Genomic DNA, 123,547 nt, shown 5'->3' with positions numbered 1-123,547 from the left:
CTTTTGGACTCTGTGGGAGAGGGAGAGGGTGGGATGATTTGGGAGAATGGCATTGAAACATGTATAATATCATATATGAAATGAATCGCCAGTCCAGGTTCCATGCATGATACTGGATGCTTGGGGCTGGTGCACTGGGACGACCTAGAGGGATGGTATGGGGAGGGTGGTGGGAGGGGGGTTCAGGATGGGGAACATGTGTATACCCGTGGCGGATTCATGTTGATGTATGGCAAAACCAATACAATATTGTAAAGTAATTAACCTCCAATTAAAAAAATTTATATTAAAAATAAAGATGACTGCCACCATAAGGCAGGATGACAGAAAATTCTGGCAACATTCCTTTCCTTCTGATCTGCTAATCAGGATTCTGGAGCCATTTCCATTTTATTCCTTTTTTCTCTCCAAGAGCAGAGGTAAGTTGGGAAGAAAATAAACAGCTTGATGAAACTAATTAAAGACTGCATTCAAGCCTCACCTCACCCCCTAATAGCTCCTGCTCATACAGGTGAGGCAAAGCCATGATGGAATAGTGATATTTAGTGCGAGGGCCCTCATTTTGGCGTTTCTCTTCCAAAAATTATGTAGGCCATTCAGTTTATTTTTTCTAAAAGTCACTAAGAAACAATGTAAACTCATTTGAAGTTTCAAGCAGTACAGAAAGGTAAAGGCACATATTAGTATAGCCTTGGGCAAGACAGTTGCCACTCTGATCTTCAGTGTTTCCATTTACTAAACAGGATGTTGTTGTTCATCACTAAGTTATGTCCGACTTTTTGCAACCTCATGGACTGCAGCACGCCAGGCTCCTCTGTCCTCCACTATTTCCTGGAGTTTGCTCAAACTTGAGTTTATCGAGTCAGTGATACCATCCAACTATCTAATCCTCGGTCACCCTCTTCTCTCCTTGCCCTTAATCCTTCCCAGCATCAGTCTTTTCCAAAAGAAAAGGAAAATGAGAGCTAATTTGTAGGACTGCTCTAAGAATATACGATAACGTGTATAGAATGCCTATTATTTTTTATGGAACTAGTTTCATATCTTTGACCAAAGAATAATTTTCCACTAGTGAGAAATTTGTTCTTTTCCAGCATGTTGGGAAAATTGGGAGGAACACAAAAGAGTGGTGAGTGTGGAAAGGGACTGTCCAGTCAGCCAGATCAGCTGAATCTAGTATGAGGGTAAAGGAAGTGATGTCATAGATCGCATTTACATTATATGATGAGATGTTCCAGAGGTACTCCAAATACAGAGACTACAGCTGACCAAGCCATGGCTTACCACCGATTCTGTATATGTCTTAAGCAGCCAAAATCTCAGTTTGGCAATTTGAATCACACCGCACATACCTCACTTCTCCATACCAATCAACCATGTCTGCTGATTCTAGCCCTACATACTGAATCTCCCACTCTTTTTCTACACCTTTCCACTCTCACTAGCCTGGTATTTTCTCACTGGCTTTCGCAAACACCACTGGCCTCCTCTCCACCAATCTACTCCTCTAAAATCCATCTTCCATACTGATAGCATAGTGATCCTTTGAAACAGACTGGCAGCAAGTCTCTTCCCTGATTAATTTCTTTCACTATTTCATAATCACTTGCAGTGTAAATTTCAGTTTCCTTATGTAACATCCAAGGTTAATGTTGTTCAGTCACTAAGTCGTGTCTGACTCTGTGACCCCATGAACTGCACACGCCAGGCTTCACTATGAGTTTGCTCAAACTCACGTCCATTGAGTTAGTGATGGCCATTCAGCCATCTCATCCTCTGTTGCCCCCTTCTCCACTTGCCCTCGATTTTTCCCAGCATCACAGTCTTTCCAATGAGTCGACTCTTTCATCAGGTGGCCAAGGTATTGGAGCTTCAACTTCAGCATCAGTCCTTCCAGTGACTCCATGGTTGATTTCCTTTAGGATTGACTGTTTTGATTTCCTTGCTGTCCAAAGGACTCTCAAGAGTCTTCATCAGTACCACAGTTCAAAAGCATCAATTCATCGTGCTCAGCCTTCTTTAAGGTTAATGTAACAGGAGTTAATGTGTATAAGGTGCTTGAACAGTGCCTCCACACTATGTACTATAGAAGTGTTTGCTGTTTTTTTTTTTTTTAATGACCTGATCTCCACTGTCCTTTTCAATCTAAAACACTGTCACTCTATGACAATTATTGCTCACAATTTTCCGAGCACACTGCACTGTTAACTCTAGGTGTATGCGCGCGCACACACACACGACTCCACTTTTTAGATGACCTGGTTGCCCCCACCTATGCGTGGAACTCGTAATCTTCTTTAAATCTCACCTCTCATAGTGTTTCATAGCCCCCTTCCATATACCACATTGTTAATTTCTTCCAATTTGATGTAATTTCTGCGTGTTGTAGTGTTTCTTCATCACCTTGGGTTATAATCTGCTTTTATGTTCCTCTGCTCTAACAGGGAGTGAGCTCCTAGAATGCAGGGATTCTAACTTGCTTATTCAAATCCTCATCAAAATACTGGAACGCACGCGGTAAGCACCTCGTAGGCATTTAGAAAAATATTGAGCAAAATGAAAACTGTAGACTATAATTAGACAAAATGTAATTAAGGACATTTTATGATACAGAAAGAAAATTCAACTTGGGAAGAAAAAGGGAGTTTAATCAAAATCTGTAGAACTGTAGTTTAATTTCGAGCTAGCCAATGATGGCCGCGGTGCCCCCAAAGCCCATATGGTTAAGAGATCCTGGCTTTTGGATTCGTTGTTGCGGCCTCGCGTGTTGTAGGAGTGTAATCAATATGTTAATATCACCTGCTCTTCTTTGCGGTCAGGAGGAGGGAATTTTATTCCACTTTCTGCAAAATTTCTGTGTCTCAGTAGGGGTTGGAGGACCTGGTCTGCCAGTCCCCTGAAAGGCTTTCCTTTTTCGTTTACCCTCGGAGGCCACCAGTGGCACGGCGCCCCAGCACCCCGCCGCGTGCGCTCCCTCGGAGCAGCCCAGCCCCGGGTTGACCGCGGAGACGCGGTCCCTGGCGCCGGGTTCGTCCCGCCTCCAGCATCACGTGCGCCAAGGATGCTAACTTCCCCCTCCTCCTCCCGCGGCGTCCCCTCCGCCTCTGCGGCCTCCTTCTGCTGAGCGTGTGCGAGTCAGACTGCGCGAGGGGGCGCGAGCGGGCGGGCGCAGCCGGAGCCCGCAGCCCTGGCGCCCGTCGCCGCCCGCAGCTCCGCAATATGCCGCCGCGGCCCTCTGGCTCTCGGCCATGGCGAGGCTCAGCCGGCGCGTCCCTTGCACCCTGCTCCTTGGCCTGGCCGCGGTGCTGCTGAAGGCGAGGCTGGTCCCCGCGGCCGCCAGAGCCGAGCTCAGCCGCTCAGACCTCAGCCTCATCCAGCAGCAGCAGCAGCAGCAAAGGCAGCGGGAGGAAGCTGAGGAAGAGAGGCCGGAGGTGCCCGGGGCATCCTCTACAGCCGCTGCTCCAGGTAGGTCCCGGGAGCCCGGCCCTGCCTTTCCATCTCCGCCGGCGACTCTTCTGATTTCACTGGCGGCCTCGCGCAATCCCTAGCCAGATGGTTTTCCATCGCCTGACTCTACCCACCCCCCACCTCCCCAGCCTTCCTGCCCAGTACTGGGGCTTAGCTTTGGTTTCTGGAATCTGCCCTTTGGGTGATGAGCTTTCTGGTAAGCGAAGAGTACTGCAGTGGGGTGGGGAGGGGTCGGGAGGGATGGGATTGAGAGACTGCCTCGATTGATCCTTTTCTTCTCCTCCCTTCCTGAATTTTCCCTCTGCCCTGGGGATGATTGTGTACACACACACACACACACACACACACACACACACGGTTCTCAAATCCTTTTAGCCTGGGGATGATTTACACACACACACACACACACACACACACACACACGGTTCTCACATCCCTTTAGCCTTCTGTTCTGTAACGTTTTCTCTCCTGGAGACTGAAAAATTTTGCGATAGACACCCACACACCCCTTTTCATCATCTGGCTCAGCCTGTATATTTAAATTTGGCTCTAGAGAAAAATCTCGATTTATTTTATTATTTATTTCTATCTCTTCTTATGCTGGGAATGGTTTTAAGGCAGTTTGCAAGAACGCCTTCTGTTTAATAAAAATGAAACAAACCAAAAATGAAATAGGAGTTTGTGATTGAAAGAAAGGGAAAAGGAGAGAGGGGGTGGTTGAGATCAAGTCTGTAGTGGATGTTGGTATAGCAAAGCCTGCCCCCAGAGAGGGGAATCTCCTTACTTGTTAGTAGGAGTAATGAGGCAGATTCTCCGCACTATTCAGTGAGGGTGAGGAAGTCCCTTTCAGTACTGTAACAGTCCCTCCATTCCTGCCTGGTTCCCCTCCATTAAGGCTCCACCGGTAAGCAAAAAGCGGGATTGTCCATTTTAATAGCCTCTCTCCACCCCCCACCCCAGTTGCCTTCCCTACTGTAGAAGCTGCCTGCTATTTGGAAAGAAAAAAAGCCATCAGTTTTTTTTTTTTTTGGCGAATGGACTTAGGTTTCTGCAAAACCAAAGTGAATTGTAGCATTTAATTTTGCTTTAACATCCTGCCTAGTAACATCATACCAGATGCCGAAAATGAGATTTTTGAAGAGTAGGATTCAGTATCTTATTTTTTACTGCTTGTTCATCCTCAAAGAGCAGTATTCTGACAACACCAGCTGTGATTCCTGACAGAGCCAGGATGATTTAATTTATCAGAGTGCTCTGAGCAAAGGATGAAATCACCAAAGTGTGGAGGAAAGGATGTGTTTCTGGCACCCTTTTAAACCAATTAATAAGACTTGAGCATGGCTGAAAGTCCTGAAAGGTGTGTGGAGGGTGGTGGTTTTCCTTCCTGGCTTTTTATAACTGACATTGCTAACCACAGAGCTTCGATGAGGCAGCTGTTAGACACAATGTTTGCTGAATTTAAGGAAATCAGAGATAGAGTGATTGAGAGCCTGTCTTCATGATTTCATAAATTACGGAACAGAAGTCTGAGAGTAGAGATGAATTATGGTTTGCAGTATATTTTTATTTGGATTTATCTTTCAGAAATATTCGTAACATGGGTTTTGACTACTGCCGTTGTGAAATAATATGAGAAACTTCTGTATCCTGCATGCATGTGAAAATATTTGCTTTCTGATATTTGGGATAGAATATTTTTGAAAAGGATTATTTGGGGGGAAGTACAGTTTTGGAGCATATTTACCTATTAGATTAATGGAGATAAAGGAACCACTAGTGAACAGAGCAGACTCGAGCCTGAAACGTAATATGACTCTTGCATTTCCCTCAAAAACTCTACCTCTCCAAGGCAGTGCCAACCAGGAGAGCAATTCAGATGATTGCTGTTTTAGTTAGAGATATTGGGTTGCATCTCTGGAGAAGGGAACGGCAATCCACTCTAGTATTCTTGCCTGGAGAATCTCAGGGACAGAGAAGCCTGGCAGGCTACAGTCCATGGGGTCGCAGGGAGTCGGACACGACTGAGCGACTAACACACACATTCGGCTGCCCATTGAAACACAACCCGTACACAAAGAAGTTAAAATATTCCTCTCAGCACATTGTGGTCTACATTGAACTGGTCTTCCTGCTTCAACCTTTGTTCCTCTACTCTCTGTTCTCCTCACACAGTTAGTAATCTTTTAAAAAATATTAAAAAGGACCATTTCAGCTCACAGTCCCACAGTGGCTTCCCGTGGCTCTCACACTAGATGCCCAGACCCTGAAAATGGACTTCAAAGGCCTGGATCCTCTATGCCCACCTCCTTCCTGTGTCCCTTGGCTCTCACTCTGAGTGCTGGGGCCACACTCTCCCTCTGCTTCTTCAGTTGGCAAGTGGGCTCTGGTGTCGGACCTTTGTGCTTTTCATTTTCTCTGCCTGGAATTCTGGACCTTCACATTCATCAGATTTGCTCAGATATCACTAGAACAGAGAAGCTTTTCTGACCGCTATATTAAATAGCAATCTGCATGCTCTTTTCCTACCAATTCTCCTCCATGGCATTTAATATCCTCAGCCCTTCTTGTAAACCTGTCTCCTCTTACTAGAATGTAAGCTCTCTGAGGGCATGAACTTTGCTTTGTTCATTATTACATAGAATTATTACATATCTTTCTAGCACCTAGAAGAGCATATGTGACTCATAGGCACACATTAAGTTTTTTGAATGAATAAACTAAAATGCTGGCATTGGGCATCTCTTTTACTTTGAGTTTATGTTATTTAACATCTTGTGAAATTCTTCGTTGAAATTTAGCAGGGGCATATAAAAATAAATAGGTAGAAATATTTATAGGAGGAGGTTATAAAGTGCATTTATCTTGGACTTTTAATTTTAGCTAATTTCACTGTTTATCTTGATTGCAGACAACTTCTAGAACAATACTTAAGTCCACTTTTTAGGTTCTGTCAAGAAGATTCTTTACCCAGGCGCACTTATAATTCTCTTATGACCTAGGAGGGTATTATATACCTTTAAATAGCTCTGACTGAGCCTGGCAGTTCTTTCTTTGCCTCTGTATGGTGCTTCTGATTTTTCAGACATTTGCCCTTCTCAGGCAAAATGTAGAAAACTAATAAGATGTGTTTAGTGACTCGTATATGATTGAGCTTCATAAGTCCATATAGAAAAACTGACGACTTTTATTTCAGATTTTATTATTTTCAAAATTTTTGTCTCTTTATATAGCTGAGAAATAAGAAAGTGATGTTAAAAGAAGTTGAATATGCGATTTATAAAATCAAAGTATAAAAACAAATCTTTGTTACCTCATTAATTTCCAAAACATCATCCTCAGAGTAGCGAGAAAAAAGACGAAAGTTGAGATCTATTTTCTCTAGTGTCTACAGCAGCTCTGATTTCTCCATCTGCACCAGTAACTGTTAGAAATAAATATTTGAGGGATGAGGGAAGAATTAATTTGAGGGTTGGTAATAACTGAAACAATAATATCATATCCAGTCTGATGGCCTATTAGATGGGAGACATACTGGGGGTTGGGGTGAGCAGAGCTGGAGAAAATGACGAGCTTCATTGCAGATTCTCCACGTGAAGTACAGACACAGGGAACCTCCACGGATTTTTATAAAAGTCTTCTGCATACAATGAAAGCTTGTTGAGGGGTATGTTTTCACAGAATAAATGTGTGTTTATACTGATATACTGTTTATATCAGTGATTGTGTGTTTCACTGATTCAGTTCAGTTGCTCAGTCATGTCCGACTCTTTGTGACCCCATGGACTGCAGCACACTAGGCTTCCCTGTCCATCACCATCTCCCCTTGCTTTCTCAAACTTACGTCCATTGAGTCAGTGATGCCATCCAACCATCTCATTCTCTGTCGTCTCCTTCTCCTCTCGCCTTCAGTCTTTCCCAGCATCAGAGTCTTTTCTAATGAGTCGACTCTGCATCAGGTGGCCAAAGTATTGGAGCTGCGCATCAGTCCTTCCAATGAATATTCAGGACTGATTTCCTTTAGGATTGACTGGTTTGATTTCCTTGCAGTCCAAGGGACTCTCAAGAGTCTTCTCCAATGTCATGGTTCAAAAGTATCAATTTGTCGGTGCTCAGCTTTCTTTATGGTCCTACTCTCATATCTGTACATGATTACTAGAAAAACCATGCTTTGACTATATGGTCCTTTGTTGGCAAAGGACCAATAACCTTTAGAGACAACATATAGACAACCATATGTTGTCTCTGCTTTTTAATATGCTGTCTAGGTTTGTCATAGCTTTTCTTCCAAGGAGCAATTTTAATTTCATGGTTGCAGTTACCGTCTGCAGTGGTTTTGGAGCCCAAGAAAATAAAGTCTGACACTGTTTCCATTGTTTCTCCATCTATTTGCCATGAAGTGATGAGATTGGATGCCATGATATTCGTTTTTTCAATGTTGAGTTTTAAGCCAAGTTTTTCACTTTTCTCTTTCACTTTCATCTGCCATAAGGGTGGTGTCATCTGCATATCTGAGGTTATTAATATTTCTCCTGGCAATCTTGGTTACAGCTTGTGCTTCATCCAGCCCAGCGTTTCTCATGATGTACTCTGTATGTAAGTTAAATAAGCAGGTGACAATATATAGTCTTGATGTACTCCTTTCCTGATTTGGAACCGGTCTAGTTCCACATCCAGTTCTAACTATTGCTTCTTGACCTGCATACAGATTTCTCAAGAGGCAGGTCAGGTGGTCTGGTATTAATCTACACAGTCAAAAAGGCTTTAGCATAATCAGTGAAGCAGAAGTAGATGTTTTTCTGGAACTCTTGCTTTTTCTATCATCCACCGGATGTTGGCAATTTGCTCTTTGGTTCCTCTGCCTTTTCTAAATCCAGCTTGAACATCTAAAGTTCTCAATTCACGCACTGTTGAAGCCTGGCTTGGAGAATTTTGAGCATTACTTTGCTAGTGTGTGAGATGAGTGCAGTTGTGCAGTAGTTTGAACATTCTTTGGCATTACCTTTCTTTGGGATTGGAATGAAAACTGACCTTTTCCAGTCCTATGGCCACTGCTGAGATTTCTAAATTTGCTGGCCTTTTGAGTATAGCACTTTAACAGCATCATCTTTTAGGACTTGAAATAGCTCAGCTGGAATTCCATCACCCTCATTAGCTTTGTTCATAGTGATGCTTCCTAAGGCCCGCTTCACTTCGCAGTCCAGGATATCTGGCTATAGGTCAGTGATCACACCATCATGGTTATCTGTGTCATTAAGATCTTTTTTGTATAGTTCGTCTGTGTATTCTTGCCATCTCTTCTTAGTATCTTCTGCTTCTGTTAAGTGCATACCATTTCACTGATAAGTAGTTTTAAACCTTTTAGCTTGGAAAATGTCAAATATATAGAAAGTAAAGGATAGTATTCATAAAGCCATACCCATCACCCAGCTTTAACAGTGATCAAATTCTGCTGTCCCTGTTTTCCTTCACAGTTCCATTCATTTCTACTATGTGGGATTTGGGGGAAGTGGAGAGGTAAAATGTACTTATATTAAAATGGACATACCTAAACTGTACACTTTTTAAACAATAAGCTAGTTTATTAGGTGGGGAAAGTGGTGCTTGATTTAGAGTTGCCACATTTTATGTATATATATATATATTTAAACTGACATTAAAACTTTTATTACTCTATTTTTGTCTTGCAAAAAATTCAAAAGTCATTTTCAAGTTAGCTTATGATTATATACACTTTGTAAATATTAGTTTAAAAATATCAAAAGTCATAAAATGAAAAAAAAAAGAACTATAGGAGCTATTTAATGGACATCCATACTTCAGATTCTGGTAGTAACATAAACTGTAGTCTCTTGACAAACAGATACACCCCTGTAAGCATTACCCCTATTAAGACAGAAGACATTTATATCACCTTAGAAAGTTCCCTCATGTCCCCTTCTCAGGCAGTCTTTGACCCTGACCCATTGACCACTGATTTGATTATTTTTGTCATTAATTTTGTGTTTTCTAGACTTCATAAAATAGAAGCATATATCATGTACTTCTTTGTCTAGCTTCTTTAGCTAAGTCTAATTTCCAACGGTTTTGTTGTTGCTTGTTGAGTAGTTTATTCCTTTATACTGCTGAGTAGTATTCCATTGTATGAATTATTGCAGTTTGATTTATCACTTCTATTGAAGGATATTTGGGTTATTTCAGTTTTAGCCATTGTAAATGAAGCTGCTACATTCTTGTACTTTTAAAGTTAAAACCTTTTTTATATTCTGTATAGCTGGGACCTATTTAACTTAATGAAATTTAAAAATAGTGAAATTCAGTGTAGAATATTACTCAATATATTACTCTATAATTTTTATTATGTTCAAAAAACTTGATTAAACTTCTTGATTTAAGCAGACCTGTTTGAAATCTCCCATCCATGAAGGCATTTGTTTAGATTTTTTTTTCTGTTCAAGGAATTTGAAAATCAGTAGAAGTAGGACTAGACATTGACTGTTTTATTTAAAGTACTCATGCTTTGAAGGCCATCATCCCAGATGGAGTAATTATGATTTCTTTCCAGGATTTTAATCACTAAAGGGAGCCATTTCTTGGTGTTGATTACAGGTTGAAAAACTCATGCCATTGTGTTGAATTTCAGTTTGTTTCAGTGGTGGTTTTTCATTGTTCTTAATGTGCCTGAACAGAAACCATGAAATATTTTTCGGAAACAAAACTCTTCCACCTAAGTATATAAACATTGAACTTGAGTCTCTTTCAACAGTCTGTTTGACTAGGTTAGTGGCAGTATTGTCATTCATTGACCTGGTTTAGTGTAATGTGTCCTAATTTCTTTTTCATAGCCAAGTTGCCTTCCCTAGGAAATCGATACAAGATTTTCCATCTGCTGTTGGTAAAAAAAAGTATGCTTTGGAGTAGTTACCTGGAAAATTCTAAAACTATGAAAGCTGTGTGCATTGTAGTGAAATATATAATAATCTTAAGAAAATAGCTTCTGTTTGCTTTGAAGATTCTGTTTGGAGATGTCTCTGTAATTGCCCTTTTGTGTAAGCACAATATGTCCAAGACATACCAGATTCTCTGCCTCTTACTTTTTTGTGACTGGGTTATAAGGACTAGGCAGCATTCTTGACTACTTGTTGATGATGTCTGTGAGTGTAAAGGCCAGTTCATTTGGACCTGAAATGAGAAGTGATTTTTGGGTGCCGTTTCATGTAGGGTAGAGGGTGTCAGTGAAGTGAAGCGAAAGTGGGTCAGTCGTGTCCCGATTCTTTGTGATCACATAGATGGTAGCCTGCCAGGCTCCTCTGTCCATGGAATTCTCTAGTCAAGAATACTGGAGTGGGTAGCCGTTCCCTTCTCCAGGGAATCTTCCCAAGCCAGGGATTGAACCCAGGTCTCCCTCACTGCAGCTGATTCTTTACCAGCTGAGCCACCAAGGAAGCTCAGCGGGTGTCAAGGAAAATAGCAATGCTTGTTTCAGATCTGCCTCAGTGACCTAGTGAACCACGATTGCAGAGTGTCTCAGCAGTGTCTTGGGCTTCTCTGAAGCCTTGAGTTGATAATACCCGTAAATCTCTCCATGTTAAGCTTCTCTGTCTTGCATGGAAACTAAGATTTTAAATTAATTTTATTTATATGTGACCGAGGTTTCAGTTGCTATTTACTGTGCTTTTTTTTTTTCTCAACTAGGTTTCTATATCATAACGTTTGAGGGGCTAATTTAAAATTAAACATTTACTGGTTATCATCAGTTATTGTACCTAGTTTACTTTGGTTTCTGTTCAGTAGAGAAATAGCATTTATAAACTATATACTCTTAACTCACTCATTAGCTGTGCTGAAATTTAGAACACTCATATAGCTAAGCCAATGACACTTCTTATCTGTGGACCTAAATATTAATTGGGCTTTCATTGACCACTTGACTAGTTGGAAGCTGGTTGAAATATCCAGCCTCAACTCAAGGCTTGTACTGTGAGGCCTTTGGGTTACCTCGGTGGTAAGTGCTCCAGGGATGTTGTAGAATTTCATATCCATTGTCTTAATACCAGTGTCCCTGGTTTTATTCATACCTACCTATTCCGATTCTTTTTTGTAACAGAAATATGATACAATAGAAACAGAATGGGAGATGGATGCTTTGTTTTTTCTAATGGGTTGACTATAACCAGGAGTTGAAGCTACAAAGGTCCTGGATTTTGTGACCCATTCCACCCTTGCCTGTCTCCCCATCCTGCCCCCCACCAGCAGTATTTTTAGAAATGATAGAAATTAATCTGCCTGCAGTGTGGGAGACCTACATTTATCCATGGATCAGGAAGAGCCCCTGGAGAAGGGAATGACTACCCACTCCAGTATTCTTTCCTAGAGAATTCCATGGACAGAGGAGCCTGGCCGGCTACAATCCATGGGGTCGCAGAGAGTCAGACATGACTGAGTGACTAACCCTAGGTTAAAGCTGTCAAAATATGGCTGTATATAGTTAAAACTTAAGTCTTGGAATAGTTGGCTCTTGGAACTGGGATGAGGTAGAAATGGCCTCCTAAGTGCTTTGCTTTGGCTCTGTTTGAAAAGTATATGACATAAGCTGGAACACTTTAAGAAAAAAATCTGGTAATTTGTAAATCTTTTTTTTTTTTTTTTAAGACAGTTATTTTTTAATTGAAATATCATTGATTTACAATGTTATATGTTTCAGGTGTACAACTATAATGATTCATAATTCTTAAAGGTTATATACTCCATTTATAGTTATTATATTCTCTGTGCTATACAATACATCCTTCTAGCTTATTTATCTAATATGCAGTAGTTTTTGCCTCTTAAATCCCTACCCCTGTCTTCCCTCTGCCCCCATAACCATTAGTTTGTTCTCTGTATCTGAAGTAGTTTGTTTTTATTTATTCTTATTTTTAAATTTTTATTGATGTATAGCTGCTTTATAATATTGTGTTAGTTTTTGGTGTACAGCAAAGTGATTCAGTTATTTATATATATATATATATATACATACATATATCTGTACACATACACGTGGCTCAGACAGTAAAGAATCTGCAATGTGGGGGACCCAGGTTCGATTCCTAGGTCAGGAAGATCCCCTGGAAAAGGGCGTGGCTACTCACGCCAGTATTCTTGCCTGGAGAATTCCATGGACGGAGAGGAGTCTGGCCGACTACAGTCCATGGGGTTGCAAATAGTCGGACACGACTGAGCACCTACCTCTTTCACATACATACAAATATCCATATCCATATATATATATTTATGTGTGTGTGTGCTAAGTCACTTCAGTCGTGTCTGACTCTTTGCGACCCTGTGGACTGTAGCCTGCCAGTTTCCTCTGTCCATGGGATTCTCCAGGCAAGAATAGTAGAGTAGGTTACCATTTCCTCCTCCAGGGGATCTTCCTGACCCAGGGATCAAACCGCATGTCCTGCGGCTTCTTCATTGCAGGTGGATTCTATACCATCTGAGCCACCAGGGAAGGCCGTATATATACACACGTATATTATATGTTCTTTTTCAGGTTTTTTTCCATTATACATCATTAACAAGATATTGAATATAGTTCCTGTGCTATGCAGTAGGTCCTTCTTGTTTATCTGTTTTATATATAATAGTGTGTATATGTTACTCCCAAATTCCTATTTTATCCCTTCTCACTGTCTTTCCCTTTTTTAACTATAAGGTTTTTTTTTTAATGTCCGTTTCTGTTTTATAAATAGGTTCATTTGTATCATTCTTTTCAGATTCCACATATAAGTGATCCCATGATATTTCTCTTTCTCTGATTTACTTCACTTCATATGATAATCTCCAGGTCCCACATCCACATCTTAAAAGAAATTGTGGTACCACCTGGCAGATACAAAGCCTGATAACACTGTTACTTAAGGATAATTTGATTTTCTTCACAGCAAATATGACTAAGATAAGTGAGCTCTTTCCTTACCAACGAATTCAATTTTGTGAATCAGAAGAGTCAAAAAAATGTATTTTTAAACTGCTTCTATGCCATGGTATTTCAGATAGGAAAGAAGTCGTGCGAATCAGTAAAGCTTGGTGAATCTTCTTCTCCCCTGGTATGTGTAAGGGACTCACTGTCCCTTATACTTATATGGCAGAGGTTCTAGGGAACCAGTGCAGGGTGTAGTGAGCTCCCTGCAATTAATTACACAGTCAGCAGTTACCTAGTGTTGAGATCAGCTGTAAGATTTTCAAAGCAATCCTTGACCCCCAAAAGGTTAAGAAAACCTGCCATGGTTAATTAGGCCTTTGTAAGTGGACTCAAGGAGAACAAGGGTAACATTCAGACTCAGATAACATTTTTCTGTTCTTTTTTAATATGTAAAGTTCCTGTTATTGTGTGTCTGTGATGGGTAAAACTAGCGTTTCAGTGACATAACCAATCCTGCCAGAAGGCCTTAACCCTTAAAGGAACTGACTGCTTGAGATGCATGTACCTTGGCTGATTCTTTCAACCTTTGGCTTTTCCTTTATGTTTATAGAATGGCTACCAAAATGCAGCAGTTATCTTTTTTCAAAATTTTAATTAATGTATTTTTGGTTACACTGAGTCTTCACTGCTGTGCTCAGGCTTTGTCTCATTGCAGCGAGTGGTAGCTCCTCGCAGTTGTGACACACAGGCTTATCAAACAGCGGCTTCCTTTGAAGCGCAGCCCAGGTTGTAGGCAGCGGGGCTTCGGTAGTTGTGGTGCATGGGCTCAGTTGCTCTGCAGCGTGTGCAGTCTTCCCGGACCAGGGATCGAACCCATGTCCCCTACACCAGCAGGCAGATGTACCGATACAGTGGCGGTATCCACTGTACTGCTAGGGAAGTCCCAGGTTTATCTTTTGATAAACTACGTGACTTTGAATTGTTTTGCATCCAGGTTTCATTATATAATAACCTGGTGGGATATCTTATACCTGAAAAAAGCCCTCTGTTCAGAATTTTTTGGCAGTCAACCCAGAAACTCTCTGGATTTTGGCTCTTGGCTCTTGCACTGAAGGATAGAGTCACAAAGATTAAGTTAATATCTTAACAAGGGCTCTGATGACTTTGTGATTCATCCAATCCCTCAGGCCTGATGATAAACTTCAATCAGTTTTAGCAGATGAGGGCCTGCCCTGGTTGTTATTAGTTTACAGAGAAGGCATTTATAAAAATGTAAGCTCTTTCCCACCTGCTGAAATAAGTATTAATCTTTGGTTTTAAAACAGTTTCTGGGTCAAAATAGTAACTTCAGCCTACTGTGACTCAAGTTTGTGGTTTGAACTTGCTCTCTTTATCACCAGTGCTGTTCTAGGCTTTCAGAATTTTAGAATATCATCTCTAAACTTACTGAGACTCGTTTTCCTTACGGTTTTTGATTTACACCTCTCCTACTTTCACTAATAACTGACTGCGTTGGAAAAGCTAGATGCTACGAAGAGTGAATAACAGAGTGATTCCTTGTTTTGAGAAGTGGCTTAATATTGCACATTTTTTCTTTCATTTGAAAGTCCAAATGGAAAAATTTATGTTTCAACACATTTTGATGTTCCAAAGATAAATAATAGCATGTGTTGAGACTTGGAAAACTAAAGCTTCAGAAAACAGTGTAAGTGCACAGGCAGGGAGGTAAAAACAATGTAAGCTCCCTGACAAATCTGGGTTTTTCTGTGGCCATTGTGTATCCTGTCTGTAAGGACTGGCTCACAGACTAGAGCTCTATGCAGGGTCTACGTGTGGGACCCTTTATGGATCCAGCAGCTTAGAGATCTGACAAAGAAAGAGGAAAATACAGTGACTCACATTTACTCCCCTTTCTTTGTATCAGTATTCTTTGTAGTGAAGTCTGAAGTTTGTAACTTTTGAATAATTTGCTATGCAGTAATTACATGATATTTTAGAGTTATACTTAAGTATCATTACAACCATAAAATATTCGATACTGTAACATGTAGATAATTAAAATGTCTTTATGTTCTAAAATGTAAAAGTAGAAAAAGATTTTTTTCATTCCACATTCTCTCTTCTCACTCTCCCTTCTCACAAGGTGATCTCATCTACTCCAGTTGCTTTAAATACTATCTATAGGCTAAGACTCCCCAGAGTGTACTTCTGAATATATCCACCAATTATTTTGACATCTTTATCTGGATAGATTTCAAGATTTTCTGTTAAACCATGCCTAAGTCTGGATTCTTCATTTCTTACCACACCTTCCAGGATAAAAAAATCCTCTCCTGGCTTTTTTTTTTAACTGCAGTCCCTATGCTATACACTACCTTCCAGAACTTACGTTAACTAGCAGTTTTTACCTTTCACCTACCTTCAGTCATCCTTGTTGTTAACTAAAAACTCCACTGTTACTAAAGTGCCCCTGTGACCAATAAGGAGAATTGAGGATGCTGTCCTTGCCATTTCCTTCTTCTCCTGGCCTGTCACCAAACCCATCAAGTCTGTTTCCTAAGTATTTCTCATCTGTTAACTTCTCTTCATCTTCACTGCCCCTCCGTCAGCCCAGGTTACTCTTAATGCTCTAGTTGGGTTCTCATATTGACTGGCCTCCCTGTGTCCATTCTTGGTGCTGTGAAATCCATGCCCTAGAGCAACGATGGAGACCATCCACCCACACCCACAGTAGCGGTTATTTTATTTTTAAGTACAAACCTGATCAGGCTTCCCAAGACATTGAGAACCAATGACCTGTGTGTAAAAGTCTGTGTGCTCTCCTGCCCAGTCTCAGTGCCAGCTTCTCTCCTGCTTCATCACTACACTCCTGCTCTCTGTGCCTTGAGTGTGACAGGTTTTGCTCCTCAGCACCTTTGCAGGTTGTTTCTCTGCTTGCAGTACTTCCCTGCTCCAACATGCACACACCTTCTGCCCCCGCCCTTCCCTCCCCTAATTCATCCAAACTTCCAGTATTAGCTTAAGTGCTACTTCGTTGGATTTTCTTTGGCTTTCCAGTCTGAACTAGGTTCCTCTGCTATTCTGTGCTCTCATAAGCATTTTATAATTGCTCAGGGTCTGTAGTTGAGCTGTAACTAGGCACCTTAATTCCTAGCTAGGCATCTTGTTCCATAATTCCATATTTGTCTTCACCTCTATATTGGAAGCCAGGGGAGGCCAGCTGCAATAATTGTTTTGGTTGGGGCCATATCTTGTATAAATAGTCATTGAGTGAAAAAAATAATAACTCCATGTGGATAAATATGTGCCATTGAGTATCTTCTTTCTTCCCTAACTTGAGTGGGTTTCTCTAGCGAGTATATATATGAAAAGAACATTATATAGGGAAAAGGCTGTAGTCTTGCAGAATGAAGTGGCCAAAGTATGCAGGTTTTGGATCAAGAGCAATGTTGGCTTTGAAAAAAATTGATTGAAAGAGGAACTGATATTTATTTGGATTTAACTCAACATCAGATCAGATCAGTCGCTCAGTTGTGTCCGACTCTTTGCAACCCCATGAATTGAAGCACGCCAGGCCTCCGTGTCCAACACCAACTCCCGGAGTTCACTGAGACTCACGTCCATCAAGTCAGTGATGCCATCCAGCCATCTCATCCTCTGTCGTCCCCTTCTCCTCCTGCCCCCAATCCCTCACAGCATTAGAGTCTTTTCCAATGAGTCAACTCTTCGCATGAGGTGGCCAAAGTACTGGAGTTTCAGCTTTAGCTGAAACTAAAGGATTTCATTCCTTCCAAAGAAATCCCAGGGCTGATCTCCTTCAGGATGGACTGGTTGGATCTCCTTGCAGTCCAAGGGACTCTCAAGAGTCTTCTCCAACACCACAGTTCAAAAGCATCAATTCTTCGGTGCTCAGCTTTCTTCACAGTCCAACTCTCACATCCATACATGACCACAGGAAAAACCATGGCCTTGACTAGACGGACCTTATATGTTAGTTTATATATGGTGCTGCAGATAACATACGAGATTCCTATAGGAACTGATTTCATTCATTTTTTTTTTCCTTTTTTAAACAAAACTCTCATTGCAGAGAACACTTGGTGGGGACATAGAAAGACCGCAAATGCTAAGAGTGTGATAAATGCTGTATTAGAGGAATATATAGAAGACTGTGGGAACCCAGGTTTGGGGGAAATGATTTAGCCTGTTTCCTGGAAGAAAGAACACTTAAAGTGAAACCAAAGTGATAAAAGCAGAAAGAAATATTTTTTTTAAGTCATTTTATTTATTTTTAGCTATCCTGGTTCTTTGTTGCTACATGGGCTTTTCTCTAGTTGCGGCGAGCACAGGCTACTCTCTAGTTGCGGTGATAAGGCTTCTCATTGCTGTGGCTTCTCTTGCTGCAGAGCACGGGCTCTAGGGCATGCGGGCTTCAGTATCTGCAGCACGTGGGCTCAGGAGTTGCAGTTCCTTGGCTCTAGAGCACAGACTCAGTACTTGTGGTGCATGGGCCTTGTTCCACGTATATGGGATCCTCCCATGTCGGGGATCAATACTCATGCCTCCTGCATTGGCAGGCAGGTTCTTTACCACTGAGCCACTAGGGAAACCCAGAAATAATTTATTTTTGACTAAGGTCTATTTTTTCATTTCTTTATGATTAACAGTACGATAATTCTTTTCCCTTTAGTATCTTATATTCTCTAGAATTCTTTTTCTTTCCTTTAATTCCTCTTTATTTCGTATTCCTAATGGCTCACCATTCCATACTGTTATGAAGAAAAAGAGCATAGTTCTTCCACTGTGCTCACATTTCCTAAAGACCAGACTGATGTGCATACTTCTTTCTAAATAAAGGAATGGAATTCAGGATTCAAACATAAGCCCCATTTCTATCAGTTTAGATCTGCTGTAACCTAGCAGAGACTTCATCTTGCCTCTGCACTGATATATAGCCGAAATACTTTCCCCTGCAGTTAGCTATGAGCTGTCGCCACCTTGACCAACTTGTGCTGTTTTTTTAGCATCTCAGCTCTCCACATGAACACAACACTGAGAGCTGTGTCTTGACATTTCTTGTAACCTCCCTCTCCCATCTGGGCCAAACTGTTGGCCATTACCCCAGTCTGTCTCGGAAACAGCCTGGCTTCTCTTCTTTCCTCTTCAGTGACCCGCAATTTCATTTCCACACCCCACCGCAAGGCAGTGAGTGATTTAAAATTTGTTAATGATTGTGATTGTACCATCTGAATTGTACTTTAAAGAAATGTAATTGCACATAACAATTGCCTGGTTTTCTGCTAAATGGGAAAGTTTAAGAAAACTAATAGAGAGGAATTTTATGTATTCATGAACTTTTTCTCCATTAAGATACTCTAGAGGTGTCTTCATAGCAAGAGGCCATTTAACTGACATTATCTAAGCATGAGAAAAGGTCTCACACTTGTGTGTAAGTCACTTCACTTGGGTCCAACTCTTTGCAACCCTATGGACTGCAGCCTGCTCATGGGGCTCCTCTGTCCATAGGATTCCCCAGACAAGATTACTGCAGTGGGTTGCCATGCCTTCCTCCAGGGGATCTTCCCCTCCCAGCGATTGAACCCACGTCTCTGTCTCCTGAATTAGCTGGCAGGTTCCTAGGAAGCCCTCTCACATTTACGTGAAGCTGTAGGCTTGGATGTATTTTTGTGGATCAAGTTCAGGTTTGTTCTTACCACTTTAAAGCACCCTATCCTGCAGTTTTTGTGTTTTTTAAAAAGCCCTTAAATTTTGTACATCTTCCCGGCTGGGGGAGCTGAGACACTGAGGCAGGTGGCTTGCCAGGGGGAGCATATGGGCTGACGCACGCTGTTCCGCCTCGGGCTCCAGCTCACTGTGTCTGCTGCTCTTGCTCTGAGGATGATGGTGTGCTATGCTGTCTTTTGGGCTTTCAGAGACTGAGGAGGAGATGATAGCACATACACCACCATTCAGCATGTGAACTGTACTTACATGATTCACAGGGAAGAGGCAATATATTAACCTATTTAATGAAAGACATCGTCTTAGCCCAACAGATCTGCTCCCTGCTTTAGATCTGTTTCTCTCCCTTCTCTATGTGACCTGGGAAACCAGGATTCATCGATTCTGTCCTCTCCCCCACACTCACCTAGCACTCACTGGTTTCAGTTAAGTATTCATCAGAGTGTCTTCCGGGTTCATTCCTTCTGTTTCATTCTCTCGGCCACTCGCTCATCTAGCCCATCCCCCTCTCCATCTGCTTGGACTCTGACAGTAATCTCCTAGGTCTCCCTGTGTTTTTCCTGCCCCTCACTCAAACCATACCCTTACTCCATGCGTCTTCCTGAAACACCATTTTCATTTTTAAGCATTCATTATGTTTTCATTTAAAATGTGAAGCCGTCTGTCAAGCTTCTACTCTTCACATTTTTACAATGAATAAGGTACTGTATACCAAAAAATTGAATTATTGTAACAGGTATCCATATATCCTCCAAAATGCAACAGTTACTAAAATTTTGTTATTTTTACTTTATCTCTTTTATTATCTATCTACACACACACACATGGTATAGCAGAACCAGTTGAAACTTAGATTTATATATCCTGACTTCTCATGTCTAAAAGCTTTAGCATGCCTCTTTTAAGATCTGGGGAAACATTTAGTGGGCAGGTAATACATTTTTTTTGAAATGATAATTTTTTGAAATGGTAAAACAAGTACTAAAAACTTTTAATTGAACTGTATAAAAATGATCAAAGAAAAGATATAGAGCTTCAAGTACAGGATGAATGAATAAATGAATCTTACAGATTGTGCAGTATAGGTTTCACTTTGTTAATATTTGTACAATTAACATGTTACAAATCCACTTTCAGTTCAGTTCAGTCGCTCAGTTGTGTCCGACTCTTTGCGACCCCATGAACCACAGCACACCAGGCTTCCCTGTCCATCACCAACTCCTGGAAAAAAAAATCGACTAGGTTGTGATAAGACCGAGTTTTGTATTGTTGTTCAGTTGCTAAGTCATGTCCAACTCTTTGCTATCCCATGGACTGCATAAAGGTAGCATTTTAGCTTCATTATGCTCCAAAATGGGAGGTTCTGCCAGGCTTTCAATTTATCTTGTCTTTTGGTCGTTTCCTACCAGTCTAAGATCAATTCCCATTAGTCAGCTTTTTAAGTGTATCTTTGATGGTGGACATATATAGAACCATGTCCGCTTGGTACCTCTCTCCCCCTTTCTTCTGCTTATGCTGCCCTCATCCATCCACGTTTGATGGTCGAAATGGTAAGACGTAAAACCTGAGAGTTGTCATCAGTCATGTTCCCCACCGTGTGGAGAAAGTGAGTCAGCCTGTGGATGGAAAGGATGAAGCCGATATAACAGAGGTGGAGCTCCTGGTTACAGTCATTCTCCAGATCAACTGGATAATTGCCATCCCTGTGGTTTGCTTGTAATTTTTCTTGTATCCATCAATTGATAAATTTCCCTTTTGCCTCGGGAAATTCTGGTTGATTTCTGTAACGATTTTAATCCAAAACGTTATAACTAGATTAATATGTTATTTCCAGTGGTAAGTCCTAACTCCAAGCAGATTTTAAATTCATTGACTCTTCCCTCCTCCCCCATTGTATGTGCTCAGTCATTCCTGACTCTTCGTGACCCTATAGACTGTAGCCCACCAAGCTCCTCTGTCCATGGGATTTCCCAGGCAAGAATACTGGAGTGGGTTGCCATTCTCTTCTCCAGGGGATCTTCCTGACCCAGGAATCGAACCTACGTCTCATATGTCTCCTGCATTGGCAGGTGGGTTCTTTACTGTTAGCACCACCTGGGAGCTACTGTTAGCACCCCATTGGCATTGCCCTAACTGTTTTATCCCTAACTCCATCAGAAACCAACTTAACTCTAGTCTTTTCATGAAGGTTTTTCAGTTCTCAATTATTTTTCTCTTGCTGCATCACTTGGTGATCTCTCTTTGGTGATTTAGTATTTGATAACACGGTATTTTGAATTAGTCCCTAATTGTTTCTGGTGTGTGTGTCTCTTCTGAATTCCTTTAGCGCATAGATATACTTTTTAATCCATTTTTACCTTCCAGAATGCCTGACACTCAGTAAGTGTGCAATAGAAGCATGGCATGTTGATTCCTAACATGCTGTGACACTGTATATTAAGACACATAGCTAAGGAACCAAGGGTCTTTTGTTAGGCACGTTATTCATTTGCTCTTCATGCCTGCTACAGTGCTAGAAAAATGGTAGGTGTGTGTAAATTCATGTTAATTAAAATATTCTTATATTTATGAGTTTGGAGGAAATACTGATGATATTAAATGAATTTGAAGATGATGAAAATTGTATGATGCTCTAAGGTTGAGAGTGGTCAGTTGTGTGCAGTTCTTACACCTGGACTGCTTTGTCAGAGACAGTTTTTTCCCTTTTCTATATCTTTGTTCCCTTTTACTTCTACTTTTATTTTTTTGTCTCTCATTAGCACTCAGTTTTATCACTTTTTGGTCCGTGATGAAAGCCTCATGCCTCTCACTCCCTCTCCCTCTTTTTTCTCACTCACTTTCCCCCCACCTCACTTCACAGGACCAATTTAGATGTCCTAAGGATTCCAAACTGAAATCTTTTTTTCTCCTCCAAATACTGCTCTAGAGCCTCTGACTTACATAAACAAATCTCAAAATCTACATTGCAAACAAGTGCATTTAATTAATCAGTCCTCAGTAATTATCAAATAAAAGTTCTTTGTCACAAAACTCATAATAAATGAGGGCAGTCATGAGACTTCATGGCACTTATAAAAAGCTGCCTGACTAGCTGACTTATGGTTCTTGATTGTGATGTTGAAGTGGAGAGGCCTTGGAGAATTTGAGCCACAGAAGAAGGCCCATGTGGCGTGGCTGCCCTGAGGGGAGTGAGGTGAGAAGGTGATGGGATTGGGTGGTGAAGGCAAGCAGGACTTGGGTGTGGTTGTTATGGCAGCTCTCTGGGTTCTGTGCGCTCACTTGCTCCTGTGTCTTTGTCAGAAGAGGAATTGTTCTCAGGCTCTGTAGTTTGGTGGCTATTCCATGGGCTTTGGAACTTGGACAGCTAGAATTCAAAATCTGTTCTGCCCCTTCTTAGGCGTGCTCTTGGGCAAACTAAACTTCCTCTGAGATAAAGATACTGAGACTTAACGTTGCAGCATTGTCAAGTATTAGAGTTGTTGTGAAACACCCAGAACTTAACAGGTACCTATCTATTACTGCTGTTATTAGAGATGGTTTTTAGTAAGTTAAGTATTTCAGAACTATGAGTGTTCTGTCTTGGTCTCTGGTGGTAAGGATTGAATAAGTAGACAGAAATGATAATGTGTCGATTTTTACCACTTTCTAGTAAATGAGGCTGGATTTCTTTTCATTGCTTTAATGCATTTCCTATAAGTTGATTCTAAAGAGAATGTTCTATTAATAAGAAGTTTTAAAGCATATTGTGGAATAAAGTTTCTGTTTTTCTTTTCAGACAACCTAGAAATGACATTGTCTTTGGAACCTTACCTCAAGCAAGCACGCAAAATATATTTGAAAGCCAAAAATTCATCTGTGAGCTTCCTGCTTTCACTGTTATAGTGATTACTTTTGTTTTGCTGAAAACACAACTTGGTTCTTAAGAAAGGCTGAATTCAAACATAGTTTATATTATTCTTTTGTTATCTGTCCAGAAAATCTTAACACGATCTAGAATATTTTCAGCATACAAATAAGCCAATGAATACTGGCTGTGGTCCTTGGAAAACTATGTATTGAAAAGATAGTGTTTCTTTGTTGAACAAACAGGAATATTTTGCACTTCACCTCCTGTCTTTTTGCTAGCCTTGGATTGTGCTGGGGAGAAGGATCTGTCCATGAAAATGATGTGTCTGGAAGCATTCTTGTTAGAAAAGAATTCTGCAAAGCAGATGAAATCTTATTTATTTTTGAATACAGCGTATCTCAGAGGAGTAGTAAATTATGTTTCTCTCTAGTATTGTGGTTCCTACCATAGCAGAGAAGGGCATTAACATCCTAATGGAGGCAGCTGATTGATTAACATATTGATTAGATCTAGAAGGTTGTGTTCTGTGAATTTGGTAGGGCAGTTGCATCTGACTAGTTTAAAATTTTCTGTTAACAACATTCACAAGTAAAACAAATTCTAAGGTGTTTTCATTAAAGGACGAGATGGAAGAATGAAATAGAATTATTATAAACTACACATTAAAAGTATTCAGAAATGATTTGCCATTCTTCTTTCTATAAGTAGGAAGCAAGAGGACGTCATGCATTGTAAAGGCCAAATAAGATTCATCAGGAGTTTACTGAAAATTCCTAATCATGATGATATAGTTGTGTTCAAATTAAAGTAATAAACAAGATGAAGGTTTATAAAGCTAGTAGGACAAAAATAAATGAAAGCTCATAGTTTAGGAGTTATTTTTAGTCCACTTTGAATGTACACAGAAACAAAGGATTCAGTGTTAGTGATTTTTTTTTTTTTTTTTTTTTTCCCGCTCTGTACTTACAGAGCCTGGCAATTGGCAGGAAGGCAATTATCAATCCTGGACTTGTGTTGGGTTCACAGTAATAACTTCCTGGGTGGTTGGTTCAGTGGATATATGTTTGCTTCTTGATTGGTTAGGTGGAATTGATTGACAGGTTGGGCACAGGCTAATAAGTCAGCTGTGTCTAAGTTGATGGCTGGCTAAATATAAGATTTGATCTTGTTCAATTCTTAGCATAAAGCAGCTTATGCTATCCTCTCAGGTTTTGCCAAAAGAGAACGAACTAGAAACGCTTAGTTTAAAGGTGGTAGCTTCCTATGGCTGATTCATGTTGATGTTTGGCAGAAACCAACACGATACTGTAAAGCCATTATCCTTCAATTAAAAATAAATAAATTTAAAAAATTTAGCTCTATATTTAAAAAGGTGATAGTTTCTTAGTCTATTAAACCTGACAATTGAAAATTAAATGTGATATACTGAAATTCTAAGATGGAAAATGATCCAGTCAAATAGATGGACATAGAGAGTAACACTCAAATTCAGTATAGCAACTGCAGGTGAACATTTACAAAGTCTTACTTTTTGAAGGAACTTTGAAGAGCAAGTTTTGTGCTCTCAAGATACTTAACATTAAATTGATTAAGAGGGCATAAACATATGTAAATATAATTTAATGTAAGATGCCATAATATATCCCCTTAGAGTTAAAAAGTGTTATGGGAACCTGAGGGAAGGAGAAACAGACTTTCAGTTTTTAAGGGACTGATTTCCCAATTGCTATGGCTTAATTACCTTCTTTATTGTTACCACAGTTTTAGAGCCTACGTTAAAGGGAGTGGCTGGAAAGGAGTAAGGAGAATTTTTTTTTAATTGTCTCTCATTAGAAGGTTAGCTGTTAAGAAGGAGAAAATGGAAACTAAGATTTTGGTTTGTGTTTTTATATTCACTCACCTATTCACTGTAGGAATTCATTTTCCCACTTCTGTTTTTATATTTCATATTATATGAAAGATTCCAAACATATAGAAATGTAGTCTGTATGTCTACATAGTTTCATCAGTGAAATTAGTCAAATATTAGCTTTTTGCTATTTGCTTCAGATTTCTTTTTTTCAAGAAGCAAAAATTAAACTTAGACTCAAGCTCCACTCTCCACTCTGAATTAATCACTGTCCTGAAATTGGTGTTAATCTTTCTGTTTAAAAAACTGTTTTATATATATAATATATATGTGTGTATATGTGTGTGTGTGTGTGTGTGTGTATTAGGTATGGGTTGGTGGTGTTCTGCCACAGGGATAGGGGCTCTGGGTACAGCAGACTTGGGTATGGCATAAGCCCTCCTGGAGGACTGACTGAGGTCTGACAGAATGTGGTCCACTGGAGAAGGGAATGGCAAACCACTTTAGTATTCTTGCCTTGAGAACCCCATGAACAGTATGAAAAGGCAAAAAGATAGGATACTGAAAGAGGAACTCCCCAGGTTGGTAGGTGCCCAGTATGCTACTGGAGATCAGTGGAGAAATAACTCCAGAAACAATGAAGAGATGGAGCCAAAGCAAAAACAATACCCAGTTGTGGATGTGAGTGGTGATAGAAGCAAGGTCTGATGCTGTAAAGAGCTATATTGCATAGGAACCTGGAATGTTAGGTCCATGAATCAAGGCAAATTGGAAGTGGTCAAACAGGAGATGGGAAGAGTGAATATCGACATTCTAGGAATCAGTGAACTAAAATGAACTAGAATGGGTGAATTTAACTCAGATGACCATTGTATCTACTACTGTGGGCAAGAATCCTCTAGAAGAAGTGGAGTAGCCATCATAGTCAACAAGAGTCCAAAATGCAGTACTTGGATACAATCTCAAAAACAAAAAAGAATGATCTCTCTTTGTTTCCAAGGCAAACCATTCAATATCACAGTAATCCAAGTCTATGCCCTGACCAGTAATGCTGAAGAAGCTGAAGTTGAAAGGTTCTATGAAGACCTACAAGACCTTCTAGAACTAACACCTATAAAAGATGTCCTTTTCATTATAGGGGACTGGAATGCAAAAGTAGGAAGTCAAGAAACACCTGGAGTAACAGGCAAATTTGGCCTTGGAGTACAGAATGAAGCAGGGCAAAGGCTAATTGAGTTTTGTCAAGAGAAATCACTGGTCATAGCAAACATTGTCTTCCAACAACACAAGAGAAGACTCTACACATGGACATCAACAAATGGTCAACACCGAAATCAGATTGATTATATTCTTTGCAGCCAAAGATGGAGAAGCTCTATAGAGTCAGCAAAAACAAGACAGGGAGATGACCGTGGCTCAGATCATGAACTCCTTATTACCAAATTCAGACTTAAATTGAAGAAAAGTAGACCATTCAGGCATGACCTAAATGAAATCCCTAACCATTATACCAGACCACCTGACCTGCCTCTTGAGAAATTTGTATGCAGGTCAAGAAGCAACAGTTAGAACTGGACATGGAACAATAGACTGGTTCCAAATAGGAAAAGGAGTACGTCAAGGCTGTATATTGTCACCCTGCTTATTTAACTTATATGCAGAGTACATCATGAGAAACGCTGGACTGGAAGAAGCACATGCTGGAATCAAGATTGCCGGGAGAAATATCAATAACCTCAGATATGCAGATGATACCACCCTTATGGCAGAAAGTGAAGAGGAACTCAAAAGCCTCTTGATGAAAGTGAAAGTGGAGAGTGAAAAAGTTGGCTTAAATCTCAACATTCAGAAAACAAAGATCATGGCATCCGGTCCCATCACTTCATGGGAAATAGATGGGGAAACAGTGGAAACAGTGTCAGACTTTATTTTTCTGGGCTCCAAAATCACTGCAGATGGTGACTGCAGCCATGAAATTAAAAGACGCTTACTCGTTGGAAGGAGAGTTATGACCAACCTAGATAGCATATTCAAAAGCAGAGACGTACTTTGCCAACAAGGTTCGTCTAGTCAAGGCTATGGTTTTTCCTGTGGTCATGTATGGATGTGAGAGTTGGACTGTGAAGAAGGGTGAGCGCCGAAGAATTGATGCTTTTGGACTGTGGTGTTGGAGAAGACTCCTGAGAGTCCCTTGGACTGCAAGGAGATCCAACCAGTCCATTCTGAAGGAGATCAGCCCTGGGATTTCTTTGGAAGGACTGATGCTGAAGTTGAAACTCGAGTGCTTTGGCCACCTCATGCGAAGAGTTGACTCATTGGAAAAGACTCTGATGCTGGGAGGGATTGGGGGCAGGAGGAGAAGGGGACGACAGAGGATGAGATGGCTGGATGGCATCACTGACTCGATGGACTTGAGTCTGAGTGAACTCTGGGAGTTGGTGATGGACAGGGAGGCCTGGTGTGCTGCAATTCATGGGGTCACAAAGAGTCAGACACGACTGAGCTACTGAACTGAACAATTATATAGTGGAAGTGAGAAATAGATTTTAAGGGACTAGGTCTGATAGAGTACCTGATGAACTATGGATGGAAGTTTGTGACATTATACAGGAGACAGGTACAAGACATGTCAATGTATGGCAGAAACCACTACAATATTGTAAAGTAATTAGCCTCCAATTAAAATAAATTAAAAGAAATGCAAAAAAGCAAAATGGCTGTTTGAGGAGGCCTTACAAATAACTGTGAAAAGAAGAGAAGTGAAAAGCAAAGGAGGAAAGGAAAGATATATCCATCAGAATGCAGAGTTCCAAAGATAGCAAGGACAGATAAGAAAGCCTTCCTCAGTGATCAGTGCAAAGAAATAGAGGAAAACAATAGAATGGGAAAGACTAGAGATCAAAATTAGAGATGCCAAGGGAACATTTCATGCAAACATGGGCTCAATAAAGGACAGAAATTGTATGGACCTAACAGAAGCAGCAGATATTAAGAAGAGGTGGCAAGAATACACAGAAGAACTATACAAAAAAGATCTTCACAACCCAGATAATCACAATGGAGTGACCACTCACCTAGGGCCAGACATCCTGGAATGTGAAGTCAAGTGGGCCTTAGAAAGCATCACTATGAATAAAGCTAGTGCTGCTGCTGCTGCTAAGTCGCTTCAGTTGTGTCTGACTCTGTGCAACCCCGTAGACGGCAGCCCACCAGGCTTCCCCATCCCTGGGATTCTCCAGGCAAGAACACTGGAGCGGGTTGCAATTTCCTTCTCCAGTGCATGAAAGTTGAAAGTGAAAGTGAAGTCCCTCAGTCGTGTTTGACTTGTAGTGACCCCATGGACTGCAGCCCACCAGGCTCCTCCGTCCATGGGATTTTCCAGGCAAGAGTACTGGTTGCCATTGCCATTGCCTTCTCCAAAAGCTAGTAGAAGTGATGGAATTCCAGTTGAGCTATTTCAAATCCTAAAAGATGATGCTGTGAAAGTGCTGCACTCAGTATGCCAGCAAATTTGGAAAACTCAGCAGTGGCCACAGGACTGGAAAAGGGCAGTTTTCATTCCAATCCCAAAGAAAGGCCGTGCCAAAGAATGCTCCAACTACCACACAATTGCACTCCTATCACACACTAGTAAAGTAATGCTCAAAATTCTCCAAGCCAGTCTTCAACAATACGTGAACTGTGAACTTCCAGATGTTCCAGCTGGTTTTAGAAAAGGCAGAAGAACCAGAGATCAAATTGCCAACATCCACTGGATCATCAAAAAAGCAAAAGAGTTCCAGAGAAACATCTATTTCTGCTTTATTGACTATGCCAAAGCCTTTGACTGTGTGGATCACAGTAAACTTTGGAAAACCGTGAAAGAGTTGTGAATACCAGACCACCTGACCTGCCTCTTGAGAAATCTGTGTGCAGGTCAGGAAGCAACAGTCAGATATGGACATGGAACAACAGACTGGTTCCAAATAGGAAAAGGAGTATGTACTTTTTATATGCAGAGTACAACATGAGAAATACTGGACTAGATGAAGCACAAGCTGGAATCAAGATTGCTGGGAGAAATATCAATAACCTCAGATATGCAGATGACACCACCCATATGGCAGAAAGTCAAGAAGAGCTAAAGAGCCTCTTGAGGAAAGTGAAAGAGGAGAGTGAAAAAGTTGGCTTAAAGCTCAACATTCAGAAAACAGAGATCATGGCATCTAGTCCCATCACTTCATGGGAAATAGATGGGGAAACAGTGGAAACAGTGTCAGACTTTATTTTTTTGGGCTCCAAAATCACTGCAGATGGTGACTGCAGCCATGAAATTAAAAGATGCTTGCTCCTTGAAAGAAAAGTTATGACCAACCTAGACAGTATATTATAAAGCAGAGACATTACTTTGCCAATAAAGATCCGTCTATTCAAGGCTATGGTTTTTCCAGTAGTCATGTATGGATGTGAGAATTGGACTATAAAGAAAACTGAGCACTGAAGAACTCTTGAGAGTCCCTTGGACTGCAAGGAGATCCAACCAATCCATCCTAAAGGAAATCAGTCCTGAATATTCATTGGAAGGACTGATGTTGAAGCTGAAACTCCAATACTTTGGCAATCTGATGTGAAGAGCTGACTCATTGGAAAAGACCCCAATACTGGGAAGGATTGAAGGCAGGAGGAGAAGGGGATGACAGAGGATGAGATGGTTGGATGGCATCACCAACTCAACGGAAATGCTGCTGCTGCTATTAAGTCGCTTCAGTCATGTCTGACTCTGTGCGACCCTATAGTTAGCAGACCACCAGGCTCCTCTGTCCCTGGGATTCTCAGGGAAGAATACTGGAGTGGGTTGCCATTTTCTTCTCCGTCAATGGACATGAGTTTGGGTAATCTCAGGGACTTGGTGATGAACAGGGAGGCCTGGTGTGCTGCAGTCCGTGGGGTCGCAAAGAGTTGGACACGACTGAGTGACTGAACTGAATATATATGTATATTCATATTATACATATCCTTTAGCAGTTTATTTTTCACTCAGTATCCTGTTTGGGAACTTCCGTTGTTGATGGATTAACATGTTATTACTTCAGTTTAATTGCTACATAATAGCCCATCATATAAAAGAGCCTCACGGGGCAGTTAGATTTTATCTAGTGCTTTTTCAGTTCAGAAGCTTTGAGAAATATGAGAATTTTAAAAGAACCTATACAGTATGTTCTGGAGAAGGCAGTGGCAACCCACTCCAGTACTCTTGCCTGGAAAATCCCATGGACAGAGGAGCCTGGTGGTCTGCAGTCCATGGGGTCGCGAAGAGTGGGAGACGACTGGGCAACTTCACTTACACTTTTCAGTTTCATGCATTGGAGGAGGAAATGGCAACCCACTCCAGTGTTCTTGCCTGGAGAATTCCAGGGACGGGGAAACCCGGTGGGCTGCCTTCTATGGGGTCACACAGAGTCGGACGTGACTGAAGTGACTTAGCAGCAGCATACGTTATATTCAGTATATGAAGTTATTTGTATTTATATCATATTTATATAATATAAAGAGAACTCTTTATGAAATAATAATAATTCTCTTTATTTATGAAGTAATCCTGCTTTCAGAGCACTCAAAATGAAAGCAGTTGATGAAGGATGGGATACTAGGCTTGGAACAGTGTTAGCAAAAAAAATTTTTTTTTTTTTTTTTTATGTGGCAAGTATTGTTTTCAGTGTCTGTTTAGGCCTGAAATAGCATGCTTTATGTCAAAGGATGAAACTACCAGTTGATACCTGAAGCAAAAGCAAAATGCTGAATTTGTTGCATACTTGATGGAGAGAGCTATATGATCAGGCAGTTTTTCGAAGCAGAGCAGGAAACTGGCCTTACGTGAAGGTGTTTGGTAAGTGTTGAGTTCTTGGATTGGCGGACTTCCAGGAGTGCCAGTGGGATGACATTGGCAATGGAAACTGGCTTCTCAGGTGAAGCTTTTGCTGTCTGGATGGCAGGACAGAGGCACCATCCATGAGTATCTCTGTTCCAGATTGGCTGATGCTCAGGAGTGTTGGTCACTGATTGGTTGCCTTATAGAGGCGCCTTCACTGTGGCAACTTGTCAATCATTGGTTAAAGGAGTTTCAAACCAATTCTCTGGTTTAAAGGCTATTTCAAGCTGTCATATATTAATTAAGCATGTTTAAAGCCTGTTCTTGTGCCTACCTATTGCCATGGTTACAGAAGAGTCTTTTTTAGGAGTGTGGGAACTTTTATTCTTGCATGAATAATTTATTTTCAGAGTTGGCTGCTTCAGAAATTAGATTATTATATAACTTCTTTGGAGAAACTTATATTCAGATTTGAAGGTAGAAAAGAGCAACTTATCTGGTTTTGTCGTAAATTTGCCTTTGCACCAGTTTTGGTATTGCTTGAGATTGGGAAAGGAATTGTATACAAGTCCAGCTGCTGCTGTGGAATCTTCCATATAATGGCTGATGTCACACTACTGGATGCTTCAGTTTTCTTCTTGGGAAAGAATAATGTATGTAATTGAGCAGTATACTATCTTCACTCTTCCTTGAGGATTTCAGTACTCAAGTAATGAGACCTTGAGCAGTTTCTTTTTTGAATCCTGTTTCCTCACTTTTAAATTGTGAAGGGTAATGCTTAAAATGGGTTAGTGAGACTTGAGATGAGTTCATATATACAAGATACTAAACACTGTAACTCAGAAGGCAAAACTGTTGTTAAATCCATCCTGGTCTCAGTGTTTTTTGCTTAATGTTTGTTGAATACAGAAAATTTCTTATTTGAACTAGACTTCCTTTTCTATACAGTTTATTCCAGATCAGTTAAATGAAAGCTACAATATACAAGTAATATCTTTGCCTAACAGAAATAATAAAAACAGTATTTTCTAATTGTTAACTCACCTATATGGATCACTTGTCAAGATTTGCTGTAAGACTTTTTAGTAATTTAAGTATCCATATATATATGTAAAATTTTTGTTTCATAAAAGAATATTTTATTGAAGGTAATTATTTTCAAAGAAATAAACAGCCCCCCCCTTTTTTTTTAGCAGACTGTTTTCTTTTCTTTCTTTCTTCTTTTTTTTTTAACCACACTGCTCAGCATTCAAGATCTTAGTTCCCTGACCAGGGATAAAACCTGTGCCCGCTGTGGTGGAACCACTGGGACACCAGGGAAGTCCCAACAGCCTTCTTATACAAATATTAAAGTGAAGACAAAAGTTCCAGGAAGGCCAAAGTATACAAACTGAAATGTATATAAATATGTGCTCATTTTTCTGAGAAAGATCTTGGTAAAGTGAGAGTGATTCTTCAAAAATACCAGAGGAGACTTATGTTCAGAAGCTAAGGAAATATTTACAAATATGGAATAACAGTACCAAATGCTAGTAATACTCAGGGCCAGGAGCTGTTCTAAGCATTGTTTAATATTTCATTTAATCCCGCAGTAACTTTATGATATATAGCCATTGCCTGGGTCCTGTTATTCTCACTTCATAGATGAAATTCAGGCACAGGTTAGCTATGTAACTTGCCACAGTCACATAAATAGTAAGAGACAGAGTTGGAACTGGAACTGTGGCTGTTTGGCTCTTAAAATAGACTGTATTGGCCTCTTGGAAAATTACCTGTGTTTATAAAACGAAGACACATTTTTGAAATTAAGATAATGATAGTTAAAATAATCTTGTTTTTAAAAAATGTGAAGCAGGGAATATGCTGATATCCTCAGCAATTTAGAAACCCTAGTTTATGGGAATGTTTGAGCCCAGTGAAATTAACATGCAAAATTGTTGTGCACTTTCTTTTTTGTGGGGTGGAGATGAAGAGAGACCATGGACTTGTCAGATTCTTGAAGGGATTGAAGTATCACTGGCACGAAGAGGGCAGACCTTTTCCGTGGAGTTATATCATAGAATCACTAGGCTGGGCAACCTATGAAAGTTCATTCACATTGCTTTCCAGAAGGACAGTAGCTGAATCTACTATAATGGGTGCTTCTGTTCAGATGCTTCTTGCTCGTAGAGCCCTGACGTTCTGGGCTCTAGGCAGGCTTTCCTGTCTCCTGCCTTCTACTGCCTCAGCATTTTGCTTCACTCTTCTGTCTAGATCACTGTCTGGAGAGCTTCTTCTCGGTAATGTAGAAGAGCTTTCTAGTGTCAGCTTACCTGTCACCTTTATTAGGGGCTGTTCTGGCTCCTCCGGGTCTGGGTTGGTGTCCTGCTCTAGGTTCCATGTCATTGGACGTCTTAAAGCACTCTTGGTTCTCAGTTGAAATGGCCTTTGATTTGTCTGTGTCTTCCCACTAGACTTTTCTGTCCACAGAGTAGGGAGTATCTTGTTCTGTTCGGCTGACCATCAGTTCAGGTCAGTTCGGTCACTCAGTCGTGTCCGACGCTTTGCAAGCCCGTGAATCGCAGCACACCAGGCCTCCTTGTCTATCACTATCTCCCAGAGTTTACTCAAACTCATGTCCATCGAGTCGGTGATGCCATCCAGCCATCTCATCCTCTCTTGTGAGTCAACTCTTTGCATGAGTTGGCCAAAGTATTGGAGTTTCAGCTTCAGCATCAGTCCTTCCAGTGAACACCCAGGACTGATCTCCTTTAGGATGGACTGGTTGGATCTCCTTGCAGTCCAAGGGACTCTCAAGAGTCTTCTCCAACACCACAGTTCAAAAGCATCAATTCTTCGGCGCTCAGCTTTCTTCACTGACCATCATTGCCTGCCATTTTCATCAGCAATGATTAGGTACTCAGTAAATAATATTAAATAACAAGAATATTATTTCTGTTCTCCTAGTTGTTGAAGTTCAAAAATCTCACGTAATTTTAACTTTACCTCATTCTCAGTTATTGTCAGTGGCCAGATCCTAAATGTTTTTGTTTCCAATCCTCCTTTGCTCTGCATCTACTCTAACTTTGACTTTCTTCACTTGATCCTAAATTATTTCTTCACTTGATCCCAAGTTATTTCAATAGATATATCTATTTCTCACTATCCAAGTCGATTTTTCCCCTCCACTGCCAGAGAAGTCTTTTTATACACTCCTCAACCTTTCATCACATAGACAGTGGAATGAAATCCTGTCCTCTCCCATTGTACATGGACTTTTAAATTTTCAGGCTACCACTGACTGTCGTGTTCTGAATACTTCATTTATTTTCTTTTTTCCCCTAACTTTGGTGCCCATTCTCATGCTAGTCCTTCTTCTTGCTGTGTCCTTACATCAAGCCTGTATTTTAAAATTTATCTTACTCTTTTAAGTTTGTTGTTCAGTTGCCCATTCGTGTCCGACTCTTTGCAATCCCGTGGACTGCAGCAATCCAGGCCTCCTTGTCCCTCACCATCTCCCAGAGTTCACCCAAGTTCATGTCCATTGCATTGGTGATGCCATCTAGCCATCTCATCCTCTAAAACTCTCTTCTCCTTCTGCCCTCAATCTTTCCCAGCATCGGGGACTTTCCCATTGAGTCAGCTATTCACATCAAGTGACCAAAATACTGGAGCTTCAGCTTCAGCATCAGTCCTTCCAATGAGTTTTCAGGGTTGATTTCCCTTAAGATTGACTGGTTTGATCTCCTCGCTGTCCAGGGGACTCTCAGGAGTCTTCTCCAGCACCACAATTCCAAGGCATCAATTCTTTGGCATTCTGCTTTCTTTATGGTCAGCTCTCACAACCGGAAGACCACTTTTAAGTTTAGCCTCAGTTAATTGCTGCTTGAAAATGTCTCACATTCTCTCACTTAGAATTCATATTTCCCTTTTTGCATACCTGTAATACTTTGTTCATATCATTTCTATATGCCTTTCTTGCTAGATTTTGAACTATTTCAGATCTAAAACTAGGTACTATTAAATAGAATCACATAAAAATTTAGAAGAGCATAGTTTCTGATACAGAGATCATGGTGAATAAATCCAAGTTACGATATGTGCTCCACTGGACCTGGCCCTTTACCTGATGATGCCTGGTCAGTATTCGATAAATGTTTACTCAGGTGAGTTTCATCTGACTTTTTAAAAATACTGTGATTTTTAAAAAGTAATTTTTTAAATATTTTTAAAGTATTTTAAAAGTATTTTAAAGTATTTTCAAAGAAAAGTCCATTTCTTTCATACAAAATTCATACTGCTTTGTCTTTTAAGATCTTTTGATTTCATGTTATTTTTTTCACTGAAAAAATAAATTAATGAATGATTCATTTTGCTTAAAATGTGCATACCCATATATTACCTCTCTGCCATACTGTAAACTGCATTCCCTTCAGGCTGTAGTAGTCTTTCTGTGGTCATGGCTTAGGTACTTGTTCTTCTAACACCTGAATTTCTATTTTCTGGTCACTATTCCTTTCATATGTCTATTTGCAGGGAAGTTGCTTCATTTTACTAAGTTGTTAGAGGAGCACTGGAGAAAATGCTGGAACGCAGTCTGTTTAAATCTGAGCACTCTCCCCGCAGGGTGGGTCTCATCTGCTTAAATGAAATGCTGACAGTAGTTTCAGACCCTTTTAAAAAGCTACTCTGCTTAAACTATAAGCAAAGTGAAAAGACAGCCTTCAGAATGGGAGAAAATAATAGCAAATGAAGCAACTGACAAAGGACTAATCTCAAAAATATACAAGCAACTCCTACAGCTCAATTCCAGAAAAATAAATGACCCAATCAAAAAATGGGCCAAAGAACTAAATAGACATTTCTCCAAAGAAGACATACAGATGGCTAACAAACACATGAAAAGATGCTCACCATCACTCATTATCAGAGAAATGCAAATCAAAACCACAATGAGGTACCATTTCAGGCCAGTCAGAATGGCTATGATCCAAAAGTCTACAATCAATAAATGCTGGAGAGGGTGTGGAGAAAAGGGAACCCTCTTACACTGTTGGTGGGAATGCAAACTAGTACAGCCACTATGGAGAACAGTGTGGAGATTCCTTAAAAAACTGGAAATAGAACTGCCATACAACCGAGTAATCCCACTGCTGGGCATACACACTGAGGAAACCAGAATTGAAAGAGACACGTGTACCCCAATGTTCATCGCAGCACTGTTTATAATAGCCAGGATGTGGAAGCAACCTAGATGTCCATCAGCAGATGAGTGGATAAGAAAGCAGTGGTACATATATACAATGGAGTATTACTCAGCCATTAAAAAGAATGCATTTGAATCAGTTCTAATGAGGTGGATGAAACTGGAGCCTATTATACAGAGTGAAGTAAGCCAGAAAGAAAAACACCAATACAGTAAACTAACGCATATATATGGAATTTAGAAAAATGGTAACAATAACCCTATGAGACATATGAGACAGCAAAAGAGACACTGATGTATAGAACAGTCTTTTGGACTCTGTGGGAGAGGGAGAGGGTGGGATGATTTGGGAGAATGGCACTGAAACATGTATAATATCATATGTGAAACGAGTTGCCAGTCCAGGTTCGACGCACGATACTGGATGCTTGGGGCGGGTGCACTGGGACGACCCAGAGCGATGGTATGGGGAGGGAAGAGGGGGAAGGGTTCAAGATGGGGAACACATGTATACCTGTGGCAGATTCATTATGATATATGGCAAAACCAATACAATATTGTAAAGTTAAAAAATAAAATAAAAAAAGCCACTCTGAAGCATGTATCTGGCAAGTTCTAAGTAAGTTCTATTTTCTTTTTATTTATTTAAACATACTTTGCATGTAGAAAGAACAAGGAGAGAACAAGAAGAGAGCCTTCGGAAAAAGGGAAGATAGATGTTTTAAGTCCTTTCCACCTCATTTGACTGCGAATTAAGTCTATAAGTTCATCAGTGCAATCCCCAAACAACAAAATAGGCAGTACATGTTGGCTCTTTGTCAGGCTATTTCTTACTTAATTTTGTTCATAAGAAGGCTCCTCTCAGCCTCTCAGGAGGGTATCAAAAGAAAAATAGCAAAAAACATAAAATGACTAAAAGGTAAAGTAGAAAAAAAAAGTAGAATAAATAATTTCAAAACTTTAGTATTTTTCATGGCAACTCCCTGGAGAGACAGAAGCAGGCATATTGATACGTTGACTACAACAAAATAAAGTATGAATACTCTTCTGTTTCCAAATTCGTATCACATTCTGGAAAGCAATTTAATAATTATATATCAAGACTCTTTTTTTAAAAACAGGAACCTTTAAAGAGTTTATACCTTTGGGCCTATTATTTTTCCTCCCCCCAAAATAATGAAAGATTCAGATGAAGATATTTGTACATGGATTTTAATTAGAGCATTGTTTGCACATGTGAAAAGTTAGAAATGACTAAACATATACTAATGAGAGAAGTATTAGGTGAATAAACAACCATAGAATATTCTTCACTGATGAAATATGGTAATTTTGAAAAATACTTAATAGCATGGATACATGTTCACAGTATAATCTTAACAAAAGACACAACATATAGCATTCTTTATTTTTTATTTTTATTCTTCCTACCTCTAATGCATGCTCACTGTAGTAAGTCACATCACGTTTTAGCAAGTCAAATGGTATCTTCCCGTGACCCAAATAATACAGTCAATATTTGGTCAATTTTTTCACACCTTACCTCATGCTTACATAAATATATACACGATTATATACATGTATACAATATGCTTTTAATTTTGTAAGTCTTTTTTTAGTATGCTTTTAAAAGTACTGGATGGAATCCAAGTTATTTCTGAGAAATTGGGTTAGAAAATTTTATTTTTCCATATTTTCCCAATTATCTATATAGATCATTTAAAAGACATTGTGTGGAGCCATATCTAAGTTAACCAGTTGTTTTTAATGTGAGAAGGACACAGAAATAAATGATTAGAAAATAGTAAATATCAGATTAAAAAGAAAAAAAAAGCAGCTAACAATAACTATTAGTAGATAGCCACCAAGGTTAGCTTTCTTTCATGTCAGTATCCTATGTCTCTGATTCTCTGGGGTACCTGTGCAAGCCTTGGAATAAATAAATCTCATTTCAAAGATAAGTTTATATTTTTTTATAGTAAAAGAAACCAAACAATTGAAGAGGATGACTTTAGGTCATGTCCCTACCCCCTAGGAATATCCAATATTTTTTTATGTCAGCGATTCTCAACCATGGCTGTACATTAGAATCATCTGGGACCTTTTGAAAACTTGATTCCCTGGACCCCATCTGCAGTGATGCTGACTTAATTGGAGTGAGGTGGGGCCTGGGAATATAAAGGTTTCCGGGCAATTTTGATGTCTACACAGGGTTGAGAACTACTGTCCTAGGCCAAGAGAATTGGACATACTAGAAAGGTAACAATAGTAAACACATCATTTGCAAGTTGATAATTTTGAGATTTTGTAAGAGTTTCATTTAATATATCATGTATTTTTTATTCAATCACACATTCAGAAAATAATTGAGTAAACACATGTGTTTATAATTCTAAATGTGTTTTGTTCCCCAAAGAACAGTTGTTTCCTGAAATGTTCTTACTAACAAAAGTGAACTGGCACTTTTAGAAAGATGGACACTATGAGTTCACATGTGACTCATTTCTTGTTTAATGAACCAGCATAATTTAATCATACACTTCTCTTAACTCTTAAATATCTTTGTGTGCTTTTTTGGTACTATTACTCTTTTTATTTGACTCTTGTCATGTACATATTTGAAGGCAGCCGACTCAGTGATGAAGAATCGCCTGTTATGCAGGAGCCTCAGGAGACATGACTTCGATCCCTGGGTCAGGAACATCCCCTGGAGAAGGAAATGGTCACCCACTCCAGTATTCTTGCCTGGAAAATCCCACAGACAGAGGAGTCTGGTGGGCTACAGTCCATGGAGTCCAATGAGTAGGACACGACTGAAGCGACATAGCACACAGTTTCTTTGTGTCTCTCACAGTGACTAGTACAAATCATGCATATAGTCGGTGCTTAATAAAAGTGTGTAGCATAAAATGACTGCTCAGACCCAGACTCTGAAACTTTCTTGGTTCACACTCGCTTTAGTAGCTCAGTAATTTTTCATGTGGCCACACAGCAACTTCTAACAAATTAGTAGTCATTTGAAAAAAATAATACATATTTGCTATTTACTTAGTGGGATGTATTTTTCTGTTAGACACTGCACAGCTTCTCAGATATTGGAGTAAAACTAAATATGGCCATCCTTATTTCCTGTTCAGCATTGGTTTTCATGCGCTGTTTACCTTTTAGCAGAACAATCACTAAATATTCAGCTACACAAAAATCTCATGTCATTGCTTTGAGTATAGAATCTTGAATTATGAACTCTCTCGAGTTGGTTTGCTTTCATGAAAGTTTAAAATACCTTCTGTCACCCCTGTGAGTTTGTTGTATAATCTTTGGTGGCTTCAAACACAGTTTAGGAACTGTGGCCCCAAATCTCTGGCTTTGGTATTTTTCTGTTTTGGGCATGACAGAGGATTTGTCTGTTAAGGGTGTGTTGATTGTTTTGTTAGCTTTCGATATCTAGTTGCTAAGCCTATGCATACATTCTAACAAAGAAGACTAATCATAGTCTTCGTTTGTATCATTGAGATGTGGGAACACTAAAAATGATTACTTTAAAAAAGAAAAGCACTTCACTGGATTCAAGGCGCTGCACTAATAAGTACTTTATAGTACTATATTCTTTGATGTTTTTGAAATTGGAACGCATTTCACAAACAGTGGTAAAGAAAACCACCCTGGTTCTAAAGAAAGAGTAGGAGGTTGTTTTGTAGGGTGGGGCTTGGAGGTGGTGGTCTTCGGGCAGTGCTGGGCTGTTCACTAGACAAGTGGTGGACGCTGCTGGCCATTCCAGTGGGTATGGACTGTGACCCTAGCTCATTATGGAGAAATGTGCTAATGTGGGCTCCAGGGATGAGTTCTGTCTTGTACCAGGTCCCCTGGCTTAGAGTTGTGCAGCTCAAAATAGTGATCACACTTTACAGTTATTTGCTCTTGGAGTGTTACATCCTTACTGGAAGCTTGGTGGGGAATATTTTGGGGAGATCATTTGGGAAGACAGTTTAGTAAACTAAATCCTTTTCAGGATATTAATTGTATAAATAGCAGTCACTTAATTCTTCTTTTTGCCTGGATGACATAGTCCTTTCCAGACTTCATCCATCAATTATACTAAATTAGGAATGCTTAGTCAAAGCTATGGTTTTTCCAGTAGTCATGTATGGATGTGAGAGTTGGACTATAAAGAAGGCTGAGCCCTGCAGAATTGATGCTTTTGAACTGATTCTTGAGAGTCCCTTGGACTGCAAGGAGACCCAACTAGTCCATCCTAAAGGAAATCAGTCCTGAATATCCATTGAAAGGACTGATGCTGAAACTGAAACTCCAGTGCTTTGGCCACCTGAAGTGAAAGGCTGACTCATTGGAAAAGACCCTGATGCTGGGAAAGATTGAAGGCAGGAGAAGGGGACGACAAAGAATGAGATGGTTGGATACATCACTGACTCCATGCACGTGAATTTGAGTAAGATCCGGGTGTTGGTGATGGAAAGGGAAGCCTGGCGTGCTGCAGTCCATGGGGTCACAAAGGGTTGGACACAACCAGCAACTGAACTGAAGGGCATTGACTCATTAAGTTTCAAAGGAGGCTAGAGTACCCTGTGTTCAAGTAGTTCATACTTAATTCTTCCCCAAGCAGGTGTTGCATCCCAACTAACACATCTAACCTGATTTCCATGTTACATTCATGGGAGGGAGCATTCAGTGATTGTTGGTTCTCTAAAGGTCCTCTCTCCTATGTATCATCGTTAATATATTTGAAATACCTAGGGGAAAAGCATTTACTACTCAACCGATTCCTAATGGATTGTTCCTATTAAATAGCAATTTATTAAGAAGCCTAAATCTGTGTGAAATAGATTTTGTAACAACTTTTTATTTTAAAATTCTTTAATTATTTTTCTAGATAGGGGTCCCCCCCCCGCCTTATAGCAGTCTCTTGTTTTCACTCATATTACTTGTTTCCGTTTTTATTGCCAACTTCAATTTTGGTTCCTTGATGATATGCTAAAGAGATTTTTTACAGTTATTTAGAATTGGGTAATAATTGGTAGAACTTAATCTTCATTTAATTGCTTTTCTAAGGAAAAGCCACAATGGTTGCCTTAATCTTGTTTTTAAAAGTTCTTTCTTGACATCACAAGAATGAACATATCTGTTGAAGAAATTATTGAAGGAAGAACTGGTAAGGAATCAAAGAATCTGTACTTTGCTTAAAGTATATAACTTACGAATATTCTATGCACAGAAGTTGTTGATTACACATTATCTCCTTGTCCCAGATGCCACTGCAAGGCTTATCCACCTCATTTCACATGTTTGTATCCTCCCTTGCAATTATTGCTTCCCTGGTGGCTGAGACGGTAAAGAAGGTGCCTGCAATGCGGGAGACCTGAGTTCAGTCCCTGGGTTGGGAAGATCCCGTGGAGGAGGGCATGGTAACCAACTCCAGCATTCTTAGCTGGAGAATCCCACAGAGGAGCTTGGCAGGCTATAGTTGATGGGGTTGTAGAGTTGTACACAACTGAGTGACTAAGCACAGCACACTTACAGAAGTGGTTCTGAGTTGTAGTCTCACTTTGTGATTTCAGAGTAAGGAATTCATTCACTAATTTGATCATTAATTCGAAAATAAGGATTGATAGTTTAGGATACAACAATAAATAAAATGAAAAATCTCAATATCTCATAGAACTAATAGGGGAAACAGAAAATGAACACTCTGAGTAAATTAAACAGTATGTAAAGATGGTAGTATGGAAAAAATAGGATATAAGAAAAGTGATAACACAGCAGGTGTAGTTGCTCAACCCTTGCGTGTCTCCAGCAGACCCTGGAACCATGGCTGTTCCTTGGCCAGCTCCTGAGACTAGGCTCTTGAAATGTTCTTTCTGTTACTAACGAATGATGATATGCACAGAGCAATAGGGTGTACTATTCCAGCTTGTCAAGACTTCTCAGGATTATTTAGCAGGTACACCTGGTATCTTTGCTTGGGTTCTGTGTTTCAGCATCCATGGCTAGTTACGTAACAGGAATATGGCTACATGACCGGTGTCCCCATGGCAGGCTCTGACCCTAAGATTCCATGTGCCTGCAGTTCACAGCTAGAGAAGAATTGTGTCTTGTGTAAACTGAACAGGAGAAGGACTTGAAAGCCCATGCCTGACTTCTCTGGGCTTGCCTGATGCATTTAATTTTCCTGTTGTTTTTACTTTTTATCCTTGACTGTTACAAATCTTAGTTTTGAGTATGACCTCCTATTAAGTGGTGTGAGTCCTTCTGATAAGTCACTGAACTGGAAGTGGTCTTGGGACTCCTGAAACATAGAGTAAGAAGGACTGGGAGAGTATGGAGTCATGAGAAGTGTAATTTTGACAAAGACTCTAAGGAGGTGAGAAAGTAAGCTGTTCATTTATGGGGGTAGGGTGGGAGGTAGGGAGAGAATTCTAGGCAGAAGGGACAGCCTGTGCAAAGACCCAGAGGTGGGAACTTGCCTGGTTCAAGAAAGTGCTGGAGCCCAAGTGGATCAGAGGAGTGAGGATGGAACGGGGAGGATTAAGCTCAGAGACTCAGGGGCCTATAAGGACCTTCTTGAGGGAAGCGGGTGATATTGCTCAGTGCATGTTTGTGGGGTCGGTCACTAAATTCCCATCTTTCCTCTGAGGAGGAATATCTGCTTCTCATGTTTTCTTAGCTCAGTTGTTTCTGGTTTTGGCAGAGACTTAACATATTCTTTTTAACCTCATTTTTTTCTTTCATCAGTCCTTAACTTTTTTTTTTTTTGCTGACTTTTCACAGGAAAATAAGTCTCACCTTTTTATTTTTCTTTTAGTCTTTTCATCTGTGTTGCCACTCACTGGGCTATTGGTTCTTCTGTCACCCCATACTTAGTGCCTCCCTATATAGTGTGCTCAATTCATGCGTGTTGGGTGAATGTGTGAGTGAGTGAATAATTGTGATCCTGAGGCAGGATAAGAGATTGCAAAGAAAAAAAGAGTGAGAAATGCCTGTGGAGTTTGATTTGTTTATTTATCAGACTGAATTATTTCCACTGAGGGAAAGGGCCCTTTGGGTAGGCAAGAAGGGACTGAGTCCAACTGCAAATGGCTCACTTTCTCACTGGCTCCCTATTGAGGCCTCTGCCATGTGCTTGTTCTTAAGTTATAAGGACTTTTTCACGTTACTCATCTCATTAGTTTTGGCAAATCACACTCAAGTTTCTGGTCCTAATGAAGACAACGTGCATTTTACTTGCTTCATACCATTTTTCACCTTTGGAGATCATGTCTTCATTCCAGCTCCATAATTTCTTCTTCGATTTGACATTTTCTCTGTAATAAGTATTAGTGCATTAAGTTTGTTTTTGCTTCAGACAGGCGCAGATTGTTTTTTTTTCCCTTAAACTCTAAAGCCTGTAAGAATTTTGGATCCAATATGGTGCTTAAGCAACGAAAAGAAGCCTTTTCTGATTTGTTGAACTCGTTCTTTAATTCAGCTCCCTTTTGTTCCTTTAAAAGAAGGAGGCTGTGTGTCCATGTTTGAAATGCTGTAAAGCTTAGACTGTTGAAGTCCTTTCCATTCTGCTTTATAGAATGTGGAATAATATGGTCCTTTCTCTCATAAACTCCTTGGTTGTCCTTATTCTTTCCTAAACTTTCAGTCCTCCTTCCAATTAAGTAGGAAAATTGGGCTGGTATCCTGGGAGAAAGAATTGTAAACCTACTTTGTTGGTATTGTTTTGTAATAGTGAAAGTAAATTAGACTTAATCTGCTTGCATTATATTTATTTAGCAAATTTTGCTACTTATGGGTTTTTTTTTTAATAAAAATTTCCGAGTTAAATTTTCTTATAAGAAGGAAACATTAATTTCCAAAAAGAATGCACTCTTAATATTTGTTTTTGTGATTATTGTAATAATGTGAAATATTTGTCACCAGCAACTATGGGGTCAAGCCCAAAACTTCACCAATCCTAGGACTGGAAAGCTGGCTATAATTTCAAGTGACTTCTGTGGATATCCAACAATTATCACTCTTTACCCTGGTGCTTGGTCACTTCTGATTGTCTCTATCTTCTTTTCTTTTCTTCTTCATTTCTTTTCTTTTTCCTACTTTTCCCAACTTTCTGCTCTTCCTTCCTCTCCCTGTTCCATTCACCTAGAAGCTACATGCTAACTACCCTTAGTAAACCCTGGCAAAACACAAGGCTGAGTTTGAAACAGCATTGACTGTCAAGAAGCTTGTTCTCACAGAGAAGATCAATACACAGAGAATAAAAACATACACCACAATATATCATGTGCCATTAGATGAGTCAGTACAGGAGAGGAGGGCCATCTAACTGGGATAAGTGCAAATTTATCCCAGCGCAAGTTTATGAAGAGGGTTGTTTGTCCTAAACTTTGAAGGATAGGTTAGGGTTTTTGATGGGTAGAGATTAAGATTTTCTTCAGATAGAAGAAAGGAAGGATGTAGCAGTAGAGTGGGTTGGTCTAGGATAGTGACTAGTGACCCATTTATGTCATGGTCATTGGAAAAGACCCTGATGCTGGGAAAGGTTGACGGCAGGAGGAGAAGGGGACGACAGAGGATGAGATGGTTGGATGGCATCACTGACTTGATGGACATAAGTTTGAGCAAGCTCTGGGGGTTGGTGATGGACAGGGAAGCCTGGTGTGCTGCAGTCCATGGGGTCACAAAGAGTCGGACACGACGGAGCGACTGAACTGAACTGATAGAGCAGAGTTCTTCAGACGTTTTCAGTAAAGTGCCAGAGAGTAAATAATTTCTTTGCAGACCATGTGGCCTCTGCTGTTGTAGCAGAAGCAACCATAGGCAATCCATAAATGAGTACACTGGCAGTGTTCCAATAAAACTTTATTTACAAAATGGGCTGCAGGTCTGAGTTTGCCCATGGGCTACGGTCTGCTAATCCCTGATAAAATGGTGGTTAGTGGGAAATAAATATGCTGTGCTTAGTAGTCAGTTGTGTGCAACTCTTTTCGACCCTTTGTACTGTAGCCCACCAGGCTCCTCGTCCATGGGGATTTTCCAGGCAAGAATACTGGAGTGGATTGTCATTTCCTTCTCTAGTGGGAAATAAGGCTAGAATGGGAGGTGATGGCCAGATGTCAGCTTATAAATGCTAAGCTAAAGACGTGGAAATTAATTGTACTCTCTTTAGTAAAACCATGATTATGTCTCTACTAAAGACTTTAAATACCTTGATATTTAAATATGGAACCAGATGTTTTCTGTTTACATCCTTTAGATACCTGTATAGCTAGCTCAATACTAAGATTTCTCTGATTAATATTTAGTATAAAAATAGTGGATAGAGAACAAACTAGGCCTTTGAATGCCCCGCAGTAAAGTTTGAGTCATAGCATCTTTGGGCTTCTTCTTCTTTTTTTTTAATTTTATTTTTTATTTTTATTTTTAAATTTTATTTTATTTTTTAACTTTACAATATTGTATTGGTTTCTCACAATAAAGTCTTCACTGGAATGGATCAAAAAAATCAGAGCTCAGAAAGTGGGAGAGAATGAATGGGTGGGCCCTTTGGAGATCTGGACTCAAAATGTCCATATTCTTCCCTGTTCAAAAACTGATAGTGTGAACTTGATTCCAAAGTAGATATAAAATCCACATTTTTTGATACTCTTTAAAAGGCATTTTATTGGGCATGATTGACATGTAAAGGCTGTAGATATGTCACGTATATAACTTAATGAGTTCAGGGATAAATGTACACATGTGAAACCATCGCCACCGTCAAAGCCATAGACATATGCATCACCTCCCAAGGTTTCTTCCTGCTCCTATTATTATTATCTTGTGGTAGGAACACTGAAAGTAAGATCAGTCCTGTTAGGAAGTATGAAATATGCAGTGTTGTTGGCAGTAGGTACTGTTGTACACTAAATCTCTAGTACTTATTTATCTTGTGTAACTGAAACTTCACACCCTTTTACCCCCACGTCTCCTTCTTCTCTGCCCCTGGAAACTCCATTCTAATCTTTGACTGTTTTGTGTTATTGTTCAGTCACTAAGTCATGTCCAACTCTTTGCGACCTCATGGACTGCACCCTGCCAGGCTTCCCTGTCCTTCACTGTCTCCTGGAGTTTGCTCAAACTCATGTCAATTGAGTTAACTCTTTTAGATTCCATGTATAAATGAGAGCATACATTATTATCTTTGTGCATCTGGCTTATTTCACTTAACATAATCCTCTAGCTCTATCCATCTTGTTGCAAATGGCAAATTTCTTTATTTTTTAAGACTGAATAATATTCCATTGTATGTATATACCAGTTTCCTTTATTCACTTGCTGATGGACATTTATGTTTTTTCCGTGTCTTGGCTGTTGGGAATAATGCTGCATTGAACATGGGAGTACAAGCCTCTCTCTTCAAGATTGATACCTTCAGGAATAGTTACACGTGTTGATTCTAAAATTCTACGTAATTTCATAGAAGATTGTATTAGGTACTATAGACAGTTCTTCTCTTGTCTCTGGTTCATTTCCTTTTTAAAACTTCCTCTACGGTAATATCAGACAAATCTGCAGTACTATTTCTCATGTCTTTCCTCAGAATCTTCCTCAAGGTAAGGATGTACCTTATTCATGTTTGCAGCCCTGTTATCTCCTGGTGTAAATCTGGCCGAAAGCAGACTATCAGTCTACATTTGCTAACTGAATGAATGTAGGTAAACATTTCTAATTGTTCCCAACAAGTTATTTCACTATATTTTGTGTTTTTCATTTCTTAATAGTTCTCATATAGAATGCATAAACCTCAAAGTTTAAAAGTCTTCAGTGTTAAAATATTAAATTTCATCTGTGATCTGTTTACAAAAACTTTATATACTTAGTGTATTTGTAGCATTATATTCCTAGAGAGAAAAAAAATTGTATATGAAATGAAATTATTGTAGATGCTTTATACATAGTTGAAAAGAAGTAGGCTAGTTTTTGTACCAGAGAAATCTGAAAATAGAGTTTCTCCATACGTACATTTGTAACCTACATAATAATACCAACATAATAAGATGTCAGATTCTCTTGGAAAGAAGTGGGGTTGTAATTTCTCAGCCCACCCTACTCCAGATGTTGCCAGATAAATGACTAGCAGTACTTTTTGTTTTAGCCCTTTCTGAATTTTGAGTTTTACCTATCTATACCCTATAGTCGGAGAAGGCAATGGCACCCCACTCCAGTACTCTTGCCTGGAAAATCCCATGGACAGAGGAGCCTGGTAGGCTGCAGTCCATGGGGTCCCTAAGAGTCGGACACGGCTGAGCAACTTCACTTTCACTTTTCACTTTCATGCATTGGAGAAGAAAATGGCAACCCACTCCAGTCTTCTTGCCTGGAGAATCCCAGGGACGGGGGAGCCTGGTGGGCTGCCGTCTATGGGCTCGCACAGAGTCGGACATGACTGAAGCGACTTAGCAACATACCCTATAGCAAAACCATAATACAGTGTTGATTCTAATAGGCTTTTTCAAGAACATTTCTTTATACCTATTTAGCAGTCTTTTGAATTTTAGTGATTCTCATTACTTAATGCTTCTAATCATGTGCTAAGTGGTTAAATCTTTGCCAGCAACCTCAGGGTCTTGCTCATGCATGTATATTTTATTTTTACTTGTTTCTTTCAATGTTTAGATTATATGTTTTCTAAGGGTGTAGTTGAAATCATTTGATATTGAACCATTTTTAAACCAATGCTGACATACTGAAAAGAAGATTGTGTGGGCAAGACATAATGATTATAATTAAGTGACAGAGAAAATAATATGGGCATGGAGAGCTGAAAAATACAATGGAGAACAGTAGGTAGATTATGGAGACAAAAGCACCTCTGGTGGAAAATCATATATTTAACCACACAATCTGTCCAATCTAAATGCCAAAGTATTTTTGTTGAAGAAGAAAGCTAGTGAGGGGGATTATTATGGCTATATATTATTTCTGGCTGCCAGTACCATTTGCCTGATCAAACTGTTGACATCACAGAAGCCAGAAGCATCCTGTTTTTTAAGTCATGGCAGACAATTCTTTTTTTTTTTTTTGTGAAGCATCTTTTTTTTTTTTTTTTCTATTTTATTTTTAAACTTTACATAATTGTATTAGTTTTGCCAAACATCAAAATGAATCCACCACAGGTATACATGTGTTCCCCATCCTGAACCCTCCTCCCTCCTCCCTCCCCATACCATCCCTCTGGGTCGTCCCAGTGCTCTAGCCCCAAGCATCCAGCATCGTGCATCGAACCTGTACTGGCAACTCATCTCTTACATGACATTTTACATGTTTCAATGCCATTCTCCAAAATCTTCCCACCCTCTCCCTCTCCCACAGAGTCCATAAGACTGTTCTATACGTCAGTGTCTCCTTTGCTGTCTCGTACACCGGGTTATTGTTACCATCTTTCTAAATTCCATATATATGCGTTAGTATACTGTATTTATGTTTTTCCTTCTGGCTTACTTCACTCTGTATAATAGGCTCCAGTTTCATCCACCTCATTAGAACTGATTCAAATGTATTCTTTTTAATGGCCGAGTAATACTCCATTGTGTATATGTACCACTGCTTTCTTATCCATTCATCTGCTGATGGACATCTAGGTTGCTTCCATGTCCTGGCTATTATAAACAGTGCTGCGATGAACATTGGGGTACACGTGTCTCTTTCCCTTCTGGTTTCCTCAGTGTGTATGCCCAGCAGTGGGATTGCTGGATCATAAGGCAGTTCTATTTCCAGTTTTTTAAGGAATCTCCACACGGTTCTCCATAGTGGCTATACTAGTTTGCATTCCCACCAACAGTGTAAGAGGGTTCCCTTTTCTCCACACCCTCTCCAGCATTTATTATTTGTAGACTTTTGGATCGCAGCCATTCTGACTGGTGTGAAGTGGTACCTCATAGTGGTTTTGATTTGCATTTCTCTGATAATGAGTGATGTTGAGCATCTTTTCATGTGTTTGTTAGCCATCTGTGTGTCTTCTTTGGAGAAATGTCTATTTAGTTCTTTGGCCCATTTTTTGATTGGGTCGTTTATTTTTCTGGAGTTGAGCTGCAAGAGTTGCTTGTATATTTTTGAGATTAGTTGTTTGTCAGTTGTTTCATTTGCTATTATTTTCTCCCATTCTGAAGGCTGTCTTTTCACCTTGCTAATAGTTTCCTTTGATGTGCAGAAGCTTTTAAGGTTAATTAGGTCCCATTTGTTTATTTTTGCTTTTATTTCCAATATTCTGGGAGGTGGGTCATAGAGGATCCTGCTGTGATGTATGTCGGAGAGTGTTTTGCCTATGTTCTCCTCTAGGAGTTTTATAGTTTCTGGTCTTACATTTAGATCTTTAATCCATTTTGAGTTTATTTTTGTGTATGGTGTTAGAAAGTGGTCTAGTTTCATTCTTTTACAAGTGGTTGACCAGATTTCCCAGCACCACTTGTTAAAGAGATTGTCTTTAATCCATTGTATATTCTTGCCTCCTTTGTCAAAGATAAGGTGTCCATATGTGCGTGGATTTATCTCTGGGCTTTCTATTTTGTTCCATTGATCTATATTTCTGTCTTTGTGCCAGTACCATACTGTCTTGATGACTGTGGCTTTGTAGTAGAGCCTGAAGTCAGGTAGGTTGATTCCTCCAGTTCCATTCTTCTTTCTCAAGATCGCTTTGGCTATTCGAGGTTTTTTGTATTTCCATACAAATTGTGAAATTATTTGTTCTAGCTCTGTGAAGAGTACTGTTGGTAGCTTGATAGGGATTGCGTGGAATCTATAAATTGCTTTGGGTAGTATACTCATTTTCACTATATTGATTCTTCCAATCCATGAACATGGTATATTTCTCCATCTATTAGTGTCCTCTTTGATTTCTTTCACCAGTGTTTTATAGTTTTCTATATATAGGTCTTTAGTTTCTTTAGGTAGATATATTCCTAAGTATTTTATTCTTTCCGTTGCAATGGTGAATGGAATTGTTTCCTTAATTTCTCTTTCTGTTTTCTCATTATTAGTGTATAGGAATGCAAGGGATTTCTGTGTGTTGATTTTATATCCTGCAACTTTACTATAGTCATTGATTATTTCTAGTAATTTTCTGGTGGAATCTTTAGGGTTTTCTATGTAGAGGATCATGTCATCTGCAAATAGTGAGAGTTTTAAATGGGTTGAATGCCCCAACCAAAAGACAAAGACTGGCTGAATGGATACAAAAACAAGACCCCTACATATGTTGTCTACAAGAGACCCACCTCAAAACAGGGGACACATACAGCCTGAAAGTGAAGGGCTGGAAAAAGATTTTCCATGCAAATAGGGACCAAAAGAAAGCAGGAGTAGCAATACTCATATCAGATAAAATAGAATTTAACACAAAGGCTGTGAAAAGAGACAAAGAAGGTCACTACATAATGATCAAAGGATCAATCCAAGAAGAAGATATAATAATTATAAATATATATGCACCCAACACGGGAGCACCACTGTACGAAAGACAAATCCTAATAAGTATGAAAGGAGAAATTAATAATAACACAATAATAGTGGGAGACTTTAATACCCCACTTACACCTATGGATAGATCAACTAAACAGAAAATTAACAAGGAAACACAAACTTTAAATGATACAATAGACCAGTTAGACCTAATTGATATCTATAGGACATTTCATTCCAAAACAATGAATTTCACCTTTTTCTCAAGCGCACATGGAACCTTCTCCAGGATAGATCACATCCTGGGCCATAAAGCTAGCCTTGGTGAATTCAAAAAAATAGAAATCATTCCAAGCATTTTTTCTGACCACAATGCAGTAAGATTAGATCTCAATTACAGGAGAAAAACTATTAAAAATTCCAACATATGGAGGCTGAACAACACACTGCTGAATAACCAACAAATCACAGAAGAAATCAAAAAAGAAATCAAAATTTGCATAGAAACGAATGAAAATGAAAACACAACAACCCAAAACCTGTGGGACATGGTAAAAGCAGTCCTAAGGGGAAAGTTCATAGCAATACAGGCACACCTCAAGAAACAAGAAAAAAGTCAAATAAATAACCTAACTCTACACCTAAAGCAACTAGAAAAGGAAGAAATGAAGAACCCCAGGGTTAGTAGAAGGAAAGAAATCTTAAAAATTAGAGCAGAAATAAATGCAAAAGAAACAAAAGAGACCATAGCAAAAATCAACAAAACCAAAAGCTGGTTCTTTGAAAGGATAAATAAAATTGACAAACCATTAGCCAGACTCATCAAGAAACAAAGGGAGAAAAATCAAATCAACAAAATTAGAAACGAAAATGGAGAGATCACAACAGACAACACAGAAATACAAAGGATCATAAGAGACTACTATCAACAATTATATGCCAATAAAATGGACAACGTGGAAGAAATGGACAAATTCTTAGAAAAGTACAACTTTCCAAAACTGGACCAGGAAGAAATAGAAAATCTTAACAGACCCATCACAAGCACGGAAATTGAAACTGTAATCAAAAATCTTCCAGCAAACAAAAGCCCTGGTCCAGACAGCTTCACAGCTGAATTCTACCAAAAATTTAGAGAAGAGCTAACACCTATCCTGCTCAAACTCTTCCAGAAAATTGCAGAGGAAGGTAAACTTCCAAACTCATTCTATGAGGCCACCATCACCCTAATACCAAAACCTGACAAAGATCCCACAAAAAAAGAAAACTATAGGCCAATATCACTGATGAACATAGATGCAAAAATCCTTAACAAAATTCTAGCAATCAGAATCCAGCAACACATTAAAAAGATCATACACCATGACCAAGTGGGCTTTATCCCAGGGATGCAAGGATTCTTCAATATCCGTAAATCAATCAATGTAATACACCACATTAACAAATTGAAAAATAAAAACCATATGATTATCTCAATAGATGCAGAGAAAGCCTTTGACAAAATTCAACATCCATTTATGATAAAAACTCTCCAGAAAGCAGGAATAGAAGGAACATACCTCAACATAATAAAAGCTATATATGACAAACCCACAGCAAACATTATCCTCAATGGTGAAAAATTGAAAGCATTTCCTCTAAAGTCAGGAACAAGACAAGGGTGCCCACTTTCACCATTACTATTCAACATAGTTTTGGAAGTTTTGGCCACAGCAATCAGAGCAGAAAAAGAAATAAATGGCAGACAATTCTTTATAACTTTTTATTTGAAGGAAAAAGAATTGTTTGTGCCTCTTTAATTTCTATAACTAGGCTTTCAGCCAAGATTCTGTTTTTAGGGTTTTTTTTTTTTTTTTTTTTTAATGCTGTTTTTTTGCTGCTGCTTATGCTGGGGCCAGAAAAACCAAGCTGAAGGAGGGAGTGGGTGGCTCAGAGGGTCAGCAAATGAGGGCTTCCTTCTCTGGTTGGGAGGAAATAAGCTAGTGAATATTTTTTTGTTGTTCAGTTGCCAAGTCACGTCCGACTCTTTGAAACCCCATGCGCTACAGCACTCCAGGCCTCCTGGTCTTTGCCCAAGTTTGCCCAGGTTCATGTCTATTGAATTGGTGATGCCATCCAACCATCTCATCCTCTGTCACCCTCTTCTCCTTCTGCCTTCAGTCTTTCTCAGAGAGCATCAATGTCTTTTCCCGTAAGTCGGCTCTTCCCATCAGGTGGCCAAAATACTGAAGCTTTAGTTTGTGCATCAGTGAGTGATATTCAGGGGTGATTTCCTTTAGGATTGACTGGTTTGATCTCTTTGATGTCCAAGGGACTCTGAAAGCAGAAACTAGTAAATATGGTGGAAACCAAATTCCTAAGGCTTTTCGGTGAGAGAGAAAGTACAAATACATGGAACTTGGAGTAAAATGAACCTGTTAATCCTGCCTGTGCTCTATTAGCTGCTCAATGTTTGCCTCAGTTTTCTTGCCTTAAAACGGGGGAAGTCTTGCGGGTTTGTATTGAGATGAAATTGGACAACGTATATAAAGTTTCTAGTACTGGGCCTGGGGGAAGAGGTGTGTGTGTGTGTGTTACACAAATACTAATTTTTTTCCTATTTGAGCTTAGAAAGACAGTTTTGGTCAGGCCTACATTATATCCTAAGTCTGTCAGGCAACCTAAGGTATAGATAGAGGAGATCTCCTCAGAGAGAGACAGTGTGTTTTTGATAGTGAAGATTTGACCTTTGCAAGTTGTTTTTTTCTGAATTTGATACTCATTTCTCATCAGATTTACTAACAGTATTGGACTTCCCTGGTGGCTCAGAGGTTAAAGCATCTGTATTAGTACATGTGAAAAAGTAAAATCATCCATTCTGGATTGGAAGACATTTTGTGAATCAAACCCAGTTTCAGAATGCCAAGAGGTTTTTGGGTGTCTTATTTTGGTAACTGTACTTTTATAAAGATGGAACAGATGGAATATGCAGAGTTTTTAATTAATTTAGTTTAGACTCTTACTACACTTGGACTTTGTCTATAAATCCAAAGGCTCTGAGAATTTCTGAAACTAATCTTTGGAGCAAACAAATTAGTAAAAATTCCCTATTGAGTCCCATTCCTGAAAATGCTGTTGAAAGAACCATTGTAGTACCTTTGGTTTGAATAAGGCCCATGACCAAATTTTAAAAGCTTTTAAAATTATTAGTTTCCTTATCTTCTAGTTCAGTTCAGTTCAGTTCAGTCACTCAGTCGTGTCCAACTCTTTGCGACCCCATGAACAGCAGCATGCCAGGCCTCCCTGTCCATCACCCAACTCCCACAGTCCACCCAAACCCATGTCCATCAAGTCGGTGATGCCATCCAACCATCTCATCCTCTGCTGTCCCTTTCTCCTCCTGCCCTCAATCTTTCCCAGTATCGGGGTCTTTTATAATGAGTCAGCTCTTCACATGAGGTGGCCAAAGTATTGGCGTTTCAGCTTCAGCATCAGTCCTTCCAATGAACACCCAGGACTGATGTCCTTTAGGATGGACTGGTTGGATCTCCTTGCACTCCAAGGGACTCTCAAGAGTCTTCTCCAACACCACAGTTCAAAAGCATCAATTCTTTGGTGCTCAGATTTCTTCACAGTCCAACTCTGACATCCATACATGACCACTGGAAAAACCATAGTGTGCAGTATTCCTCTTATATGGTTTATCTGAGTTTGGTACATTATCCTTCCCTCCTTCTCTTTCTCTTACGGAAGATAGCGTGTAAAGAGAAAAAAGTGAAAGGGTTAGTTGTCAGTCGTGTCTGACTCTTTGTGACCCCATGGACTGTAGTCTGCCATGCTCCTCTGTCAATGGAATTCTCCAGGTAAGAATATTTGAGTGGGTAGCCATTCCTTTTTCCTGGGGATCTTCCCAACCAAGGGATTGAACCCAGGTCTTTTGCGTTACAGTCAGATTCTTTACCATCTGAGGAATAAACTATTCTGTACTTACAGTTGTGTCCTATGTCATTTAAGGTACTTGCTTTGGAAACAAGCAACAGAACCCAACTCATGCTATAAGATTCAGGGGAGTTTGATACAACTCACAGATCATCAGGAGGGGCAGTATAACACTTCTTCTGGAAGGAGAGGGAAGCACAGAGAGGGGAAGCTTATAGACTCCCAGAGATGATTCAGCTTCAGCAACTGTTAGCCTCTGTGTATCTTTAATCAACATTTCAAGGGCCTAACAGACTGTCTGGCCTGCGGTTTTGTTGTTGTTCAGTCACTAAGTTGTGTCCGACTCTTTGTGAACCCATCGACTGTAGCCTACCAGGCTCCTCTGTCCTCCTCTGTCTCCTGGAGTTTGCATTAGTTGGATGCTTTATGCCAGTGGCTCAGTACATTTTGTCTCGGGGTTTAGGGGCAGGTGGCTGGGCTATTTACTTTAGATTGAGCAGCAGCTACTTGTCCTCTACGCATAGTTTATTGTACTAGGTGGACCTGTACAAGGACATCTGGTTTAGAAGCTCATCATACCATTTTTATTACAACCTTTTATTATTTTGCCAAGAGTTATATTTCCCATTTGAATTTGAAGCCATGGTCTGGCACAAGCGTGTGTTTGTGATTACTTTTTTATTTTTAATTAATGTTATATAAAAATTTAATGATTCTATTTTTGACAATTCTATTTTGATCTAAATGCCTTTGTTGTGGTCCAAAAGCAATTTAAAGTCTCGATTATTTTAACAAAGAATAGATAAGGTGTGATAAGTTTTGTAGCAATACTAAATTCAGTCAGTGCTGCAATTGCTTCACTGCAATTCAGTCAGTGCTGACTGGGATTTTTTACCTGACATGATGTTCTTGCTAAAAATTCTTAAATATAGGTTTATACAAACGCATAGCAGCATAGTTAATCCTTATGAGCTCTTTCTTAGTGATGTTCTCATGTTTGTGAAGTGGTCTCCAATTGTGAAGTAATAATTTTTGTTATAAATAACAATATTATAATTTGATTTGACAAACACTATACAGAGCACATTATTTGCATTATTTCACTTTATTAGCTCAAATTAGTGGCTGCTGTCCTGATTTTACAGATGAGCAAATGGACTGAGAGGTGAGTAACTTACCTAAAGTCACACGTCTAGGGAACAGCAAAGATGGACCTTGACTGACCTCAGAGCCCATAAATAGTGGAAGAGAAGAAAGACATTTTTAGCAAAGGTGTTGTGATGCTGGCTTTGCAAAGGTATTTCCATGATGGTAAAAGTTCTTCCGTAGCCAGATATTATCAATGGTAAATCCACGAACACATTGTCAAAATCTGTAAGGCTGAAGGTGTTAAGTAGAAGCCAGCCTTAGTTCTTTTTTCTTGAATTTATCGTCTATATATTTAACTGATAATGTTTTTTATATTTTAGTAAAATTTTTTTTAACTTAAGGTGGAGCTAGGGGCAAACGTATCTGCCAGTGCAGGAGACTTCAGAGATTTGGATTAGATCCTTGGGTCAGGAATACCTCCTGGAGGAGGGCATGGCAACTCACTCCAGTATTCTTGCCGGGGGAATCCTGTGGACAGAGGCGCCTGATGGGCTACAGTCCGTAGGGTCGAAAAGAGCTGGACATGACTGAAGCAACTTAGCACACACACATAGGTGATCTACAGTATTAGTGTCAGCAGTACAGCATAGTGATTCAGTATTTTTGTAGATTTTATTCCATTATAGGCTATTACAAGATAATGGCTGTAATTCCTTGTGCAATACAACACATTCTTGTTGCTTATCTATTTTATAAATAGTAGTTTGTTAATCCCATACCTCTAATTTGTCCCCTCAGCTTCCCTCTCACCTTTGGTTATCTTAAGTTTATTTTCTATGTGAGTTTGCTTGTTTTGGGTATACGTTCATTTGTATTATTTTTTAGATTTTATTTAAAAGTAATATCATAGTATTTATCTTTCTCTAACTTATTTCACTAAGCATAATATTCTCTAGGTCCATCTGAGATTTTGTTTTGATATTTTGTAATTTGGAACTAAAACACATCCTCTGCTTTCCAGACAACAGAGCAAAATAAAAGAGCTATCCATGCACTAATGGGTTTGGTGAATAGCATTTTATTCTAAGACCTTTGACTGTATTTTATTAGTATTAAATCTATGTAACTTGATAATACCCACTCCAGTGTTCTTGCCTGGTGAATCCTGGGGACGGAGGAGCCTGGTGGGCTTCCATCTGTGGGGTCGCACAGAGTCGGACATGACTGAAGCGACTTAGCAGCAGTAGCAGCAACTTGATAATATTAGAAATTTGTCATATAAAGTAAAAATTTTCCTAAAGCCAGAAGCTGTCTTTGCATTATTTACTATTCTCACTTTCCGTTATTCACTATTCTCCCTTCTTTTCCTTTTAACTGGCAGACAAAATAGTGATAATACTATACCTTATTAATAATATTCAACTTAATCAGTTTTAGGAAGAATGAATTTGGTGGAATGTTTAACACCTTTCTATCCATCCGTATGTATGTATCTTCTAAGTTTTTCAACAGTTTGGTATTGTTCAGGTGTTTTAAATGACATTTTACAGTATAGTGACATATGCTTTCTAGGATTTAATGTGCTGTGATTTTGTCTTTTCTAGTGTCTGTATTTATGCTGAAAGTCCAGGTGAATGACATCATCAGTCGTCAGTACCTGAGTCAAGCAGTTGTAGAAGTGTTTGTAAACTACACAAAGACAAATTCCACAGTAACTAGAAACAATGGAGCAGTGTTGATAAGCGTTCCCTACAAGTTAGGACTCAGCTTAACCATTATTGCTTACAAAGATGGCTACGTGTTGACGCCTCTACCTTGGAAGACCAGAAGAATGCCAAGTAAGCACTTAAATAGTGTTTTGCCTTCACTAAATGTAAATGATTTTTTACTCTTTGAGAATTGCTTGTTCTGGTAAACTGAAAATATGACTGTCTATGTGAAGCCAGTATAAGGAAATTAGAAAGGTGTGCCAGTTTGAAGAAAATATGAAGGCCTTTTTCCTGCTACAGAGGCCTGAAGGAATCCTGAGAAACATCTCTGCTCTGGTATAAAACTTGTCTGCAGGTGTATGGGGGTAGGGGGCATGGCATGCCTACAGGATTGCTAAGTTGTTTCAGTCGTGTCTGACTCTGTGCGACCCCAGAGACGGCAGCCCACCAGGCTCGCCTGCCCCTGGGATTCTCCAGGTAAGAACACTGGAGTGGGTTGCCATTTCCTTCTCCAATGCATGAAAGTGAAGAGTGAAAGTGAAGTCGCTCAGTCTTGTCTGACTCTTAGCGACCCTATAGACTGAACCCAACCAGGCTCCTCCGTCCATGGGATTTGCCAGGCAAGAGTCCTGGAGTGGGTTGCCATTGCCTTCTCCGGCCTACAGGATTAGGATGGGCCAAAGTATTGGTGAAGGGACCTTCTCTAAAGGTAGATGAACAGTTTAGATTTACATGATGACTAATAAAGCCATTCTTATAGATTCTTGAACACATGAATTTTAGTTGTTTAGAAACTGAGTTTACAGCATATAGGGAATAGGTCAACAGCAGGGCTAAAATAGATTCAGGGAGTCTAGCTATGAAACTGTGGCTGTGCTGGGGGACTGTAAGGCTAGCCTGATGTAAGAAAGGAGATGAAAGGAGATGTAAGCATACAAGAGGCATACTAGAGAAAGAATCAGTATTTATTATGGTAATCATTTTACAATATATACAAATATCATGCCATTGTATACCTTAAGGTTATATAATGTTATGTGTCAGTTATATCTCAACAAAGCTGGAAAAAATTGGTAGTACTTAGTATCACTAGTTTGGAGAAGGAAATGGCAGCCCACTCCAGTATTCTTGCTTGGAGAATCCCATGGACAGAGGAGCCTGGTGGGCTACAGTCCATGGGTTGCAAAGAGTTGGACATGACTGAGTGACTACCACAGTATAACTAATTGGATATTGGGGGTAAAATGGCCAACCAGTTTCCAGAATACAAGTCTGACTGGAAGGATGATCCATTCGGCAGTCAGTCTTTTCAAAAATTTTATATTTTATTGTTCTTGTTAAATTTTAGATATTATAGTTCATATTGGAAACATTTGAATCATTGAACTATTTAAAATTAGATTGAGAAAGAAAATGAAAAATTAGGTAATTTAATAAGATTCACATGAGTAAAATTCTAGAAAATAATGACTAGAAAATCTGTATAGGGATATGGTTGAGATAAATTCATGGTCTCAAATGATTTAATTTTTTTTAAAGATAGAAATTAAGCACAACTATTCATTCAGAAAAAGTGAGAAAAACAATGAAAGAAGAAACCAACTATTGGGAAAAGGAAATAATAAAGACAGAAGTATATTGGCATATGTTAGAAAAATATAAAGAAATAGTTGACAAAAATACATAAAAGTTTTAAAAGTCATAAAAGTTATTGATAACAAATTTGATGGCAAATATCTTAAAAATCCAATAAAACAAACAATTTTGTTATAATGTAAATGATTATTGCTTTTAGATGAGGTAAATTAATCATGCATAAAATGTTCTAGATAAAAATAACTTCTGAGGCTATAAGGAAAAGTACTGCAGGTCGTTCTACCATATCAATCAGTACAGCCTTGATCCTGAGACCTAACAAAGGTCAAAATTAAATGCCCTCTTGTGAGCATACTCTTTCTCATTTACACATCCCTCTATAGATCAATCTTACCTGTAACTTGAAATGCAAAAATCCTAAGCAGAATAGTGAAAAAGAATTTCACCATTATTTAAATATAGCGTACTGTCCAGACCAAGTAGAATTTTTCTCTTTGCAGGACTATACAGATGTCAGACTTTATTAATTTTATATATCATACTATTAGAACAAGTTGGAATCAAGATTGCCAGGAGAACTGTCAGTAACCTCAGATGTGCATATGACACCACTGTTATGGCAGAAAGTGAAGAGGAACTAAAGAGCCTCTTGATGAAGGTGAAAGAGGAGAGTAAAAGTCAAGTGTTAGTTGCTCAGCTGTGTCCAACTCTTTGCGACCCCATGGACTTAGCCCACCAGGCTCCTCTGTCCATGGAATTCTCCAGGCAAGAATACTGGAGTGGGTTGCCACTCCCTTCTCCAGGGGATCTTCCCAACCCAGGGATCAAATGTGTGTCTTCTGCATTACAGACAGATTCTTTACAGTATGAACCACCAGGGAACATTCAAAAAAATGAAGATCAAGGCATCTAGTCCCATCACTTCATGGCAAATAGATGGGGAAACAATGGAAACAGACAGATTTTATTTTCTTGGGCTCCAAAATCACTGCAAATGGTGACTACAGCCATGAAATTAAAAGACGCTTGCTCCTTGGAAGAAAAGCTATGAAAAACCTAGACAGCATGTTAAAAAGCAGAGACAGCAAGGGTTTTTCCAGTAGTCATGTATGGATGTGAGAGTTTGACCATGGAGAAGGCTGAGTGCTGAAGAATTGATACTTTTGAACTGCGGTGTTGGAGAAGACTCTTGAGGGTCCCTTGGACAGCAAGGAGATCAAGCCAGTCCATCCTAAAGGAAATCAATCCTGAATTTTCATTGAAGGGACTGATGCTGAAACTGAAGCTCCAATACTTTGGCCACCTGATGCGAAGAGCCGACTCATTAGGAAAGATCCTGATGCTGGGAAAGATTGAGGGCAGGAGGAGAAGGGGACAACAGAGGGTGAGATGGTTGGATGGCATCACCGACTCAATGGACACGAGTTTGAGCAAGCTCTGGGAGATGATGAAGGACAGGGAAGCCTGGTGTGCTGAAGTCCATGGGGTCTCAAAGAGTCAGACATGACTGAGCGACTGAACAACAACAATTAAAACAAATTAAAACTAGTATGTGATAATATCAACAAGTGCCTGAAATGTATTTTGTAAGTTTACCATTCATGCGTAACCAAGAATAAACTCTTTAAAAACTAGGACCATAAAGATATACTTAGATATCTCAAACTCATACTAAGCATAAAATATTAGAGGTGATCCTACTAAAGTAAGAAACTAAATACAGATATCTGTATTATTTTACATTGTAGTAGAAGTTCTCATCAGAACAAAAAGATATTAACAGACAAAAAAGAGGAGAGCTATTAGGAAGAATCAAAGCCATTATTTGTGGTTATGATCATATCCCTGGAAAACTGAAAGTTAGCACTGGTAAAAATCAATAGATGTTCTTACATACATTTCCAATTAGGAAAAAGGAAAATAAATGCTTCTCAGAACACTATGAGAAGGGAAACCTACAAAAAAAGTGAAGTAACTGTGGGGAGGAAAATAAAACTACCAAATGTTACTGATAGAACTAGAAAAAAAAACCAACTAAAACACCGAATAACTGGAAAAATATATATTTTTCTTACTCTGAATATTGTAAAGATTTTAATTCTTCCCATATTAATTTACAGATTTAACGTATTAGCAAAATACTTGGCAAAATAATTCTTGAAGAATAAATATGTAAAAATACCTGAAGTTTTAAGAGATTTACTAGAGGCAGTTTGAAATTCCAGATAACTAAAATATCTAGCTACAGATTTATTGTGATATTTTACAAATCAGATACTAGTAGGTATAAAAAATATAATCTATGGTAAGGAACTATTATAAATCATTGAGGAAAAAGCTGAATATTCAATAAGTAATACTGGAATATTTTGCTAACCATTTGCAGTCAATTAATTTGAATCCATATTCCAAAATACATTGCTCAAAGAGTTCGAATGTGGAAAATTATATTTAATATAATAAACTATCTTTTTTTAGGATGGTCTTTTTAAACTGAAAAGCAATGAATGATGTCGTAAAAGGTAAATTTCACCATAATTTTAAAAAGTAGGAAAAATATGTGAAGTAATAAGGAATGATACCTTTTATGTGCTAAGAATTCATTCATGTCAGTAAAAGACACCAGGACACTGCCTAAATAATATAAATGGACAGAACCATGACTTAGCAGATTTAAAACAGGAAATACAAGTTAAAGAATGTGATAAAATATTTACCTTTCTAATAATCTAAGTACACCCCCAAAACATGCATTTCTTAGATTTTTCACCTCAGGGAAGTTTTATAGAGTGAACATCCTCAGTATTGACAGGATGGGCCTCCTCTAACACTGCTGGTGGGAGGAGAAGTTGGCAGTATTATTGGGATGACAGTTTTGAAATATGTGTGTCGGAGTCTTTGAAATCTTCATCTTTGCTGGGAATCTTTTCTAAACATGAACATACAAATAAAGTGGACAGATACTTGTGCACAAGGATAATGAGGCGAATATTCTGTAATCGTGAAAATGGAAACAGTCTACAGTATTATACAGTTTAAGTGAATCTTGATACTTTAAGGAATGTGACCTTGAAAATGTTATGAAAAGTTTCTACTGAGGGACAGAAATGCTTACAACATTATCTTAAGTGAAAACGCAGGGTGAAAATACTCTGTGTATGATATCACACTCCGTCTTTTTTAAACCACAGGACAAATCCAGGAAGAGCTACAGTGAAATACTAATGGTGGTGGTCTCTGTGGTGGTCCTGTGATGACCATCATTTTCTTCCTTTTCTGTATTTCTCAGCTTTTCCAGAGAAGATACACATCCCTTTTAAAATCAGAAACATTTCTGTAAATCGAAGGAAATCTGAATGCAAATTTTAATGAGATTCAGAAAGATTCTCCTCAGGCTTAATAGGAAAAGCTGTCAGGGTAGCCCCTTTCCACAGTGTGGGATCCAGTCATCTCAAGGTCCAAGCTATTATCCCACCACCTCCTCTCCAATCTTGGAACTCCAGCAATCTGTCTAAATATTAATAATTTCTGAATTAAAATTACTTTCATTGATAGTCTTCCTTTTCTATTTAATAAAAAAAAATTGTTTTACATCCACCCATAATTTTTGTATAGTTTTATATTTTATCTTCATTTTCATATTTTCTTTAACAGTAAGCTCTAATTAAAAGTATTCCCAGGCAAGTGTATTTTATCTTTTACGTGATTTAGGGGTACTATATAGTTTCTGTTGATATTTAAATACATTGCATGGAGGAGATCAATGAGAACTTGTACTTTAGGTAATGCCTCAAAACATTTTTCTTTTGCAGGATTGGTAAGCTTATCCGACTTGTTCTTGCTTATAAAATGATGGTCTTTTATCCCTGCCTCTTGCTCCTCATCTGGAAAGAATTGTTATCTTTCAGGGATTTGCACTTACTCATCCCACCAGTCATTTCAGATGCCTACTCTTGTAGACAGGTTCAGCCTCATCCTGCCTACTACTAAAGGTTGCCTATGGATCATGTGTATGTTAAACTGTTTTATCCTTTGCCAACTCAGTCTGTTTGGTGAACCACGCTGTGAAGAAAAGCATTGAACCTTTGTGTGGGAAGTTAAAACAGAATGGATGTACTCCCCTTAAAGAACCTAAAATCATGGAGGCAGGAAAAAAGGTTTTAAGAATTATAAGAAGGAAATAAGTAATAATTGTATAGAGAAAAGAGCAGAGGGTTGTTTAAGCATTTAGCTTGACCACACACATACACACACACACACACACACACACACACACATATAGGGTTAGAGAACATCATTAGTCATCTTGGTACAAAGTATTATATGAAATTTTTAAAAAATTAGTAGTGATGCCCAATCTTCTCACTTTATTATGTTCCTTTTTTCTCCTCTATATTTTACATTCATTCTTCCTTTGTTTTGAATTGCTTTTCCCATCACATAGTTGGTTTTTCCTACGTTTTTAGGGCCTGCTGGAGCAGAACTGTATTGTCCCAGTTTTACTTCCATGTCTAATAAAATATTCTAATTGTGCTATATTTCACAGTATATTCATCAGTTACACTTTCATTGTTCCCACAAAACCAAGCAAATATATGGCTATTTGAAGACACTATTTTAATTACTGGAAAATTAGCTGGTAAGTACTCTACTTCTTCTTAACTAGTAAGTAAACACTTGAAAGTGACTGTATTGTATAACTGTACTACTTCACCAATGGATCAATGTTGATTATAAGGTGGGAAAAATTTTAATTGAACTGGGATGACTAGTATTGACTATAAGTTGACCTGAACCGATTCTTATTTCACTATCAAGCTATAGCATACATATTTTTTTGTGTGTAGTGGGACTCATTCTCTTTTATCATTTTAGCCACCCTCAATAGAACATTTGACTTTCAGAAATACTGGAAAGAGTTTCTGAACTTCTTCTCAAATCACAGCTCTTTCTGGGCTTTGGTGGTTGATGAAATTGGGAAAAGGACTCAGACCTTTGGGGCATTCTCGTCGGCAGGTCACCTTCATTCCTGCCTCTGACATTAATCTTGCTGCCTGCGAGGGAAAGGTCTGAGGCTGGGGAATTCAGTATCTACTGAGCAGACATGATTTGCCCCACTCACATGTCCCGAGGGCAGGAATACAAGAAGCCTGATTTGGGCTGTGATTCAAACTGTGTTTTCCAACTCTGCTTAGCAACCTCGAAGATGCTAGCTTTCATCCTCACCTACCTCCTCCCCTCCCTTAACTAGTCCTTAGGGAACATCCCAGCATTTTGTAACTCTTACTGCATATTATGTAAAACGTCTGTAAATGACAATAATTCACTTATTTCTTTTGGGAAATCAATGTTTAGAACCAAAGCATATTAGGAATGACTGGTAAAAGTAGAAAATCTTAGAGTCCAAGACAAGAGTCATGGTAAAGAAACAGTTTTTGAAATTCTTCATTTTTAGAAGCTATCTTATTTAGTCCTAATGTATTAAAGAAAACCTAATACTATCATTTGGGAAAAACTGGGGCTTGATTAATCTTGGAGTCATTTACTGAGCGAGGTAGTAGAATCTCTCACTCTTGCACTGATTTTGCTGGTGCACAGCAGGATGGATGTAGAGCTGTGTGTGAAGGGTAAAAAGTAAATAGGACCTGCATGTGTGCAGAGAAAGGCCATTATCTTGACTTAGTCCCACTCCTTACTGGCCTCTTCAAACTCTTTCCATTTTTCAACTTTCCGCCCCTTATTGTCTATTTTCAAATGAGTTCTCATTTCTGGTCACAAAATGGCTTTTGCGACTCCTGGACATACCTGCTCACATGAAATCTAGTAGGGAATAGCATGTCTTTGCCCCTAGAAGTCCAAGCAAAATTCACATTGTCTGTGCTCAGATGCTTAGTGTGTCCTACTCTTTGTGATCCCATAGACTGTAGCCCACCAGGCTCCTCTGTTCATGGGAATCTCCTGGCAAGAATAGTGGAGTGGGTTGCCATTTCCTACTCCAGGGGATCTTCCCAACCCAAGGATCGAACCCATTCTCTTGCATTTTCTGCATTGGCAGGTGGATTCTTTATACTGTCTGCTGCCTGAGAAGCCCAAAATCCACGTTGCGTCTCATTAACTGTGGTTGGCACAGGTTCCATCACTCAGCATGTCACTGTGGTCAAGAGGACAATGAGATGCTGTTGATTGCTTTCAGCCCATTCTAGCATGCTCCAGTGCCTCTACTCTTGTTGCAGAAATGAAACCCCAGATGTGCCACATGGGTCAACGTGTGGTTCCCCAGAGTGAAACTCAAAGGTGAAGAAATTCTGGGCAGATGAATCAAGCTCAAGCAGGCTCTAGCCTAAATGTGCCTTGTGTGATCTAAGTTCAGTTCAGTTGCTCAGTCGTGTCCAACTCTGCTCATGGACTGCAGCATGCCAGGCTTCCCTGTCCATCACCAACTTCCGGAGCTTACTTAAACTCATGTCTATCCAATCGGTGATGCCATCCAACCATCTCATCCTTTGTCATCTCCTTCTCCTCCCATCTTCAATCTTTCCCAACATCAGGGTCTTTTCAATGAGTCAGTTCTTCACATCAGGTGGCCAGAGTATTGGAGTTTCAGCTTCAGCATCAGTCCTTCCAATGAATATTCAGGACTGATTTCCTTTAGGATGGACTGGTTTGATTTCCTTGCAGCCCAAGGGACTCTCAAGAGTCTTCTCCAACAACACAGTTTCAAAGCATCAATTGTTCAGTGTTCAGCTTTCTTTATAGTCCAACTCTCACATCCATACATGACTACTGGAAAAACCATAGCTTTGAATAGAAGGACGTTTATTGGCAAAATTATGTCTCTGCTTTTTAATATGCTATCTAGGTTGGTCATAACTTTTCTTCCAAGGAGCAAGGGTCTTAATTTCATGGCTTCAGTAACCATCTGCAGTGCTTTTGGAGCCCCCAAAAATAAAGTCTCCCACTGTTTCCACTGTTTCCCCATCTATTTGCCATAAAGTGATGGGACCAGATGCCATGCTCTTAGTTTTCTGAATGTTGAGTGTTAAGCCAACTTTTTCACTCTCCTCTTTCACTTTCATCAAGAGGCTCTTTAGTTCTTCTTCACTTTCTGCCATAAGGATGGTGTCATCTGCATATTTGAGGTTATTGATATTTCTCCCAGCAATCTTCATACCAGCTTGTGCTTCATCCAGCCCAATGTTTCTCATGATGTACTCTGTATATAAGTTAAATAAACAGGGTGACAATATACAGCCTTGACGTTCTTCTTTCCCAATTTGCAACCAGTCTGTTGTTTCATGTCTAGTTCTAACTATTGCTTCCTGACCTGCATACAGATTTCTCAGGGGGCAGGTCAGGTGGTCTGGTATTCCCATCTCTTGAAGAATTTTCCACAGTTTGTGATCCACATAGTCAAAGGCTTTGGCATAGTCAGTAAAGCAGAAGTATATGTTTTTCTAGAACTCTCTTGCTTTTTCGATGATCCAGTGGATGTTGGCAATTTGATCTCTGATTCCTCTGCCTTTTCTAAATACAGCTTGAACATCTGGAAGTTCACAGTTCATGTACTGTTGAAGCCTGGCCTGGAGAATTTTGAGCACTACTTTGCTATTGTGTGAGAGATATGCAATTGTGTGGTAGTTTGAACCTTCTTTGGCATTGCCGTTCTTTGGGATTGGAATGAAAGCTGACCTTTTTCGGTCCTGTGGCCACTGCTGAGTTTTCCAAATTTGCTGGCATATTGTGTGCAGGACTTTGAGTTAAAGAAAGGGGCATTTCTTGTTTATTCAGATCTGAATATAAAATAATCATTATAATAAGATGTTAGTAATGTTTTAGAAATAACTGGTTCACATAGAGTAACATGTCCTGACCAGTAGTGCTGTGCTTACTGTGCATTTGTTTTATTTGCTAATGAGGTTTTCTTTTTCCAGATGCCAAATCTCAACCAAGTGTTCAGTTTTCAAAAGCCTTAATTAAACTACCCAACAACCATCATATTAGCAATGTTACAGGCTACCTTACAGTTCTACAACAGTTTTTGAAAGTGGATAATTTTCTGTATACAACTGGCATTACTCTCAATAAGTCAGGTATTTCCTAATTTTTATATAATCTTTTTATAAAAACATTACATATTCAAATTCTATTTATTTAGATGTTTGATATTAATTTACACTTTGGAGGAGACATCACTTTTGAAACATAAACACAGTTATTAAAGTGTTTATAGGCAGTCCTTTATTCTAGTATATTATGAAAGAGATTATATCAGAACCTTATGCATAAATTACAAGTTAATGGGGAATTTAATTTACAGGGTATTTTTATTCAAAAGAGGTAAACAAACTATAGAAAATAGTAATGTTTACTGTAAAATTTTGCAAATTAAAAAAATGCATTTAAAAGTGGAAATTTGATTAAGAAGTTTAGACATATGATTTGACCAGTCATTCTCAAATTGATCAGAAGTGTCAATAATTGTTGGAAACAAAAAAATTTGTAGATTGGAGTGAGTAATTGGAAATTTTGAAATATTTGAAATACTTTGAGTAAATGGGTAAATATTGAAAAAATATATTTTTCAGATTCAACAGTTGTAATATATAAGGTTGTCATGACCTAAGTTAAGGAGGTGATGGGATTTTACATTTTATTTAACAATTTACTTATGAATGATCTTTACTTATGAAAGATACAGTAAAAGCTGTATCTTTCCTCTGTACATCCACACTTGTTCCACCATTTCTGCCACTTGTTGCCAGTAAGAAACTCCACAGTTTTTAAAATCACCTCAGACAATCTGTAATTTTTAGGTTTCACGTGAGTCAAATTTTCGGTCCATATCATTTGGGGGCTAGTCAGAAATAAGAGTAATAAGCAAATATGTGTTATGGTTAGATAGGCATTTTTTCTACCTGCTGTAGCTGATGTTATTGATACCCCAGGCAGATGACCCTCTCTTCTGTTACAAGCCTAAATATTTCCTACTGCATGTATCTGTGACTCTGCATAAGGGCATTCCCTGGCCCAGGAAGTAGACTGAGCCCTCACAAGAGGCAGGCTCTCAAGCAGTGACAGAAAAGAGTACGTAAAGTGTACACACCTCTTCATTAACACATCGTGTGTTGGCTTCCTTCCTTCTTCTGTATTACTCCTCCATTCCCTCAGTGGTGGGTGCTTCCTTCCTTCCAAAGTGTTATTTCAGGGTCTGCTTCTTGAGGAAGCCAATCTAAGACACCTGCCAAAGTTTTCCAGGTATAAGTTATAGGATGCTCCAAATAAAAGCATTGCAAGCATGGTAGCCAATATACACTATCACAAATGAAGCTCATGTTGCCCTGGAGGGTTTTTATGAACAAGACTCATTAGATTCAGTGGGAGGAAGTTATAATATGTTCTGCTCTTCATCATTTCTCTACCACCTGCTTTTGAGATTGTTCATTAGACGTTTCAATGGTCCTGAAGCTGCTAACATTTGAAAAGTCCTAGAGCCATGGTGTCAAATGAAAATGTTCTGTCCTGCCCAATATGGTAGCAGTTAACCACAGGTGGCAGTTGAGCTCTTGAAATATAACCAGTGCACTGAGGAACTAAATTGATAATTTCATTTAAATTGAAATTGCCATATGTTGCTCATGGCTAATATACTGATTGCACAGTTCTAGAGTTCTGTGAATATGAAGATGCTTTTTTAAAGTCTCCTCATTGTCTTTCAGACTCTTTTTTCCTTTTCTTTTAGTTGGCCTTATCCCAAATGATAGGGTGTTGACCTCATCAGTTTCAGACGCATTCAGTATGTGAAGCCACTGACTTCACAGACCCGAGGGGTGGAGTTAAGAAAGCCAGCTGGTTTTACAGTTTGATATGAGATATTATAATTACTCACATAGTACTTTTTATAGTACATTACTTACCAGTGCAACTAGTCTACAGAATATGTATGGCACTATTTTGCTTATCTTATGGATAGAATTTTAGGATGTTTACAAAGGTTAAATCTGTTACATTTAACAGAAAATCTCCAATAAGCCCAGTGGTTGCCCTGTCTGATAACTGGAGATACATTCCCAGGTTCGGTGGCAGCGATAATTAGAATTCCTTTCCGTGGCCTCATGCTGGTTCCATCTCCCTCTGCGCTCTCATCTGCCTTCTTACACATGCCAAGATCACTTCTGATTTGGGGGATTTGCCCTGGTTTCCTCTGCCTGGAAGGCTCTTCTCTGAGGTCTCTGCATGGATGGCACCTGTCATTTGGCCACTGCTCAAATGTCTCCTCAGAGAGGCAGCCTTCCTGATGGTTTTGTAGGTTTTTAAAAACATCAAATTATTGAAATAGATAACCAACAAAGGCCCTACTGGATAGCACAGGGATCCCTGCTCAGTATTAGATAACAACCTAATGGGAAAAGAATTAGAAAATGAATAGATACATGTATATGTATAACTGAATCACTTTGCTGTACACCTGAAACTCTCACAGCATTTTTAACCAACTATACTCCAATGTAAAATACAAGTTAAAAACAAAAAAATATTGACTTTTAGATTCCAGTGACATTAAATCAGAGGAGTCTGAGAGAATTAGATCATTAGGCTCATAACATGATGTCTCAGTGTTACATAAGTATAGCATTTACTTACGATATATTTTATAGTTTAAAAATCTTCGAATAGAATCTAGTATCTATTTGGTATTACACTGGATAGCTCTGGTTGAAATAGAGGAACTAGATATTTTAGGCCAATATTAGTTTATTGTTAATATTTGTTGTTAACAGTTTGTGCTTTACATATTTTAATGAACTGTCTTCTGTTTTTAGGTTTTGAAAGCATTGAATTAACTCCTCTTGCTGCAATATGTGTGAAAATATATTCTGGAGGAAAAGAATTAAAGGTGGATGGCTCTATTCAAATTTCTCTTCCTCTTCTACATACAAATGATGTAAGTGCAGGCGATCACGTACCTGCCTGGACATTTGATATGAACACAGGTATGTGAACTATGGGAAAAAGTTCTGAATATTTGGAATTTTTTGAATATTTGCAGGTTTACCTTAAAAATAGGTTTCTATTGTTATTAAAAATTTTCAGCTTTATTAAGGTACAATTGACAAATTTCTATTTTACATAGAATATTAAATTTTAATATTCCTTATTATTTAAACATTAATATTTATATATGAATGTTTTATCTTTAGTAGAGCACTAAATCAGTAATATTATAATTTTAAGCACTTTATCAGTGACCAAAAGTGGCCCCACTTTGATTAGTATAATAAAATTGTAGGGAAAATGATATCACTATTATTTTAAAATAGCATTATTTACTCACATTCCCATGTTTTATATTTTGAGGTTCTTATGGGTTTTTGCTATGATAGTGCTAATGCTTAGTTGCTCAGTTGTGTCCAATTCTTTGTGACCCCACGTTCTGTAACATGCCAGGCTCCTCTGTCCATGGGGATTCTCCTGGCAAGAATATTGGAGTAGGTTTCCATGCCCTCCACCAGGGGATGGTCCCCACACCAGGGATCATACCCAGGTCTCCCTTATTGCAGGTGGATTTTTAACCATCTGAGCCACCAGCGAAGCCCAAGAATACTGAGCCTGCCCCTTCTCCAGGGTATCTTCCCGACCCATGAAGCAAACTGGGGTCTCCTGCATTGCAGGTGGATTCATAGGCAGTATAAACTTATATCTAAAAGCCTGGATAAAGCAATTAATAAATGTATGCAAATTTCATGAAAATAAATAACATTGTATTCTGTGTGTATGTGTGTGTGTGTGTGTGTGTATAAAGGTAGAAAGTGATTATTTTCCAAAAAAACACTTCGGTACCAATTTTGTTTCCTGAGATTAGCCTCCTAAATAGCAACTGGATGCATTTTTCTCTTCTGCTTCTCTTGGTTTTGTTTTTCCATGTAAATAAAGTGGAGTCCTGATCAAAAAACAAAAAAAGATGATCAGTCCCCCACAACTGAAAAGCCCCGGGGTAGAGCTGTGTTGGATTAAGTCACGATGCACAGACTAGACTGATTTGTAGGGCTTGATTTCTTTCTCATCTGTTTCCTCTGTTAATAACCTTTCTGAAATAGGATTTTCCTTTGGAGTAGCAGGAAGGCCGTAGGCGCTCTCACTTTATACTACCCAGGTTAAAGTCCAGAAGGTAGAGAAATTCTTTTCCTATAGCTAGTACACAAGCCCTTGGAGTCCGTGCATTTCTAGAAGGAGGTTTGCATGCCTATTCTCAGAACAAATGTCTGTGGCCTGCAAATAGATTTCATAGATTTATTTAGGCTTAAGTCATGTGTTGGAGCTGGGACTGGAGCCCTAAACTAATCATGTGGACTAAGAAGAGGGAGCAGTGTATTCTCAAAGAGATTTGGAATTGAGGTTTCATTGTAACTGAAAAGGTACGTAGTGAGGCACAAACATGTTCACTACAGAAGATAAAAACAGATATGTTATTTTTAAAAGACTGGAAATTATGTAAGTAACAAAGGTAGTTGTAAGCGACAAACTCTTCTTTCAACTCTATTCTGCACTCAGAAGTTTCACTTCTGGTCACCAAATGTGAGGGTATTTTTCTTGTACCCTCCAACATGAGCTAAGTGTCCTAAAATTTCCTTCAGTGGTCCGTCTAGTCAAAGCTATGGTTTTTCCAGTAGTCATGTATGGATGTAAAGAAAGCTGAGTGCCAAAGAATTGATGCTTTTGAACTGTGGTGTTGAAGAAGTCTCTTGAACTGCAAGGAGATCCAACCAGTCCATCCTAAAGGAAATCAGTCCTGAATATTCATTGGAAGGACTGATGCTGAAGGTGAAACTCCAATACTTTGGCCACCTGATGTGAAGAACTGACTCATTTGAAAAGACCCTGATGCTGGGCAAGATTGAAGGTGGGAAGAGAAGGGGACGACAGAGGATGAGATGGTTGGATGGCATAACTGACTCAATGGACATGAGTTTGAGTAAACTCCGGGAGTTGGTGATGGACAGGGAGGCCTGGCGTACTGCAGTCCATGGGGTTGCAAAGAGTCGGACACAGCTGAGCAACTGAAGTAAACTTACTGAGATCCTATCTACCTGGAGTTAGTGTCAGATCCCGCAGGTTAAAGGCAAGCTCACAACCTGCAACTCAAGAGGCCAACTGCAAGTCCAGCTTATCAGCCATGCTCCTGCTGCGATTGGCTATAAGTTGGAAGCTTCAGTGACCCTCTCCTCAAGTTTGGTAACTTGCTAGAATAGCTCACAGGAAGACAGGTTACTAACTAGGTCATCGGTCTTCTGTAGAAGGATACAGTTTGGTAATAGCCAGATGAAAGAGATGCACAGGGCAAGGGGTTTGGAGCCACAGTGCTCTCTCCTCTGGGCGCATCACCTTCCTAGCGCCTCCACGTGTTCACCAGCTCTGCTCTCTGAACCCTGCAGTTCAGGGGCTTTTGTGGAGGCCACAGTATGTAGGCATGCTTGATTAAATCTTTGAACACTGACAATTGAATTCAAGGTCCAGCCCCTCTCCCTTCTCTAGAGGGTTGTGTGGGGGTGGGGATGAAAGGTACATGCAGTTGGTTCCCCTGGCAACCAGCCCCCATCCACTGGGACTTTCCAAAATTCACCTCATTAACATAAACTCAGACATGGTTGAAATTAGCTTGTTGTCAACAAGAAAAGACACTGTTTCCACCTTTATGGATCTTATCACATAGGGAATTACAAAGTTTTAGGCGCTCTGTGCCAGGACTGGGGATTCAAGACCGTATATATAAATTTCCTATTATAAGTCGCAGTGTCACAGTGGTATGGTACTGTAAAACACTGGATTAAAAGCTGTAAGACCTGGATTCTGTCCATTTACCAGCAACATGATGTTGAACAAGTCACTGACTTATTCTGGCCTCAATCCCCTGACTTGTTGAATGAGAGAATTGTTTCAAGGCACTTTAAAGAAGAATATCTGCTTTGAGTTCTGCTTTCTGATTGTTTCTCCTGAAAAAAGCCTGTGTTTCTCATGTACCTTCCAGTGGCAGAATTTTTGAATTGATTCATCACATGTACTGCTTAAGTTTAACGTGACTATTCAAAAAGCAGGTTGACTCACTCCCATAATTTCATCTATATACATCATTACAATGAATCAGTAAACCAAATACATAGACCAAACTTATAAACAAGCTTTGTAATGCTGGACTTCATAAAAGATACTGGTTTTACTGAATTCTTTTTTCTGTGGTTGATATTTAAATGAATCAGAATAGCACTTTTTAAAAGACGTTTAGTTCTAAAAGAACCATGCCAGCAGTACTAGAACAAAACACCATTTAATAAAAATATTAATAAGGTCATAAAACACATACTATAAGCATTTAATGAGAACCCCAGAGCAGGTAACAACCATCTGTTGATAAATTTGGATTTAATTACATTCTTACTAAGACATATCTCAACATACACAATTTAGACATTATTTGGAGAGTATGATTTCCCTAAGTTGCTGCTAAGTCACTTCAGTCGTGTCCGACTCTGTGCAACCCCACAGACGGCAGCCCACCAGGCTCCTCTGTCCCTGGGATTCTCCAGGCAAGAACACTGGAGTGGGTTGCCATTTCCTTCTCCAATGCGTGAAAGTGAAGTCGCTCAGTCATGCCCGACTCTTAGCGACCCCATGGACTGCAGCCCACCAGGCTCCTCTGCCCATGGGATTTTCCAGGCAAAAGTACTGGAGTGGGGTGCCATTGCCTTCTCCAACTCTTAAATAAATACCCTTTTTATATTTATATAAAATTTATATTGATTTTATATATTATATAAAGTTTATTTATATTGATTGTATATTCTTTGGTCATAAATTATTCTATTTAATATATTATGATATATATTATCCCATGAAAATATATTGTCACAGTTTTCATCTTTGAAAATATCCTACAAAGTATTCTGTACATGACTATCAGCAAACTCCTATTAGCATTCAAGATATATAAGGTAACTGATTAGTACTTTTTTTTGCCTTCCTTTTTAGGTGCGTGGGTAAATCATGGCCAGGGAATGGTCAAGGAATATAACAGTCATTTAATTTGGACATATGATGCACCACATTTGGGCTACTGGATAGCAGCTCCACTTCCAGGAACTAGAGGTATGGTAAAAATGAAACAAAATATAAACTTAAAAAAATCCAATAGTCATGCTGAAACTGATATTAGTTTCCCATTTTATTGTAAGCATTGCTACTTACTGTATTACACTGGAAAAAGCTCCTAGTCTCTTGATCTCAGCTTTATTTTACTATAGTAAAATTAGAAAATATCTATATTTTACTATATTTACTATAGTAAAATATAGAAAATATCTATATTTTCCAGATATATAGGGAAAGATTAAGTTCCATGAACTCTAGGGTCCTTTACAGCTGTAATACCTGATGAATCTGAAGTACAAAGTTTATTCAAATGAAGAATTTTCTTAGTTTGCTTTTTATGAATGAATTCTACCCAGATCAGTTAAGAGCTTTTGATTGCAAACAACAGGAGCAGAGTTTGGATAATTAGAAATATGTAGTAGGATATCAGGAGTTTGCAGGATCCTAGGGAAGGCTGAAAAAGCAGACTGTAAAAGGCAGGAATCCTAGAGGACCCAGTTAGCAGACCTGCTCCACTGTCTTTGGAAGATTGCTGCTTCAAGATAGCGGAACCTAACCCTTTGCAGTCTTTTCCTCACACTGTTCCTGATCTTTCTAGGGATGAAGAATTTGCAGACTTAGATCATGAGCATTTTCCTTGGTGGGGGTGTGGTGGGGACGAGGGACTGTTGAATAATAGTGTCCCCAGTGTTCATAGGATAAGACAGGTGATGGCCCAAATGAAGATTGGCCTGACATGTGAACAGAAGGTGGGCAAAAACCAAGAGCTGTGTGCTAGAAATGGTCTTATTCATATTCTAGGAGAAATAAGTGTTTCATTTTTCCTGGATTTAACTGGTATCAAATTAACATGGTATCAGTCTATCTATATACTTTGTACTTAGAAAACCTACATCTTGAGTTGTGTAAAAGTCTCAAAATTCTCAAACATTGCATATCTCATCCATTAAGTCATCTTAAAAAAAGAAATACTCTAACCAGCTGTCATGTAGCCTGGCTGCACCGTGGGCCGGCAACCACTCATTAGGTCTCCTGGGTGTTCACTGGTATGAGTTGAGTTGCTTCTTGGTTTTCCCTGCTGCACACTCTGCTAAGTCAACTCTCCAGCTGTCAGCATCTTGTTGCTCCTGTCTTTGATCTCATTCTCCTTTAACCTGTGGACATGTATATTTATAAAAACAAGACAGAGCAAAACTTTCAGTGTCCTTTTTGTAAAGTTTAGGGAAAGTGTAAAAGCTGAATGCATATGTCCCTCCTTCATCTTTAATTGGGTCAGAAGTAATTCTTTTGGTTTAGCTAGTGTCTTGGCTTCCAGCTGAAAGGCAGCTGCAACCTGGCTATTTCATGCTGTTCAGGAATAGTCCTTGTACATGCCCTGATCCAGGTTACGGATAACATTTTACATCCATTTCTCAGTAGCAGTGTATCAGCTAACTTTGTTATGGCTGCCTATTTGAAAGCTTTGAGTTTTTTGAAACTTTTTATGTAGTTTATTTTTATTTTACATTTGACAACCTTCCATTTTTAAACCATGCAAGGTAACAAGACTTTATTTCAAAAATGAAGCTAAAATAGAGTATTTGAGTAGAAGAAATATGAGCTATTAACCATTATAATCATGAGGAATGTTCTGTTTTTATTTCAATGTAGTGCTTATGAGTTTATATTTATCTAGAAAACAGAGGGTGATTGCTTTTGTTGTTTATGGTGCAAAATATCATGCAGTCTTGCCAGCTGTCTGATCTTATTGTATTCTAAATTTGCAACTATAAAATATTGATGAAAAAGAACAATTAATATTTAATACTTCAACTCAACTAAATCCAAGTTATTTCATTTCTGATAAAAATAACCACAGGAGCACTTGAGTTTTACAGAGAAATGTGGTTTCCACTAAAAATATACCATTTATGCAAGATGACTGAATTATAAGAGCTGAAGTAATTTTCTAAAATAGAAGTTTTATTTTGGCTTTTATGTTGGGAACAATTTTGTGTGAATCAGAGTACTAACAGAAATGTAGGATTATTAAGATAATTTCTAGTTATGCTTTTGAAAGGTCCATATGAAAAATATGGGTAACATTAATTTGATTGTAGTTCTGGCTCTGACAGTAATTAACAGGGTGAACTTGAAATAGGTACTTACCCATCTGAGTATTAGTTTTCCTTTTTCTAAATTGCAGGAGTTGGATATGAGGATCACTCATGTCCCTAAACAGTTTAGGATGCAAATATTACTGTAAAATCAAACTGGTTTTGTGATGGGCTGGTTAGTGTCTGGTGTGCTGAAGCTATAATTTGGTTAATAATATTACTAAATATGTTTTTAAAATAAATCTTAAACCAATTTCTAGAAAAAATATTAAGTGCAAAAAATTAAAATCAATTAGTTTTTCACATATTATTATAGGTAAGTAGGTAGCTGAGTATAGAATTAAACAAGTACCATTAATTTTCAAATATCAGAATGAAAATTTATATAATTTTCTAACTTTCTGACCTCTCTTGGGCACGTGCATACACACTAACACACACACACATGCAGTTGTATGCTTTTCTGCTGTTGTCATACACGTAAGATCTGGGACAGATGTAACAATGTCAGCCTCTTAATTCCAAAGGTGAGTTCTGTTGGAATTCTGTGGAGTGAAAATTGCTTACATTACTCAATTGTGAAAACGTATATTCAGATATTCTTTGGAGAAGAACTTGAATTTCACCCAGTTATAGTCTAACTACTCTGTTGCAGCTCTGGATCGTAAATAGTAATCTACAGATAGAGTTGTTACTCTTATCTTTTTTCTTTGAAGAAATTTCATATTGTGCGATGCTGTGCTTGCTTGCCTACTCAATATGATAAACATTTTATTTTCAGTTACCAGTTAAAAGAGTATTCAGTACTAGAGTGCCCGTTCTTCTATAACCTTGACATTTCATTTAACAACAGTGGTATTATATAGCCAACACTTGCTGAGTGCTTATCATGTGCTAAACACTGTTCTCAATATTTTATTTAATCATTGTAACAGGTATGACAGCTGTGCACTGAGACATAAGTGAATGAAGCTTGCCCAACACCACACAGAAAGGGTGAAGCCAGGATTCCAGTTCAGGCACTCTGGCTTCGAAGTCTGAATGCATAAACAAAACACTGCTTCTCCAAATCCTTTAATGTCACTACACTTTGGTCAACTTAGATGATGTAAAAGTTAAAGGATCTAAGTCTTTATGTGTCCTTAGTCTTTCCAGTGTCCTTGGTGAAGTTGAAAGCCTCATGCTGGACTTTTTCTTATGGTTGAGATGAGCGGAAAATCAGGTGTCTCATCACCCCCAACACACATTAGAATCCAGTTGATACTGATCAGTAGACTTGTATACATTTCTGAGCAAAATTAAGTCCTAGTGATGTTGAAACATTACCTCAAGGTAAGTTACGTCTACTTTCATGCAGGATATTCAGAACCTCCACTGATCATCCCCATGCTTAGTCTGCTTTTACTGCAGTTAAGCTAATTCCAGGGGCTTCCTTGGTGGCTCCATGGTAAACAATCTGCCTGGCAATGGAGGAGATGCAGGTTTGATCCCGGGGTTAGGAAGATCCTCTGGAGAAGGAAATGGCAACTCGCTCAAGTATTCTTGCCTGGAATATCCCATGGACAGAGGAGCCTGGTGGGCTACAGTCCATGGGGTTGCAAAAGAGTCAGACATGACTTAGCAACTGTACAAACACAACAAAGTAATTACCACAACATTGTATATATGTGTTCTCATAAAGAAGAATAATGGGTCACCGTCTTCTGCTGGGCTTAGCTTATGGGGATCATGGCGCCATGTTATTCTAGAGTCCTGTCAAGGAGTTACAACTTGATTCTTCAGGCCCCCTAATTTTTGCATTCTCATTGGTCTTTTCATCCCTGTTTACTTTAGCAAATTCTTTTTAAAGAATTTTAAAGGATTCTTTTTATCTTTAAATTTTCTTTTTAAATTGAATACAGCTAATATCAACGCTCACTATATTCTATCTCAAAACCTCTTTGCACAAAGCTCTCTTTAGAAATATTTTTGTTCCAGCACACATTTTGCTACCACATAATTTCGGTCACTATTTTTACTACCTCTTGCAACAGTTTCCTTACTGCTTGACTTGGAAGCCAGTGTCACATATTTTAAGTTCTGTAACAGCAGGACTTTAGCATCTTGGTATCATTTTCTATAACATTCAGCATCAGTAACAAATAAGCCTGCTCTCTATTTGTTGCTTTCATTTTGTGACTGTTGGGCTTGACTTGGTTCAGTTTTAAGATTTTTTCTCATTCCAGAACCTAGGTTAAAAGAATAGCAAAACTTTAGGATATACTTTTCACTTAGTAGAAGACCTTAGCAGAGGACAGGCAGTTTATACAGTCTCATTTAAGGTGCTCATATCTCACTGGGCACAGCAAGTCAACTGATTAAATCTAACGGGGGTAGGGAAAATATTTTCCATCCACAGAGAAGCCTGCCATGGGAGGGGGACAAATTAATAGACCTGTGTACACATCTTTAATCTGCCTCACCCAGGATAGGACACAGTTGAAAGTCTGACCTAAAGTAATATATTTTCTCTTTGTTATTTTGAACTATTTAGGGTCAGGTATGAATGGAGATTCAAAGGACATAACTGCCTACCACACAGTATTTCTTACAGCCATATTAGGAGGAACAATAGTCATTGTCATTGGATTTTTTGCTGTACTTCTTTGTTATTGCAGGTAAGAACAATAGTAATGTGTGCGAACACAAACTGATATTAGTGTCATGTAAATTCTGTGTGTTACAAAGTTTGTAGAAAGCAGTGGTTTGATATTTAAAATATAGATTAAAATAAAAAAGATATATTCTAACAGTAGCATTTTATATATATAATAAACATGAGATTTTTTTTTTTTTAATGAAACCTTCTAGATAAGTTTGAAAAAAAAATTTTTTTTTTTTTTTTGCCTTCTCTTCTACTCTAGGGATAAGTGTGGTACTCCACAGAAAAGAGAAAGAAATACCACTAAACTTGAGGTCCTCAAGAGAGACCAGACAACTTCAACAACTCACATAAATCACATCAGTTCAGTCAAAGTTGCATTAAAAACCGAGGACAAATCACAGTTATTCAATGCCAAAAGCTCCTCGTACAGCCCTCAGAAAAAGGAATCATCCAAGGTGGAAGCAGAAGAAAGAGTTTCCATGGTGAAAACTCGGGACAATTTAAAAATCTACAATGAAGATGTTTCGTTTCTGTCAGTCAATCAAAATAATTACTCCAGAAACCCAGCACAGTCTTTGGAGCCCAATGTGGGGTCCAAACAACTTAAACATGTTAACAACAATATGTCTTCGTCTCTAGGTGATACGCAAGAGGAAAAGAGGTACCTCACAGGTAATGAAGAGGCATATGGGCATCCCCACGTTCCAGAGCAGATCATGCACATCTACAGCCAGCCCATAGCCATCCTTCAGACATCTGACCTCTTCCCCACTCCAGAGCAGTTGCATCCTGCTAAGTCAGCTACTCTGCCAAGAAAGGGACAGTTAGTCTATGGCCAACTGATGGAACCAGTAAATAGAGAGAACTTTACACAGACATTACCAAAAATGCCAATGCATTCTCATGCCCAGCCCCCAGATGCCAGGGAAGAGAACTTCCCACTGGAAGGTCAACAGAGTTTGCCATCCCAAACTTCAGATTGGAGTCGGTATTCAAACAGCCTCCTGGAATCTGTTTCTGTTCCTGGAACACTAAATGAAGCTGTTGTAATGACTCCGTTTTCATCGGAGCTTCAAGGAATTTCAGAACAGACCCTCCTAGAACTGTCCAAAGGAAAGCCCTCCCCCCACCCCAGAGCCTGGTTTGTGTCTCTTGATGGAAAGCCGGTCGCACAGGTGAGGCACTCCTTCATAGACCTGAAAAAGGGCAAGAGAGCCCAGAGCAATGACACGAGTCTGGACTCTGGGGTGGACATGAATGAGCACCACTCCAGTAGAAAACTGGAGAGGGAGAAAACGTTCATCAAAAGCATGCATCAGCCTAAGATCCTTTACTTAGAAGACTTAGACCTGAGCAGTAGTGAGAGTGGAACCACTGTCTGCTCTCCAGAGGACCCAGCTTTAAGGCACATCCTAGATGGAGGGAGTGGAGCCATCATGGAGCACCCTGGGGAAGAGTCCCCAGGAAGAAAAAGCACCGCTGAAGATTTTGAAGCCAATATATCCCCCACTAAAAAAAGGGGCAGACCACCACCACTAGCCAAGAGAGATAGCAAAACTAACATCTGGAAGAAGCGAGAGGAACGCCCACTGATTCCCATAAATTAACACCAAGAGTGGTTGTGTCTCTGTTGTCTCGTGCTGTTTATTCTTGCTTTTTATTGTAAATTGCTGTGTGAACTTCTGAAGAAGCTGAGACTGAGCAATCTCATGGTCCCTGGACATGTCTCAAGCAGAGTAAATAGTAAACTGGTAATTCAGTAGTGAGAAGGCTACCAAGAAATGCTTTTTTCTGGCCTATGCTTTTTATTTATTTTTGGGTGATGAATTTGAAGTATCTGAGGGTTCAAAATGTAAAATAGTACCTGAAATTGTTGCTCAGTCATCAAGTTGAGCCCTGACTCTGAAGAATAACAGTGAAAAGTGTGCTTCTAAAGTTGCTAAAGTTCAAAAATACTGCTTTTGCTTTAACTACCCCTGTGAAACATTTAGAAATGAAACTGTATTACTCTTGTGAAATGTTACTATTATATTCTCCACTGCATATACTTGAAAATAACTGGATAAATGTTCTGGATTGATGTTATTCTCGAGTTCAAAGGCCAAACCACATTTTCTTTCATTTTAAACAGCATGTATATTGTATCAACCCAAAAGTAAATTCCATACTCACCTAAGATGGGCAAGAAGCTACTTGGTTGTTAGAGAGGGAAATGCCAGCTCTTTGGTTGTTTTTGGATAAAACTTCACAGAATAAAAAGATGTTAGTTTATCTAGAAATCTGAGAAATGAATGTTCTGATACTGAATTTTTACTTAAAAATTTCTTGCCTTGCCCCCTTCCCCATTACCAAAAGGGGAAGTGAGCTTAGCTGTCAAGAAAATTTTTTACCAGTCTTTAAAAAAATAAGTCATTCCTCCCACTCCCCAATCTTTAAGGCTCACTGATACATATAGACTGAAATTACTTTTCAGATATTTCTTCTATTCAAAAAAAGTCACTTAAACTATTAAACTTGATTTTTAAAAATCAATGAATTGAAAGTTTCTTATAAACATCCAAACTTAAAATATGTGGAGCTAAAGGAAATAAACGTTTCAATTTTTTCTGAAATGTCAAGCAGAAAAAACATGCCATTTCTCTTGAGATTCAAGAATACCTTCAGGATCCCAGGTATACATCCAGATTTTTTTGTTGCTGACATTCTAAAAATGTTTGGGAACAACAGTTTCAATTTCACAGGAAAAGTAAAAGATTTTTATTAAATCACGTAAATGCTTTTAAGTTATATAACATTTTTTTTCCAGATTTGGAAGTAATATATTCTTTCCATCATAGCAGAGAATTAGTGTGAACACATTCAAGAACTGTTTTTAAATTTTAAGTGCTTTCAACTCTGAATTATCATTCATGTCCTAAAAATGAAATTTTGTTAATTAAAATCAACTCATCTCATTTTTCTTAAAATTTCCATAAAGGCAAATGTCTGAAGCAGCTTACCCTTTTCCTTGGGGCGGGGCGGGGGCAGGGAATGAAACTAAATTGCTTTATTTCTCATGCACTAGTAATTAAGATGGGAGCAACATAGAGACCCAAGGCACATAAACAAGTTGGTAAGAACTAAAATTAACCACATTAGCTTCAGTCAAACTGTAGATAGATAGACAACAAAAGACAACAGCTTTTCCCCCAAGGCAGTAGACTTCAGCCAGGTTTTCCCTGTAACCATTTCTGAAGCATAGAACCTGTCAGATAACATTCCTTTCTGTATTAACCCAAAGAATTTAAAGATCTAGGTAAAAGTTTGCTATATTCTACCCCAATCCATAGAAGAGAGAAATGTTTTGGTTAATTTACTACATTTACTTTTTTGAGGGAGGGGGTGATAAGGTCCAAAATTAGAGGCAGTTTCTTACTGGTTTTACACAGAAAGATGTATTTAAGGTGACATAAATGAAAATGATTTGGAAAAGGTTAAGGAGTTAGTGCTCTGCTGAAGTGCCTTTGATATAGACTTGCTTTATTAGAAGGATATGATAACATCTTTCTTAAATGTGCATTTTCTTTCTGTTAGCCAAATTAAACAGATGTGCAGTTTTTATTATAAATATAGACCTAGTGTTTCACGTTGGAACAATGAATTTTGCATGCCAGTAACATCTCTTTGTGTATTTAATTCTTTTTTCAGTCTAGTTTATATTGATAACATTATGTTGGAATGAAGTTAGAAACTATATAGTAATGTACTGACTTTGACATTTTAAGTGTATATTTTTCCCACCCTTAAAAAATGTTCAATCTCTCATCTTGGTAATGGAATACACACTTTGATATAAGGGTATGCCATTAAGGTATGCCACTTACTCATTCTTGTGTAAAGGAAATGAGAAGATGTATCCCCAAGGGCTTTTCTAGAAATACTTTTGTTGGTTTCAGAATAAAATCTTATTTTTTTATACACTGCACATTCTGTTCTCAATTGGGAAGTATAGGTAATTCATCTTTTTCTAATGATCCAAAATGTGTAACTTCTCATTTGTGAGTAGTTCACAAATTTCCTGTTAAAGAGCTGAAGCCATCTACTTTTTCTTAACCCAAGTGATAATAAACCGGCAATATTCACAACTTTCTTAAAATTTTTAAATTGAAAACCACCACAGTTTTTTGCAAATGAAAACCTTGAGAATTTTAGTCACAAATTGTTAACATTTGTGGATCCTTTGTATATACTTTGGATATAACTTAAAAGCAAAATTATCCCTCAAGGAACTGATGGATTCATTTACTAAAGCACAGCTATATGTATTTTTGAATACATATGATATTGAATTTGTAAAATCCATTTGTATGACATTTATGCAATTGTATAGGGATTACGCCCTTTTATAATACACAGTATACCACGAAGGTCACAAATATTGAGGAATAAAAGCACTTCTTTGCTTTGGCAATCATTTTCAGATCACTTTCTGTATGTTTGAATCCTCTGGTATCAATACATAGTATAAAGTTTTGGGGATCTTTGGGTCAAATGATGTCCCTCAAAACTTCCAGGAAGGTGAAGCTCAAAGTTACGTATTCATTTATAGGGAATGAGTTACTCATTTCTCCGTGTACTAGAGTTGTAAAGAATTTAACTATGTTAATTTCCGTCTCAGAACTAGAATTGACATTTTGCCCTCCGTTTCCAGGTGTTTCTATCTTTTGTATTCTCTCCTCAGAGGAATCTCACATTTCAGTGTATTTATGCCATCACTACTATATTTACTGCTGGAAATTGTTAAAAATCTGATGATTTGTAAAAATGTTAAACGGTTCATTAAAGATAATAAAATCTAAAAATGTATCTGATGCACTGTTTTATTTTGGGTAAACTATGAAACATTCCTTCCTAAATTGTTATTTAATCTGGTAGATGAATATTCAATTATTTTCTTGATTACACTCCCTATAGTAAAATAAATATTTGAATACCCTATGTTTATATAATGAACTTGATTTCTCTTTGTATTTCATGTTCTCCAAAGTTCACATTTTGACTATTAAAGCTGAATATAGACAAATCATTTTCCCATTCAATGAGAAGACTTTACAAGATAATGAAAATGAAAGTGTTAGTCTCTCAGTCATGTCCAACTCTGTAATCCCATGAACTGCAGCCTGCCAGACTCCTCTTTCCATGGGATTCTCCAGGCAAGAATACCGGAGTGGGTAGCCATTCCTTTCTCCAGGGGATCTTCCTGACCCACAGATTGAACCCCCGTCTCCTGTACTGCAGGCAGATTCTTTACCATTTGAGCCTCCAGGGAAGTCCAGAAAATATGACAGCTATTTTCGGAGTTGTAGTTTTTATATTCTAAGTAAAAACAATAGAGTACACCCTCCCATATCCCCTGTAAAAAAAAAAAGAAAAAATTCTTTTAGCTTTAAACCTAAGACTAATGATAACACTAAGGCTGTTTGCTCAGTTAATTGAACAGTGCTTAGGTTCATGTATTGGGTTGGCCAGAAAGTTCATTTGGGTTTTTCCAGATCATAGAGAAAAACAAGAGAATTCCAGACAAACATCTACTTCAGCTTCATTGACTAGGCTAAAACCTTTGTGTGGATCACAACAAACTACAGAAAATTCTTAAAGAGATGGGAGTATCAGGCCACCTTACCTGCCTCCTGAGAAATCTATATGCAGGACAAAAAGCACCAGTTAGAACCGGACATGGAACAATGGACTGGTTCAGCACTGGGGAAAGTGTACATCAAGGCTATATATTGTCACCCTCTTATTTAACTTAAATGTGGAGTACATCATGTGAAATGCCGGGCCAGATGAAGCTCAAGCTGGAATCAAGATTACGAGGAGAAAAATCAACAACCGTACACGTGGCGGAAAGTAAAGAGGAACTAAAGAGCCTCTTGGTGAGGGTGAAAGAGAGTGAAAAATCTGGCTTAAAACTCAACATTCAAAAAACTAAAATCATGGCATCCAGTTCCATCACTTCGTGGCAAATAGATGGGGAGAAAAGTGGAAACAGTCACAGATTTTGTTTCCTTGGGCTCCAACATCACTGCAGATGGTGACTGCAGCCATGAAATTAAAAGACACTTGCACCTTGGAAGAAAAGCTATGACTAACCTAGACAGCATATTAAAAAGCAGAGACATTACTTTGTCAAAAAAGTCCCTCTAGTCAAAGCTATGGTTTTTCCAATAGTCATGTATGGATGTGAGAGTTGGACCATAAGAAGGCTGAGTGCTGAAGAATTGACACTTTTGAGTTGTGGTGTTGGAGAAGACTCTTGAGAGTCCCTTGGACAGCAAAGAGATCAAACCTAAAGGAAGTCAGTTAAGGAGTCAATCCTAAAGGAAATCAATGCTGAATATTCATTGGAAGGACTGATGCTTCAATACATTGGCCACCCAATGTGAAGGGCTGACTCATTAGAAGAGACCCTGATGCTGGGAAAGATTGAGGGCAGGAGGAGAAGGGGACGACAGAGGATGAGATGGCTGGATGGCATCACTGACTCAATGAGTCTGAGCAAACTCCGGGAGATGGTGAAGGACAGGGAAACCTGGCGTGCTGCAGTCCATGGGGTTGCAAAAAGTTGGACACGACTGAGCGACCGAATAACAACAAAACCTGACTTCCATGTTTTTAGGCATTTTGTACAACTTATATAAATAAATATGGTACCAGAAATAACTTTGGTCAATTCTAATGGGAATTATAGTCTGAATCCACTCACAAATACAATGGAGATTATAACCCTCAACACTGGAGTTGAAATAGACACTTCAGTTTGGATCCCTCCCAAGGGCAAGCCAGGCCATAGCTACCTTTGTCAGGGCCTGGTCTCCATCTAGGAGAGTATGGAGTCTTAACAGAAATGATGCAGCCCCTGGAGGAGTCATGCAAGACTCAAACTCACATGGAATTGGTTGTAATAGAAAATAAGATTTCATAAATCATAATGAGAAATTTAGCTGCCAAAGAGATTGAAGTTCACATTCTCAAGGGAAATTAACGTGTAGGAACTATAGGAAAGGAAAGGGGTGGCGTTAGGAGGTATTTAACAGCTCATCAGGGATCCTTCAACTACATGCTAGAAAAATGTTAAACTATATGGCAGTGCTGCTTTATCTACACTTCATAAAATCACCTTTTAGCTTTCTTTTTATAGATGGATTTCTTTATCCTAATATGCAGTGAGACAGCTTAATTTCAACAGTAAGCTCTCTCAACCAATTGTGGGGTTAATTTCTTTTGTCTTTGGTTTTGATATGTTTTCTCTATCAAAATAAATATTTTTCCTTTGACTTGTTTTCTTTTTCCCTTTATTTTGAGCCTCTGTTTAATGTGGAACTGTGGAGGACCTGGAATTGGACTCTGTCCAGTGAGTTTACTTTTTTTGATAAAAGCATTTTCAGTTTGACTAGAGAAAAACTGATTTCTAGACAATCACAATTTATAATGTTAAGTACCAAAAATTAATAAAACCAATTATAAATGATGGAGAAACATTATCATTAGATACATATGGAAAGTTACTTAGGGGAAAAGTAACTATTTTCTTTCTAAGCTAAGCTTAAAGATCACATTTTAAAATTATCTGTGGTGTTTATCAAAACATTGCAATACAATTTTTCTCCACATTGCTATAGTAGATGACTATCTGTCTATTTCCATTGGGAAAGTTTACATGTTGAGAAGTAAATGGTATTTTTTAAACCTTTGGTGGCAAAAATCTCTCTTGATTGTACCCTATATTTCCTGTTTTTCAAACCTACATTTGCTATGGTTGTAAATATTCTACAGTCCTTTAGGGATATTCAAATTTCCCACATGATTTAGTCTTCTATTTTTCCTTCTTATGTTCTTCTGGTTGACTAGAAGTTTCATAATTCATATATTTACTAGTTCTAATCCCTGTGGACCTTATTAAAACACTAGACTAACTCCAGACAGTCTGATTCAAAACAAACCAGATAATTACATTCCCAGGAGTCTCTGGGCTTATTATACTTGAACATCTTAGTTAAGAACATTTCCTAAATACTATAATGAAAGGTAGAATTGTAACTATTAAACAATGTGCATTACATATCAAAATAATTTTTATATATCCCCATATTTCAGTCTGGAAAATAAAGATATGTTTTATGTAGAAAATATTTTAAAGTGAATTTATTCAGTTTAAATTTATCTCTAATATCCATCATTTTGAAATAAATACTACCTTGAAATCCTGATTTCTAACTTCAGTCAGTCAGTTGCTCAGTTGTGTCTGACTCTTTGCGACCCCATGGATTGCAGCACACGAGGCCTCCCTGTCCATCACCAACTCCCGGAGTTTACACAAACTCATGTCCATTGAGTCCGTGATGCCATCCGGTCATCTCATTTTCTGTCGTCCCCTTCTCCTGCCCTCAATCTTTCCCAATATCAGGTTCTTTTCCAATGAAACAGCCCTTCACATCAGGTGGCCAAAGTATTGGAGTTTCACCTTCAGCATCAGTCCTTCCAATGAACACCCAGGACCAATCATCTTTAGGATGGACTGGTTGGATTTCCTTGCAGTTCAAGGGACTCTCAAGAGTCTTCTCCAACACCACAGTTCAAAAGCATCAATTCTTCAGCGCTCAGCTTTCTTTACAGTCCAACTCTCACATCCATACATGACTACTGGAAAAACCATAGCCTTGACTACATGGACCTTTGTTGACAAAGTAATGTCTCTGCTTTTTAATATGCTGTCTAGGTTGGTCATAACTTTCTTTCAAAGGAGTAAGCGTCTTTTAATTTCATGGCTGCAATCACCATCTGTAGTGATTTGGGAGCCCCCCAAAATAAAGTCAGCCACTGTTTCCACTGTTTCCCCATCTATTTGCCATGAAGTGATAGGACCAGATGCTGTGATATTAGTTTTCTGAATGTTGAGTGTTAAGCCAACTTTTTCACTCTCCTCTTTCACTTTCATCTAGAGGCTCTTTAGTTCTTCTTCACTTTCTACCATAAGGGTGGGAGAAGGAAATGGCAACCTACTCCGGTATTCTTGCCTGGAGAACCCCATGGACAGACGAGCCTGGTGGGCTGCCTGCTGTCCATGGGGTCACACAGAGTTGGACACAACTGAAGCAACTTAGCAGCAGCATCTGCATATTTGAGGTTATTGATATTTCTCCCGGCTATCTTCATTCCAGCTTGTGCTTCATCCAGCCCAGCATTTCTCATGATATACTCTGCATCTAAGTTAAATAAGCAGGGTGACAATGTACAGCCTTGACATACTCCTTTTCCTATTTGGAACCAGTCTGTCGTTCCATGTCCGGTTCTAACTTGCTTCCTGACCTGCATACAGATTTATCAGGGGGAAGGCCAGATGGTCTGGTATTCCCATCTCTTGGAGAATTTTCCACAATTTGTGTGATCCACACAGTCAAAGGCTTTGGCATAGTCAATAAAGCAGAAGTAGATGTTTTTCTGGAACTCTTGCTTTTTTGATGATCCAGCAGATGTTGGCAATTTGATCTCTGGTTCCTCTCCCTTTTCTAAAACCAGCTTGAACATCTGGAAGTTCTCGGTTCACGTATTGTTGAAGCCTGGCATGGAGAATTTCGAGCACTATTTTACTAGCGTGTGACAGGAGTGCAATCGTGCGGTAGTTTGAGCATTCTTTGGCACTGCCTTTCTTAGGGATTGGAATGAAAACTGATCTTTTCCAGTCCTGTGGCCACTACTGAGTTTTCCAAATTTGCTGACATATTGAGTGCAGCCCTTTAACAGCATCATCTTTTAGGATTTGAAATACCTCAACTGGAATTCCATCACCTCCACTAGCTTTGTTCATAGTGATGCTTCCTAGGGCCCACTTCACTTCGGATTCCAGGATGTCAGGCTTTAGGTGAGTGATCACACCATCGTGATTATCTGGGTCATGAAGATCTTTTTTGTACAGTTCTTCTGTATATTCTTGCCACCTCTTCTTAATATCTTCTGCTTCTGTCAGGTCCATACTATTTCTTTCCTTTATTGAGCCCATCTTTGCATGAAATGTTCCCTTGGTATCTCTAATTTTCTTGAAGAGATCTCTAGTCTTTCCCATTCTCTTGTTTTCCTCTGTTTCTTTGCACTGATCACTTAGGAAGGCTTTCTTATCTCTCCTTGCTATTCTTTGGAACTCTGCATTCAAATGGGTATATCTTTCCTTTTTTCCTTTGCTTTTTGCTTCTCTTTTCACAGCTATTTGTAAGGCCTCTTCACACAGCCATTTTGCTTTTTTGCATTTATTTTTCTAACTTCAATAACTTCTAAAACACTTGTGACCACTAAATACAGAAATGTTTATTAACATGTTTTACATATATTCTTATTATCTTTTCATTTGATGTTTATTATTGATTATTGGGGTAACTAGGTGGCCGGAGGAAGGCTTGAGAGGAGACCTGCCACTTTCTTTTGGATATTCCAAGTTAAAAGGATCTGTGGGGTATCTAGAAGAGTTTCTGTGTACCTCTGAATCCATCTTGGGTTATTAGGGTCACATCAGATGTTAAATCCAATGCAGGCAGTAGAGATTTTGGGAGTTTCAAATGGTTGTTTGAAGCTACAGGCAAAGGTGAGATGGTCAAGAAAGAGTAGGGAGGGTGAGAAAATACTTCCATTGGTGTCATTTTTTGTGTAATAAATAAAATATAAGTAAAATATCAATTCTATTTAAGAATATTAGGTTTTAACAAATAGACTTGTATATGTAGTAGAGTTGAAAGAAAATAAGACAATGACTTTGGTATCTCCTTTTAAATTTCATAAATATGACTTTCAGTTTATATCTCAAATATAATTTTATTTTTTGTAAGTAGAATCTTACTTAAAAATAAGTGGCAAATTATTGTTTTATGTTAATTTCATTAGTTTTTTCCTTTTTTATATTTCATTTTTACAATGTAGATTTTCAATAAATACAAAGAAAGAAGCAAAAATTAGGAGATCTGGGTTCAGGCCATGACTCTTCACATTTCAAGTAAACTTCAGTTTCCTCATGTTATGTGGGTCTGACAACGTTCATCACAGCAATATGGTAAGACTGAAGGTGGTACAAAGGAAAAGCACAGACCACACAAATTATGAGTTATTGACCTATGACTGTACATTTAACCAATTTATAAATTAGCAGGGTTGCTTTTGAGATTCAACTCTGTTTAACCAATCGGATTATCTCCGATTAAAAGCTGATTTATCACTGCACACTAACACCATGTTAGCTAATTATCAAAGTATAGGCCTCCAGATGCTAGAGTTCTCCTTACAGCAACTACTGTACTTTTTTTCCTTTTAATCAGTATCATTAGGAATTGGGGAAAGAGGAGAACCACTCAAATTACTTAGGGGATTTGACAAACTGGGTAAACTCACTGCTCTCCTGTATCATTTGCCTCCCATACTTCATATTAAATCCCATATAATGCAATAACTACTCAGCTACCTAGAATAATTTAACAGCAAGGCATGAAGAAGAGGATTTTATGAACCCATTATTCAGTGATTCATGAATCAAAGGAATCTACACATCCTCATTCTAGTAGTTTCCTACCTTTTTATTACTCTAAAATGTTTTACAAATTAAAAGTATTCGCTCACACCATTTCCTTCAGAAAAAACTGTTTCTAAGAATTAACATTTTCTTGATCTCTTCACTGATATTTTGAGTGTATTCTAAAACTTGTAAAAGAATGGACCAAAACGTTGAGTAGGAGATTTCCTGGTAACCTGAAGACTCAAGTCTGTAGAATAAAACGCATGTGTTTTAAGTCCAGAGAACCCTCAGTTATCAGATATCAACCATCTCTTTGAAGGTTTGGTTGAGAGCAACCTTTTTGCAGAACTGGTGTTAAATTCACCCTGCTCCCCATTTCATTAATCTAAGAAGACAACAAGGAAGCAGAGAAGTGCTCCTTCTGGGGAGGGGGTGTTACTGAAGGGAGCTATCAGCTCACCTCACCCCTGTGGTGGTCAAAGGAGCAGTTTACTCGTACTCTTCTCAGATGTTTCAGTGGGGGGGCAAGATCACTGGGGAAGTTTGGCAAAGTTTGGGGGTACCTACAATAAGGGGATGCAGACACCTCTTTCTATGATTAGATTGCTTTCCTCTCCTAGAGTAAGTGGGGAAAAAGTACTGTGGGAGTTGGCATTGTGATGCCATCAGATGAAGTGGGAATAAGAATTATTTCTTTGGGGGATCAGATCACGATGGTGGCAGAGGTGGACATGGAGCTCACCTCCTCCCACAAATACATCAAAAATACCTCTACATGTGAGACGATTCTCATAGAACAGCTACTTCAAGCTGGAGGAAGACCTCAGACTTCCAAAAGGGCAAGAAAATCTCCAAGTAACTGGGTAAAACAAAGCAAAAAAAAAAAAAAAGAAGAAGAAAAGACAAAAAGGAATCAGATGGGACTTGCACCTTAGGGAGAGAGCTGTGAAAGAGGAAATGTTTCCCCACCCTGAGAGGAGGGGAGACCAGTCAGGACAGAGGGGGAACCCAGAGAACACAACAATCAGTTTGTGGAAGGCAAAGCAGAGAGAGACCTGCACAGATGGGGACACCACCTCCTGGCACGCCTTCGCTTTCAATGCGCCTTGCTGGGGCAGGTGGGGGATGGGTGCTGAGGCTCAGGTGTTAGAGTTAGAGCCTGAGAGAGGACTGTGGATACAGTTTGAGGGAGCCAGGGTGTGATACATCACAACCAAGGGAGTGTAGGAAGAAATGTGAGTGTGCCAGAGAGGCAAGAAGATGAGGTATGTGAGGAGAGGGCTGGAACTTCCATTAGCACTTCTCTCTCCACATGCGTGCTCCCAGGCAGCAGGACACTGCCTACGTGAGCTCAGGGGATGGGATGTGTGAGCTACCTCTGATACCCTGGACTCCAGAAGCAGGTGCTGATCACTGCTACTGCCAAGAATCCCAAGACTGGGTGCCAACTGCTATCCCCACCTACCTGGGAGCAGGCATGGGCCAAGTGTCTGCACATCCCCTAGCAAAAGGATAATAGCTAGCACATACTGAGGAAAGAGAGGCAAGCATCTAAACCAAATACAGTCCACATTCCAAAAAGATATTAAACTCACACAAGATACACAGGAATTCACCTGCATATAAATAGAGCCCCTAGACTACAATGGATAATTGTTTCTCCTAAGCTCAGAGAGAAAGAAATATAAGCAAAATGAAGAAGCAGAGGAATGACTTCCAGTTGAAAGACGAAGAGAATTTCTCTGAAGGAACAAGCAATGAAAGAGACCTCTTCAGGCTAATAGACACTAAGTTAAAAAAGGAAGAAATGAAAATATGGAATTAAGAAAGGCCATTAACAGAAATGCAAGTTATTGTAAAAGGGAAAAAAAGGAGGAGCTAAGAGAAATTTGCAAAATTCTTTGCTGAGACAAAAAATGAGCTAAAGGCAATGAATAGCAGAATGAATAATGCAGATGAAAGAATAAGTGATCTGGAAGATAGAATAAAGGAAATTATCCAACCAAAACAGCAGACAGAAAGCCAAATAAAAGCAATATAAGAGGCCTATGCTTCAGCAATATGTGAACCGTGAACTTTCAGATGTTCAAGCTGGTTTTAGAAAAGGCAGAGGAACCAGAGATCAAATTGCCAACATCTGCTGGATCATGGAAAAAGCAAGAGAGTTCCAGAAAAACATCTATTTCTGCTTTATTGACTATGCCAAAGCCTTTGACTGTGTGGATCACAATAAACTGTGGGAAATTCTTCAAGAGATGGGAATACCAGACCACCTGACCTTCCTCTTGAGAAACCTGTATGCAGGTCAGGAAGCAACAGTTAAAACTGGACATGGAACAACAGCCTGGTTCCAAATAGGAAAAGGAGTAAGTCAAGGCTGTATATTGTCACCCTGCTTATTTAACTTTATACGCAGAGTACATCATGAGAAACAGTGGTCTGGAAGAAGCACAAGCTGGAATCAAGATTGCCAGGAGAAATATCAGTACCCTCAGATATGCAGATGACACCACCCTTATGGCAGAAAGTGAAGAAGAACTAAAGAGCTTCTTGATGAAAGTGAAAAGGAGAGTGAAAAAGTTGGCTTAAAGCTCAACATTCAGAAAACTAAGATTATGGCATCTGTTCCCATCACTTCATGGGAAATAGATGGGGAAACAGTGGAAACAGTGTCAGACTTAATTTTTGGGGGCTCCAAAATCACTGCAGATGGTGATTGCAGCCATGAAAGTAAAAGACGCTTACTCCTTGGAAGGAAAGTTATGATCAACCTAGACAGCATATTAAAAAGCAGAGACATTACTTTGGCAACAAAGGTCCATCTAGTCAAGGCTATGGTTTTTCCAGTGGTCATGTATGGATGTGAGAGTCGGACTACAAAGAAAGTAGAGCACAGAAGAATTGATGCTTTTGAACTGTGGTGTAGGAGAAGACTCTTGAGAATCCCTTGGACTACAAGGAGATCCAACCAGTCCATCCTAAGGAGATCAGTCCTGGGTGTTCATTGGAGGGACTGACATTGAAGCTGAGAACTCCAATACTTTGGCCACTTGATGCAGAGAGCTAACTCATTTGAAAGGATCCTGATGCTGGGGAAGATTGAGGGCAGGAGGAGAGGGGACGACAGAGGATGAGATGGTTGGATGGCATCACCGACACAATGGACATGGGTTTGGGTGGACTCTGGGAGTTGGTGATGGACAGGGAGGCCTGGCGTACTGTGGTTCATGGGGTTGCAAAGAGTTGGACATGACTGAGCAATTGAACTGAACTGATGGGATAATATAAAGTGTGCCAATCTGTGCACAGCAGGGATTCCAGAAGGAGAAGGAAGAGAAAGGGATTAAAAATGTATTTGAAGAAATATAACTGAAAATTTCCCAAACCTAAAAGAGAAAACCGATATCCAGATAAAGGAAACATAGAGGGTCTCAAGCAAAATGAACCCAACAGACCTATACCAAGACATAATAAAAATGTCAAAAGTTAAACAGAATTCTAAAATCAGCCAGAAAAATGTTAATTACCAGGGAATCTTAAAAGGCTATCAGCTGATTTCTCTACAGAAACATTGCAGGCCAAAAGGGAATTGTAAAATATATTCAAAATATATTTAAATATTCAAATATATTTTAATATACTCAAAAATATATTCAAAGAGCTTGAAAGGAAAAATCTTCAACCTAGAATAATCTACCCAGCAAGATTATCATTTAGAATAGGAGGAGAAGTAATCTCTCAGACAAGCAAAAACTAGAAGAATACAGCAATACAAACTTATTTTTTAAAAATATCAAAAGGTCTGCTCTAAATAGAAATAAAGCAAGAAGATATAAGAAGGAGGAAATCACAATTGGAAAGTAATTCACTTAAATAAGCCAGTATACAGATCAAAAAGGAAAAAACTACTTGTGAGAGTGATAATAAATGCAGGGAACAGCCAAGGCTAAACATGAAGATGTAAAAAAAAAAAAAAGGGATATCAAAATCATAAAATGTGGGGAAAGAGAGTAAAAAGTATAGGTTTTTTTTTTTTTTTTTAAGAATGGCTTCCCTGGTGACTCAGCTGGTAAAGAATCCATCTGTAATGCGGGAGACCTGGGTTCAATCCCTGGGTTGGGAAGAATGCCTGGAGAAGGGAATGGCTACCCACTCCAGTATTCTGGCCTGGAAAACTCCATGCACTGTATGGTCCTTGGGGTCACATGACTGAGCGACTTTCACTTGAGCCTATATGACTAAAAGCCTAAAGCAAGAAGATACAGGAAGGGGTTAACATACTTTAAAAACAGGTCACCACAAATCAAAAACATACAATAGATTTTACAAAAACCAAAAAAGAAGAGAATACAAGCATAAAATGAATAATCAAACCACATACACACAAAAAAAAGGCAAAAAGAAGCAAAGAAGAAACAGAATCATCTGGAAAACAAGGTTTGAAATGGCAATAAATACACGTGTCAATAATTACGTTAAATGTCAATGGACTGAATGCTTCAATCAAAGGAGTGGCAGACTGGATAAAAAAAAACAAGAGCCTACAATATTCTGCCTATGAGAGACCCACTTAGGGCAAAGGACATGCATAGACTGAAGTGAAGGGATGAAAAAAATATTTCATGCAAATGGACATGATAAGAAATGGGAGTTGAAATACTCATATCAGACAAAATAGACTTAAAAACAAAGGCCATAAAGATAGATAAAGAAGGACACTATATAACAATAAAAGGGTCAATACAAGAGGATTTTACACTCATCAACATATATGCACCTAATATAGGAGCACCCAAATATATAAAACAAATAGACATAAGGGGATTTTGATGGGAATACAATAACAGTAGGAAACCTTAAAACTACTCACATCAATGGATAGATCTTCTAGATAGAAAAATCAATGAGGCAAGAAGATCCTAAATGATTCAACAGAAGTCAGGCTTAATTGATATTTTCATAATATTACATTAAAAAACAAAAACAGAACACACATTCAAGTGCACCTGTAATATTCTCTAGGATTAACTACATACTATGGCACAAAACTAATCTCAACAGATTAAAGAGTATAGAAATTATTTCAAACGTTTTTTCTGATCACAATAAGAATGAGGATGTAGAGTCTCTCAGGGAGGAATGAGACAGGCTGGGACCTGGGACCTTTTATTGTGGTGCTACAATGCTTACACCTGGACAAACCTCTACTCCAGCAACAAAATACAAAGAAACTGTATGTGACTAAAAATAGCTGCATGCATGTACAATTAGGGCAAATTCTGGACAAAATATACAAAAGACCAGAAAACCCCTATTGCTACTTCTCAAGAGCCAGGAGTAAAATCAGGGTCTTGGGAGCAACAGCAGAGTACTGAGCATGCCCCTATGTTCAACACCACCAGAGCGCTGGGCAAACCACCTAAGCCACCACTCCAGCCTGACCCCTGGACACAGCCCTACCCTCACCCTACATAAGGAACAAGCTCACCTCTCCCTTCTCTATCTCCCACTCCTCCACCCCATGAGTGAGTAGGAAGGGAAACTGTTTGTTCTCACTTCCTCCTGGGCCCCAGTAAAGCCTTGCCTGGAAAAAAAAAATGGGTAGAAGACCGGACTAGATATTTTTCCAAAGTATATGAAGATTGCCAACAGGTATATGAAACGATGCTCAATACCATTAATCATCAGGGAAGTGCAAATCAAAATCACAATGAGATATTATCTTACACCAGTCAGAATGACTATCATCAAAAAGAATACAAATCAAAAATTTTGGAGAGGATGTGGAGAAAAGGGAACCCTCCTATACTGTTGCTAGTAATGTAAATTGGTGCAACCCCTGTGGAAAACTGTCCAGATGTTAGTCAAAAAAACTAAAAATAGAACTACCATATGACCCAGCAATTCCACTCCCGGGTACATATCCAAAAAAACCAAGGCACTAACTTAAAAACATGGGCCTCCCTGGTGGCTCAGCTGGTGAAGAATTCACCTGCAATGCAGGAGATCTGGGTTCAATCCCCGGGTTGGGAAGATGCCCCTGGAGAAGGGAAAGGCTACCCACACCAGTATTCTGGCCTGGAGAATTCCATTAACTGTACAGTCCGTGGGGTCACAAAGAGTCAGACACGACTGAGTGACTTTCACTGTCAACTTGAAAAGACACGTGAACCCCAAAGTTTACAGCAACATTATTAACAATTACCAGGATACGGAAGCAACCTAAACATTCATCAACAGATGAGTGAACAAAGAATTTGTAGCATATATATGTATATGTTATATACACACACACACACCCAATGGAATAATACTCAGACATAAAAAAGAATGAAATTTTACCGTTTTAAGCCATGTGAATGGACTTGGAGATTTTATGGTAAGTCAGACAGAGAAAGACAAATACACAATGATATTACTTATATGTGGAATCTAAAAATACATAACAAATGTGAATATAACAAAAAGAAGTGGACTCACAGATGTAGAGAATAAACTAGTGATTATCAGTGGGGAGGAGTCAATGGGGCAATATCAATGTGGAGTGGGAGGTACAAGTTAGCCTCAAGAATGTATTATATAACATAGGGAATATACCAACATTTTGTAATAACTGTAAATGGAGTTTAAACTTTAAAAATTGTCTGAACATTTTAGGATAGTAAAAACATCTTTATTCACAATTAATAAATGGGATACAGAAAACAAAGAGATGTGAAATATGATGTCAAAAGTACTACTCATGGTGTTGGGGACTAAAAATACAGGGTTGTTAGGATGTGTTCAAACTTATGAGATCAATTTAAACTAATTATATATAAACCTCATGGTAACCACAAACTAAAAACCTGTAACAGATACACACTCAGAAAATAGAAAGTTACACAATTATAGCTCTAAAGACAGTAATCAAATCACAAAGGAATGGAGCAAAAACAGAAGAGAGAAACAGAATTACAAACAAAAAAAACCCCCTGTAAACAGTGAACAAAATGGCAATAAATAATACTTTTAAGTGATTACCTTAAATGTAAACGTGGTAAATGTTCCAATCAAAAGACACTGAGTGATTGAATGGATAAAAAATAAGACACATACACATGCTACCAGAAGAGACTCACACCAGCTCTAAACACACAGACTGAAAGTGAGGGGACAGGAACGTGTACTGCATACAGGTGAAACCAAAAGAAAGCTGGGGTCGGAATTCATATACCAGACAAAATAAACTTCAAAACAAAAAATGTAACAGGAACAAAGAAGAATGTCACATGGTGAAAAGGGTCCCAATACAAAAAGAGGGCAGAACATTCATAAATATATGTGCATTCAACACAAAAGAACCTGAAGACATAAAGCAAATATCAGCTCACATAAGTAGAAAATATTAGCAACAAAATAATAGTGTGGGACCTACTTACACCAATGGACAGATCATCTAGACATAGAATCGATAGAAAAACATGGGTCTTAACACATCAGAGCAGATGAACTTAATAAGATATATAGAAAACCTTCTATGCAAGCAGCAGAGTACATTCTTTTCAAATGCACATGGAACATTCTCCAGATTGGTCACAGGAGGTTAAAATCATATCGAGCATTTTTAATGAGAAAATGAAATCAATTACAGTAAAAAACTGTGAAGTCCACAAATACATGGAGGCTAGACAATGTGCTACTAACCAATGAGTCATTGAAGAAAACAAAGAGGAAATAAAAATAACTGGAGACAAATGAAAATGGAAACCCAGTGATTCAACACCTGTGGGACACAGCAAAAACAGTTCTAATAGAGAACTTCATAGCAGTACAAGCCTACCTCAGGAAACAGAAAAATCTCAAATAAGAAAATCTAACTTACACCTAAAAGAACTTGAAAAAGAAGGAAAAAACATAACCAAAGATAAGTTAAAAAAAAAACAATAAAAATCAGAGCAAAAATAAATGAAACAGACTGGAGATAAAATGGCAAGCAAAGCACTTGAGTTTACCTCCTCTCATGAGGACACCAAAATCACAACAAACTTCTGAACAAATATTAACAAAAAAGAAAAAAGACTTGAACCTACCATAAAAGAAGAAGCCTCAACGAGATGGTAGGAGAGATGCTTTTGCTATATAATCCAACTCCATAACTCCAAGTTGGGCAATGCACAACTGGAAAATAATTTTATCGCAGAGTTTCTCCCATAGGACTGAATTCCTGAGCCCCACCTTAGACTCCCAAGCTTAGGATCTGGCTTAGAGGAAGGCTCCTAAGAGCACTTGGTTTTGAAAGCCAGCAAGGCTTTGGTGCAGGAGCTCCTTAGGACTGCGAGAAACAGTGACTCCAGTCATGGAGGTTTCACATGTACAAGGACCAAGGCAAAACAGTGACTCCTTAGTAGCCTGGGCCACATTACTTGCAGGTCTTGGAGGGTCTCCTGGGGAACCTGGGGTCAATTGTGGCTCACTGTGGGGGCAACGACACTGTGATGGACATCCCATGGTATACTAATCAGTGTCAACTCTCCTAGAGGTCACCATTTCAGCACGGAGACAGGCCCCACCCAATGGCCTGTAGGCTCCAGTACAGTTCAGTTCAGTCATTCAGTCATGTCCAACTCTGAGACCCCATGGGCTGCAGCACGCCAGGCTTCCCTGTCCATCACCAACTCCTGGAGCTTACTCAAACTCATGCCCATTGAGTTGGTGATGCCATCCAACCATCTCATCCTCTGTCGTTCCCTTCCCCTCCTGCCTTCAATCTTTCCCAGCTTCAGGGCTTTATCCAAGGAGTCAGTTCTTCACATAAGGTAGCCAAAGTATTAGTTTCAGCTTCTGCATTAATCCTTCCAATGAACATTCAGCCCTGACTTCCTTTAGAATGGACTGGTTGGATCTCCTTGCAGTCCAAGGGACTCTCAAGAGTTCAAAAGCATCAATTCTTTGGTGCTCAGCTGTCTTTATAGTCTGACTCTCATGTCCATGCATGACTACTACTTTTGAACACCACAGTTCAAAAGCATCAATTCTTCGGTGCTCAGCTGTCTTTATAGTCTGACTCTCATGTCCATGCATGACTACTGGAAAAACCATAGCTTTGACTAGATGGACCTTTCTCAGCAGAGTAATGTCTCTGCTTTTTAATATTCTGTCTAGGTTGGTCATAGCTTTTCTTCCAAAGAGCAAAAGTCTTTTAATTTCATGGCTGCAATAACCATCTGCAGTGATTTTGGAGCCCCCAAAAATAAAGTCAGTCACTGTTTCCACTGTTTCCCCATCTATGAGCCATGAAATGATGGGACCAGATGCCATGATCTTAGTTTTCTGAATGTTGAGTTTTAAACCAACTTTTTCACTCTCCTCTTTCTCTTTCATCAAGAGGCTCTTTAGTTCTTCGCTTTCTGCCAGTAGGGTGGTATCATCTGCATATCTGAGGTAATTGATATTTCTCCTGGCAATCTTCATTCCAGCTTGTGCTTCACCCAGCCCAGCATTTCTCATGATGTACTCTGCATATAAGTTAAATAATCAGGGTGACAATATACAGCCTTGATGTATTCCTTTCCCGATTTGGAACCAGTCTGTTGTTCCATGTCCAGTTCTAACTGTTGCTTCTTGACTGGCATACAGATTTCTCAGGAGGGAGGTCAGGTGGTGTGGTATTCCCATCACTTGAAGAATTTTCCACAGTTTGTTGTGATCCACATAGTCAAAGGCTTTGGCATGGTGAATAAAGCAGAAGTAAATGTTTTTCTGGAATGCTCTTGCTTTTTTCAATAATCCAATGGATGTTGGCAATTTGATCTCTGGTTCCTTTGCCTTTTCTGAAACCAACTTGAACATCTGGAAGTTCTCAATTCAGGTACTGTTGAAGCCTGGCTTGGAAAATTTTGAGCATTACTTTGCTAGTGTGTGAGATGAGTGCAATTGTGTAGTAGTTTGAGCATTCTTTAGCATTGCCTTTCCTTGGGATTGGAATGAAAACAGACCTTTTCCAGTCCTGTGGCCACTGTTGAGTTTTCCAAATTTGCTGGCATATTGAGTGCAGCACTTTCACAGCATCATCTTTCAGGATTTGAAATAGCTCAACTGGAATTTCATCACCTCCACTAGCTTTGTTCATAGTGATGCTTCCTAAGGCCCACTTGACTTCGAATTCCAGGATGTCAGGCTCTAGGTGAGTGATCACACCATCGTGATTATCTGGGTCATGAAGATCTTTTTTGTATAGTTCTTCTGTGTATTCTTGCTACCTCTTCTTAATATCTTCTGCTTCTGTTAGGTCCATACCATTTCTGTCTTTTATTCTGCCTATTTTTGCATGAAATATTCCCTTGGTGTTTTGAATTTTCTTGAAGAGATCTCTAGTCTTTCCCATTCTATTGTTTTCATCTATTTCTTTGCATTGATCACTTAGGAAGGCTTTCTTATCTCTCCTTGCTATTTTTTGGAACTCTGCATTCAAATGGCTCCAGTACAACTCCAGTACACCTCAGGCCAAACTACCAGAAAGACCCAAACTAGCCCCACCTGTCAGTAGACAGGCTGTCTAAAGTCATTGAGCCAACATCTGCCTAAAAACACACCCCATGGCTGCCCACTAGAGGGACAAGACCCACCACTACCCACCAGTGGGTAGGCACCAGTCTCTCCCAGCAGGGAGCCTGCACAAGCCCCTGGACCAATTTCACTAACCAAGAATTATAATTCTGCAGCCTGAGGAACAGAGACCACAACCACAGAAAGTTAGACAAATGAGACAGCACAGAAATATGTTCCAGATAAAGGAACAAGATAAAACCCCAGAAGAACAAATAAGTACAGTGGAGATAGGCAATCTACTTGAAAAATAATTCAGAGAAATGATAGCAAAGGTGATCCAAGATCTTGGGAAAAGAATAGAGGCAGAGATGGAGGGAATATAAGAATTGTTTAATAAAGAGCTAGAAACTTTAAAGAAGAAACAAAGATGAACAATATAATAACTGAAATAAAAATAAACCAGAAGGAATCAATACAGAATAAATGAGATGGAAGAACAAGTAAGGGAGCTGGAAGACACATGGTGGAAATCAGTGCCACAGAACAGAAAAAAGAAGAGAAATGAGGACTAAGAGACCTCTGGAACATTAAACACACAAACATTCACTTTATAGCAGTTTCAGAAAGAGAAGAGAGAGAGAAAGGGCCTGACAAAATATCTGAAGAGACAACAGCTGAAAGTTTCCTTAATATGGAAAAGTAACACTCACTCAAGTCCAGGAAGCAGAGAGTCCCACACTAGGTAAATCCAAGGAGCAAGAGCCACATGTTAATCATATTTACAAAATCGAAGATAAAATATTAAAAGCAACAAGGGAAAAGCAACCAAAAACATACAAGGGAATTCCCATAAGGTTACCAGCTGATTTTCCAGCAGGAACTCTTTGGGACAGAAGTAAATGCCTTGATACATTTAAAGTGATCAAAGGAAGGAAAAAAAAAAAAAAAAAAAACTATAACCAAGAATACTCTACACAGCAAGGCTTACATTCACAGTCAGTGGAGAAATCAAAAGCTTTATAAACAAGCAAAAGCTAAGAGAATTCAGCACCACTGAGCCAGCTTTATAGCACATGCTAAATGAACTTCTTTTATACAGGAAAAAAAGGTCACAACTGGAAATAAGAAAATTACAATTGGGAAAGCTCACTGGTAGAGACAGACATACAATAAAGGTAGAAAATCATCCACACAAATATGGTATCAAAACCAGCAAACATGAGAAGAGAAAAGTACAAGTGCAGGATATTGGAAATGCATTTGAAATTAAGGGACCAGCAACTTGAAAGACTATTATGTGTGTATGTATATATATAGACTGCTACATCAAAACCTCATGTGAACTACAAACCAAAAAGCTACAATAGATACACTAACAAGATAAACCAATTCAAATACAATAATAAAGATAGGCATTGAATCACAAGAGAAGAAAACAAAAAAGGAAGGTAAGAAATAAGACCTACATAACCAAATCTGAAATAATTAACAAAATGTCAATAAGAACATACATATCAATAATTACATTAATAGAAATGAATTAAATCCTTCAACCAAAAGACACAGACTTGCTGAATGGATACATAACCAAGACATGTATATATGTTGTCTATAAGAGACCCAGATTTATGGACACATACAGACTGAAAGAGAGGGGATGGAAAAATATTTTCCATATAAATGGAAACCAAAAGAAAGCTGGAATAGCAATTCTTATATCAGAGAAAATAGATTTTAAAATACTATTACAAGAAACAAAAGATACTACATAATGACCAAGGAATCAATCAAGAAGAAGGTATACAATTGTAAATATATATGCACCAAACACAGAAACACTTCAATATATACGGCAAATCCTAATAGCCATTAAAGGAGAAATTGATAGTTACATAATAACAGTATATAATAGCAGTTACACAATTACAATAACACCCCATTTACATCAATGGACAGAATATTCAGACAGAAAATCAATAAAGAAATATAGGCCTTAAATGACACATTAGATGATATGAACTTAATATTTATAGAACATTCCATCCAAAAGCAAAATACACATTCTTGTCAAGTGCACATGGAACATTCTTCAAAACTGATCACATACTGGGTCACAAAACAATCCATGGTAAATTTAAGAAGATTGAAATCATATCAAGTATCTTACCAACTACAATGCTATCAGATTAGAAATCAGTCACAGAAAGAAAAAAAAATGGTAAAAAAAGCACAAGCATGTGGAGGCTAAACAATATGTTACTAAACGACCATGGATCATTGGAGAAATCAAAGAAGAAAAAATACGTAGAGACAAATGACAATGAAAACACAATGATCCAAAACCTATGAGATGCAGGAAAAGCAATTTTAAGAGGGGAATTTATAGCAATACATGCTTATCTCAGGAAACCAGAAAAATCTCAAATAAACAATGTAATCTTAATCTAAAATAGCTAGAGAAAAAAGAACAAACAAAACCCCAAAGGTGGTAGAAGGAAAGAAATCATAAAGATCAGAGCAGAAACAAATGAAATAGAAACAGAGATAACAATAGAAAAGATGAATGAAGATACAAGCTGGTTCTTTGAAAAGAAACAAAATTGATAAACCTTCAGCCAGACTCATCAAGAAAAAAGGGAGGGGGCCCAAGTCAATAAAATTAGAAGTGACAAAGAAGAAGTTACAACTGACACCATAAAAATACAAAGAATCCTTAGAACTACCATAAGACATGGATTCGATCCGTGAGTCAGGAGGATTTTCTGGGGTAGGAAATGGCAACCTACTCCAGTATTCTTGCCTGGAAAATGCCATGGACAGAGGAGCTTCATGGGCTACCATCCATTGGGCCACAAAGAGTCTGACATAACTGAGCACACAAGACAGGGCTTTAAGCCACTATATGCCAATAAAATGAACAACCTAAAAGAAATGGAACTATTTTTAGAAAGTTACAACCTTCCAAGACTGAACCATGAAGAAACATAAAATATGAACAGAGTAATCACAAGAACTGAAATTGGAACTGTGACTTAAAAACTCTCAACAAATGTCCAGGACCAGATGCCTTCACAGATGAATTCTCTCAAAGTATACTCAGAGAAGAGTCAACATCTATCCTTCTGAAACTCTTACCAAAAATTGCAAAGGAAGGAACACACCCAAACTCATTCTATGAAGCCACCATCACTCTGACCAGACAAAGCTATCACAGAAAGAAAATTAGAGGTCAATATCACTGATGAAAATAGATGCAAAATTCCTCAAAAAGATAGTAACAAATCAAATATAAAAATACATTAAAAGGATTACACACCATGGTCAAATGGGATTTATCCCAGGGATTCAAGGCTTCTTCAATATGCACAAATCAGTGTGACACCCCACATTAACCAACAGAAGAATAAAAACCCTATGATAATCTCAATAGATTCAGAAAAGTCTTTTGGTAAAGTTTAACATTCTTTTTTGTTTGTTTGTTTTGACAAAAACCCCCTAGAAAGAGAGCATAGAGGGGACCTACCTCAACATAATAAATGCCATAAATGCCAAGTCCACACTAAGATTATTCTCAAAGGTGGAAAGCTGAAAGTATTTCCTCTAAGAAGGGGAACAAGATGAGGATGTCCACTTTCACCACTTTTATTCAATATTGTTTTGGAAGTCCTAGCCATGGCAATTAGAGAAGAAAAAGACATAGACTATAAATTGGAAAGGAAGAAGTTTTAACACTGTTACTGTTTGCAGATGACATGATACTGTACATAGAAAATCCCAAATATGCTACCAGAAAACTACTAGAGCTCAATGAACTCAGTAAAGTTGCAGGACACAAAATTAATACTCAGAAATCTCTTGCATTCCTATATACTAACAATGAAACATCAGAAAGAAAAAATAAGGAAGCAATTCCATTTTTCATCATATCAAAAAGAATAAAATACCTAGGAATAAACCTACCTATGGAGGCAAAAAGCCTGTATACCGAACATAAGACACTGATGAAAGAAATCAAAGATGACAACAAACAGATGGAAAGATATGTTTTTGGACAGGAAAAATTAATATTATCAAAATGACTATACTGAAGAAGGAATTCACAGGGCCTGGACTCCATCTTAGGCCTGTTCATGCTGATCATGCTCGGCCACCTTTCCAATGGACTCTGAACTCTGTGTTTAGTGCCTATGAAAACAGCAACAGGATGAGACCCCCTCCAGACAGGGGAACCTAGATTGTATCTAGGTTATTCATCACCTAAGAGAAAACATACACTAATCGCCCCTTCCTCCAGACAGGCCATAAATTTTTCTGTATCTATCGAAGTATAACCTCGGGTTTATTGATTATTGGCTAATTGTTTGACTGTTTGAGCACATGAGCACATAGTACGTGAATAATGGGGTTATTGGGATTGTATTTTCCTTGGTTTATGTAAGTCTCAAGGAATTTGGAGTGACGAGTTAAGACATGTACACATGGGGTATAAAAAATATTCACAAATGCTGGTCAGGGTCCTTGGCTAAGAGGAGACTCTGCCTTGGGCCCACCAGTGTAATAAACTGAACTCCACTATCTGCATTGTCCTTCTGAGTGAGTTTGTTTCCCGGAATGTGTGGCTACAACAATACTACCCAAGGCTACCTACAAATTAAATGCAATCTCTATCAAATTACCAAGATTATTTTTCACAGGATTAGAACAAAAAGTTTACAATTTGTATGGAAACTAAAAGACCACAAATAGCCAAAGCAGTCTTGAGAAAGAAAAATGGAGCTGGAGGAACCAGGCTCCCTGACTTCAGACTATACTATAAAGCTACGGTTGTCAAAACAGTATGAAACACCATGTTACTTGCACAAAAACAGACATTTGGATTAACGTAACAGGATAGGAAGTCCAGAGATAAACCCACACATTTATTGTCACCTCAGTCAGTCAGTTCAGTTGCTCAGTCATGTCTGCCTCTTTGAGACCCCATGGACTGCAACACGCCAGGCCTCCCTGTCCATCACCAATTCCTGGAGCTTGCTCAAACTCATGTCCATTGAGTCAGTGATGCCATCAAACTATCTCATCCTGTCGTCACCTTCTCCTCCTGCCTTCAATCTTTCCCAGCATCAGGGTATTTTCAAATGAGTCAGTTCTTCCCATTAGGTGGCCAAAGTATTGGAGTTGCAGCTTCATCATCAGTCCTTCCAATGATTATTCAGGACTGATTTCCTTTAGGATGGACTGGTTGGATCTCCTTGCAGTCCAAGGGACTCTCAAGAGTCTTCTCCAACACCACAGTTCAAAAGCATCAATTCTTCAGTGCTCAGCTTTCTTTATAGTTCAACTCTCACATCCATACATGGTCACCTAATCTATGATAAAAGAGGCAAGAATGGACAATGGAGAAAAGGCAGCATCTTCAACAAGTGGTGCTGGGAAAACTTGACAGCCACATGTAAACAGATGAAATTAGAACAAACCTTAACACCATACACAAAAATAAACTCAAAATGGATTAAAGACCTAAATATAAGTTTGATAGAATAAAAATTATTAGAGGAAAACATAGATAGAACACTCTAAGATAAACTGCAGCAAGATTTTTTTCAATCCACCTCCTAATGAAAATAAAAACAAAAATAAACAAATGGGACCTAATTAAATTTAAGAGCTTTTGCATACTAAAGGAAACCATAAACAAAAGAAAAGACAACTCACAGAATGGGAGAAAATATTCGCAAATGAAGGGACTGACAAAGGAGTAATCTCCAAAATTTATAAACAGCTTATGCAGCTCTATATAAAAAACAACCCAATCAAGAAATGGGCAGAACAACTAAACAGACATTTCTCCAAAGACATACAAATGGCCAAAGACACATGAAAAGATGCTCAGTGCTCAACATCACTAATTATTAGAGAAATACAAACCAAAACTAAAATGAGTATCACCTCACTGTTCTGAATGGCCATCATCAAAATGTCTGCAAACCGTAAGTGCTGGATGGGGTATGGAGAAAAGGAAACCTCCTGCACTGTTAGATTGGAAGATAAAGTAAAAGGAGTATATATATTTACATTTGTATAACTTTACATCTGAAACACATTGTAAATCAACTGTATTTCAATAAAAATTAAGAGCTTGCATGGCACAGGAAATCACTGACAAAAGGAAGAGATAAACTTTTGAATGGGAGAAAAGATTTGAAAATTATATGATGATATAGGGTTAATATCCATGATATATTAACAGCTTATCCAACTCGATACCAAAAAAATAAAAAAAATAGGCAGAAGACCCAACTAGACATTCTTCCAAAGAAGACATGTAGATGGCTAACGAGCACATGAAAAGATGCTCAACACTGCTGATCAGAGAAATGCAAATCAAACCCCAATGAGATATCACTTCACAACTGTTAGAATGACTATCATTAAGAAGAATGCAAATAATGAATGTTGGCAAGGATGTGGAGCAAAGGGAAATCTAGTACTTTGTTAGTGGGAATGCAAATTGGTGTAGTCTCTATGGAAAACATTATGAAGATTCCTCAAAAAACATAAAAATAGAACCACAATATAACCCATACATTTTTCTCCTGGTGTATAAAAATATAAAAATGAAAACACTAGTTTGAAAAGATACATCCCAATGTTCATAGCAGCATTATTTATAATAGCCAAGCTAAAATATGGACACTAAACCAGGGTCCATCAATAGACACATGGATACAGATAAAAACACATGTACACACGTGCACACACATACTTGAACATACACATGCATACAGTGGAATACAACTCAGCCATAAAAAAGGATAAAATTTTGCCATTGGCAACATGATTGGACCTGGAGGTTATCATGCTTAGTGAAATAAGTCAAGCAGAGAAAGACCAAAAAAATACTACTGTATGTTACCACTTACATGTGGAATCTAAAAGACAGAACAAATGAATGAAAATAATGAAACAGGAACAAACTCACAGACAGAGTAAGCTAGTAGCTACCAGTAGGGAGGGGAAGGGGTGGACAGGCATGATAAAGGCAGGGGATTAAGAAATACTATATATAAAATAAACAAGATACAAGGATATCACAGGGAATATAGTCTATATTTTATAGTAACTTTAAAAGGTTTATAATCTGTAAAAATATTGAATCACTCTGTTGTACACTTGAAACTAATATATTGGTAATATTGTATTGATTTAAAATATATTACTTTTTTGGAGTATAGTTGATTGATTTAATCAACTATACTCCAAAAAAGTAATATATTTTAAAACTTCTTGCTGCCAAAATAATCAATTGAAGTTTAAAAATAATACATTTGAGAATTATCAAGATCATAGTCCTTTTTTAAATGCACCATTCCTTAGTGCATATACAGTATATAGAAAAATTAGGAACTGAGATTCTTTAAATTGTACTTTTGGAAAGTTTTATCATAAAAAGTATACAAATTAGTGCTATTGCTATATTTTATTTTCAAAATCCATGTTACATGTATAATGGTTTTATTATTTTATTTAAAGTAACTATATAGTTAGTATTACAAAGAGAAATACTCAGAATCTAATTATTCAAAATCCTTCAAGCTAGGCTTCAGCAGTACGTGAACCGAGAACTTCCAGATGTACCAGCTGGATTTAGAAACAACAGAGGAACCAGAAATCAAATTCCCAAATTCTGTTGGATCATAGAAAAAGCAAGGGAATTAAAAAAAAAAAAATCTACTCTGCTTCATTGACTATGCTACAGCCTGTAACTGTGTGGATCATAACAAACTATGGAAAATTCTTAAAGAGATGGGAATACCAGACCATGTTACCTGTCTCTTGAGAAACTTGTATGCAGGTCAAGAAGCAATAGTTAGAACCAGACATGATTCTAACTGATTGATTCTAACTAGACTGATTCAAAATTGGGAAAAGAGTACATCAAGGATGCACTGTTACCCTGCTTAATTAACTTACATGCAGAGTACATCATGGGAAATGCCAGGCTGGATGACTCACCAGCTGGAATTTAGATTGCTGGGAGAATTAAACAATCTCAGATATGCAGATGATACCACTTGAGAAAGTGAAGAAGAACTAAAGAGCCTCTTGTTGAGGGTAAAAGACAAGAATGAAAAAGCTAGCTTAAAATTCAATATTCAAAAAAACTAAGATCATGGCATCCAGTCCCATCACTTCATGCAATTAGATGAGGAAAAAGTAGAAACAGTGACATATTTTATTTGGGGGGGCTCCAAAGCCACTGTGGATCGTGACTGTGGCCACCAAATTAAAAGATGCTTGCTCCTTGGGAAAAAAGCTATGACAAACCTAGACAGTGTATTAAGAAGCAGAGACTTTGCCAACAAAGGTCCCTATGGTCAAAGCTATGGCTTTTCCAGTAATCATGTATGGATGTGAAAATTGAACCCTAAAGAATGCTGAGCACCGAAGAACTGATGCTTTTGAATTGTGGTGCTGAAGAAGACTCTTGAGAGTCCCATGGACAGTAAGGAGATCAAATCAGTCAATCTTAAAGGAAATCGATCCTGAATATTCATTGAAAGGACTGATGCTGAAGCTCCAATCCTTTGGCCACCCTATTTGAAGAGCTGACTCATTGGGAAAAACCCTGATGCTGGAAAGATTGAGGGCCAGAGGAGAAGTGGGCAACAGAGGATGAGATGGTTGGACAGCATCACCAACTCAGTGGACATGAGTTTGAGTAAACTCCAGGAGATAGTGAAGGACAGGGAAGCATGGTGTGCTGCAGTTGATGGGGTCACAAAGAGTCAGATATGACTTAGTGACGGAACAGTGAAAAATCATTTTAATAATTTTCATCTGTTCAAAAGTGATTTTTATGAAATTTTGCTTTTGAAAGCTTATTAGATTTTTACTCTATTTTTCTTCTGCGAGGTAGAGTTAGAATTTTAGCACTTAACAGTTACTATTAATTTTTCATTAGAAAAATTAGTAAACAATTGCTTTTATTTTAATTAATCAATGACAGGCATGTGGATTTTGGGAAAATTAACATTGTATTCTAGTGGTTTTTAAAATATAAAAGGATACTATTTCTAGCTTGAACATGTTTCTTTTAAATTTATAACTCACCTGGTGTTTGTTTTTTTTTTTTGGTAAGAGGAATTTTTGTTAGTATACCTTAATTGTTTTATTCAGATATTATTGACGTATTATTGAAACATACCTCTAGTTCGTGGTTGGCATTTTTTCAAATGAGAGCAACTACTTACAAATATTTTTATTTTCTTTCTTATCTTGCTTCTTTATACTATAATAATAATATACTAGTATATTACTTTATTAAAGATGCATTTGAAGCACAGTTTGATCTTTAGTATTATGTCTTCTATTTCTCATTCTCAGGGCTTTAATGTTTGAACATACTTCTTGAAAATGTATTTTAATTGTGAAACAGATGGCTGCAAAACAGTACAATTTATTTAAAAACTGAAATCCAACTTTTAAACACTAGAGCCTTTCCAGTGATTTAAACCTCTGTGGTATGCCAGATTGTTTTTTTGTATGAATCAATGGTTTCTATTCTAGCTTGAAAGATGCCTCCTCTACTTCAGAGACATCAGTCACTCACCCAGTAATGATGATATTTTAACTTGAAAGAAACTGGTCATTCTCTTCAAAGAGCACATTAAAAGTAGAATTTGCTTCACTTTGAAAAAAGCAGTTCTATCAGTTTTGAATCCTCTAATTGCTTTTGGAAATGTTCCTGCAATCATGTGTCACTAAATATTTCATTATAATGGCTAATCTGAATAAAATATTTATTACCATATGTACAAGCAACATGGTTTATGTATGCAGTTATTAATCATGATAATACTCACAAAGGTATTTATTCAGTATAATACTGACTCTATAAAAGTTAAATACATCCCACTGTTAAAATTTTGCCTTTACACGCTTCAAAAAACATTTTCTAGCCATGATAAGAAAGATTAGTTTAACGGGATAATACAACATTCCCTCAATTAAATGCTGAGAGGGACTGAAAGAGGGAGAAGGAAGGAGAGGTGGAAAGAGAGAAAATCAAACTAGGAGCAAAAAAATGTGGATTTTTTTTGAATGTAGCTTTGACTCCTTATCTTGGGTGAAACATGCAAGTCCATTAAATGTCATTTTCCTCATAAAGAAAGCAGGATCTCCAAAAATTCTTTCAGCTCCTAAGCTCTGCATCCGGGATGAAAGGCTGAGAGAGATCAGGAGACCACAGAAAAGGGTTTGAGCCAGTCGCTGGTCTCCAGTCTGCTTTCACCCAAGTCTACCCCTGTGATCCCCTCTCAGTCCTGGCTCATTTTGTTACCCTGGAACAGCCCTGCTGACCACCAGCCTCCTGTTGACTTTAGCTCCTTCTGCCTCACTATATGCTTTTCTGCCACAACACTTGGCAACATGACTGGGCCTCAGATTTGCTGCCAACAGACTGACCCGGTTATTGCCATTGCTGCTGAGTTTCCTTGTGTTTTCACCCTTGCAGCCCTCTCTCCACCATCTCTACCTGGGCCACCCCTGGGACCTCACTCAAGCCTGCCCCACCTCTGAAATCTCTTCTTCAGGCATGATCTCGGGTTCAAACGTACTAGCTTTGCAGTTTGCCTGCCTAAGCAGTCTTCTTTGACCACTCTTTGTCTTCTGATTCATTTACTGATTTATTTTACCTACAGGTCAGCCTTCTCCTCTGTTCTCTTCTAATCCAGTTTAGATTTTGAGTCTCTCTCTTCAATAATTTCTTTGTTAAGGCCCAAAACTTTCTTGTCCATTTTCCTTTAATTCTAACTGTCTACCAAAACTGCAACCATGAGTGAATCCAGCTCTTCGGCTTCAGCTTGCACATAGACTGCTTTGTGCAGCTAAAAATCATCCAAACAAGTCAGATCGGTAACAGTCTATAAATTCATAGCCAACAAACTTAAAAGGACCTTAAAATTGCCTGAATTTCTGTCATGTGTCAGAAGTCAGCTCCATTTCTATTTCTCTGAGGAAAATAAAATGTTCTTTAATCTTCAATGACTGCAAACCTTTTGATTCTTTATTCACTCTGTTGATCTAGACTACAATTTCACTATCTCCTGCCAGCAAGTATTCACACCTGCCTACGTCTCTAATACCCCCCACCCGCTTTCGTCCCTCTGTTACAGGGGCCATGTGTCTGCATCCTGCCATAGGCTGTTCCATCATCTGTGCTTGAGATCTTTGTTACTCAATTATCACTAGCTGTATCTCAATGAGACTTAAACATGTCTGAGTCTTAGCTTTAAAAAATCCCTGAAACAAACACCTTCTTCCAGCTACTTTTATGTTTTTCATAAACTTCTCATAATGAGAGTTATGTATACATCCTGTTTCTATGTCTTCACTCATCATTCTTTCTACACCCCAACACCATCTGGACTAGGCTCCCACAACTCCACTAAAAGACTCCTAGCCATTGTCAGGATTGCCCTCCTCACGGCTAATGCAAAATTGCCTCCCTCAGTCCTGTTCTTACTTGACCAGTCCCTGCTAGTTGACTACACTTTCTTTGGTTTCCTAATAACATATTTTTTTTTCTTTCCCCTCCACTCCCAATCTGGCCATTTTCCTTTATAGTTCAATAGTTCAACAAATATTACAGAATATCCATGGATGTCAAGCATGTATGTTGAGCATGTTAACAGTGAACAAAACAACAAGATCCTTGCTCCTAAGTACTTTACATTTTAAGCGTGGGGGGGATTAACTAATTTCACATAATTCTCAAGTGCTATGAAAATGGTAGAATAGTTATATTAGAACCCAAATTAGAGTGCTTCTCACTGTCCCTCAACATCTTTTGCTAGAGTCTTCTGAATTTTAAATGGTCGAGCTTTCCAGAGCTCCATCCAAAGCTCTCTTATTTACTCTGTATTCACTCCTTACTCAAACAATTTTTGTCTATGTGCCTATAACCCCTACATTTAAAATCTCACTCCATACCTCTTCTGAGCTCCACACTTTAAGTGCTTACCTCAAGGCCACAGGCTGCTGGAGGACCCATGGTGTTGCTGTGCCAGCTGGAGTATGTGGCCTCCCAAATACTGTAGCTGGGGAAAAGAGGCTGGATGGTGAGGGAGCTTTTCACTGTCTCTGTCTGGCAGTGATAGACTTCAATTTTTCCCACATTCTGTCCATCCTGAGCTAGCCACAGAGCTTTACTACAAGGGGGCAGGGCTTCCCTGGTGGCTCAGATGGCAAAGCGTCTGCCTGCAATGCAGAAGACCTGGTTTCGATCTCTGGGTCGGGAAGATCCCCTGGAGAAGGAAATGGCAACCCACTCCAGTACTCTTGCCTGGAAAATTCCATGGATGCCTGGTGGGCTACAGTCCATGGGATCGCGAAGAGTCAGACATGACTGAGCAACTTCACTGGTTCACTGGGGAATGTAGTTTCCCAGATGCCCAGCAAGGAACCAGCTACTGATTAGCTCGAGCAATATCTATCACAAAAAGAATTATTTTAGACTTCTTTTTCTCCTTCCCCTTATCAATAAGCACTTTGCTTATAGCAAACAGGGGATGCATTGCCTATGAATGGGCCTTTACAGAAAGACATGTTGCTGGGGCTGCTGGGATCGCACTTAGAAGACAGCCTGAAGCTGTCAGCTTCTCCAGAGCCAGCCTTAGTTGGCGAGTGCTACCTGGGACAAGATCACACCCTTCCTGAGATGGCAACACCCCCGAATTGACTGTAACTGGCCCACTCCAGTACTCTTGCCTAGAAAATCCCATGGACGGAGGAGCCTAGTAGGCCGCAGTCCATGGGGTCGCTAGAGTCGGACACGACTGAGCGACTTCAATTTCACTTTTCACTTTCATGCATTGGAGAAGGAAATGGCAACCCACTCCAGTGTTCTTGCCTGGAGAATCCCAGGGACGGGAAGCCTGGTGGGCTGCCGTCTATGGGGTCGCACAGAGTCGGACACGACTGAAGCGACGTAGCAGCAGCAGCAGCAGTAGGACCAAGGCTTTACAGTTTGATTTTTCTCTCTGACAAACTTGGTTTTCTTTCTCCAGGAAAGGGACTAGAGTGAGGAAAGATGATGAACAAAACATAAGTATTTTAAATGAAAACAGAATTGGGCACTTTCTTTTCATAGGTGTTTATACATCAAATTCTATTTGTGTGCTCAGGTGCTCAGTTGCATCTGACTCTTTGAAACCCCATGGACTATAGCATGCCAGGCTCCTCTGTCCATGGAATTTTCCATGTATGAATACTGGAGTGGGTTGCCATTCCCTACTTCAGGGGATTTTCCCGACCCAGGGATGGATCACGCGTCTATTGCATTGGCAGGCAGATTCTTTACCACTAGCACCATCTGGGAAGCCCCCAAATTCTATGTAAGCCTTGTTTTTGGAAGAAATAAATTATGCTTGGTAATGAGAGGCATCTGAAAACTGAGATAAGATGTTAATTGGGAGTAGGATCCCTTTCAGTCCAACTGGAAAGGGGAACATAGATGTGCCTGGACATAAAGTGGGTGTCCAGTTATTAAACCTTGCTCCACTGGTGAATGGTGAAGGGTACCACTGCAGGAAGGGAGTATGCTTTAGCTAGTGGAAAGTATCAGACCTCTGAGAAGAACTGGGAAACAAACTTTAAAAATAATGGGAATGAATGGCTATTGTTAAGCCCATTACTGCCCCAGAAAAAGATCATGGAAAGGTGTGGGCAGTTGATCACCAAGGATGAAAGTCTATAAACCTTCTGAAAGCTTACAAAAACAGTCTCTGGCAACAGGAAGGCAGAAGAAACTGATGACTAGTAGTTAATGGAGTGTAGAGTTCCAGATAAGATTAAATGCCCAATCAAGGGAGGTTAGTTAAGACAAGATCAGGGCCTGGTTGGGATAAAATGGGATCTTAATATTTGCAAAGAGAATATCTGGGTGAATGATCCTGGACATTTTGAACCTCTAGACTCTTCTGACATTTCTGTGATACTCTGGTGTTAATAATGCCTAACATTCTAAAGAGAAAATGAGACTTAGCCATTGTGTATTGACAGGTGCTGGAGGAGAACCTGTGGGTCTGAATTCTAAGAGTGCTTAATTAAGGGGACTAGAAAATAAGATTGGGCAGGAGAGCTTATTTATTGGGTTAGCTAAAAAGTTAATTCAGGGTATTAATGGATTCAGTGGACATGAGTTTGAGCAAGCTCAGGGAGATAGTGATGGAGAGAGAAGCCTGACACACTGCAGTTCATGGGGTCTGAAAGAGTTGGACATGACTTAGCGACTGAACAAGGAGAAGAAATGAACCAATTTCTAGGAAAAGATAGCCTTCCAAGACTGAGTCTAGAAGAAATAGACAAGTTGAACAGACCAATCACTAGAAGTGGAATTGAATTTGTAATAAAAACTCCCAGAAAACAGAAGTCCAGGTCTGGACAGCTTCACAGTGGATATTACCAGACATATAAAGAACAACTTTTATCTATCTTCTCAAACTATTCCAAAAAATCTGTAGAGAGAGAACACTCCCAGATTCATTCTGAGGCCACCATTACCCTAATACCATACAAAGACACTACAAAAAAGAAAACTACAGGCCAATAGCTCAGATGAATATGGATGAACAAATCTTCAACAAAATATCAGTAAATCTAATTCAACAATAGGGTCATACACCATGATCAAGTTGGATTTATTCCAGTGTCACAAGGGATGATTCAACAAACTCAAATCCTATATATATATATATATATATATATAAAGCTCAAGCTTCTGTATATATATATATAGATGAAGCCCAAGCTGGAATGAAGATTGCCAGGAGAAATATAATAACCTCAGATATGCAGATGTCACCACCCTTATGGCAGAAAGCAAAAAAGAACTAAAGAGCCTCTTGATGAAAATGAAAGAGGAGAGTGAAAAAGTTGGCTTAACACTCAACATTCAAAAAACTAAGATAATGGCATCTGGTCCCATCACTTCATGGCAAATAGATGGGGAAACAATGAAAACAATGAGAAACTTTATTTTCTTGGGCTCTCAAATCACTGCAAATGGAGACTACAGCCATGAAATTAAAAGGCACTTGCTCCTTGGAAGAAAAGTTATGCCCAACCTAGACAGCATATTAAAAAGCAGAGACATTACTTTGCCAAAAAAGGTCCATCTAGTCAAAGCTATGGTTTTTCCAGTAGTCATGTATGGATGTGAGAGTTGGACTATAAAGAAAGCTGAGCACTGAAGAATTGATGCTTTTGAACTGTGGTATTTGAAAAGACTCTTGAGAGTCCCTTGGACTGCAAGGAGATTCACCCTGTCCATCCTAAAGGAAATTAGTCCTGAATCATTGGAGTGACTGACGCTGAAGCTGAAACTCCAATACTTTGGCCACCTGATGTGAAGAACTGACTCTTTGGAAAAGACCTTGATGCTGAGAAAGATTGAAGGCAGGAGGAGAAGGGGACGACAGAGGATAAGATGGTTGGATGGTATCACAGACTCAATGGACATGAGTTTGAATAAGCTTCAGGAGATGGTGATGGACAGGGAGGCCTGGTGTGCTGGAGTCCATGGGATCACAAAGAGTTGGACATGACTGAGCGACTGAATTGAACTGTTACTACAATAAAAGAGGGAATTTGGTAGTACTTATATATTTCTTGATGAAAAAAAAAAAAACCCAGTAAAATCACTGTAAATATGGCATAGTTTATAGCATTATCAGAATATAATTATATAATAATTATTTTATTTCATTTTCTGTACAAGAAAACTCCTTTAAGGACATTAAGTAGAAAAGAAAACCACCATCTGCAAAATAATAGCAATGAAACAACTGACAAAGGATTAATTTCCAAAAGATAAAAGCAGCTCATTCAACTTAATACCAGAAAAATAAACAACTCAATCAAAAAGTGGGCAAAAGACCTAAACAAACATTTCTCCAAAGAAGACACACAGATGGCTAATAAATACATGAAAAGATGCTCAGCATCGTTCATTATTAGAGAAATGCAAATCAAAACTAGAGTGGGATCTCACACCAGTTAGAATGGCAATCATCAAAAACTTTTTAAATAATAGATGCAGGAGAGGATGTGGAGTAAAGGAACCCTCTGCACTGTTGGTGGGAATGTAAATTGATACAGCAACTGTTGCAGACAGCATGGAGATTCCTTTAAAAAAAGTAATAAAACTATCAGGTGATCCAACAATTACGGTTTTCTCATACACCAACAGAAAAAACATACCTGAAAAAGTCACATATAACCCCAGTATTCATTGCAGCACTACTTAAAATAGCTAAGACATGGAAACCACCTAGATATCCATCTTTAGACAAATGGATAAAGAAGCTGTGATACATATATACAGTGGAATATCAGTTCAGTTCAATCGCTCAGTCGTGTCTGAATCTTTGTGATCCCATGAACCGCAGCACGCCAGGCCTCCCGGTCCATCACCAACTCCCGGAGTCCACCCAATCCCATGTCCATTGAGTTGGTGATGCCATCCAACCATCTCGTTCTCTGTCATCCCCTTCTCCTCCTGCCCTCAATCTTTCCCAGCATCAGGGTCTTTTCAAATGAGTCAGCTCTTAGCATCAGCTGACCAAAGTATTGATGTTCAGCTTCAACATCAGTCCTTCCAAGGAACATCCAGGACTGATCTCCTTTAGGATGGACTGGTTGGATCGCCTTGCAGTCCAAAGGACTCTCAAGAGTCTTCCCCAACACCACAGTTCAAATTCTTTGGTGCTAAGCTTTCTTTACAGTCCTACTCTCACATCTATACATGACTACTGGAAAAACCATAGCCTTGATTAGATGGACCATTGTTGACAAAATAATGTCTCTGATTTTAATATGCTGTCTAGGTTGGTCATAGCTTTTCTTCTAAGGAGTAAACATCTTTTAATTTCATGGCTACAGTCACCATCTACAGTGATTTTGGAGGCCAAAAAAATCAAGTCAGCCACTGTTTCCACTGTTTTCCCATCTATTTGCCATGAAGTGACGGGACCATATGCCATGAGCTTAGTTTACTGAATGTTGAGCTTTAAGCCAACATTTTCACTCTCCTTTTCACTTTCATCAAGAGGCTCTTTAGTTCTTCTTCACTTTCTGCCAAAAGGATGGTGTCATTTGCATATCTGAGGTTATTGATATGTCTCCAGGCAATCTTGATTCCAGGTTGTGCTTCTTCCAGTCCAGCATTTCTCATGATGTACTCTGCATATAAGTTAAATAAGGAGGGTGACAATATACAGCCTTGACATACTCCTTTTCCTATTTGGAACCAGTCTGTTGTTCCATGCTCAGTTCTAACTGTTGCTTCCTGACCTGCATACAGGTTTCTCAAGAGGCAGGTCAGGTGGTCTGGTATTCCCATCTCTTAAAGAATTTTCCACAGTTTTAATGTGATCCACACAGTCAAAGGCTTTGGCATAGTCAATAAAGCAGAAATAGATGTTTTTTGGGAACTCTCTTGCCTTTTCTATGATCCAGCGGATGTTGGCAATTTGATCTCTGGTTCCTCTGCCCTTTCTAAACCGAGCTTGAACATCTGGAAGTTCACGGTTCATGTTATTGCTGAAGCCTGGCTTGGAGAATTTTGATCATTACTTTACTAGTGTGTGAGATGAGTGCAATTGTGCGGTAGTTTGAGCATTCTTTGGCATTGCCTTTCTTTGGGATTGGAATGAAAACTGACCTTTTCCAGTCCTGTGGCCACTGCTGAGTTTTCCAAATTTGCTGGCATACTGAGTGCAGCACTTTCACAGCATCATCTTTCAGGATTTGACATAGCTCAACTGGAATTTCATCACCTCCACTAGCTTTGTTCATAGTGATGCTTCCTAAGGCCCACTTTACTTCACATTCCAGGATGTCTGGTTCTAGGTAACTGATCACACCATCGTGGTTATCTGGGTTGTGAATATCTTTTTTGTACAGTTCTTCTGTGTATTCTTGTGTCCTCTTCTTAATATCTTCTGTTTCTGTTAGGTCAATACCATTTCTGTTCTTTATTGATCCCATCTTTGCATAAAATGTTCCCTTGGTATCTCTAATTTTCTTGAAGAGATCTCTAGTCTTTTCCATTCTATTGCTTTCCTTTATTTCTTTGCATTGATTGCTGAGGAAGGCTTTCTTATCTCTCCTTGCTATTCTTTGGAACTCTGCATTCAAATGGGTGTATCTTTCCTTTTCTCCTTTGCTTTTTTTTTTTTTTTTTTGCTTTTTGCTTCTCTTCTTTTCACAACTGTTTGTAAGGCCTACTCAGACAGCCATTGCCGGGAGCCGGTGAGGCATTCCGCTCGTGACAAAGGTCATGAGGAAGGAGGCTCGGCATACACAAAGGCGGGATCGAGCCTCAGGAGTCCGCCCGGATATTCTCGAGCATTTTCCCCCCCAAAAAACCAGAGTCTGCCTACTTTATTGCTTTGTGCTCTCACCTCTGACTTTACTGGGTGCTGTCCCCTACCACCATCTCGCTCTCTCTCTGTCAAAGAGTTAACTTACAGCTCCAATTAATAAAGTTCCTGGGCAATTAGGAGTGTTTAAATCCAAACCCCTCAGATGGCTCTCTAACTCGCCTGACAAGTTTACCCGGACTCCTGCAGCTATGCATACGATTGTTTACAGTCTCCCAGCCTCGAGAGGCACGGGAAGCTTAAGATATTCAAATAGCTTAGAGCCTCTCAGAGAGTTAGAAACTGTCAGAATAAACTAGTAAAGGATTTCATTGATGAGTCAATGCTTGTTGCCAAGTTTTCACATCCCCTGAATTGTATCCTTGAATGTGTATTAATTAATAGTTGGTATATAGAAAAAATAAGTAGTGGCCTTGGTGTTAGTAACTTTAGACCCTTAAGGTAATAAATTCTTTTCTTTGTTGTAAGCCCATTACACATCCGCCCTATAGGAATGCAATTTTATCTTTGGAAGATGGCGCCAAACCTTAAAATAATTACTCTTAGAGAAAACAAGTCTTTGTTGATAAGTCCTTGTCAAGAGTCATAAAATGTTAGTAGGCCTTCTGGCCAGAAGATGATGTAAATCACCTAAACCATTTGTATACGATAAATTTGCAGGAAAGAAACCCTGGTTTTTGATAAGAATCAAAGACTGCTGACTTTGCATCCCCTATTATCCTCTATGTGTAACTTAGGGTATATGAGCCCCGGTTGAAAATAAAGCTACGGGCCTTGCTCACCAACGCTTGGTCTCCCCATGTCATTCTTCCCTTTAACTTCCAGCTGAGTCTCCATCTGGAGCGCGGAACCCACCACACTTACTAATTATGCCTGGGCTTCTAAGACCCACTCGAGAAGGTATCTAGGGTGAGGCACCTTCCGCTATTCGAGAGGGCGCCTGCGGCCTACGTAAGTGGTGCAAACTTCTTGTCTTGAAGTTTTATTGGTCTCCCGCGTAAACCAAGCTACTCAGCCTCTTTTCTCCACTGAATTTTCCTACTGAGCTATCCTCATTCTATTATTCTTTATATCTCTAATTAGCATATAAATAGTCGCCTAGGCCGTCTCTCCTTCGAATACCCTGGATCAGCTGGGGCTGGTCCCCAGCAAGCCATTTTGCTTTTTTGTATTTCTTTTTTGGGGGGGGGATGGTCTTCATCCCTGTCTCCTTTACAATGTCATGAACCTCCGTCCATAGTTCATCAGGCAGTCTGTCTATTAGATCTAGTCCCTTAAATCTATTTCTCACTTCCACTGTGTAAGGGACTTGATTTAGGTTATTCTTGAATGGTCTTGTGGTTTCCCCCACTTTCTTCAATTTAGTGTAAATTTGGCAATAGAGAGTTCATGATCTGAGCCACAGACAGTTCCTGGTCTTGTTGTTCCTGACTTTATAGAGCTTCTCCATCTTTGGCTGCAAAGAATACAATCAATCTGATTTCGGTGTTGGCCATCTGGTGATGTCCATGTGTAGAGTCTTCTCTTGTGTTGTTGGAAGAGGGTGTTTGGTATGACCAGTGCATTCTCTTGGCAAAACTCTATTAGCCTTTGCCCTGCTTCATTGCATATTCCAAGGCCAAATTTGCCTGTTACTCCGGGTGTTTCTTGACTTCCTACTTTTGCATTCCAGTCCCCTATAATGAAAAGGACATCTTTTGGGGATATTAGTTCTAAAAGGTCTTGTAGGTTTTCATAGAACCTTTCAACTTCAGCTTCTTCAGCATTACTGGTCGGGGCATAGACTTGGATTATGCGATATTGAATGGTTTTCCTTGGAAATGAACAGAGTTCATTCTGTCATTTTTGAGATTGCATCCAAGTACTGCATTTAGGACTCTTTTGTTGACCATGATGGCTACTCCATTTCTTGTAAGGGATTCCTGCCCACAGTAGTGGATATAATGGTCATCTGAGTTAAATTCACCCATTCCAGTCCATTTTAGTTCATTGATTCCTAAAATGTTGACGTTCACTCTTGTCATCTCGTTGGCACTTCCAATTTGCCTTGATTCATGGACCTAACATTCCAGATTCCTATGCAATATTGCTCTTTACAGCATCGGACTTTGCTTCTATCACCAGTCACAACCACAAATGGGTGTTGTTTTTGCTTTGGCTCCATCCCTTCATTCTTTCTGGAGTTATTTCTCCACTCATCTCCAGTAGCATATTGGGCACCTACCGACCTGGGGAGTTCATCTTTCAGTGTCCTATCTTTTTGCCTTTTCATACTGTTCATGGTACTCAGCAACAAAAGGAAATGCATTTGAGTCAGTGCTAATGAGGTGGATGAATTATTATACATGGCCTATTATACAGAGTGAAGTAAGTCAGAAAGAGGAAAACAAATAAAGGACAGAAATGGAATGGACTTAACAGAAGGAGAAGATATTAAGAAGAGGTGGCAAGAATACACAGAAGAACTGTACAAAAAAGATCTTCACAACCCAGATAACCATGATGGTGTGATCACCCTTCTCAGCCAGACATCCTGGAATGTGAAGTCAAATGGGCCTTAGAAAGCATCACTACAAACAAATGTAGTGGAGGTGATGGAATTCCAGTTGAGCTATGTCAAATCCTGAAAGATGATGCTGTGAAAGTGCTGCACTCAATATGCCAGCAAATTTGGAAAACTCAGCAATGGCCACAGGACTGGAAAAGGTCAGTTTTCATTCCAATCCCAAAGAAAGGCAATGCCAAAGAATGCTCAAACTACTGCACAATTGTACTCATCTCACACACTAGTAAAGTAATGATCAAAATTCTCCAAGCCAGGCTTCAGTAGTACGTGAACCGTGAACTTCCAAATGTTCAAGCTGGGTTTAGAAAAGGCAGAGGAACCAGAGATCAAATTGCCAACATCCGCTGGATCATAGAAAAGGCAAGAGAGTTCCCGAAAAATATCTATTTCTGCTTTATTGACTATGCCAAAGCCTTTGACTGTGTGGATCACAATAAACTGTGGAAAATTCTTCAAGAAATGGGAATACCAGACCACCTGACCTGCCTCTTGAGAAACCTGTATGCAGGTCAGGAAGCAACAGTTAGAACTGAGCATGGAACAACAGACTGGTTCCAAATAGGAAAAGGAGTATGTCAAGGCTGTATATTGTCACCCTCCTTATTTAACTTATATGCAGAGTACATTATGAGAAACGCTGGTTGGAAGAAGCACAAGATGGAATCAACATTGTTGGGAGAATATCAGTACCCTCAGATATGCAGATGACAGCACCCTTATGGCAGAAAGTGAAAAGGAACTGAAAAGCCTCTTGATGAAAGTGGAAGAGGAGAGTGAAAAAGTTGGCTTAAAGCTCAACATTCAGAAAACAAAGCTCATGGCATATGGTCCCATCACTTCATGGGAAATAGATGGGAAAACCGTGGAAACAGTGTCAGACTTTATTTTTGGGGGGGCTCCAAAATCACTGCAGATGGTGATTTCAGCCATGAAATTAAAAGACACTTACTCCTTGGAAGGAAAGTTATGACCAACCTCGATAGCATATTGAAAATCAGAGACATTATTTTGTCAACAAAGGTCTGTCTAGTCATGCTATGGTTTTTCCAGTGGTCATGTATTAATGTGAGAGTTGGACTGTGAAGAAAGCTGAGCACTGAAGAATTGATGCTTTTTTGTTTGTTTGTTTGTTTGTTTTTAGAATTGATGCTTTTGAACTGTGGTGCTGGAGAAGACTCTTGAGAGTTCTTTGGACTGCAAGGAGATCCAACCAGTCCATCCTAAAGAAGATCAGTCCTGGGTGTTCACTGGAAGGTCTGATGCTGAAGCTGAAACTCCAGTACTTTGGCCACCTCATGCGAAGAGTTGACTCATTGGAAAAGACCCTGATGCTGGGAAGGACTGGGGGCAGGAGGAGAAGGGGACGACAGGGGATGCGATGGCTGGATGTCATCACCGACTTGATGGACGTGAGTCTGAGTGAACTCCGGGAGTTGGTGATGGACAGGGAGGCCTGGCGTGCTGCAGTCCATGGGGTCGCAAAGAGTCAGACACGACTGAGTGACCGAACTGAGAAAGATGGTACTGATGAACCAATTTTTAGGACAGACATAGAGAACAGACTTTTGGACACAGGGTGGGAAGGAGAGGGTAGGATGAGCAAAGAGTAGCATGGAAACATATACATTACCATATGTGAAACAGATAGCCAGTGGGATTTTCCTTATGTTTTAGGGAACTCAACCTGGGGCTCTGTGACAACAGAGGGGTGGGATGGATTGGGAAGTTGAGGGAGGTTCAAGAGGGAGGCTGATTCATATATTCCTATGGCTGATTCATGTTGATGTTTGGCAGAAACCAACTGAATATTGTAAAGCAATTATCCTTCAATTAAAAAATAAATAAAAAAAGAAAACCACCATCTGGATTTTCCTATAGGGTTGTGGTGATCATTAGTTCAGAAAATGTAAAAAATAACTGGAAAGAATCCCTGTATGTTACATGTCATCAAATGAAATGTTTGAAAACAGTAACTCAATGCAAGGAAGATCTATTTCCTT

The 123,547-nt window shown here is 38.9% G+C and overlaps 1 protein-coding gene across 1 annotated transcript; it reads left to right on the top strand.

The window, feature by feature from the left end:
* The first annotated feature begins 3,248 nt into the window (after window positions 1-3,248).
* FAM171B (family with sequence similarity 171 member B) lies at window positions 3,249-83,320 on the top strand. The gene is given in 8 exon segments (NM_001206755.1): window positions 3,249-3,465; window positions 56,894-57,127; window positions 63,141-63,233; window positions 66,526-66,684; window positions 69,415-69,585; window positions 73,616-73,732; window positions 78,365-78,488; window positions 78,735-83,320. Coding segments are annotated over 8 exon segments (2,463 nt in total). The 3' UTR covers window positions 80,083-83,320.
* The last annotated feature ends 40,227 nt before the right edge of the window (window positions 83,321-123,547 follow it).

This window comes from Bos taurus, chromosome 2 (genome assembly GCF_002263795.3).
Source record: "Bos taurus isolate L1 Dominette 01449 registration number 42190680 breed Hereford chromosome 2, ARS-UCD2.0, whole genome shotgun sequence".
NCBI lineage: Eukaryota > Metazoa > Chordata > Mammalia > Artiodactyla > Bovidae > Bos > Bos taurus.
Note: the sequence above shows the minus strand (reverse complement) of the source record. Positions and strands in the feature narration are given on the sequence as shown.